This window comes from Dermacentor variabilis, chromosome 2 (genome assembly GCF_050947875.1).
Source record: "Dermacentor variabilis isolate Ectoservices chromosome 2, ASM5094787v1, whole genome shotgun sequence".
Classification (NCBI taxonomy): Eukaryota; Metazoa; Arthropoda; class Arachnida; order Ixodida; family Ixodidae; genus Dermacentor; species Dermacentor variabilis.
The window spans coordinates 145,856,660-146,000,838 of NC_134569.1; the positions used below are offsets into that span (position 1 = coordinate 145,856,660).

General features: G+C 47.9%; 4 protein-coding genes across 4 annotated transcripts in view; all 4 read right to left on the reverse strand.

Annotated features, from left to right (window-relative positions):
• Positions 1 to 9,250: 9,250 nt before the first annotated feature.
• Positions 9,251 to 67,469, reverse strand: LOC142570481 (phospholipid-transporting ATPase ABCA3-like). Its single transcript, XM_075678864.1, has 20 exons — positions 67,455 to 67,469; positions 66,781 to 66,898; positions 63,209 to 63,363; positions 62,960 to 63,115; positions 61,973 to 62,145; positions 50,298 to 50,508; positions 48,155 to 48,314; positions 45,322 to 45,581; positions 43,583 to 43,779; positions 41,977 to 42,271; positions 37,633 to 37,786; positions 34,538 to 34,663; positions 32,677 to 32,934; positions 29,454 to 29,701; positions 20,275 to 20,625; positions 16,954 to 17,112; positions 15,126 to 15,307; positions 13,777 to 13,950; positions 12,192 to 12,414; positions 9,251 to 9,601 (listed from the first exon to the last, which is right to left on the reverse strand). The coding sequence occupies exons 1-20, from the start codon at positions 67,467 to 67,469 to the stop codon at positions 9,380 to 9,382; spliced, it is 3,837 nt and encodes a 1,278-aa protein (XP_075534979.1). The 3' UTR covers positions 9,251 to 9,379.
• Positions 67,470 to 70,778: 3,309 nt separating this feature from the next.
• On the reverse strand, positions 70,779 to 99,083 carry LOC142572828 (phospholipid-transporting ATPase ABCA3-like). The gene is made up of 8 exons (XM_075682210.1): positions 98,994 to 99,083; positions 97,659 to 97,993; positions 92,641 to 92,892; positions 87,568 to 87,874; positions 85,516 to 85,764; positions 84,880 to 85,068; positions 77,909 to 78,093; positions 70,779 to 70,983 (listed from the first exon to the last, which is right to left on the reverse strand). Exons 1-8 carry the CDS (start codon positions 99,043 to 99,045, stop codon positions 70,813 to 70,815), a joined length of 1,740 nt encoding a protein of 579 aa, XP_075538325.1. The 5' UTR covers positions 99,046 to 99,083; the 3' UTR covers positions 70,779 to 70,812.
• An 11,427-nt stretch (positions 99,084 to 110,510) lies between these two features.
• Positions 110,511 to 123,525, reverse strand: LOC142571018 (uncharacterized). Its single transcript, XM_075679318.1, has 2 exons — positions 123,445 to 123,525; positions 110,511 to 111,297 (listed from the first exon to the last, which is right to left on the reverse strand). Exon 2 carries the CDS (start codon positions 111,291 to 111,293, stop codon positions 110,886 to 110,888), a length of 408 nt encoding a protein of 135 aa, XP_075535433.1. The 5' UTR covers positions 111,294 to 111,297; positions 123,445 to 123,525; the 3' UTR covers positions 110,511 to 110,885.
• The window catches only part of LOC142570482 (uncharacterized), a 40,076-nt gene continuing 19,337 nt past the window's right edge, over positions 123,441 to 144,179 (reverse strand). Inside the window, exons 5-10 of the mRNA XM_075678865.1 lie at positions 143,825 to 144,143; positions 138,588 to 138,944; positions 134,630 to 134,790; positions 131,644 to 131,810; positions 129,067 to 129,332; positions 123,441 to 123,539 (exon numbers count right to left, since the gene is read on the reverse strand). Of these exons, the coding sequence (XP_075534980.1) occupies positions 123,441 to 123,539; positions 129,067 to 129,332; positions 131,644 to 131,810; positions 134,630 to 134,790; positions 138,588 to 138,944; positions 143,825 to 144,143 (1,369 nt within the window). The remainder of the gene's footprint in view (positions 123,540 to 129,066; positions 129,333 to 131,643; positions 131,811 to 134,629; positions 134,791 to 138,587; positions 138,945 to 143,824; positions 144,144 to 144,179) is intronic.

The following is a 144,179-nucleotide window of genomic DNA, read 5'->3' on the forward strand; positions in this document are numbered from 1 at the left end:
TTTCATACGCACTACTCAACGCGACGGAACTCAACAAAATCAACACAACAATCAGAAAGGCATATAAGCAGGTGCCGATCAGTACGTCCACAGAACGCCTACTACGACTAGGTGTGCACAACACGGCCGAGGAGCTGATCGAAGCATAGTTATCCAGTCAGCGAACAAGACTGGCAGTTACGGAAGTGGAGAGATCCATCCTCTTACGCCTAGGGCTCTCTGCCCCTCTCAGCCATCCGCCGCCTCAGACTGGGAAGTTACCCCATGCCATCCGGAGCAACGTCACCCTACGTGCTACGTCGCAACATGCACCTAGTGCACCACGCACAGCGAAGGGAGGCCCGGGCCCTGGTCATACACAAGCAATACGGGACTTCACTCTCTACCGCCTACACGGATGCGGGTTCTTACCCCAGACGCGCAGCGAGAACTGCCACCGTAGTTCTCAACAAAGAACATTTGAGCAGCATTTCGCTTACCCGAAACAATCCCCTCCAAGCCGAGGAAGTGGCAATAGCCCTCGCGCTCTCCCAAACAGAGGTTGAAGTCATAGTGACCGACTCCCAAGAGGTGTACCGCAATTTTGCTAGCGACAGAATTCATGCCACTACGCTCCAGATCGTCAATCAAAAGCCACGAACGAGATCAGTCATGATCATCTGGGCGTCAGCTCATCACAGCACTCCTGACAATGAGGTCGCCAACCATGTGGCTCGAGATTTGACCCACCGAGCCGATGCTGAGGAATCTGAACCCGAGCGCATGAACCCTCTAGTCTTGTACCAAGACATCACACAACACTACAAGCTAACCCGCAGAACATATGCACCCACACACAAGTCACTACCTAGAGGGCAGGAGCGATTCCTTCGAGCTCTACAGGTTAATAGATTCCCATATCCAACCAGAAATAGCCTCATAACTCGTACACAAGTCTCTCCGCAGTGCCGCTTCTGCGCAGAGCGCGGGTCCCTCAGGCACATAGTAGGGGGTTGCAGAGCGGCACCATTAAATCCACCGAACCCTTACCACACCAACGAGCTTTGCGAGAGAGCCTTGGCCAGCTCTGACCTCGAGGATCAGCAACGGCTGAATGCGAGGGCCCAGGACGTGGCCCAAGCTCAAGGCATTCTGGAATGAGGACGCCTCTCCAAAGCTGCATTTACCTAATAAAAATGTTTTTTTTCTCTCTCTCTGATCCACACCGCTCTCTTTCTGTCTCTTAACGTTACGCCTAACATTTTTCGTTCCATCGCTCTTTGAGCGGCCCTTAACTTGTTCTCGAGCTTCTTTGTCAGTCTCCAAGTCTGTGCCCCATATGTCAGCACCGGTAAAATGCACTGATTTTACACCTTCCCTATCAATTATACTGGTAAGCTTCCAGTCAGGAGCTGACAATGACTGCCGTATGAGCTCAAACCCATTTTTATTCTTCTGTGAATTTCCTTCTCATGATCCAGGGTTCCCTGTGAGTATGCGACCTAGAGAAACGTACTTCTTCACAGAATCTAAATGACTGGTGATCCTGAACTCCTTTTCCCTTGCCAGGCAATTGAACATTATCTGTCTTCTGCATATCAATATTCAACCCCACTCTTACACTTTCTCTGCTAAGGTCCTCAGTCATTTGTAAATCATTCCCAATGTTGCTGAACAGGATACCACCATATGCGAACCGATGGTTGCCGAGATATTCATCGTTGATGCTCACTACTAAGCCTTCTCAGTTTAATAGCTGGAATACTTTTTCTAAGCATGCAGGGAATAGCATTGGAGAGATTGTGTTTTCTTGCCTGACCCATTTTTTATAGGTGTCTGTCTACTTTCATTGTGGATCACCGAGGTAGCTGCGGAATCTGTAGATATTTAACAAGATATTCTCCTTTGCCTCCTGTACTCCTTGATTACGTAATACCGCTGTCTGCTGGTATCTCTACTGAATCAAATGCATTTTCATAATCTATGCAAGCCATATGGAGAGGTAAATTGTACTCTGCAGATTTCTCGATTACCTGATCCCTGAAGCCAGCATGTTCTTTCGGTTGACTGAAGTCTAGTGTTGCTCTTATTCTATTGGAAATTACCTTGGTGAATATTTTACACAATACTGAAAGTAAGATAATGGGCCTATAATTTGTCAACTCTTTAATGTCATCCTTTTTGCTGTTTAGTATAATACAATACTATAACGATAACAATAAAACAACTCAAGCTAAATTTGTATGAAATAAAAGGAGGCTTTAAAGGGACCCTGAAACGGTTTTGAAGATTTTCTACAGACGTACTGAGTCGTCAGAGTAGGTCCTTCTGATCATTAATTCACACATCTAAGTGCTCCGCGTAAAGCGTGTAATTTATTATAAGGTTTTAAAAATGCACATCGTTGCCGATCGCAGCACACTGCTCGGTGGAATGTTAAGCCACCCCTACCCATATGACGGAAATCGCCCATACGACGTCAGTCGGGTGAGCTATCCGATTGGCTGACCAGGGCGCGTGATCGATAATTTTACCAACTATATGGTAAAGAAATGATGTTTGTAATAGTTGGAATGTTTGTAAATTTGTTTTTATAAAAAGAAAGTAACATACAGAGAATGCACAAGAACAATTTTTCAGTACACTTAAGCACTTCCGGCACACAGCAAGTGTCGTCTGCTTGTGTTACAACGTGCACCGTCTTTGACGAGAGCTCCGCAGTCAGTGTCGGCCTGTCTTTTCGCGAGCGCTGATTCGACTTTGTTGCGTTGTGGACTGCAAACGTAGCGACTGGCAATGTGTCAAGTTGCAACATCGTGTCCCTCTGCAAGCCAGTAGACGAGTGGACTGGCTGCAGCGCATTGGACAGCCGTTATCCGATGGGCGCCAGGATTAGCGCGATTGTGGCCGTCACTTTACACCAGAAGATTACTAACGCAATAGCGTATCGCGAGTCCGGTATTAGGGTAAACGCAAGCGCAAGGGGACAGGGCCTGGCCGTGTCCCCTTGCGTGTCGTTTCAGGGAATGAACAGAAGCGCAAATGTGAATGTGCACGGTGCAGCCACCTGGTGGCATAGAGCTCAACCACACACAGTAGCAGTAAGAAAATGTGTTCTTCTTTGCTGCTGGTGTAAATTTTTCGCAGGAGTGTAATCGTTAACACGTTTTTGTAAATGTTTAAAATGTTTTACACTTGGTTAGGGCAATATTAGCTCTTTCTTTGCTGGTTAAGCTCTGCGCCAACGGGTGGCTGGACCGTAGAGACCGATCAGGCAGTTCACGTAAGTCTACGCTAAAGTTCCTTCATCAACTTGAGTTTATGCCTTCACCGTCCCGTCGAAACGTTCTGCTAGTGTGTGATTACCGGAATACCAGACACGTTCGGCGCTACGACAGAATGCTCGCAACGCACGCTGCTTCGATAGCTCTCGCTTGGGGTTGACGGCCAAGCCGCTAGCGGAGACGTTTCGCGTGGGCGGGGGCGGGCTCCAAAACAACCGGCAGTGGGCGATGTGACGTCGCATCGTGACGCAGAACCACTGAAGGCGGAGCTTGGCCCCGATGGCGCGGCGAACGAGTTGAGGAGGAAAAGCATGGCTAGGGAGGAGGGTAACTTGTAATCGCTTGTAGCTCCATTAATACGTAACGCTTCAGTTAAATTGTGGTGCGAATGCTCGACTTAAGCTGTACCCTACGCGTCTACAAAATTTGTCCGAACCGTTTCAGGGGCTCTTTAAAATTTTGCATTCAGAGTTTAAATCTCATTGATCCCAAAAGAAAATCTCGGATGGCAGGCTACAGCTACTTGTCCCAGTCTGTTGTCTTTAAAAACTGCAGCGGAGCCCTCATCTCGCTCCGTTTCGATGGCTTGTAATATGATGTTTACAGTGCTACAAGTGCTACTCTGCGCTGCGGTGATTGTATACGGTGACAGTGACCGACTGCGATTGTGTGCCTGTGCTACGTTTCTTTCTATATATTTACTTTCCTCTCACGTTAGCTCCCCGTCCCCTCTCTCCCGAGTGTAGGGTAGCAAACCGGATCTTCCAGCATTGTTAACCGCCCTGAATTTCCCCCTTCTTCTCTCTCTCACTTGGATCTCAGCGATAAGCTTCCCGTCGTTGTGCCCAAGTGTAGAGGTACCCGAACATAGTACATTCGGGTGGATGGAGGGATGCAAAACTTTAATGAAGGTCCTCAGGTACGTGACTCAGCGCGCTGAAGGCCGCTCCCACGTTGGGACAGTCAGGCCATGCCCGACCGCCGTATCGTGGGCCCTCTGGACAGCCCATAGTTGCGCCCCGGCATCGGGGCTCTTGATAGCGGAGAGTCACTTGTCCTCATTTATTTGTTCTGTGCCTCGTAACGAGGGGCAACGCCAGGGCATATGGTCTAGGCTAGCGTTGTCATTGCAGTGCCTGCAAGAACTAGTGTGGCATGGGTGTCGGGATAAATCTTGTGGAATAAAGCCGGGCTGGGATATGAGCCCGTTTGCAAAAATCATCATCATCATCATCATCATCATCATCATCATCATCATCATCATCATCATCATCATCGGCGTGGTGACGCCCAAAGCAGGGCAAAGGCTTCTCCCATACTTCTCCAACTGCCCCGGTCATGTACTAATTGTGGCCATGTTGTCCCTGCAAACTTCTTCATCTCATCCGCCCCCTTAAGTTTCTGCCGTTCCCTGCTACGCTTACCTTCCCTTGGAATCCAGCCCGTAACCTTTAATGATCATCGGTTATCTTCCCTCCTCATTACATGTCCTGCCCATGCCCATTTCTTTTTGATTTCAACTAAGATGTCATTAACCCGCGTTTGTTCCTTCACTCAATCTGTTCTTTTCTTATCCCTTAACGTTACACCCATCATTTTTCTTTCCATAGCTCGTTGCGTCGTCCTCAATTTAAGTAGAATCCTTTTCGTAAGCCTTGAGGCTTCTGCCCCGTAGGTGAGTACTGGCAAGACACAGCTGTTATACACCTTGCTCTTGAGGGATAATGGTAACCCGCTGTTCATGATCTGAGAATGCCTGCCAAACGCACCCCAGCCCATCCTTATTCTACTGATTATTTCAGTCTCATGATATGGATCCGTGGTCACTACCTGCCCTAAGTAGATGTATTCCTTTACCACTTACAGTACCTCGCTACCTTTCGTAAACTGCTATTCTCTTCCGACACTGTTAATTATTACTTTAGTTTTCTGCAGATTAATTTTTAGACCCACCCTTCTGCTTTGCCTCTCCAGGTCAGTGAGCATGCATTGCAATTGGTCCCCTGATTTACTAAGCAAGGCAATATCATCAGCGAATCTCAAGTTACTAAGGTATTCTCCATTAACTTTTATCGCCAATTCTTCCCAATCCGGGTCTCTGAATACCTCCTGTAAACATGCTGTGAATAGAATTAGGGAGATCGTATCTCACTGCCGGACGCCTTTCTTTATTTGGGATTTTGTTGCTTTCTTTATGGAGGACTACGGTGACTGTGGAGCCGCTATAGATATCGTTCAGTATTTTTACATGCGGCTCGTCTACACCCTGATTCCGTAATGCCTCCATGACTGCTGAGGTTTCGACTGAATCAAATGCTTTCTCGTAATCAATGAAAGCTATATATCAGGGTTGATTATATTCCGCACATTTCTCTATCACCTGATTGATAGTGTGAATATGGTCTATTGTTGAGTAGCCTTTGCGGAATCCTGCCTAGTCCTTTGGTTGACAGAAGTCTAAGGCGTTCCTGATTCTATTTGCGATTACCTTAGTAAATGCTTCGCAGGCAACGGACAGTAAGCTGATGGGTCTATAATTTTTCAAGTCTTTAGCGTCCCCTTTCTTATGAATTAGGATTATGTCAGCAATCTTCCAAATTTCCGGTACGCTCGAAGTCATGAGGCACTGCGTATACAGAGTGGCCAGATTTTCTAGAACAGCCTGCCCACCATCCTTCAACAAATCTGCTGTTACCTGATCCTCCCCAACTGCTTTCCCCCTTTGCATAGCTCCCAATGCTTTCTTTGCTTCTTCCGGCGTTACTTGCGGGATTTCAAATTACTCTAGACTAACCTCTCTTCCATTATCGTCGTGGGTGCCACTGGTACTGTATAAATCTCTATATAACTCCTCAGCCACTTGAACTATCTCATCGATATTAGTAATCATATTTCCGGCTATGTCTCTTAAGGCATAAATCTGATTCTTTCCTATTCCTAGTTTCTTCACTTCTTTTAGGCTTCCTCCGTTCCTGAGAGCATTTTCAATTCTATCCATATTATACTTCCTTATGTAAGCTGTCTTACACTTGTTGATTAATTTGGAAAGTTTTGCCACTTCTATTCTAGCTGTAGGTTAGAGGCTTTCATACATTGGTGTTTCTTGATCAGATTTTTCGCCTACTGCGATAGCTTACTGGCATCCTGTCTAACGGAATTACCACTGACTTCTATTGCACACTCCTCAATGATGCCCATAAGATTGTCGTTCATATCTTCAATACTAAGGTCCTCTTCCTGAGTTAAAGCCGAATACCTGTTCTGTAGCTTGATCCGGAATTAATCTGTTTTCCCTCTTACCGCTAACTAATTGATCGTCTTCTTATGTACCAGTTTCTTCCATTCCCTCCTCAAGTCTAGGCTAATTCGAGTTCTTACCATCCTATGGTCCCTGCAGTGCACTTTGCCGAGCACGTCCAAATCTTGTATAGTGCCAGGGTTAGCGCAGAGTATAAAGTCTATTTCATTTCTAGTATCGCCATTCGGGCTCCTCCACGTCCACTTTCGGCTATCCCGCTTGCGGAAGAAGGTATTCATTATCCGCATATTATTCGGTTCTGCAAACTCTACTAATAACTCTCCCCTGCTATTTCTAGAGCCTATGCCATATTCCCCCACTGACTTGTCTCCAGCCTGCTTCTTGCCTACCCTGGCATTGAAGTCGCCCATCAGTATAGTGTATATTGTTTTGACTTTACCCATCGCTGAGGGTCAATGCCTGCGCTCTAACTTCTTGCGTCGAAGGGGAAAGTCTCTCCTGCCGAGATAAAAGTGCTGCGCAATTTCATTGTATGTGGTCGGTTGATCTCTGTTCTACAATTAAATATAATCCAGAAGACGGAATGGTGTTTATAGAGTTAGTTTTCTTAAGCTGATGACCCGTTGACACAAAATTAAAAAAAAAAATAGACCGACGCTCACGTAAGCGTGGGATCTGCCGATCTTTTTTCTTGTTGTGGCAGCTATGCCGTCATTTCGCATCGTTCGCGGCATTGCTTCATTTCGCTCTCTTGTTTACCGAGTGTTATTAGCGCCAAATTAGTAGAAAAAGAACCTGCTTGATTCGATCGGTGTCGTACCAGCTTGTTTTAGTTCCAGCCACACTCAGCCTGCGACTTGCCATGTCTTTTGAGCGGCTCTGGCCGCATCTAATTGGAGCGCGTTCGAAATATGCGGACAGAGATCGGTAGGAGCAGGGCGATCAGTCTGATATATGTCATTATGGTACAAAACTTCATCGCTGCTGCGATGTCTAAGCGTCACCTCCACTGAAGCGCACAGCAGGAAGAAGTCTGCCTTTGTTCCCAATATCTAATATTGCTCAGAGTTCGGAAAAAAGAGCGAGATAGTTGCACCGAACATAGCGAATCGCTTACAAAGCCTTAGGGAGCTTTCCTGTCCTGTCAATCTAGGGCCCTTATTCATGAAGAGCTCTTTTGCTATGGAATTGCTTGCAGGATAAAATTTCAATGAATCCTATATTGTACACTCTCTCGTAGTTTGTATACAAGCTACGAGAGCGCGCCAAGCTCTCACTAAAGCGTGCTGCTTGTAGTGTGCGGCACGCCCTCCCATGTTTACTGTCATAAAGCTTTTGACTGTACATATTGTTAGCGAAGGCGCTGGCCAATGGCTATAGGTGCACTCACGAAAGAAACTGCCTGTTAATCCGGCGTCAGATTCCTAGGGACTGAGGAAGGGTGTAGGGCCGAATATAGCTCAAACAAATAATTAAAAGAAAACAGTGACCATGGAAAAGAAAACTCAGAGACATGTATACAACCCATTGATCACTATGTGTCAGTGGCACATCCGCAAAAATGTGTCCGGTCTTTTTCGTGTTTTAATAGTTTCGCGACTCGCCGTATGCAACTGGTGACATACTAAACGCTAAACATCCGACGTTGTCGCTACCTGACAATGCAGTCTTTTGCGAGAACGGCGTGACATGGAGAGCTTGCCCAGTTCTCCGAGTTGCTTGGATTTGTATTACATGTGAAGTAAAAAAGATCTATGTACTGTATTTAGGTGAATGCTTTAATGACAATTTATAGTGCACGTGACATAGATCGTTATTAGCCGCCGCGGTAGCACGATGGCTTAGGCGTTGCGCTGTTTAGTTCAAGCCCGCAAGTTCGATCCGGCAAGCGGGGGCCACATTTCGATGGGGGCGAACTACAAAAATGATCGCGTACTTTGATTTGGGTGCCTGTTGAAGATCCCCAGGTGTTCAAAAGTAGTCCTATTTCACTGTTTTCTCCCCACTGCGCCATCCCTCAATCACTTCGTGGTTCTGGCGCGTTAAAACTCCAGATCCTAGCTTTCTTTTATTTAGAGATCATTATTGTAGAATAAAAACAAACACCTCCTCTACAGGAGCTTCACATACTTGTCGCTGTTAATTTCTTTTCCTGGGTGTTTGTGCTTCAGGTACGTTTAGGATAGGAAGCTTGTATTTCGCCAACGATGCTTGTCGGGCACTGCCTAATCCTGCGACTTCTATGCATTGAAGGTGTTAACGGCAGTCGATCAGCACAATTTGCGGCAAGTAAATACCCATTAGAACTATAGCGTCGCAAGGAGCAGGTGCTGAAGTGTCTTGTTTTTTTTTTTCAAATTTAAGCTTGCTCTCACAAGTAATAGTGACCACTTTGCTGCTGCAGAAAGGAAATTTACTCATAACTTATTAATTGCGCAGACACACTTCGGAACCGTGGGAGAAGGAACAAGTGCTAAATTAATCTGTTCTTCAAGCTTTTGTTCCCCGTCCGTGGCCGCAGGTGCTTTTCGCTACTTCAAGGGCGTTAACAAAGCCATCAGCAACATGTCTCGGAATACTCTCTCCCTTTGCGCAGCTGGCCGCTGGTGCTGTGTTTTCAGGTAAGAGGATAATCGAGGCCCTTTCCAAACGGTTGCCTCTAGGACGATGTCTCAGCGCCAGAAATGTCTGCCGACATGGCGTCCCATATACAAGATGTGGAAACGTGTAAAAGAAGGACGCTTGCTTTTTATATTTTCGTCAGTACGGGTTACGCACACCAGACTGTTAATACTTCTTTTTCTTTTTGGCACAGCGCGAAATGAACAGACGCTGCCGTCTTCACTGCCGGTCGTGCTTAGATGCCCAACGTGGTTCCCGCTATGCTGACCGTCTTAGTCGCGGCTGCAGCGGCCGCTTCACTGGCCTCCTTGCGCGTCACGCTCACGAAGATCTGCTCCAGCGACGTGTCGGCGACGTAGACCTCCTGCAGCTTGAACCGCTTCTTGATCTTCGCCATGCGAGTGAACATCTCGCTCCAGAGCATGTGAACCCGGGTTAGCCGGAACTCCAGCAAACCCTGCACGCGAGGAGTGAACAATTTACGTGAATTCTTGAAAATTTTCTTCTGTCTTTTAAAGGAAACTTATGTCACGTAATGAAGAGTTTTTATAAGAATAAACGGCGAAGTTGAGAAGGTATATACAGAATCTTTGAAGTTAACGCTACTTTTAATAAAAAGCGACGCTATCATGGCGCAAGATGTACTTGCACGGGCGGTTTATGCTGTTTAAGGCACTCAAGTTTCGCGAGCAATTAATCAAGAGCACAATTAGAAAAACCTTCTCAATTATCTTGATCTCACGACTATGGTATCTGTTTCTATGTGTGACAAGTTGAAACAGCCGTGTTTTATACGAACTTCATTTTAGACTCTTCTGGAGTGCTTGTGTTTCGAGATATGCATCATCGCGTTTGACGCTCAGTAAGCTGATTTCGCATTCTGGGGCGGGGTTGTTGACGCAGCGTCGAGCCACCATTGTTGCACAATGATGCCTGACTGTTACGCTGCAGCGTGAGTGAGAGAAGCGGGGGAAAGTCATCCACTGCTTGTTTTCGCCAGCCAAGAGCAAGAGCGCAGCTGTTCTCAACTTCGCCCAGCTTGTAAACGGTGTGTCTCGCGCAGTAAGCAAAGCAGCAATGGGGGTTTGACGTTTTGTAGACATCCACGCCAGTGAATGCAAAATTGGCGGACTAAGTGTTAGATTTAATGATAAATATCTCGGGAAAAGAAAGCGCTCCGTGAGAATCAAACAAAATGAAATTGACTTAGTATACAATTGCCTTAACGTTTCATATGCAGGGTGTTCAAAATGAGGCTTTATGGTTTTCTTAAAGTTAGGCACTGGGAGGCACGCACAGACCACCTGTGCAAATAAGTTATGGGACTAGGGGGACACAAAGATAGATTATGATTATCCCTGTATGTAGCCCAATTAACTCAAATTGAATAATTAACTTTTTGTTGACTGCATAAGTGGGTATGTCTGTACTGAAAAGCTAGAGGCAGTCGTGTTTCTACACACTATCAGTTGGAAGAATTCTTCTAGCGTGTCTGCGCTCAGAGCTACCCGACTCCCAAGTTTTAATTGTCGTTCGCATGATTACGCATGCAATAGAGTGAGGATCGGCGCAAAGCTCCTCCCTGATGTGACGCGGCTGTTGCGTTCGGCGTTTAGTCTGACAACGGGGTGGAGGCATTGGCAAAGATGATAACTGTCCCCCTTCCCCTCTGGGCTGGCGAAGTCAAGATATGACAGCGCGGTGCGCCATGCAGTTGTTGCTCTTGATCAGCGGTCGCTTTACTGGAGCAGCCCAGGCAAGGACCATGGCCGCTCGTCTAGTCACCACTACGCACGCGCACTGCCCTCCGACTTCTCGGCTCGCGCCATCATCTCGGCATGGCAGCTGCCGCCATCGTTAGGGTCTGCGCGGTCGCGTGGTACGACGACAGCGGTTCCGGGTTCTCCGATTTTTTATTTCGCCAGCCGAGAGGGAAAGGGGGACGGTTATAATCCTTGGCAATGCATCCGCGCCATTGTCAGACTAAACGCCGCACGCGGCACCCGCGTCACACCAGGGAGGAGCTTTGCGTCGATGCTCTGTCTTGCATGCGCAATCATGCGAACTACAATTAAAATTTGGAGTCAGGTATCTCGGAGCGCAGGCATGCTAGAAATATTATTCCAAGTGAAACTATGTAGAAACACGACTGCCTCTAACTTTTGAATACAAACATAGAGACTTACTGCCGTCAACAAAAAGGTAATTATTCAATTTTCGTTAACTGGGCTCCAGACAGTGATAATTATCATCTCACTTTGTGTCCCCCTGGCCATATATAGCACAAGTGGTTTTCGCGTGCCTCGCAGTGCCTAATTTTAAGAAAACCATCAAGCTTCATTTTGAGCGCCCTGTGTAAACACACACCGTAATCGTCAAAGCAAAGTTCTTGTTATTTATGTGTTTGATGAACCGAATTGCTCGCGAAAGTTGTGTCCGTCGAAGCGCCTACGCAAGGCTCCACAGAAATGTCGGTAAGGAGCCTTGGAACGCGCAGAGTTTCAAGGTGTCCTATCGTAATTGAGTTGCTTTCATGTATTCAAAGCTTCCGGAAGTTGTAAGACTTAGCCCTTTTCTTTCCCCCGAATGCAATGCAATGTTGTGCTTCTTTTATTAATGAACAACTAGGCAAGGATTGTCAAAATGCGGGCGACCTGGCGCGGGAAATTCAGTGAGGTGTCGCCAACAGTACCATCGCTTTTGCACCTTTTTTGGACATATCGAAGTTTTTCATTAAGAGCGGCCGCTTTGCAAATGCAGAAGCGAATCATTACCAATACTGCTTCCCGTTACCCTGAAGTTTCCCATCAATGCCTCTCTTCTTCCCGATTAGTGCAATTAGATCCTTGTTTGCAAAAACACAATCAGTGGGCTAGACATCAAGGAGATCCTGCGACACGCATAGCATGTACATTGTACATTAAGAAGCATTTTCTATCTCGGACGAATACATTACAATCACTGTACTACGGTACTTAATTTGCGTCTAAAGAATCGTCAAGTAAGGCGTGTGCTGCTCCTGGTGTGCCCCCTTCTTGAAGGCTCACCTCGTAGCTGTGCACGAGCTCTGCGTCGGGGAAGTTCTTTCTGACATCGCGGACCACATCTCGTTGATACACGAAGTCCTGCTTTTTATCCGGGTACGACTTCACCGTGATGGTGTAGCCCTTGCCGAACTTCTCCTTAAGATGCGACAACGAGCCGAGACACTGCAGCTTGCCCCCTCTGAGGATAGCGATGCGGTGGCACAGGAACTCCACATCCGTGAGGCTTGAGGTGGCGTGTGGAGACAATTCGCAACATTAATCAAAAATAGAAACACAAGGTTTCATCCTTCATTACTGTAGTACAATACATGATATCGGGCCAGAAATGCATAGCCACGTGAGTTACTGTGGATTATTAAAAGAAGCATATACTGTTATCAGCGCGAAAGGCAGAATCAATCGTGAATACTTTTCAATGTCACTCCAAACTAATAAAATTTGCTTGGACAAGGTGCCGAGTTAACCATAAAGGATAGGTGTAGTGCCGATTAACGGCGTTACCGACATTTTAAGCCCATTGTAAGTGGTTTTCAAGAACTCGTAAAACGTACGTGGCTTCGCGGGCTCACCTTACGAAGCTCGAGAGTGTTAGCAAAAGCAGGTAACACGGATATGAATGCTTTTTCGATGTCCACGTTTCTATGAATATGAAAGCAGTTGTTGACTTAATGATACACGAGGAAGCCTGAATGAAAGCGCTTACAGTCAGTGTTGAGGAGCAGTCAGCCCTGATGAGCAGCTCTAAAAAAAATGTGAGCTGCTCCTGAGCGGAGCTGTAAGAGCATTGCATTTTTTTTCATTTTTATTGCCACAAGCAAACGTCATAAACACTGCAATAAGTTGCCGGTCATCATCCCCAAGTGATCGTTCATTCACTAGTACGCACTCTCATTTGTTCTGTAATGCCCATTCCAATAGATGTTATCTCGGTCTGTGGCGTGTGTCCGTTATTTGTTAACATCATGCACCGCAGGGAGTGGGGAGTCCTGACGCGCCCACGCTGAAAATCGCGCCAACCTAGACTTTGTACTTAGGAGTGAAAATACCCTGGATGGGGACCTCCAAGTCTGCAAATTACGTGAGATGACGCTACCCAGAAAAGCCGATGTTCTCATTCCAAGCTGGGCTTTGTAAAAGCGCCTGCACACTTTTACCTTGTATATGTTGCCTGCCAGCATTCCTGGGCGACGTCTTAAGACGTGGCTTGCCCACCTCGCGGTTATTTATATTTGGCGACAAACAAAAATTTTAGAACCAGCTTCGTCCGTACATTGAAAGACGGTCGCCTCCGGCATGACGTCACGGAAAATGGCAAACGTAATCGATTGGCGCATCGGTAACAAGTTCTCCACGAGTTTCCCCATGGTGAATTAGCCACTGAATTCTGAGTTCGACACTGACTACAAGAAACCTCGGCTTTGCGACCTGCGGACGTCGCGTAGAGATATAGGAAATCTGTTTCTGCGGAAGTACGCGAGGTAGAGGAGGGCTTATAACACAAACAATTGTAATCCACTCGGCTGTAGCACGAAGCTATACAAAGCAACCGCATTCGTCACGTAAGGATGGCTCGCGGCCCACTTACCAATGAGAAGACAGCACGATGGATATCTTCGCTTCCCTCTGCAGCGAGCTGATGTAGTTAACGATTCGCTTTCGCGAGAGGATTCCCATTCCGGAATAGGGCTCGTCCAAAAGTAGCATCCTCGGCATGCCAATCAACGATACGCACAGGGAGAGCTTGCGCCGGTTGCCTGCACTGCACACGCACGTAGGAGAGACGCATACAGATGTTACCCAAGCATTTGTGCCAGCGGCAGTTGAACGCACTGTGCCATTCTACATAAACGAGTGCTCGGCACTCTGGAACTTGCAAGCAGGGATGCGGTGCCATGCACTTAGTGTCTTCCTTAATGGGAAACACGTGCTGTCATCACATTTGGATACTTTTATATCCAGGCACCCTTGTAAACCAATTATGAGCGTTGGTTGATTAGCCTACATTCTGCCCGAGTTTATTAGTGATGGTTGCATGGTAATGAGCATGACGAATTCTAATGTTCGGATAGACGTGAGTGTTAGACGCGTATCAAATTGCCTAGCGCATCTGAATGTTCATCCACGTGGCGTTGATTTGTACCCCACAAATTGAAGTCCAGAATTTGTTGGCGTTAAGTTAAGGATTCGCAAAATTTACTCTAGATTCAACGACATTTATTTATTTATTTATTTTTGTTTAATTTATTTTATTCTTATTTTCATGCGCAAGATCTGAGCATTCCGAGTGACAACGGCACGATAAACTGAATAATGACGAACGATAATAACTACTAGTAAAATGGTGCTTACTAGTGCCGCAAAGAAGTGCCTGTTGAGTAATTCATGGCTTCACATAAACGCGAGGCACATACACAATAACCCCGTATATTTATGTTTTCATCTGTTTACAGTTACTTCATTTTAGAGAGAACACCGAAGTATGAGGTGTCGGTGCTATCTATCGCACTGGGTGTGTATTAGAATAACGGTCCCGACGTTAGGAAATGTTGGACAGCGAGGGAAGAGAAGCTTAAAAACACTGCCCCAGATGGCGTTACCGTTGAGTAGCGTAACAGCTTACATGCTCGTTACAAAGGGAATAGTCACCGATACCACTACTACTACTACTACTACTACTACTACTACTACTACTACTACTAATAATAATAATAATAATATTAATAATCGTCGTTGTCATCGCTCGTCGGAACAAAATTAGTTTTGAAGACCGACTCAGGAACACGGCTGAAAACAAATAGGAGACTAAAGTTTCTGCGCTGTGTAAATGCTGGAAGGCACAAATTTTTTTTTGTTACAAGTTATACTATACAAAATAAGGTGCAATAGCGAAATTATTGCCGCTAACGAGGCCCCATCTCGCGAGTTCGGAAGCACCTGTACGTGCCGACGAGATGCGCCCCGATCTCGTCCATGTTGAAGATCTCCAGGAGCGTGTCGACGTACTCCTTGGTGACTGGGATACCACGCAATCGGATATACAGCATCAGCGTCTCAATGCCCGTCAACGTATCCAGTAGGGCATTGCTTTGCGGGCAGTAGCCGAGGAATTGCTGGAACTGCGAAGGTCGACAGAGTTAGCGACTGCACCGCGCATCTGCTTCCCTCGGCATATGCCTCTGCATGGCGTGTGTTAACGAATATAAGTTGCAACAACATTCCTTACTGCGAAAGAGCCGTTATGTTGTCTTCAGGACTTTACATTGCCTTAAGAAAGTCCAGAGAGCGTTAATAACGTTGTGGCTAAGGGCAATATCGGTCTGTCAACAAGCTCAATGTCAACACTGCACACTACACCTGAGTGCCATTTCATGCTCTATAAAGAAAGACAGGTGGCAAGAATCTGGTTCCCATCGTTCGTGTTCGCGTGTGAAGTTTGTGTTACGTAATCATGAGAATAGCGAGCGGCCATACTTTGGCTTCAGGCGCGTTCTTAGAAACTTGAAATAAAAGTTATGTGCCTAAGACCAACGAGGTCACGCCATACATCGCGCCTAAGATAAATTACCTGACCGCTGAAAAAAATATGGTGAATATTGTTAAACGATTCAAAGGAGAATCACGTGCATGGATCGTATGAAAAGAAGGAAGCGCATGTGTATGCTGGTAAAGTATTCTCCCTATAAACAATAACGCACAAAAAAAGAGAGATGCTGTTTCTAGACGTGTCGTATCCGTTTGCCTGTGGCATCTGACTTGTGCGGTGTCGCGGTGTTTATTTTGTGTAAAATTTATAATGCGGACAACCTTTTGCGATTGCGTGCGTGAAACCTTCAGGAACACAGAGATGAGAAACATTGATGTTCGACGGGCTAGTTGGTAAGTGGAACTACAAGGCACGTTACAAGCGTGGCTGTTCGCGTTTTTGGTACGTTTTAGCCATTCTGTGCAGTCCCGCGGCGCCGATAAAATGTTTCACGAGGTCCAATTGAATTGCTGTTTAATAAATACAGAAGATCGCAAGCAAAAACATGACTAACGATCCCACAAGATCAGTGTCCATCCGAGGTTTATTTCATATGCTACGACGACTTAGCATTTGTGTCCATATTGATTGATGAAAACACGGTGATCCGGTCCAGCGACCCCAATGCTTTCTGAGCCTGAGCGCAACATCGGTCGTTTCTCTGCTGGTACGGTGGCACAGTTTTTTCAAGAAAAATATACGAACGTTGATCGTCCATTCTCACACGATTTATGCCAATAATACTGAGCACAACAAAAACAAAGCGCTTATTTTACTTCATAGTAAACAATGTATCTAAATATGACAAGTTTATACGGATATCAGTGAAAGTGAAAGGTTTGTTGCGTGCACCGTCATGAGAAAGAGGCGGATCACAAATAAAGTTTATACCGGGACCAGAGCCTGCAGAAAGGATGAACCTAGCGAACAGGCGATATTTGGCTGCCACAGCCATAACAGAGCCGGCCAAATAAGTTCTGTAGGTATCAAACTATGAGTCCCCTTCCGCTTGGTGGCCAAGGGAAGGGACACTTCGATGTCGTCCTCGGCGCCGGGCGCAGCAAATCTGGTGTGGCGAAGGGAGTATGTCACAGAATATTCTAGAAGCCTTCGGTCAACACTTAGGTTGCTATGAGCTGTTCAGTGGTAATTAGGCGCTTTTTTTTGCAAAATGTGCACGACAAGGTACATACAACTACGCAAACGAAGCGCGCCAAGTCACGACCTCCATCTACATACCTCGTACACATTGCGCACTACGGACACGTCGCCGATGAAGGCGTCGCCCTCGTGCGGCAGGATTTCACCCGTCAGAATCTTGAAGGTGGTCGTCTTTCCGGCGCCATTAACTCCAAGGAGGCCGAAGCATTCGCCCGCGCGGACTGTGAAGCTCAGGCCCTGCATCAGTGGTAGAGAGGTTCAAGCTAGGGTTCAAGCTACTGTCCCAGGGCGCTACTCAAACTGCACACTATTTTTGTGATGAGGTGGTATGGGTTTAGAGGTGCACTAGTAATGCAGTGGTGCTAAGTCGAGAGAATTTTCTCTAAATCTAGGGAGTTTATGCATTGTTTATAGAGATACGGTAATGTGTCAGTCTAGAAAATTGCGCGCTAAGACATTGGAATGGTGAAAATATACAAACGTGATGGCGTGTCTTGACCCAACTCACTAAAAATCACATTCGCACGGTCATGCAAATTACGTATTTTGATCCTACCGGAGCGCAGCGAACGCATCTCGCTCAGTATACGACAGGGTGTGGATGCCCTGGCACAGGACAAAAGCATGGCGCGGAACACACACACACGTATACACATGGCGCTGTGCGTGTGTGTCGATGTGTCGGTTGCGCTACGCCTAAGGCCTTCAGTATGTTGGCCTGTATGGATGTTGGCCTGTACAGACAAGGCCAATGTCCAGCCTTACTCAACGAGGAGGCTATGTTGTTGGCATGACAACTTGCACTGTGACGTCATTTCAGCTTGAGTCCAGTGATATCATTATTGAAATATATTTTGAAACGAGCTTAGCAAATAACATGAAACAATAATATTTGCTGTCTATTGCATAACGCAAACAAACATTAATCATTACGAAAAATCATACTGACAACATGAACAAGCACATTTTGCAGAAAGTCTACGGAAATCTAGGGAACTTTCATCTGAGTTCGAAGAAAAGTGGCTTCGGAGGTTGGCAGCACTGTGGTTATGGTCTTATAAAACACGGTGCTACGTGAGGTCCAAATGAATTGTGTTTAGCCTACCTAACATGTCAATGGAGATGGCGGAAGGGGCCACATTTGCGAGCTTAAACCATCTCGCCGTTGCAATTTTGGTTGCGACGTACGAGTCAATGTCACAGTGCCTGCTGCCAAGCAGACAAAGCGTAAATAGTTGACATCACCGGCCAAGTGAAACGTCACTTAAGGCTAACCTGCTTCTACCTGCCAAGTAATAGAATGAGTTACTATTTTACATGAGCAGTGACCGCAACGCTGTGTTTACGGGATTGTACAATACTTGCAGCCACGTGGCGCAGCTGCGCGATGGCATAAAAACAGAGGGACCATCATAAACTGCTGGCCTTATAAGCAACAATCAAGCAATAATAATTGACCTTATAGTCTTGATGCACGCTCGTTAGAAATGGCTATATGATGCGTGTCAGCTTTCAACAGGATGCAACAAAATATGTCATATAGACCAAAGCGACGACAAAGGTGCCCCTAAGCGAACGATTGTCACTGTCATCTGACAGAATCGCAGGAAATAACCTCTAGCACGGTGGGATTGAACCATCTTATATAAGGCAAAACGAAGAAAAAATTATACTATTCAAATGAAAAAAAAAATAAAAGATATGACGCTTAGCTGTTGCCGACCAATTCAGCTTCAGAGCTTTGCTAGTAACACATTTCGCGTCTAATTTAGCAACTATAAGTAATCATACGCGGGATAACAACAACTATTTAAACAAAACCTAACTACAGAAGGAGAGCGTCTTAGATTATGATTTGCTACGTGTTTGCAGCGATAAACTTAAGAACAAGAATCTGCCCTTTCTCACAGCTTTCATGGACTGAGGCAACACGATGCACCATAATCTTCAAAATGACAGAAGCTTTGCGTCCCGGGCAAAGTGAAACTTTTTAATTTTCGTTTTCGAAAAGGCCAGAAGTCTGAATGTTTGCTCCTTGCTTCAAATACCCTAGGGAACGTGGGCTTGCTACGTTGCTAAACCAAAGCAAAACCAAGAACAACGGTGTGAATGGTAGCATCCGTACACGTGGTTACAGAGTGCACGTACAAAGGTATAAAACTTTCGTAAGTGTTGTGATTGCTAATTAGCGCAGGCAGATTGTATTTATCAAGTTTTATTCTGCTTCATTAAAACTCGGATAAAACGTGGTTCAGTGGTCTTTTCTGAATCAAGTTTGCCCAACCAGATTCAAAATTGATAATTGGATCTTTCAATATGACTAAGAAGCAGTCGCGACAGTGGAGGGCCGTCCCTGTTCCTGTTCATCTTTTGTGAATGTCATACATGCCCACCTGTGAACTTTAAACATCGTCGTTTAAAAATTCGGCATTTTAAAATTTGGTATTCATACAAACTTTTTTTTTTTACATGCAGCGCATATCATATCACACTTGGCACAGCAGAGAGTGACAAGCGACATATTCATTTTATATCACAGTTACTTTTTCAGCGACTTTTATTGTTCAGTGACTTTTTCAGGTCTTGTCTTGATTGATTATAACTTGTCGGAATAAACTTGCTCAAACTAGTTGTGTAATCTTTTGATATATGATGTGTTGCGCTATCAAACGAACGCGGCTTAATTACCATCACAATTATATTTTTTGCTAGGCGCACACCAGCCCGCTTTTAACCCTTTTTCGCGGATTTAATTTATTTTTCGTAAAATAAGACGCACTATAAGAAAGTCGCAGAACGGGCCCAAGTTCGAAGTGCGTAGAAAAAAATTAGGGAGGATTGGCAGGCATTTAATTCTGTTTGTGGAGTAAATTTTATGCACGTGCAGTCTTAGACACGGTTGTTCGCATCGTCCATTTTTGTTCAAGGAGCGCAGAAACATTGGGCGTTATTTCTCAATTCCTGCTGTATGATGTAGGGAAGGTGTTGTAGTAGTTTGCCTGCTTTGTTTTCGCCGGAACTAAAGCCTCACATGTATCTTTCTCCTTTCTCTCCGGTAAACAAGGCTTACAGCGTTTTAAACTGGCAGACGATTAATGATAGTGCTTTTTAATATATCTTGTACTTAAAAATATTTTATCTATTATGCTGTAGAACAATGAAAACAAAATGTTTTATCTGTAAAGGGGAGGTGGTAGAGGAGCATGCAAGTGGCTTTACTTGGTTGAATCACTGCGTAAGTTTTCATGTTTGTATAGTGATATACCTAATCGAGCATGGTGTACAGGTCAACGATCATTGGCCGCATTGAAATTACTGAGAGATCTTTAAAAAAGCTCGGACCTGTTCAACATTATGCATCGTATTTTGTTTGTCTGCTCGCTCAAAAACGATGCTTACCTGTAGAGCAGTGTTGTTGTCCACGTAACCATATGTTTTGTGGAGGCGGTATACCACCATGGCGGGCAGGGCGGGATTCGGTGACAGAAGCTGTGGTTGCTGCTGCACCGGCAACTGCGTCTTCAACTTCGTCTGTAACTGCGTCTGCAACTGCGTCTGTGTCTGCGACTGCGTCTGCGACTGCGTCTGCGTCTGCGACTGCGTCTGCGTCTGCGACTGCGACTGCATCTGCGACTGCTGAATTGATTGCGGATTCGACGGTGGTTCAGGGTGCTTCAGTCCTTTCTCGACAAGCTCCGCAACCAGTTTTTCTTCGTTCACTACGTCCGTGTCTTCATGCTTGGAAGCCGGCTGTAAGAAAGATCGAAGTGCCAGAGAGAAAAAAAAAGGCTTTAGAACATTGCAGCGTTCACGGAAACGCCAAAAGAGAAAGTATATATACAGGACGTTTTTTTCAGACCATACAAATTTCTTTTTATAAGAATGCTGTAAGGACGGCTAATATGATGCTTTTGCAAAGGGGTTCCTAGGTGAGGCGAGCATACTTTGTCGCTAATAACGTGAGCTTCAGAAGACTAACAAAAACATGGCTGTGGCTTAGTTAAGGTTAAGCCCAGGATGCGAAGCATACTAGCCTTTATTTTAGTTGTTGAACCACTGTTTAGCCTGGTGAACTGCTGTTGCTTGGCTATATTTGGTTCGGCTAGATGAAGAAACAACTCATGCGTTACGCTGCTTCGCCTTCAAGAGTGGAACACGACAGCGTTCCCGTCGACCCGCCAAGGGGTGTAAGACAATGGGCTACGGCGCAGCGACTGCGCGCCCCGCATTGGACGCGGTGAGCGTCGAGCAACGCAGCGTTCGGCGCGGCAACGAAATGTGCGCCTGAGCAAGCGACGCACGCCTCAGCCTTAGAAACAGCTCGTTTCTAAGGCAACGCCGCATTCACTAGAGGCGCTTTTGTACCGCTTTGAAGCATCGTACTCGTGGCTCAGTGGTAGCGTCTCCGTCTCACACTCTGGAGACCCTGGTTCGATTCCCACCCAGCCCATCTTGGAAGTTGCTTTTTATTTATGAAGTGCTTGCCGTGATTTATCGCTCACGGCCAACGCCGCGGACGCCGACACAGACGCCGACGACACCGGCTTTTCTGCGACACGAGCTCCTTAACGCTATCGCGTTGAAATTGGAGGACGCTTAAGCTTCGCCTTCAAGAGTGGAACGCGATGGCGTTATCGCACCCTATTCGCACCCCTCACTCATTCACTCGGCATGCTCTTGAGTCACACAAAGACATGGTTTTCATATACGATACTTCTAAGTCGACAGCACAACTTTTTTCTAATTATTTGTTCCAGGAGCACTACGCAGACGCATGACTCCTCGCCAGCAGCACGGCGCACATCGCAGGGGACGCTTTCCCACCAGACGCGCTACGGCGCAGCGATCACGTGAGAGGCGTCCCGCATCGAACGCTGCACCTAGGAATCGCGCTGTGAGGGGAAAGAGGAGCCGCGTCGCCTAAACACGAGGGTTCAAGTGACGCACGCTGGAAGTTGGAAGGGGAGAGAGCGAGAAACCTTATTAAACGCAAGGGTATTGGGGCATCCTCGCACCGGTCTCCACACGGCCCCAATGCGCTCAAACGAGACGAAGGGGAGAAGCGAGCGAGTGGCGCGCCACCTGTCGGGGCAGCGCCGTACATTGCGAGGAGGCGGTCTTCTATGTTTGCCGCAAGATGGCTCTTCGTGTGCGCCAAGCGCAATAGAAATGTAGCGGAAACGTACTTCGCTACTGGTTTAACTGCGACTTCTGTAATTTACATGCTCATAATTACTGATATACACCGCAGTATAACTTTCTATGGCCCGTTTCGAAGGCAACACCGCATTAACTAGAGGCGCTTTTGTCCCGTTTGAACCATCGAACTCATGGCTGAGTGGTAGCGTCTCCGTCTCACACTAGACGCTGGTTCGATTCCTACCCAGTCCATCTTGCAAGTTGTTTTTATTTATGAATTGCCTTCCGGGATTTTTCGCTCACGGCTAACGCCGCCGACTCCGGATTTTCTGCGACACGAGCTCCTTAACGCTGTCGCGTTAAAATCCTTAACCTTATGGGGGCTTCGGAAGCGGTTCGTTAATGGCAACTCTCATATCAGTCACGTTTTAATGCAACCTTGCTGTCTTTATATTTGATTTCACATAATTTGAGACGTTCTTCATCGAATTTCAATGGTAAATTCAGGCTATATTGGAACTGGGTGAGCCGCAAGCGTAGGAAGGCGGCTCCGCTATCATATCGAAATGAGACGCCCCGTAACAAAATGCGCGACGTAGTATCGTTACCGCGGCAGGTAACGATACGGCATGCTTTGCCTTGCAACCATGTGTGGCTGTGTGCCGTGCCGGAATTCACCGCGACATGCCGTCATTAAAACGCCTTCACGCTTTTTTTACGGGCGTTTCCATCTGCCGTAGCAGCGGGACGCGCTCGGTTTAAATATTGCCTCGAGTGAGCTTTGGAATTCGGTGATGAATATCATGTATTAGGCGCAATTCTTTAGATAATAAAATTATGGGGGCGCGGGTGAAAATGTGTCTACCTCTAGATTTTCCATTTAGGCGACTGCCACCACTTGTGACAGTTTAGTTATCAGCGGCAAAGTAGGTCAGGCTCGCCTAGGAGCTCCTTTCCAAAAAGTCACGTTCACTGCGCTTGAAGCTTTTTTTTATTAAAAAATGTGAATGGTACATGGGCGTCCACCAAGATAATAGTTCAAAGATTAAAAATAAAATAAAATAGGCGTACTGCAAAGTCGATGTCCTTTTTTTACGAGCATTAGCTCCGTTTATAAATTTGACGGAAGATACCTGCTGACGTTGACTGCTGCGTCAGCGTTGTGCGCACTCCACAAGGTCATTACGCCGAGCAAGATGTCTTGCTCGGCTAGTTGTTGCGTGCATATGGCCGAGACAATAACAAAGGAACGAGAACAAAAAAGGACGTAGCGATATGCACTTTTGCCCTTCTTTTTTCCTCATTTTTCGTGCTAATTTCCATCCGAAGTACGCCCCTCACTGCGCCCATTAAAAATAGTTGCGATAATTAGCGCAAGGTCGTGCAACTGAAACCTTAAATGGAAAGGAATGATTTGTCTCTGCGCTTGAATATTTTGGTTCTTTATACGTCGTTTTTTTAATTTAGTTTCTGTAAACGGAATGTCTAAATATACGTTGGACGTACGCTCGAACATTCATTAAAGATCTTAAAGGTACGGTGAATCACCGAGGAGAAAACTCCTCCGCAATGCGCATCCCGTGAGGCTTCACGCTACCCTCACAGTGGTTGGAACGCGCACAGAACTTTACGTCACACACGCACACGCGTGCTAGTTGAGCTTCTGCACACATTAGTAAGAGTTAATATGCAAGAGCTCACTTCGATGGCAGTGAATGCCAGTGGGGCCAGAAACTCGCTTTTCTTACAAAAGAAGCATCTAGAGGTTGTTGCAGGAGTTAAACATGTCATCGATAAAACGTTAGAGTAGAATGTACGTAAAGTGCACACGAATTTGACTGAAGAAACGCCGAAAAAACAAAATGTACTTGGCAGCAACCTCTCAGAATCGATGTCAGCGGTTAACGTAGCAATGGAGAACTACCTGCATGGAGCCCATTGTTCGCGTTGCGGTAACATCTCTGCTTTATGCACCTGAGTGCTGCGCACACTGCACTGAACATTCGACACCCCGTCAAATCTTTCATTTTTGTTCGGCGGCAGCTTATCTGACTTCGCTAATACCGTTCTCGCTATACTTAAACCTGACGATGACAAGATGATAGCCTGCAGTTCGTCCTCACTACCACTCGACAGCCACATCTATTGGACTATCGGTTTACGCGTTAAAGCACATTCATTGCACTTTCAGTACGTTTATTCACCTGTTGTTTTTACATGTGCTATGTAGCAAATATAAAAAAAAAAACTTCAGTGAGGTTGCTTAAACGCATTTCCCGACGGTCCGATGGATGTCTCTGTCACACAGTAGCGGTTTTGCTCTTGTCAGATGGAAGCGGCAAAATTCGTTTACACCATGCCACAAAAAAAAAAGAAATAGAAAAAAACATGTATTTTGCTGGTATTTGCTGAGTATTTGCTGCTGAGTATTTTGCTGAGTACCCAACGAAAGCAGCAAAGCAGATTCTACCGAAACGCTAAGAGGAGGTGATTTCGAACCATTTCTATACTCGTGATATGTAAACCACTGAGTGCAAGCTGTTGAGATATAAGTCACATGCTTTTTTTAACGCGTAAGAGCTCTTTGGCTAGTATGCCAGCAATACCTGGCCGTCCCGAGACGCCTTATATCTGCCAAATAAATAAACAGTTGGTCACGTTAGCAAACGTTAAATGTAAACGTTATAGTAGATGATTGGTAGCGTTAGAAAAGAAAGAAGGAAGAAAGAAAAACACTGGCTACGTCACCACCAACGCGTCCACCGACCCGTACTCTCAAATTAGCACAGAAGAGAAAGAAAGACGAAGATAGAAATAAACAAGGGCAGCTACGGCGACGCAGGAACAGCCAGACATTCAAAGCGAAGCAGTGACAGGTTCCCAGCCACCACAGAAAAGAAATGCAAGTAACTCTGATTGCGAATAAAACATTGCTCGGAACGCCACTAAAGAAGATCGTAATCACTTGGTTGTGTAGAATTGAATCGTGCTTTGAACGTTATTTGATGGTCTAAGCAGGATGGACATAATAAGCAATAAACATGTAACAAGAATTCTGAAAACTGTCTACTGACGTGTAAGCATCCTTTCGCTCCGGAAAAGCGATAGATAAACATACATAAGCTGGCTAACAGGTAAGCAAAAGCGGAGTAGCAGCCGAGCCAATAAACGCTTACGCATTAGTAGACAATTCTAAAGGTTTCTGTATCATTTTCTACTTCAGCTTTCCCGAAGGTCAATCCCTGCGCACTTTACGTAGGCTACACTATAACGTATTGAACACCAACAGCCATTTCTAATGTTTTATTAGAAAAGCGATCAGGCCCTCAACCACGCTGCCACTTATTGCCAACGAAATGAGCAACCGGATAAGATTCTCCCTCGTGTGTATGCAGAACCAACCTGCCGCTACCTACCTGCCTACCACTACTACGAATAGAGGAAGCGGCATCAAACTATAAGTGTTTACGGAGATGTCCAAGTATTATTTTAAAGGTATGCAGAAACACATCTCGGGTACAACACCGTATACACGCACTAGCGTTTTCGAAGTTTTCAACAGTGGTCAGCACAGCGGCACGATGAAAGCAGTGTATCCTGTAGAAGCGTCAAGTAGCAACTGCTTCTGAGTGACATGGCAAACGGTACGACAAGGGTCACTCGCACGTGTTCGAGAACGAAAATTGAAGGTGGCTTGAAAAGCGGTCAGCGGAGCCACTCGGGCCTTAGTGCAAAAGTGTTGGGCTTCGTTACTTCAATTTAGTGAACAGTTATATTCAGTTGTGCACCGCAGTTCCAACTTGCAAAGATTGCGCATGTCGGTAATTGCGAAATATTCGAGCAACAGCTGCAACACGAACGCATATCCACCAACCACTCAAGCGTATCGGTAGCGGAACGTGATTGCAACATTAACCAAGTTGCAAGAAGTACACGTTATTGTAGTATTGCATGGAGAGTGAGCGAATGGAATGCGTTTTTCTTTCTTTGAATGCGCGCACCAACGCTCTGGAAAAAAGATGCCGTGCTTGTTGCAGCACTGATACGCGCCAGCTGTGCTGACTTACGCGCGCTCTGCTGCAACACACATTCACCCGATCGAAGCGTGTATTTCGCGGTTCCGCGTTTTTTCTCCCCAACGTTATCTCAACGGGAAATATGCAGAAAACAAACGTCGGACGTAGTTCCATAAGAAAAGTTGCGGATCCGCTCTACGTATCTGTAAAATAATTCGCCGATGATTATGACACTCCCTAATACGAATTTTGAGCTCAGCTGTTTAGATGTTTTGAATTCGCGATGTATTGTGGCAAAAGAATTCTATTCTGAACCACAGGGTCCTCTTGGCGGCGGCGCTGAGTCTCTGCTCGGGCAGCTCGTTTAGCAGCAGCGGCACACGATGCGTTTCCACCATTTGCGTCGCTCATCGCTAGAAAGAAAGCCTCAACACAGGACCACGTGGCTCGCGCGGAGCGTATTCTCTAGCGCCGACGGCACAGGCAAAGCAGCGCATGCGAAATGGGTATACAGCTCATGCCAGCGCTTTCTTTACGTATTATGGTATCGGTGGACGCGCTCGCCGCATGCCTGGTCGCCGCCGTTGAGCGCGCCTCGAGCGGAACTCCGCTTTTCTCATCACCCTTTTTTCTTACCATCATACTCCGATTTCCTTCGCATGCTTCCACTGCACCCTCAGCTTTCTTGCTCGCGCTCTCTTCGCCGTTACCGCCTTTCATTCCCCGCTGCGCTCCGCGTCCGCTCTTTCATCATTCGCTGTGCTCGTTCGCTCGATTACGCCGAGGGACGACGACGATCAATGTAAAAATGGGCGCCCAGGAGCTGCGCTCTAAATAAGTTGAAGGAGTACGGCGGACGTACCTTTAGCCACAGCCTTCATAAAATAAAGGTGAGCTGTGCCAAGATGTAACAGAAAACCATATCGTTGACGAACATGACTGATACGCGCTCCCTTAACTACGCCGCACCTAGACACGATTTGTAAGAATTTTCGGTGGTGTAAAGAGCGCGTCTATAATGACGGTCTTTGGCAGTGCTTGCACTTTCGTGCATCCCACCGCCAGTATAGCACGCGGTGAAGAGTCCACTACGCAGCGGAGACTAAATGCGAGTCATTAAGTATGAAATCGTACTTCGCCCACAAGCTTAGAATGCAAACAGTATTATTCGGACGAGAGCCGTCTAGAAGGGCAATCAAATTCCACAAAATTAAAATAATTTTTTTTTTGGCCTTAGCAAAGCCATCCACGAAAGATAAGGGATGATGTAGTGGAAGGATCAATTTTAGCCAGAATAAAAATAAGAAAGTAAATGCTACGCAATGCGGAAATCAATGTTATTTGAAGCACTTTGCGGGGTAGCTGGCTATCTGACCTCGTTTGTGGTTGCGCAAAGTGTTGATAGATGGCACTGCGTGTCCGTGTTAAGGAGTGATTGCATGTGTGTGACGGCAGCGAGTGAGTGGTGATGACGACAATACGTATACACGTCGACGGTGACTTGGCGACAACAGCATAACGACAACGACTACGATGTCACGAGGACGACTGTGGCGACAATGGTTTCGCGATGACCACGTGACGGCGACGGTGATGATGATGGTACGAAGACGGTAACCTTGCCGAGAAACCAGAAGTGGACACCCAGTGTATCGGGAGGCAGCCAAATAATGCTTCGATTGAAAAAAAAAAAGAACAGGAAAGATTCAATGCAAGTCATTGCCTCAGTAAATAAAGCCTACGTTGTCCAACGCTACAGAAGTCGCAAATCTTGGATATCGCTAATCCGCCAGATTGCACAGTTATGGAGGACATTGTTGTATAATCGCGAAGAGATTAACGAGTGGCATTATATGTTTCTATCGCTCTACACCTCTGTGACAAAGAATCAAGCACACAAACGGCCAGTATCTAGGTCATGCGTTCTCTACAACTATGCTTTAAGAATATATTTTCGTGATTTTTTTTCAAACATTGACTAATACGCATGCCGCTTCACTAGGAGCGTTGCGTTCTACCTGGTGAAGTTGATCTGCTCTTTTAGTGGTTGCAGTGAGCACGAGCCTTGGTGATGCTCACGCACATGTCCAGGAACTTGCCTGCCTTGACGGGATTCACATGATGGCACAGATTGCCGATTCAGCCAGATGGTCGGCATGATGTATCTCAGTGACGCCGAATCGCGCCGTACACAAAAAACGCCGCCGACGAGCTGTTAGTGGAGCGACTCATTTAGGCTCAGCAACATCACGGACGCGTGCGGTCTGAATCGACAATCCGCCTCATCGTGTGAATCCAGCTTTAGCCGGCGTACCTGCCCGTAAGACAAATATAGTGTCATAAATAAGATCACGTGCTCATTCCACAAACCTCGTTGGACGTTGCAAGCAACTCTTGCGGGAGTGCTTTACACAGCGCTAACTGCGACAATTGGAACCTCAATAAAACTTCTTTTTCCGTAGGGGGCTTTCTTCTTTCGAAGAAACAGTCTGTCCTTGCTATGTTTGCGCTCCATAAAAGTTTTGCGTAAGTTGGACATTATATACTCCGTAAGCAGTAACCGTCACCTTGCGTGCGTTTCCTTTCCTAAACGCTGCGTTCAGGGTACTTTCGGGGAACAAACTACAAGTGCGTGTCAATGTGACAAAGTGTTCCAGATAAGAATGTAGTGTGCGCAGAGAGTGAGGAAAATGAGATGCACTCAAACAGATTGCAGTTGGACAAGATAAGCTCCAGTTGGAGTAAAATTAGAGCACAACTTTTTTTACAATCCTGGTGTCATTATATATTGTACATAATATATATATATATATATATATATATATATATATATATATATATATATATATATATATATATATATATATATATATATATGTGTATTGGAATATCATTACTGGCAGACAGTTTTTGAAAGCGAACGGCGGTAAACATACGGCGAAGAACGAGAGGATACATAACCAAGCACAGCGTTGTTCACTGTTCTGTATTCGGTGATGGTTGCTCCTAAAATATGCACCAACTAACTCCCCTGGTCACGTTGTTCTTTCGGAATAGTACCAGGTGGTCACTATTTCGAACACGGCACAACTATTGGCCCGTCGGTTTACCAGTTCGAGTTCCTCAAAAATGCAAGCACACACATGCCTATAAACCGCGTTTGAACAAACTAATTCTACCATATACAATGAACTTGACCACCTTTAAAAAGCACTTCTCTCCATGCACGTAATCAGACGTTATCAAAATTAATCCACAGATACGCCCCGACGGTATATGCAATATGTTCTTTGTTGCTTCGGGACACCCAATGAATGAATGAATGAATGAATGAATGAATGAATGAATGAATGAATGAATGAATGAATTACTTTAGTTTTAACATTGCTCGATTCAGTGTGCACGTTGGAAGCATAAACGTACCTTGGTGGGTAACAGTCCTGCGTTCAGGACTTGCGCCCAAGGCGAGACTCGGAGGCGTGGTTCAATGTCGGGTTCGGGCAAGCTCATAAATCGGTCGAGTCGTCGCAGCCAGTGGTAGTCAGCATATAGCAGTAGGCCGAAAAGCAGCGGACCTTCCAGCAACAGAGTGATTACCTCGTAGAATGCAGAGTACCCGTGCATGTCCAAAGGCCCGATCACGTAGAGCATACGGTCAGGGTCAGCGATGTCTGTACCGATAACAAACAAGAAGTCGTAACAGACGCCGCGTTTGCCCCGAGACCGGCTTCTGAAAGGAGCAGTGCTTTAAAAAATAGCATGCAGATTTAAAGGACATGTTGGAATGTATGCGAAGCAGAGCTTCAGAGAATCGGTTAATGAAATGCTGGTAGGATTAAACGCAATGCACACAATTTTGTTTATTTTCCTCCTATGCGAAGTGCAATATCATGTAATGTTTGCTTTTATGCACGATGTGCCAGTTATGCCAAAATGGCGGAAATTTTTGCCAAAAATGAAGCCAATGAAGCATTGAATACATAAATACATTGAATATTAATACATTGAAGCATTCTATACCCCCTTTTGCAACAGTGGGACGTATCCACTCTGGAGGACTGGCCAACAATGGACACATACTCAGCACGGAAGAAGTAGAAGACCTAGGATGGATCATCGCGCAATACGATTGAAACCTAACGAGTCGGCCCAACACGTGACCGTTACCACAGGGCACTCGGTAAGATTTAATGCCGCTACTCTGCAGGCAAAGCTGCATAGTAGCACCATGCATACAAAGGTCCACTCGGAGGCGCCAAAACATGTTTTGACAATCATTATGTCTTCCCAGTTGCTGTTCACTTGTGCTGGCGACGATTGATATGGCGGCTCAGGAATGCGTTGCTGCCAAGATTTCTAAGTGCCGCGGGCTGTCTCAGTTGGCATACTACTTGCCCTAAACACATGTCTCATGATCACTATAATAAGTGGCTAAATCATAAAATTTTATTTAAGTATAGTTGTTAGCAGAGTGCATTTTTCATCAGGAACGCGCCGACCAAGATGCCTGCATTAAAGTGGTGCTGTTATTTTGGTCACTTCGTGAAGTCACCAATGGTTATTCGTTTGAAACCCAGAGTAAAAAGTCAAGATTTAGAAGGCCAAAAGCCAACTCTAACGTCGTTGACATTATTGGAATTGCTTTGTTTGCCGACGAAGAGTCGATGTACGCAGCTGTAATGTGCGCATAGGCAGAAACGCTACCATACCTCTTCGAATATCCCCTGTACCCCATATGACCACTATATGCACATATGGGGATCCCGAGTGTTTTCGTATAGCATAAACCTTCATGGTGGAAAAAAGCCGTGGGAAAGAAACGGGACAAGAAAGAGAGGACAGGACTAGGTCTCCTCTCGTGTCATGTTTATCGCTTTTTTTTATTTTGTCGCCATGAAGGTGTACAAATAAGCTCAAGTTCAGAACATTTTTTTGTAAATCATGCGGAACGTACCACATATCACACGAGTATAACACGAGATTTTGCATGAGTAGCTGATATGCTCATATTTTGGTGAGGGTTATGTGTATATTTTTCGACAGGGCACTGATATGACAGGTATACGTGAGATAATATTTACCGTATGCATGTGCAAATGCATATAGATTCGACAGCTTGCTACGATAAATTAACCAATAACGGGCACTAAAGTACTAATTAGAGTGAAAGTAAGCAGCAGGAGATTTAGCCCAGTGGTCAATCTTGCAGGCGATGGTTGAACGAAATGCACTGAATGGTGTCTTCGGCATGACGAACCACCACATCGCAAATGCTTTCAGTCGTCAGATGCATCGGCATCGTTGTAGGCCAAATACTAGAAAAATGAGCTTTTGACGACCAGTTTCGAAAACACTTGAGACATCCGCTGGTGCCAACGTTGCGTCGTTGGCAGTGTTACGCGCCTGCTTGTTGTGTGACCAAGCCCAGGGATCATATCTGTCAATTCCTTTGCAAAAAATTTTGTGACGCAGGATGTCTGTGAAACTGTGATCGAGTGCAAATGAGGTAGCCATCCCTGGTGCTCGCTTCCTTCGCTCAGCTTGGTCATTTGCTATTTCAGCTGTGCATTGGACACGTTGCGTATTGGAACCGATATTTTCGCCTATTGGGAACAAAGAGACCGTTCCCTAAGCTCGCAATATTCATGTAATCGCTGCGGCTTACACACGCGAGTGCAACGACAGCAAAATAACTATTTTTATTTCTTCAACGTCTATTTTGTAAGATAACGTCATGAGAATGTCGATATTGGCAGATTTAATACTCAGAAATTGACTTTAACCTCAAATTAAGATATCTTATAACTGTTTGACGACTTCATACTTGATGTGTGATGTCAACTCTATAACGTCACTGTGTAAAAAAAAAATGAGAACGCTCAACATTTTGTACTTGACGCAGAAAATTTTCTGAAATACCAAGGAGATTCCTTTTTAATCAAAATGATCTTTCTTTTATTGCTTACGCTGAAAGACGGGTATTTATTTTAACAAACTTAGTTCCTATTGGCTAGGTGTTATGAATTGTTCAGGTCGAAACTAGTTTGGTCCGTTTCTTCTGACTTCTGAATCAACATTTTTGTGCAGCATTGCCGCTCACGTAACGGTAAGGCAAGTGTAAGCAGTCGGCGTTCTTGTGCACAAAAAATACAGCCTCAATTCTTGAAGAAAAACTGCACAATGAACCAGTCATGCCGCTCAGTGTGCAGGTAAATTTGATTCCTGGATGCGTTCAGTAGTGCTAGGTGTTCTCATATGTTCTATGTAGCGAATTATCCATACATGTTTGATATGCACCACCTACATGCCAGCGTTTGACACTTTCGTGCCCTCTAAATAGTGCTGCAATCAGGAGGGCAGCGAAACTCACCCCCATAGTTAAGTGACGTACGTGCCAAAGCTTTTCCCTAAACAACGCAGAAAACGGGCAGAATATTTGATACTACCGAAAAAGTGACAAACAGAAATGTAACGTCACTGAAACTGTCAAATTTTCTTAGATTCTTCTTTTTAACGGCAAACTTTTCACGATGCGGAAACACGTGGTAGATATCTCTGCGACTTCGAACGTACGCGCCAGCAAGTCGATTGCGCGTAACACGCATATGGCAAACTATATGGCAATGAGTAAATAGAGCTTCCTCACGCGTGCAGCACTGTTGCAGTGACATCTTGAAAGCGACGGACTTCTCTTGGCAGGCAGAGTCGAGGACCTGTCCACCCCGTCGGCAGAGGGCGTTCTCAGAGGCCAACTGCAGCACCTTCGTCATGCCACGCGAGTACGAATAGGACGGCAGCAGCCGCGCGAACTGCAGCACCGTCGTGATGAACACCGTGAGGGGGGCGCTGCTCAGTGTTTCCGCGTAGTGTTCCATGAACACAGAGCCCGCGCAGCACATTGACGCTGCGCATGGTAAGCAGAAAGTGTGGAGAGATGTAAGCGCAAGGTTTGACCAGATTCTGGGTGATTACGCGCCAGAACCGCAATACGATTTAGAGGAGCGCCGTTAGGGGTAGTCCATGATCATCCTGGTCTAAAAGTTAAACTCGGGGGATTGGCATTAGGTAAAACGAAGTTTTGTGGTTTGTATATCGGTCGTTTTAGTGTCGTGAAGATAGTCCCAGTCAGTTACGCTTCAGTTATCCGATTGCTAGACATGAACGAGTATTGGCAGTGAGTTATGCATAGCTACAGCGCACACGACACAGAACAAATACGCATTACAAGCAGCAGTTAACTTCACACCATTTAAGTATTGTTTTGAGATATTCGGGCGGGCCTCAACAGCATCCCCGGAACAGACATAAATTACACCTTGCGGGCTCACATCGGTAGCGTCTGCATACGTCACGGACTCGAGCGTTTTAAGTAGGGATAAGCGAGCTTGATTCTCCAATGAGCGCTCTCTCCCCACATAGATTGGAATTTGCAGCATTTCAACGGGGCTGCGATCTTTTGCTGGGGGCGGTGGGAATTGCGGGAAAATATTTGGAATAACAACTGCGATAAATGCACACGTTTTTCGTTGTCGCATGCATGCCGGCAGCGTTCGACTGCCATGGCTTTGTCGTGGGTTGTCCAGTCACCAAACCCTCAGCTCAGCGCCGGCACTGCACCTAGAGCTGGCGACTGGAGACTGGATTAAGTGCGCTTACTGCAGAAGGGTGTGCTATAGTAAAGATTCTCGTCCGTCAGAAGAATGTAAAACGAATAAGTCAAGTCGAGGTTGCAAAGGCACCCGTCATCGTATGACTAACCCCCGAATGCTCAAACATCCTCGAGTTCAAGTTCTTCCTTCACGCCATGATCAGGGTGATTTATTGGCATAGCTTTTAATATGGGGCGGTGACAAATAGTCACCTAGCCTGCTTGATTTAGTCAGTTAAGCTGTATATAAGTTTTTCGTTCTAGCAATTTTTGTATAGATCTCCATTTCTTTTTTTTCTTCCTCAAAAGTTCTCTCTGCATTGTACCGCTCTCTATGACCGTAACAGATCCATTCGTAGCAATCTCTTCTCCAATTTTTCTTCCACCTATACTCTAAACGTCTCCCGCTTATCTCGACTGATGACCGGTTGATGCTTACGTCCGCTTTAAATTCGTGTTGAGCATAGCGCCACGCTTTGACTGAAGAAGACGCTTTGATTGTCAAGAATCTCTATGGTGCGCCAAGGAAGCGCAGTGACCACTTCTCTCAAAAGGCACCGCGGCCACCCACTCTCTTGAGCAGACGTGGAGTTTTGAGCGGAGGGATGTTTTAACATACGGCGGTCAACATATGTATGCGAAAGGTGCAGTGCAGTTCATTAGCTCAAGTGTGAATGCTTTGTCTTCGCGAAAGGGTAATCAAATATCTCGTAGACACACGCTGCATACAAAAGCGGAACAAGTTCGCGTTCCTTTATTGTGGCTTCATTCTCGCTTATTCGCGAAAGCAAAGAAAAGCAGGCGTGCTTGCAGCATATGTGGCCGTAGCTCTATGCGCACAGTGAAATCGCCTACTTACATATTATAAACGTGGAGATAGCAAGCGTAGAGAATCCGTAGCCAGGGTTGTCAAAAAAGAAGGAACATATGTAGATGAATGGTAGCGCGGCGTAACCGTGCAGGATATTCAATATAAAGATGAGTTCTGTGGGATATGAAGAGCAAAAAACAAGCCGACAGCACCTATTAATGTCGGTCGGCAACTAACTGGTCTGGAGCACGATGTCATGAAACAGCAAGCTTTGCAAAAATAACAGAATGTAACAAAGTTTTCTGTTTCACAGTCAGCTTCCTGCTCATAGGTTAACAGGTGAGAACTGCATAATTTGCTAACAAGAAATATTGATAAGCGCTCAAAGACGTATTGCAAACCGACTTAATATACGCAAAAAGACTTCGTGGTCTCCGTCCGAGGCAATACAGGTGCACGCGAATAGGACATGACCCGTAGAATAAAAGTAAGTTTTAATTCAAACTACATCGGATGATACACCGAAATTTTCGCGTTGCTTCCAGTGGACTGAGAATATATAGCCAGCATGGCTGGAGAGAAATCGTCATGCTAGTCAATATTTATTTCTGTGGCCCCGTTTTGCAGTCAAATGAAAAAAGAAATGTCACAGTCTCGAACGTAAGGCGAAGCATTGATTGCGATAGCAAATTAACAGACAGCTGTAAGAAGTAAGGATAATAGCTTTACCGGCCGTATAAGCTCGTAAACATTCGCTTACTAACTTAACAAGCATGGGGTCACGCGCGCACAGGCAAATATAAACACATCACTCGATGAGCGCGGACACTCGCTGTCAGAACGCTGGCGTGAGGGAGAACGGAAGCAGCAACGAGCGAATTGACCTTCGTGCTGCCTCTCGCTTCAACGCGAAATAAGCGACGAGTACACAGCGCACACAACGCTACGAGCCCCCGGCACACCTAGACTATGAACTCAGCACACATCACGTTCAAAATAAGGCACAGGTGGTAGTGCCATGCCCAGCAGCCGCCGCACTAGAACGACCGGTCCCTAGCGCACGACGGAAGACGGCGCGCTTCCTTCCCGCTTTCATCCCTCGCGCGCACGAGAATGAGCCGCTATCGTCGGCTTACCCTCGCACGCTTTAAATGGCACACACAGCATACGGCGCGCGATGACAGTGTCTCTTGTAGTTTATACGGAACATCGTGGCGGTGGCGACGCCGACGGCAGAAATGCGTTCAGAGTGTCCATTTAATTGCTATCCTAATCAAAAATGCTTAGTATGCTGTGCCTTGAGGTATCGGCAATTTTCAATAATGTCCGACCTCGAACATACGCAACAGCCCATTGTATTCGTCCGGTGATATGAGAATGTAGTCACACACGTAGTATTACCATGACTAAGGAAATGTCTTCTCGCCATTTCTGACGAAAACTCAATCGCAAGGCCACAGGACAGCTTTGTTTACGTACAAGGTTATATAATTGTTGTTGCCAACGCACGTTTGCACGAAAGGCCATAAGCCAGTGTCTCTGAGAAGCAACCTTTACTCCAATGTAAGAGCTACAGGCATATGTCAGTGTAGTCTATAGTATTGTAGCGCAGGGGCGCTATAACGTAAAGCTATTCCAAAGTATTCTATTCCAATTCTGCAATCAACCCTACACGAATGCTAAAAAAAATTTCGGACTACCCCCAATTCGTCTGTCTGGCTGTAACGCCGCGTCACGAAAACGGCGAAGACGCCCGTTTTCATATCATTTGTGCACACTGGTTATGCGTGATTATAACAAACGAAAGAACCGTAATTATTTATGATTCGATGCCTTTTTCGCCATTAGCCCTCTGCCATTGGTCAAGCGTTTTCGGGCTGTGCACACTTCGCCTGTATGTCAAGCGACGTCATAAAACCACAAAAACTCACCGCGTCTATATGACGTCTAGGCGTTAGAGGCGCATTATTATGCCGAATCAAATTGAATTTTTTTTCTGAATAGCCAGGCAGTGCTCCATTTTAAACGGAATAGAAGATGGTTGCCCGCCGATCGCACTGGCACCGGCAAGTCGGAGCTGCCAGGTAGCATGGATTTATTTGCGTATAAAAGGGAAAACCATTCCACTTTGTGAAGATGGAATGGCAGCAAAACATGATGACAGTCGAAACTTTCAAATGAAAAGCAAAGTGCCTTCGCTGCCATTCCATCTTTACAGAGTGGAATGGTTGTCATTTTTTGCGTTGCAAGTCTGGCGTCGTTGCTTGTTCGGAGAAGGCCGGGCTCGCGATTGTCGTTTTCGTTCGGCATCGCGGGAACGTTCCTCGTCAGTGGTCGTTTCGAGCCGCCGCCGTGCACATTCTCGTTGCGGTTGCCTCCGGCGCTCCTCGTACGCATGTTGTTCTTCGATTGTACGAAATTTACGTGTCCGCCCTATCGATAACGCAGCTGTTTTTAGCGCCGATGCATCTCCTGCTAATACAGTGCGACAACCTTGACGTAACGCTATTGTTCACGGTGAGCGTTCTAACCTGTTCCGCATTTCGACATCTGAGCAGCCGCACTGCACCCGCATGGGTTTCTTAGAAGACGCTAAGTCCGTTTCTGTTGTCGGACGCAAAAAAAAAAAAAATACTACGGAAGGTTAGCCATATACAGCGTTCGCTGTAAAAACATTTTTTTTTGTGTTGCAGTTTAACGTTATCGGCATTACTCTGACGACTCTTCCTTGCTGAGGATCCGTCTTAGTGGCATTTTTATCCTTCCGTGGCACGCCGCCGCAATTTTCGACCAGCTACCGCAAGCTTAACAAGGGAGAAAGGACCAATCGCAGATGAGTTTCTCATCCGGGTATCTGCTTTGATTTTGGGGGCTCGGACCCATCGAAACCCTCTCCACTTGTGCGTGCCCCTCGCCTCGTGTCAGCCAATTAGATAACAAAAAACTGCTCAATGTGGACAATGCTATTCACTTTCAAAGTAAAATAAGTATCTCCTATAAACGAGGACCACGTTTGATTGGGCTTTTCAAACGCTGCGGGTTACCGCCCGAAGCTTGCGTCGGTGGTTACGGAAACTTGACGTCAGGAGATTGGAATAGCTTTACGTTATAGGGCCCCAGTATAGAAACCTTGACGGACTTACGAATGTAGTTGAAATTCAGCGATTCCGCGTGGAAGTAAGCTATGGGCGGCAAGATAAAGATGGCGGTGCCCATGTAAAACATAAAATCCCAGAGAAAATTGGTGATCCAGTAGAGAAACGGGCCGATTCCTGCGATGATGTGCAGGTGCTTCACCTGCAGAGAAAGAAAGAAGCACTCGCATTAACTCGCCACTCTCATATCGGACTGAACGTTGAAAAAATTAAACATTCGCCGTCAACATCACCGCTAATTATCGTCAATTAAGGCGAACAAGACAGAAAGGTTCGCTTACATCGATTCCCATAGTGCTTGCGATCCACATATTTCTTTTTCTGGCATAACATGCTTGCATTGGAGGGTTAATTAAACATTCGCCGTCAACATCACCGCTAATTATCGTCAATCAAGGCGAACAACACAGAAAGGTTCGCTTACATCGATTCCCATAGTGCGTGCGATCCACATATTTCTTTTTCTGGCACAACATGCTTGCATTGGAGGGTTTTATTAGTGTGATAGTACTTTTTTCATGACCAGCACCTTGGGACGGACGCACACACTGGTGCCACATTTTTGTAATATTCATCGCGCGAAGGCTTGCCAAGAAAGTGTATATTTACGCAGGTACGAAAAATACATGCGCCTGAGACCCGCAGGACTATACAGTGTTTGGGAAAGTGACTGCTGCATCTTCGTATGGTTGTATGGACAGCATCTGAATTAATGTTAGGGTGTTAAACAGACGAGCGGGGACGGGTACGTACCGCCTTTGTATCGAACTCTCATAGCTTTAGTCTAATGAGTGCTTCGTTTCAGATAAAGTCAAAGTGGTGGGATGGTGCTTCGTACGCACTCCAGCGGGTCTTGACGATGGCGCAGTAATGCAACGTAGATCTATCCTACAGTGATACATATAACCTCTTTCCCCATTAAATGAACTGAATCTGCGGCTAAAACATATGTACAACCTAATCGCGTGCACGCATAGCAACAAAGGCACAGTTATTATTTTGCTATCGCTGACTAAACAAGCAGTCCCAAACATCCTAGGGTATATGACCCGCCACGGTTCCTCAGTGGCTATGGTGTTGGGCTACTGAGCACGAGGTCGCGGGATCGAGTCCCGGCCACGGCGGCGACATATCAATGGGGGCGAAAACACCCGTGTACTTAGATTTAGGTGCACGTTAAAGAACCCCAGATGGTCGAAATTTCCGGAGTCCTCCACTACGGCGGGCCTCATGATCAGAAAGTGGTTTTGGCACGTAAAACCCCATTATTTAAATTTTTTTCCAAGGGTATACAATCTGTCAAGCATGGTTCTCTGGCGCAAGTGTGTAAGAACCCTGGCTGGATGACATGGACGCCACCGTCGAGAACCCTTACCTGCTGTCCGACCGTGTAATCGGCGTTACAACGGTAACCCTTCGCGTGAAGGATAGTGACTGTTGAAGCTCTAAGTAGTTTCATCCAGCATGGGATTAACGCGCAGTGAATGAATATGACCGAACTTTGTATGTTTGGCTTCGAAAGGCTTTGAGGGTTTCCAGTTTATTTATTTTGAACAATATTCTGCTGTAAGACCATCTTAAGTATACCGTACGCAAAAACGTTGTGTAGTGCAATAGCGGGCCCTAAATGCGCTTGCGCAGAACGCTATGAAGAACTCATCAGCGGAAAGCCCGAACAAGCTACGCAATTTTTTTTATTTAGCGTTAGGGGCATTGCTTTATTAGCATGGTTAGTGTAACAACATGGCAGCGCCGAAGCCGCCCGCATTGATCTGAATCAGTCCCCTGCTCTCCGTTTTGGTTGCAAAACATAAATGTTGAAATCATATTTCGCTCAGTCGTCTCTTCTGGAGGACCAGGTATTGGTGATGTTTGTTTGTCAATTTTGAGAACAGGCCACTTATTTGACGAGGCCCAACCATAGAAAAGAGACCGCTGATGTCGGGAAAGGGCTGTCATGGATGCACACACACACACACACACACACACACACACACACACACACACACACACTATATATATATATATATATATATATATATATATATATATATATATATATATATATATATATATATATATATATATATAGGGTGTCCCAGCTAACTTGGACCAATATTTTAAATAATACCCAAAAGTCTAGAGAAATCTTACCGACTGCATAGTAGTCGTATGTATCCCGAAGTATTGCTTAATTACTTTTAATTAGTGAACTGTTTAACCCTTTGAGGGTCGATGCCGTAAATATACGGCGTCGCGAATAGGTCCGAAAATGGTCGAAGTCGTATATTTACGGCGCCGTCTGTATGTTTACAGCGCGCGCTAATTTCCTAACTTTCTTGCCTGGCATGTGCTGCCACTATGTGAGAATACATGGAATTTTTTTCTCGCGTCTCTCTCTTTCGGTTTTCGTTGTATAGTTTTTCTTTCCTCCGGCGCGTCTGCTACCGCTCGCGCATTGGCACCCTCGCGGGCGCGCGGCGGTTAGTTTTGGTTTCGTTTCGCACGCGCTTTCGGCTTCTTTCGCTCGCAAAACTGATGGCTATCTCGTTCTTATCACTCAAAGGGTGGCCGCCTGTTGCTCGTTTGTTGCTCCCAGGGGTCCGCATACGAAGGATGCCGCCGTGCATGCGTTTCCTTTTTTTGGCACTTTATTCAGAAGTTGCCTCCCACGGCTGCTCAGGGAAGCAGTACCCAGAGTAGGTGCCACGTCTGCGCCAACACCACTCGGCAGCAAAAACGTCGCAAGGGCACAAGGTACATGTGCGCTGAGTGCAACAAACCGCTCTGTGTGGAGCCATGCTTCAAGGGCTACCACACGCTGAAAAAATATTAGTGCAAGAGGAACATTTGAGACTTGTGAAAAATTTTCCTGTGCGAATTCTTCTTGTGTATTTTTCTCGTGTGGACATTGTGTATAACAATGCGCCATTCTTTTTTAAATTCTTATAACACTATTTGCTATTTTCTATTGTTTTTCATGAATAAACAGTGCATATATGACAAGGCAAAACATTTTTTTCTCACTTTACGGTCACCCTATGAAAATTACGGCAAATTTTTTTCGAAATAGGTCCCACTGAAGAATTTAAATGTGCAATAAAAAAAATCGACCCTGGGTGGTCGCATATGGCCAAAAAATTCGACCCTCAAAGGGTCAATTATTGCTTGCATTGCAAACATATCACTTACAAAGTTGTTGGGCACCTCAAATAACCTCCGAATCAAGCATTTGTTTAGGGCTCAGCTTTGTCTCGTTGGTTTTTCCGAGAAAAAACAAAAGCGCGCGAAATATCCAAAATACGAAATAGATAGGCGCTCGCGCGCCGCTACTCAAGCGCTCCCAAGCAAATAGCGACGGATACACGACTTTACTAGCGGCGGCAGCTCGATACAGGGCTTCACGCTATGTGATGGTCGCGGCATGAAGAGAACACGCCACTGACGCATTGATAAGCATTGCGGAGCCTTGTACGATGCGGCGATAAGAGAATGCAGCTGTGTATCTTTCAATGGCTGCTTGTAGGCGCTTGAGTAGCGGTGTGCGAGTGCGCATCTATTTCGTATTTGGCGTATTTCGCGGGCTTTTGTTTTTCTTGGAAAAAACAACCAGGACCATTCCAGCACGATATAAATGCTTGATTCGGAGGTTACTTAAGGTGCCCTACAACTTTGTCATTGATATGTTTGCGATTCAAGCAATAATTAAAGAGTTCGCTAATTAAAATTAGTTAAGCAATACTTCGCGATGAAAAATATGTTTGCCGTAAGTGCATATGACTACGGCTACTATGCAGTCGGCACGATTTCTCTAGAGCTCTTGGGTATACTTAAAATCTGTGTCCAAGTTAGCTGGGACACGCTGTACATATATTTCAGAAGATGGCACCACAGCAGTCGGCGTTGGCCATCCATTCGCCAAGCGGAACGCTCTATTGAAAGGTCGCATAGAGCACATGCGTGGTCGTGTCCGTTTTGCGTGCGTCAACGTAAACAACCGGAACGCTATACCAAAAATTTTTTATAAATCCAGCAATACGGAATGATTACGCATGTGGGCTGAGGCTAATTTCTTTGCTGCCTTTAGGAAACTATATGTGCTTGGGAATATCAAAACATAAAACGTATTACTGCGCTTTCTGTTCCACAAACAATTTCAAGAGCTCCAAGTACGAAGGTTAGAGAAGTCCATGTACTAAGCGTCATTCTCATGGCAATGAAACGATCGCAGTGCCATGGATTCCTCTTGTAACTTTTCGTGGGCAACTCTATACGGCGCATACTGCAGCTACGAGAACAGACGCACGTCGCTATTGTTCTCTCTCGTCCTACCTGCGACGCCCTCTCGGTGATGGGGAAAAGCACAAAATTGCTGCACATCAGGCTGGACACCATGGGAAAGAAGATGGAGCTGAGAACCTTGGGCAGCAGCTCGCGGTAAGCGCCTGGGCTCTTCTCCTCCTCCCCGTCAGCGGCGGCTATATTGACGCCGTAGTCGAGCACCGTCACCTCGACGTTGAACAGGGCGTCGTTCTTGCCAGAGACGTAGCGCAGGCGTGCGTTGTTGAATAGCGTCAGGACTAGTAGAGCCACGTGCTGAATCTCGCCGTTGTACCAGAGCACCGTCCTGCGAAGGCACAGTGGCCGCGGAACGACAAAACGTTTCAGCTTAGCAGGGTTGCCCATGGTTAGGCCTAGCGGTGCCTCATTAGTATTTTTCTTTTTAATAATGGGGTTTGACGCGCCAAAACAAATTTCTGATTATGAGGCACGCCGTAGTGGAGGACTCCAGAAATTTCGACCACCTGGGGTACTTTAACGTGCACCTAAAGCTAAGCACACGGGTGTTTTCGGATTTCGCCCCCATCGAAATGCGGCCGCCGTGGCCGGGATTCGATCCCGCGACCTCGTGCTCAGCAGCCCAACACATTAGTATTCCTGCGTTCATATGTCTCTTATATTGGTACGATGACCCGAATCGTATATTTTTTAATAGATGTCTGCCTAAAGCGCCATTGCGCCGACATTTCTTGTCATTAACTTAAGATTTGTTGTGGTGGAATCAATAATAAACGACGCCGTAAGTACATGTGCGGGCAGAAAGAAGCATTTGGGAGATAGGAGCTGTGGCCGAGTTCTATATCGATGCTCCATAGCGGCCTCGAGGAGGAAAAAACTAGATCGCTCATGCACTCGGCCCAATGCTGATAGCCAGCTTGCGCACGACGGTCACTTGCTTTATCCGTTAACCGCAGCCTCTCTGCGCTGTACACTTGCTAGACTGACGGATCTGATAGCAGCTATACAGCGTGCAGCTGTTTGTGGAGGCTGAACCGAATTGGCTCGAATGCGCCACTATATACACACGCCCCCGTGACACAAGCAATTGCGGCGATACGCTATCAGCGCCATCGCGGTAGTCAACGTTCAGCAGCAGAAGCGCGATCGATGCTCAGGTGTAAAGAAACAGATCCAAAGGTGTGAGAGGGCTATCTGCGCCAGCCTGTGCGAATGCATTGTGCCGTTTCTAGCTTGCCCTCGAGGACAAGAGTGCGCTGGGATGCAGCTAGGATGCAGCTTTTGTGTTCCAGATAAATTTGTGCCGACCTGTACAGTCCACGCAGAAAGCTTGCGCTGAAAAGTTGCTGTAAAATCTGCGTGAAAAGTTTGCGGCTTCCAGCCGACAAGGTAGTACAAGACATGCATCTAGATACAAACTATAAAACACCTACAAGTCCGGCCCACGTGCGCGTGCTCAGGAAATATGCCGTATTTTTCTGAGATCGCGCACCTCGTAAACTCGACTGTCCACAAGGATAATGTAAAATGGCGTTCTTGGAACAGTTTAGTGAACTACAATTTCTGTCGCTTTCCTTATTTGCGCTATATACGGGTTTTGAACGCGCATGTTTGCGGTATCGTGACGTAAAGAGCGTACCTCCCTTGTTCCAGCAGCTGCAGTACGAAATGCGTCATGAAGACGTACTGACGCAAATCATCCTTCCCTATGCTAAGGAGTAAGTCTTCCACGTTTTGGTCGGGTGGGAGGATGTCTACGTGGGTGGTATCCGGGTGTAACATGGGCTGGACGTAGTCAATGTAAAACGGTCCATCTTGCTTAACTTGGGCGAAGCCCTGAAAAAAGAAAAAAGAAGTTGGACGACGCGCTGGAAGATGTCTGTTCATTGATCGCTTATGCAAGAATATTTGTTTCGCATAGCTCCAATTAAAAAAAGCTGGAAATAAAACCGCTTAAAACTAAGAGCGCAGAAAGTTAAGCCTAACTTTCACAGCCGCTACTGACGCCGGTAACTGCACTCAGTACAAAGCACGTATCGGTAGACCTAGAAGAGCCGACTCTGATAGCTACGCGATAAGAATATGGTGTTTCTACATACATAAACAGCTATAAATCCACGTCAATGGTGACGTCGACATCTGCAAATGTGACTCCATAGAAACATTAATTTGAGAAAACATTCAAGCTGGCTCTGCCGGCTTTTAATGCGCAAACCTACCGGAAATAGCGGAGCTCGCACATGATGCAACCGCCATTGGCTTGGATAAACATTTTTTAGCCGACATCACTGTACTAAAACATTTTTAGCAATTTATGTAAACTGCCGGCATTTAGGACAGGGCGCATGTTCGAAGAGCGGTGGTAAGAAAAAATTGCTGAAGCGCTCATTAAACAAGGGTGCCCAAAGCTACACTTCAACGACACAAATACAATGAATGTATGTTTCATTTACCTTGTTTTAATGCTATTTCAGGTATTACTGTTCATAATATTTCAGTCTATCAGCTAAACTGGAAACTTTTGCGGAATAATTCTATTGAGACTAACTTGCATAAGAGGAACAGATTTTCATGGCCCCTTCGAGTTCCTAACGGTAGCGTACCGTGTAGAAGACTTGTGTAATTTCGCTAGATCTACTTAGCGCACAGTTGCTTTCGCAGAATAGAAACTGGTCCGTACTCAAAATGCATCAAATTAGGGCAGACATAGGCAGTATTTACAAAACGTCTGTGCTAGAATCGTTAGTTGGAGCAAATGCCTGCCAGTCTGATGCAGGCCATATTGCACGCGTGTAAATACTGTTAACATATATGTTAAGAGTACTTACGAACGAAAATCCGTACGAGTTCGGTCCCCTGAGTTTAGCTCGACCTTTGAGGTATCCGTCCTCAAACTTTTGAGAAAATGCATTGACACGCGCCGTGGTGGCTTAGGGGTTATGGCATTGCGCTGCTAAGCCAGACGTCACGTGATTATATGCCTCACACGAAACCACTTCCTCCCACTATCGCGGAGATCGGCAACTCGACGAAATGAATTGATACTACAACTTACGAAATGAATTGATTCGAATGCAAAGAACCCTGTGCAAGATAAGTCCCTGCACGAAGCCGCGAACAACTGTGGTAAAAAGAGGTCACGATTAAACCCAATATATGCGCACGGCCGTGCACAGCGAGAAAAGTGGCAGCAGCGGTGGCGAGGCAATTTCCCAGTCCGTCCCCAGATGTGCTTGTACAGTCTTTCTCATCTACCGAAAGATCCCCAAATGTGGCACTAGCGAAGCGAAAATAAACGAGGTGCCTCCAGCTCTCCAGGGCAGTGACAGAGGATGTGCTGCCTATAGTGGACCACGTGAAGAAAAAAAAAAGTCTTACGTAGGCCTTGCCGACCAGCTCGACGAAGGTGTAGGAGAGCGTATCGCCCACGTGTTGGGTGACAACTTCGCTGCGGTACAGTGCCACGCCCTCGAAGGTGAACAGCAGCCAGAGCAGCATCATAGGCAGCAGCCAACTGAACAGCGGCACCTTCAGCTGCCGCGAGACGCAAATGGCTCGCTTGCAGAACATCGCCCACATGCGGCCCGCGGGCCCCGGGTTTGAGGACACCGTGTTCGCCATCACGTTGACTAAGGACGCTGCACGTAGAGGAAACCGGCGCTCTAAATTGAGGTTTAAGCTCTGAAAAGGGGAATTGGTTGCTCTACGCACGAAAATAGGTTAGCAGCTGGTTTCGAAGAAGGCGCGTGTTGTTGGTAAATAATGTTCTTCATGAGGTATAGAGTGAACACCAAATTAAAAACCTAACACCTTCTGTGTACGTGTTCCTGTTTTGTGTCTTGTGGTTTCTTGCGCGATAAGCCGCAAAACCAAAAAAGAAGAACCAAAAGAAACTTAGACGAGTTTACACATAAGATGCTGTGTTATTGGAAGCACGTTACTGCTGGTGCACACGTGAGACGTGGCACAGACTTGCAGAGCGCCTTGCACGCAGGTGTTCTGAATACGATCACAGTTGTTTTGGTGCTTCTCCTTAGATGACACGTGACAGTGTTCTGCCCGCCACACACGAGAGTTCACTCCCCCTGAGCCCCGCATGGGCAGATATATACGCAAGTTTGTCAATAAGCAACACGATGACGCATTCGCGCCAAAAATATTACGCACAAGAAGCACGTGGGTCAGCCCTTTGTCAGGTTGACAATTGATAAAGGTGGCCAACGTTGCATTTAAATATGATGAGTATTTGAAATATGATAAAATATATGAATATGAGCAACACGATGACGCATTCGCGCCAAAAATATTACGCACAAGAAGCACGTGGGTCAGCCCTTTGTCAGGTTGACAATTGATAAAGGTGGCCAACGTTGCATTTAAATATGATGAGTATTTGAAATATGATAAAATATATGAATATGAGCAACACGATGACGCATTCGCGCCAAAAATATTACGCACAAGAAGCACGTGGGTCAGCCCTTTGTCAGGTTGACAATTGATAAAGGTGGCCAACGTTGCATTTAAATATGATGAGTATTTGAAATATGATAAAATATATGAATATGAGCAACACGATGACGCATTCGCGCCAAAAATATTACGCACAAGAAGCACGTGGGTCAGCCCTTTGTCAGGTTGACAATTGATAAAGGTGGCCAACGTTGCATTTAAATATGATGAATATTTGAAATATGATAAAATATATGAATATGAGCAACACGATGACGCATTCGCGCCAAAAATATTACGCACAAGAAGCACGTGGGTCAGCCCTTTGTCAGGTTGACAATTGATAAAGGTGGCCAACGTTGCATTTAAATATGATTTTAGGATGATGCAGAAGATCCTAGTCGTACTTTACGTAGTCTGGCTTTCTCTTCTATTAGTTATATATTTTATTGCATTTTACCGCTTCGTAACTATTTCTACGGGATCAATTTTCCCACTGAAACATTTCATCTTAGCGTACTCGGTGAAATGAGCGTCTGCCGTCCCATGCGTGCGAATCTAGAAAGAATAATTTCCCAGAAGCACGGTTACCCTGCTGCTCCTATTAGACGAGGACGTAGGGCTTTTTACCATATGTTAGCTATTATTGCGCTTGAGAGGGACTGTCGGAAACAGGTGTGTAGATCCTAAGTGAAGTACGTTATAAAATGACACATACATAGAACTTAAGCTTTAAGTCGTAGACAGACTATCCCAGCTTGGCTTCGGTCTTTTTTACACAGAAGCTTGCTTGTTGGCACCTCCGGTTTCATCATGGCTCCTTCCCTCTGAAGTCCAGCCTAGCATGCTACAAAAATAGCCAGTCGCTAGTGTGACGTGTGCTCAAGCGTGGTGTTTGTGGCCGCACTACTGTTGTGGACGCACACTTGTCTACCTAATGCTTATAGAGGTGCCTGCACTCACGAAAGGCGTTTGTAGTCCACTCGAGGGTCAGCACTGCGCATGCGCTTCAGCAGCAGCATATGGTTTCTGACAAGGCGTCGTGACGGCGAGCATGAGGGCGTGAGTATGGTTATGAGTATGTATGAGTGAGTGTTCTGGTTTCCGTGCCGCCTTGAAAGGGTGAGTGAACGTTCCGAACATTCTGAGAGCTGTTTCGGAGTGCGGTCCTAGGCGCAAAGGAGCGTCGTTATTATGGTTGTTGTGAACTGTGTATAAAGCAATTACAGCTTGGAATATTAAAGGGGAGATGAACAGTGTTGGGCGTAATGGAACCTATAGCACTGAAAAAGCTAGCAAATGTCTTTTGTTTCCGAGTATGCTGTAATTTACATAAGGGACAGTAAATTCAACACTTTGGTTAAAGCATGTTTTTTTTATGTTTTTGTGGGAAATTCAGAGCGACATCTCAGGATGCCGAAAAGTTTCAGAAAACGATGCATTTGTGCGACGTTCATGTAAGCTAACCGTGGATGCACATTACAGCTAAAGAATTGAATCAGGTTGGCGACGGGTGCTTCAGCGTGTTTAGTAGTTACATTTCGACTGTACATTCTGTCTTACATTTGTCTGTTTGCTTGTAGGACATTGAAGCCTGTGTTGTCACGTTCCTTCTCCGCATTTTTCGTTTGCGAAGGAAAACTGTCGCAAGGAAAGCGCTATACTACGAGTCCGTCCAGTTGTCGGTTTCTCGGTGAGCAACAGTCCGCGCACGACCTGCTATGGCTGCGGATAAAGTCTGCGCTGAGCAAGAACTAACCCTTGGTTTCGATCATGGACGCCTCATCCTTGTTGAGTTCCGTATTTTTCTGGTGCTGCAGGTGGTGCTCTTCGCCGACGCGGATGAGCACGTCTTCCAGCGACGTCACCGTCATGCCGAGCGATTCGATGCCCAAGGCCTTGCTCTGCTTCTCGATGTCCTAAAACGTGAACAGTAATTTACTCTCCCTGTTTCGTACGCTACAAAGAACTATTCAAGATGACAATGTGTACCTTGCCACCGTTTCCCATAATTTGGCTCCGTTGAATGAAAGTTGGGGGAAATTATGTGTTCGTTCTGACAGCGATGAATGGGCAAGATAACTTGAAGCGTATAGTGTCATTTGGGCAGGGAAAGTGGAAACTAGGTTTTGACCTAAGTAAAACAAAAGAAAGCGACATGAATTCAGAAAACAGTAAGCGAGTTGCTGTCACAGCCGGAATTAAGACGAAGATAATTTACGCTGTGGGCTCGCACGTAATGGTCAAATCATTGTCTAGAGGAGCGAAGGAGTAGCGAGATATTACTACTATGAAAGGAAAATGAAAAACTGCATTCCGGGATGCTGGGGAATTCATGGACGTATAGAATGGGCATGATGGGTGTATGACGTACAACAGTGAGTACTCTCGGCGTTCCGGCCTGGCTCATTGTAGGTGCGTGAAGCGATGCCGTAGTTTGGGAGGATAGACAATAGAGTAACTCGGTTCACGGGTGATAAGTCTTCCACATCATTTGCTGAATATTATGTGGCATAACCCGGCGAACATAACTTGTTGCCCACGTACAAATGGAAAACAGCTTATCTTTGGCTAGTTCTATCGAAATACATGTTCAGTTCAGTCACGTTAAAGCCCTTAGAGCAGGTTTATTATCACGGACATAACCTGCACCTATATTAGCGTTGCGACACGCAGAAGTACAGTCGCATGCAATATGAGCTGCAACACGGTGCCCATGTTCAAAAGGACACCTATACCGTACGGCGGCCCCGACACGCGAATAACTGGAGGACTGAACACCCTTACAATTGCTCGTATTTATTAAACCAAGTTTTCGTATGTAGGCGCCGCCGTTCAGTCTTGAGGCCCTTTTCAGCATGTGCACCATGTTACAGCTCATATTGCACGCGACTGTACATCCATGAAGCAACAGTTCAAACGATGTGAAAAAGAAAAGGTCATGCATTCAAAACAAAGTGGTACCAATTGCTGCATGTAGGCTATTGAATGAAGCGGAAAAGTTTATTAGAAAATGTCACTAACATCGGAATAGATGAGGCGGCATGTTTTCCAGGCCTTTAGTTCGTTAGGAAAGCGGATAACATTTTGTTCGAAACGCTTGCAGATAATTCAAGGCGAAAAAGTAAGTTGACGTACCTTTGTACTTGGGAGGATAGTCATAGATTGTGACCAAGATTTTGCAATTTCACTTTAGCTGAGTGTAGGTTAAGCTACACATTCACGAAATGATTTTGGATCCTTTAGGGGCTTTGCAGATCTGCATTCTAGAGTGGTGATGTATGTATTGTTGTCCACTTACAGAACTGTGAACTCCGGGTTCTCACTAAGAGAAAAGAAAGATATGTTGGCAGTTTGGCCTGGTGGTTCTTATAAAGAAAATAAGCTTTCAACTTTTACACGGCTCAATGTTTCTTAATTGTAACGCATCTCGCTCCAATATGTCTAGCAGCTGAATATATTACCGCGTTTTACACGCATTCGAACAGGAGAGGCTGGAGTTTCAACACTTAACTTTCACCACGGTAAGGCCAAGGAAAAGATCCGAGAGGCAAAGAAGCGGCGTACGGATTACTGAAGCTGACTTTCGGGATACCATTTTTCAACGACTTCAATTGTGAAGTACAATCTCACAGGCTTGATTCCGGACGCTGCAGCCGCATTATGCTAAAGGCGGTATGCAAAAACATTCATGTGGTGTGTTTTGTTTTGCGTGTTAAAAAAAGATCACGCGGTCAAAAGAATGCGGAATGGTAAGCGGCGGTGCTTTCGTAGCCTGAGTGTTTTGTAGCGTTCAACTCATTGAATGGGTGAATGAATTCTTCAATCAAATATTCGACCATTTAATGAATTAATCAGTCAAGGTTGTACTGAAATGCGTGTTGGATGCCAGTTGAACTCACACGGAACATAGTGATGATGCCTTTAGTGGAGACAATTTGCCCCAGGAGGAAGACGGCCTCGTTGATGGAGTCGCTCTGCAGTTTCGCCTTGGGCGCATGCTTTCGCAGAAGCGTCTCGATGCTCGCCACATCGCAAGTGGGGAGCTTGTGGATCAGCATCCGGTAGCCCGTGCCGAATCGCTGCTTTAGGAAGGTCGGGGAGCCGGCACAACTGAAAGATAAACGTGATTCTCTTTTAGGTTTTCAAACAGGCACGGGAGACGAAAAGGGACGTTAAATGACGTCTTCCTCCATAAGAAGGGAAACATTAAAGAACTGAAGAATTACAGGCCCATTATGGAGGTACGGTTTTGCTTTCAGTGTTGCGTAAAATATTCACCAAGGCAACTTCCAAGAGACTCATAGAATTAGGGCAACAGTTGAGTACTCCAAGCGAACAGGCTGGCTTCACGAAGGGGCATTATACAATGGACCCCCTCCCCCCCCCCCCATGCATGCTATCAGTCATAGAATCGATAAAGCCGCGGAATACAACCAACCTCTCTAATGGCTTACATAGAACAAGAAATGGCATTTTTAATTATGAAGTTTTTTGTGCCGAAACCACTGTCTGATTATGAGGCGCGCTGTAGGGACCACCTGGGGTACTTTGACGTGAACCTAAATGTAAGTACACGGGTGTTCTCGCACTTCGCCCCCATCTCAATGTGGCCGCCGTGGCCGGGAATGGAGGAATTGCATAATAGGAGAGTACAGGAAGCATACGTGAATACCTCGGCAAATATGTGCAAAGACTCCACAGCTACCCTAATTTTTCACAAGAAATGTGAAAGGAAAGATACCTGCCAAGAAAAGGGTCAGACAAGGAGACATGATCTACGCAATGCCATTCATTGTATGTTTAGAAGTATTCAAACTATTAGACTGGGAAAGATTAGGGCAAAGGATCAACGGATCGGTTTGCAGATAGATGGCCTTGTCTTGCTGAGCAACACTGTGTAAAATTGCATCTATAGGTTAGGGGCCTGAACCGCGAAATAAGAGTGGGGTTGAAGATTAATATGCAGAAGACGAAAATAATGTCATACAGGCTCGCAAGCGAACAAGAATTCGTGGTCAGCCGTCAGCCTCGAGAACGTGTGCAGGAGTAAGTTTATCTAGGTGAAATACTCACATGCGACCCTGGCCGTGAGAAGGAAGTGTACAGAAGAATGAAAATGGGCAGGAGAGCGCACGGCAGGCATCACAATATCATTGCTGAGAGCTTATCGCTATCCTTATAAAGAAAAGTGCATAATCTTTATATTATACCGGTACTAACGTATGGTTCAGAAACAGAAACTTCGAGGTTAAGAAAGAAGCTTAAGAACAAGGACCGCGGAAAGAGCGATGGAGCGAAAAATGTTTTGACGCAACGTTAAGAGACAGGAATAGAGCGTGTGGATCAGAGAGCAAACGGGGATACCGGGTATTCTAGTTGGCGTTAGAAGCAACATGTAGAGCTGGGGAGGCCATGTAGTGCGTAGGGCCGTTAACAGGTGGACCATTAGAGTTACAGAATGGGTGCAAAGGAAGGGAAGCGCTGTCGAGGACGGCATAATATTAGGTGGGATGATGTTTCCGGAAATCGGAAAGATCTAGCGCAGGACAGAGATAATTGGAGATCGCTGGGAGGTGTTACGTTTCGCCTACGACGCGCGGTTTAGCCGGCGCGACTGCAACAAAGCGGCAGACATTTTGGCCCGTTCGGCGTCGCCGCTACGCTCCCCGCCAAGCGCGTCCAGGCATGTTCCGATGCCACGTGTCTTCATGTGCGTGTGTGAGTGTATGTGCATATTGTGCCCGACCGGCGGCGATACGACAGTAGGAGTCACCTTCTCCTCCCAGCCATTGTGCCCGACCGGAGGCGATACGACAGTAGGAGTCACCTTCTCCTCCCAGCCATTGTGCCCGACCGGAGGCGATACGACAGTAGGAGTTACCTTCTCCTCCCAGCCATTGTGCCCGACCGGAGGCGATACGACAGTAGGAGTCACCTTCTCCTCCCAGCCATTGTGCCCGACCGGCGGCGATACGACAGTAGGAGTTACCTTCTCCTCTTTGTGCCCGACCGGCGGCGCCACGACAGTATGCGTCACCTTATCTCATTGTACAATCACGTGCTCGTCTATTGAGGGGTTCCTTCTTGCCCTCAACTGCGAGAGTATACAAACAGCTGCCCCCGGACGCAAAAAGAGGGCTCCGATTTCTTCTGTTGAGTAAAGTGCTCTCCCGTCTCTCTACTTCGGTCAACCTGACGCCAACTCTTTGCGATGTTAAAATAAACAAGTTGTTTTGTTGTTACCAGTCGACTCATGCTTTGCCGGGACCTTCGGATGCTTCCAGTTGTACCCCAGGCCGCCAGGCCAACGCTACCCTTGGGGCTTGCGACCCAGGTGCAACCACGGGCGTCAGCGCCGAGTTCCCAACAGGTCGTACCATCGGTGCGACCACAACAACCGTTGCCATCGGTGGGATTCAAACAACTGTCTGCCAGCGGTGAGATCGCGACAACGGAGGCCAGCAGCGAAGATATGCAGTTGACTGTATGCTGAGCAGCTCAACAACGATCCGGGAGCAGTGCAACGAGCCCTGTGTGATGACTGGTTGCCTGCAGCGGAACGACTGCGCGGAACTCTTGGCTGCGAGGTTTGGTGAGTGCGGGACTTTCTTCTTCTGAGCTTTGCCAGGCTTTTGTTAGTGTCAGAAACAGAGCTGGTAATTGTGGTTGTCGTTGCTGCCGGGTTAGATTGCGGCAAGACAATAATAGGCAGTAGAGAAAGCAGCATTCAGAGCAGCCATGGATTTGAAGTCGTTGCGCAAACCGAAATTGTTGGAGCTTGCAAGAGAGTTGGGTCTGGATGTCTCGGACAAACTCAGAAAACCAGAACTGCTAAAGGCTATTCTTGAGTTAGAGGCTGAGGATGACGAGCTGTCGGAATGCCTTGAGACTATTGAGGAGAGGTCAAAAAGACAGGAGCGCGAACTTAAAGAGCAAAAAGAGAAACATGAGCGCGAACTTAAAGAGCAAAAAGAGAAACAGGAGCGCGAACTTAAAGAGCAGAAAGAAAAAGAAGAGCGCGAACACGCTTTGGAAATGAAGCGTCTCGAGGTAGAGATGGAACGCGCTCGTAATGGAAGTCAGGCACGCGGTGCAAGAGAACGCGTATTGTTCAAAATGACTGACCTGATGCGGCCGTTTAAGCTTGGAGAGGACATTGGTTTGTTCCTGGTTAACTTTGAGCGAACGTGCGAGAAGCAGGGGTTCTCTCGGGAAACGTGGCCACAGCGCTTGCTCACTTTGTTACCCGGCGAGGCGGCCGACGTAGTCGCTCGCTTGGATAGAGAGGAGGCAGAGGATTTCGACAAAGTGAAATCGAGTCTGCTAAAAAAGTACCGGCTCTCAGCGGAGGCGTTCCGTCGGAAGTTTCGGGAAAATGAGAAAGGCAAAAGTGAGTCATATACAGAGTTTGCGTACAGGCTTATGTCAAACATGCAGGAGTGGCTCAAAGAAGAGAAAGCGTTTGGTGACCACTATAAAGTTCTGCAGTGTTTCGGGCTAGAACAGTTTTATAGTCGGTTACCTGAGAACGTGCGGTACTGGGTCTTGGATAGGCCAGACGTTTGTACGGTGGCTAAAGCCGCTGAGCTAGCCGGAGTTTGTGACGCGTCGGGCTCGCGGAGCTAAGGACGTTCAAAAGGGTGAATTTGGCTCGAAGTTTGAGAGGCCGAAGTTCACGCCCATGAGATTAAAGGGGGACACACGTAGTGCGGATGCGAGTGAAAGCAGTCCGACAGAACGTAAGGAGACGGCGGCAGCCAAACGCAGAAAGCGGTTCGAGATGAGGCGAGCGCGCGTTTGTTATACGTGCCAGAAGCCGGGTCACTTTTCGGCGCAGTGTCCGGAAACAACACCAAAAGTTGTGTTTTTTTCATTATGCAGCACTGAAGAGAACATGAAGCTTCTCGAGCCTTCCATGCGAGACCTCCTCGTGAACGGGAAAGAGTGCCGAGTGCTTCGCGATTCCGCAGCTACGATGGATGTAGTTCACCCCTCTTACGTAGAACCCCATATGTTCACGGGCGAGTGCGCATGGATCAAGCAAGCCGTGGAAGCTCATAGCGTGTGTCTGCCAGTAGCAAAGGTGCTTATTGAAGGACCTTTCGGAGCGCTTGAGACGGAGGCGGCAGTGTCATCTATGCTGCCCCCCCAGTACCCGTACCTATTTTCAAACAGGTCCGATCACCTCCTGCGCGAGAAGGGGCTTTTGTTTGGTGAGGCTAGCGTTCAGGCCTTAACCAGGTCGAAGGTTCGGGAGCTCGCTGCAAAGGCGGTAGTTGCGGGGCCGACGTTATCGAACAATGAAAAAGGGTCAGAGGTGCAGCAAGCTGACGAACTGAATAAAATTGAGCCTGTAGCGTTGAAGGCGCCAGATACTGGAGAGGAAAGGCCCGATAAGGGAAAGTTAGAAGAGCTATCTGCAGATTTGCTCATCGCGCCTACGTCAGACGGACTTGATAGGTTGCTAAAAGTCAGCCGGTCGGCTTTGATAGCCGAGCAAAAGAAGGATGGTAGCCTAGAAAACATACGCTGCAATGTCAAGGAAGGTATCGCCAGGAAAAATGCGCGTTTTGTGGAAAGAGGTGGAGTCCTGTACCGGAAGTATCTAGACCGCAGAGGAGTGGAGTTCGATCAGCTGATCGTGCCTCAATGCTATCGTCAGGATCTGTTGCGCTTGACGCATGGGGGTTCGTGGTCCGGACACCTAGGAGTTAAGAAAACTAAGGACCGTCTCTTGCAAGAGTACTATTGGCCAGGGTGTTTTCGGGACGCAGACCATTTCGTGAGGACATGTGACACCTGTCAGCGGGTGGGCAAACCAGGGGACAAATTGAGGGCGCCGTTGAAATTGGTACCTATCATTACGGAGCCTTTTAGACGGCTCGTTATTGATACAGTGGGACCTCTGCCGGTAACAGCCACGGGGTACAGACACATTTTGACTGTGATCTGCCCAGCGACAAAGTTCCCTGAAGCAGTGCCGCTTAAAGAACTCAGCTCAGTTGAGATAGTCAATGCACTACTGTCCATATTTGCGCGAGTTGGTTTTCCTGCGGAAATCCAATCAGATCAGGGCACAGTGTTTACTAGCGCTTTGACGACAACTTTTCTCGAAAGGTGTGGGGTAAAGCTGCTACACAGCTCAGTGTACCACCCACAGTCGAATTCCGTTGAGAAGCTCCACTCCGTCATGAAGCGCGTGTTGAGAGCATTGTGTTTTGAACATCAAACTGACTGGGAGCTGCGTCTGCCTGGGGTGATGTTTGCATTAAGGACCGCGCCGCATGCAGCTACGGGGTTTTCGCCAGCTGAGCTGGTGTACGGTCGCTCGCTTCGATCTCCGCTTCGCATGCTTCGAGAATCGTGGGAAGGCAGGGGCGACGACCCAGTCGTGGTGGAGTACGTGCTTAAGCTCCTCGAACGCTTAAGAAGGGCACAGGAGTTGTCAGGTGAAGCAATGACAAAGGCCCAGCAGAGGGCCAAGGTTTATTATGATCGGACAGCCAGGGCCCGTCGTTTTGAGGTGGGCGATGAGGTCATGATATTGCGCACATCGCTAAACAACAAACTAGACGTGCAGTGGGAGGGCCCAGCACGAATTGTTCAGAAACTGTCGGACGTTAACTACGTGGTAAGTCTGCCAGGAAAGCGGAAAGCACAGCAAGTTTACGACTGTAATCTGCTCAAACCTTATAGACAAAGGGAAGCAGTGGTGTGCATGATGGTAAACGTTCCTGAAGAGCTTCCGGTAGAGCTTCCGGGACTAGGCTCAGTGACGAACAGGGAAGACACCGGTCAAGTCATTAGTGACTTAGTCAGTGGAGCATCGCTGTCGCGTGAGCAGAAAACCGAACTACACCAGCTCTTACAAGAGTTTCAAGGTCTGTTCTCTGAGAGGCCTGGTAGGACTTCTGTCCTTACTCATGACATAGAACTTACCTCCCCAGAGCCAGTACGATCCATGGCGTATCGGGTGTCACCCCGCCAGAGCGATATTATGGAGGCTGAGGTAAAGAAAATACTACAGCTCGGTGTTATTGAGGCAGGTGAGAGTGATTATACCTCCCCTTTGATTTTAGTTGAGGTACCGGGCAAAGAACCTCGTCCTTGCGTCGACTACCGCAGGCTTAATTCCATCACTAAGGATCAAATTTATCCGATCCCTAACATCGAGGAGCGCCTTGAGAAAGTTAGTAGCGCTCAGTTTATTTCCACCCTAGATCTTGTCAGGGGTTATTGGCAGGTTCCACTTACAGAAGAGGTTAGTAGGTATGCGGCGTTCATTTCACCAATGGGAACATTCCGTCCTAAAGTGTTGAGTTTTGGTTTGAAGAACGCGCCATACTGTTTTTCAAGCCTCATGGATAAAGTGTTGCGGGGACAGCAAGAATTCGCTTTACCGTATCTAGACGACGTAGCGATATTCTCCGCCTCCTGGTCTGAGCATATGGCACACTTGCGGGCAGTGCTAACCCGCCTGCGCGAAGCGGGCTTGACAGTCAAGGCTCCTAAGTGCCAGTTAGCACAGGCCGAGGTTGTCTACCTCGGTCACGTGATTGGTCAGGGTCGTCGCCGCCCCTCTGAAATAAAGGTGGCCGCTGTGCGAGACTTCCCGCAACCGCGCACGAAGACCGATATTCGGTCGTTCTTAGGTGTCGCCGGCTACTATCAGAGGTACATCCCCAGGTACTCTGATATCGCGGCTCCCCTGACGGATGCTCTAAGAAAAACAGAGCCTCAAACAGTCGTCTGGGACGAGACAAAGGAAAGAGCTTTTAGCGCCCTAAAGAGTGCCCTAACAAGCCAGCCTGTGCTACGATCGCCAGACTATACAAAAGGGTTCGTTGTTCAGTGCGATGCTAGTGAGCGAGGCATGGGCGTTGTACTGTGCCAACGGGAAAATGGAGAAGTAGAACACCCCGTCCTGTATGCTAGTCGTAAGCTGACCAGTCGTGAGCAGGCGTATAGCGCCACCGAGAAAGAGTGTGCATGTCTCGTGTGGGCCGTTCAGAAATTGTCATGCTATCTAGCCGGCTCGAGGTTTATCATTGAGACGGATCACTGCCCTCTCCAATGGCTGCAGACCATCTCTCCCAAAAATGGCCGCCTCCTGCGCTGGAGCCTCGCTTTGCAACAATATTCCTTTGAGGTGCGTTACAAAAAGGGGAGTCTCAACGGTAACGCCGATGGCTTAAGTCGAAGCCCCTAACGTAGGAATCAGCCTCAAAATTGTTTGTTACTGATGTTTTTCTTCCTGAGGCAGGATTTTTTTAACATATTGCTTTTGTTTAGTGTTTCAAAGTGATGATATGCTTTCTAGTGCAATTTTCCAATTTGTGGACGCGTTCTGAGTGGTGCTAGACTACTGTAAGGAACTAGGCAGTGGTATAGAAGGGGAAAGAGCCTGGCAGGGCTTAGTGAGGGTTGTGCCGTGCTTGCTGACTGAGCGGTTGAGTTTCAGCGTAGTTCTAACGCTTGCCGGGAACGAGAACAAGAATATGAACTCTCCCGAAGTCACTTTGCAGTGTCCTGTGCGAACCTGAACGAGAGAACGAGGCCTTCTCTGTGCGCTGCGCTCAAGAAACGTCGAGGGACGCCCGACTTCGGTTATGAGCATCATCGAGCGACATCCCTCCGGACAGCGGATGCAGTCCCCTGTCCATCGGGATCTCCTTCCCCCGGCGGGGCGGTCTGTTACGTTTCGCCTACGACGCGCGGTTTAGCCGGCGCGACTGCAACAAAGCGGCAGACATTTTGGCCCGTTCGGCGTCGCCGCTACGCTCCCCGCCAAGCGCGTCCAGGCATGTTCCGATGCCACGTGTCTTCATGTGCGTGTGTGAGTGTATGTGCATATTGTGCCCGACCGGCGGCGATACGACAGTAGGAGTCACCTTCTCCTCCCAGCCATTGTGCCCGACCGGAGGCGATACGACAGTAGGAGTCACCTTCTCCTCCCAGCCATTGTGCCCGACCGGAGGCGATACGACAGTAGGAGTTACCTTCTCCTCCCAGCCATTGTGCCCGACCGGAGGCGATACGACAGTAGGAGTCACCTTCTCCTCCCAGCCATTGTGCCCGACCGGCGGCGATACGACAGTAGGAGTTACCTTCTCCTCTTTGTGCCCGACCGGCGGCGCCACGACAGTATGCGTCACCTTATCTCATTGTACAATCACGTGCTCGTCTATTGAGGGGTTCCTTCTTGCCCTCAACTGCGAGAGTATACAAACAGCTGCCCCCGGACGCAAAAAGAGGGCTCCGATTTCTTCTGTTGAGTAAAGTGCTCTCCCGTCTCTCTACTTCGGTCAACCTGACGCCAACTCTTTGCGATGTTAAAATAAACAAGTTGTTTTGTTGTTACCAGTCGACTCATGCTTTGCCGGGACCTTCGGATGCTTCCAGTTGTACCCCAGGCCGCCAGGCCAACGCTACCCTTGGGGCTTGCGACCCAGGTGCAACCACGGGCGTCAGCGCCGAGTTCCCAACAGGTCGTACCATCGGTGCGACCACAACAGAGGGCGTTCGTCATACAGTGGACATAAAGATAGGCGAGCGATGATGATGGCGAGAATGATGACGATGGAGATGATGACATGTATAGGCATTTCTAAAGAAGGCTTTTTTCAACAATATCACACCTAAAATTTACGTTCCAAGTGGATGTAAAAGATGACTACAGTATTCTGCGGAATAGGAGCTGCGAAACCCTCTGAACTTAAAAATTATTTTAAGTTTAATATTTGCATCCACAAACTATGTTGGAGATAATTATTGCTACAGTGTCATCGTGTTTTGAAGACTCGCTGTGCATATTAAGAAAGCATGTTCAGAGATGCACGTCATGAAAGTTGCCGAAAAATATGTTTTTGATGCGCTTATCTTTGAGCCTTTTGTCATTGTAAAAAACTGCTTCTGCAATTGTCTTCGCTTATTGGGGGCTTGCACAGTGCAAGCTATGAGAAATTATACAAAAAGCGAGGTATCTCCTGTTAGATCAGAGGTTGAACACGAAATCGAACACAGCCGTAATTTTCGCGGAGCATTGCAATCGGTAATCATCGCGGTTCAAGATGACATCAGGTCCCGTGTGGCAGCACAAACGCGCGCAGTGATCATATGACCTTTCGCCGCTGGAGAGTATTGTCCACGACTTCATAACACGTACAAGCGTCCATGTGGTGTGATGCAAAAATAAAATTATGCGGATTCAAAGGCACTGTGGAAACAAGTGTCATGAATAGCCTTTTGCATGCACCTGGACACCTAGCCAAGCGTGGCCTCCGTGATCTCACCCGTACACATTTTGCGTCTCCTGGTGAAAGGTGCGCCGGTGCCATCTCGGAGGCCACGAGCATCGTTTAGATTTGTGCACAGTATTACCAGACGACAATGTACATTAGTGGAACACAATGCGATGCCAGCAAAAGCTTGTGACGCGACTGTGCATGCGTGACGACAATGTAACGCTACAGCCCGACAACGACAACGGCTTGACGACGACGAGATGGGCTCGTTGTCGTCAGTGACAACAATGACATAATTGGATCACTTTACTCGTTCGAAGGAACGCTGCAACATTCCTATTTGCGGCCGAATTCAAATGCGGTTTATTGTTGCATATTGCCTGAAATCGCAAGCTGCCGCGAAGGAAAAGAAAAAGTCGCAGTTTCGCCTGGAAGGCGAAGCATCGACTGCGATAGCAAATTAGTGGACAGCTATACGAAGGCAGGACAGTAGCTTTATAGGCCATATAAACCTGTAAACATCGGCATACTAACTAAATTAACAAGGATGGTGCCACGCGCGCAATGAACACGTCTTACTCGATGACCACGGAAACTCCTGGTGTTAACAGCGCAAAACATAGACGGCACACGAGACGAGAAGACGACACCACAAGCGATGTTCTTTTTTCTTTAACAGCGAAAAACGTCTACGTTTTGCGCTGTTAACAGCAGGACGGAAAACCAACAAGCCCAAGCTGCTATTCCAGGGAAACTCGCTGTGAAAACGCTGCAGGGAGGAAACGCGTAAACAGCAGCGAGCGAATTGGCCTTCGTGCTGTCTCTCGCATAAACGCGAACTACGCCGAAAAAGAAAGCGCGGCATGGAATCTACCCGTCGCCGATGCCTTCCAAGATACAGCGGCCCGGCCAAGCGCGCGTGGGTGCCCCTGCCGCCAGGAGTGAGCTAGCGCCCGCCCCCCCCCCCCCTTCCCCCATCCCCGAAGCCTTGCGCGCGACGGAAGGCGACGCCCATCCTCCCCACTTTCCACCGTTGCGTGCGCGAGATTGAGCCACGATCGCCTCCTCACCCTCGCAAGGCTTCACTCGCACATACAGCATAGGGCACGCGACGACGATTTTGTCGCCCTGGGATATTATGCGGAATCTGATGGCGACGGCGAGGGCAGAAATGCGCCCGGAGTGCCCATTTATTCGCTATCGCATTAAAACGGAGAAAACTGGCATGCTCTCGTTATCATAATTCAGCTGTTGCTAAGTGACGTGACCCTTAAGCCAACCGACGCAAAGCGCTAGCTTGAACGAGGGAAGAAGAGTGGTAATGTTCGTACTCACTCAATGCCATGGATCGACCTGCAGCTTAGTAAGTAGAGCATAGGGCTATTGTGGTGCTGTATCTGGGTTCGGAAGACACGATCAGTTAAGCTGTACGTCTTTTTTATTCAGCAGCGGGTTGTGTGAGACCTCCCGTTGCGCCTACTCGGCAAAACAGCAGCGAACATACGTAAAGTGTGAGGTACAGCGAGAAGAGACTTCGTTTTAAAATCTGTTTTTCAAGGCTAGTTTCTACGTTTAAGGTTCCGAAGAAATATCACGCAGGAACGTCCACGTAAACATGCAAGATGGGACTTTGAACTCGGATGCCTAGAACTTCCTGAGTGCTGCCACTTAGTGCATTACTTGGATGGCAGCACGTTACTCAGCAGTTCAAAACAGAAGTATGAACGTCTGTTACCATTACAATCACAGGATATCGCCGGCATGCTTGGTTTTCATATTTTCGATTCTCCGTGCTGCAGTTTATGCTACATCAGTTGGATACTGAATCTATTCCGGTGGCATGCAATTAAAATTTTATCAGTCAAGTTATCAACAGAGCTATTAAGCGCAAGTAAGAAAAACTTGCCCAAGAAAATAACGTTTAGAATAGACAACTTGGTAAACCAAAACTGACACACAGAACCGCCGCTGAAACCTTGCATGAACTTTGCGTGATATTGCTACCCGCCAGTGATTTCTCAGTGGATATGGTGTTCGGCTCCTGAGCACAAGGTCGCGGGATCGAATCCCGGTCACGGCAGCCACGTTTCGATGGAGGCGAAAATACCCGTGTGCTTAGATTTGGCTGCACGTTAAAGAACTCCAGGTGGTCAAAATTTCCGGAGTCTTCCACTACGATGTGCCTCATAATCAGAAAGTGGTTTTGGCACGTAAAAACCTCATAATTAATTTTTTTATGATCTTGCTAACCTGGTGTGATGTATTACTTTCACAAAAGCATGCTGATGAGCTGTAATCAAGCCAGAATGCCGAAACAATGTGATGCGCACCGGATGTGGCCGTTGGCTATCACCACTATGCGGTCGCCCAGCACGTCCGCTTCGTCAAGATGCTGGGTCGTGAGAAATACTGCGCAGCTCCGGCGTATCTTAAGGAGCAACTCCCACATCTCTCGGCGGCCATCCGGGTCCATGTTAGACGTGGGCTCGTCCAAGATGATCACCTATGCGCGGTTCAGAACGTTTGATTCTGTGGTGCGCTACAGTGATAGTGAGCCCAGTGCCCCATGAAAATTTACATAAAGTACTCGGGACTGCAAAGACAGCGTTTCAGAATTTGAACGCCACCTCTGTCGCCTATAGCGCCGGCATGCGGGGTAGATAGATCACTCTACCGCTGTTATTACGAACGATTGAGTTAATCTGAACCCTTAGTGAACACATGAACATATGAACTACAGTGATATCCGCTTAAGGCAAGGTTTTTGTGCCAGCTTCAGTGCTACCTGAAGAATACCATACAACCATCTCATGGACTGGCTCCCAGCGCGTTTTTTTTATAATCTTTTATCATCTACGAGAACGGATGAGAAGTTACGCACGTTATCATTTCGGATATACGTACGCCGAAAGATGTTAGCACAATATTAATAATTTTGATCGCAGCTGAGATGAACATATGTCAACGAAAGATCGACTAAGTAGCTGATTTCTCTCCCAACTCACGTCCGTGTTGTTTCTTTGACGCACATCATAATGTTTCACAAATGGGGCTCACGGCAGCAAGAAGACCAGCAAATCCGAACCATTACCGAACCTTCTGCATACTAAACACTTGTAATGTGACCCAACTTCTAATAATAAAATTCTGATTCTGAAATTATTTCTGCGCAAATAACTAGTGGCTACGCGTTCATCGCTCCCCGTCAGCATGCGCCATACATAGGTTGATCAGGCTTAAAGTGCATCACCGAGATGCATGATACTGTGTAATGCCGCATTTATGTTTTGCACATAGGATCTTCCAAACGCTCCTACCTTTGGCTTGGACACAATGGCCACAGCGGTGCAGAGGCGTCGTTGTTGGCCCAGGGACAACGTCGCCGCCAGATCCGAGCGGTACGGAATAAGGCCAGTTTCGTGTAGCAAGGTGACGACTTCCAGCCTCACGCCGTCGTAGGGAGTGCCCTTAATCTGGAGTGACAGTAGAAGAGAGGAATTGGGGACGAATGAAGGGTAAGAACTACACAAGCAGAATGCGGTAAGCCAAGGCGACAGGCAGCTTACGACAGCGAAGAAGACTAAGTGCTCTTCGACGGTGAGGTCATCGAACAGCAGGTTGTCCTGAGTGCAGTAGGCGATGCTTTCACGGGCGTCCTTGGTGCTTGTCATGACGTCATATCCACCTACCAGCACGTTGCCGGAGGAGCAGTTAGTGAATCCTGAAAAGTTAGCGAAGGGATAATGTGTAGTCACAGCTGCCAGCCTGTCGATATCCTTACCGAGATTTAATTAATGAGACTATGAAGCACTTTATAATTAAGCGAGCCTGAGGTCACCACAACGGCAAAACCTTCTCAATTGATACTTTAAGCACAGATAGTGCCAATAAGTAGAACATTTTTGAAACTAGAGCTGCGGCTGCACGCTTGTAATTTCAGCTTGATACATCCTTCAAAACAACATTCTTTATAAATTACAGTATCAGTGGCGCGGCTAAATGAGTGTCGCCACTTCGTCAGTCACCGAACCTCCGCACCTAAAAACAAAAATTGGGTCAGCCTGCACAGGTGGGAATTGCCATATAGTGCATAGCATTCTTTGTAATCATCACTTACGAAGGTTATGCTCTACTCCTGGAACCGAAGTTGGTTTCAAGAGTAGAGCTTGGGGTTGCTATTCTTAAAGATAAGCAACACCAAAGAATACCACGCACACTATGACGATCTCCCGAGGAAACTCGTTTTACGCGCTAGCGTAACTGGCCAGCTAGTGAAATCGCCGAATGTATGTTTGAAGGATGCGAAGGAGGCAGGCGCCTGGAGGTGAAGAGAATCGCGCGGTGAAGTAACGCCACCTAGAGGAGAGTGTAGGTAACGTTGAGCGAAAGGGAGGTGGAAGCGCGAGGCGAAGCGTCGCGGAAGAGGAAGGCAGGCGGAGGCGCGCTTGGTTGACCTCATCGGGCAGCTGATACGGGAGTGCTATGGAGGTATCGGGTTCGTCTCGTGATCGAGTGGCCGAGCGAGAAGGACGGAGCAGCAACGCAAGCGGCGGCAGGCCGACCGTGAGTCAACCGGCGCCATAGTCATCGACAAGCGCCGGGCACAAGATCCACAAGTCCGGCAAAAGGCGCTGGCTTCGCGTGTCCACGAGACTTCTGGGGAGTGTGCAAGGCGGCTTGCGACAATGCGTGTGTATGGGGCCAGGCGCCGTAGCTTAGAAACTCCTCAACAGTCTGAAACCCATTTGGAAGCATAGCGCAGTTTCTTGCGCGAAGCCCGGAAGCACAACACCGAACAATATATATCGATTGCGATATCACATCAGTAGACAGCTATGCGAAGTAAGGATAGAAATTTTATCGGCCGTATAAACTTCGAAACATTCGCTGACTAACTAAATTAACAAGAACGGTGTCAGCGTACACAGACAGACAAGAACACATCTCACTTGATGACCTCACTCATTCACTCTCACTCGCTGTCAAAACGCTGCCGTGAGGAAGCGCGGCAGTAGCAGCGAAAGAAGAGATTTTCGTGCTTCAACGCTTCAACGCAGACTCAGCGGCAAGAGCACAGCGCCCAAGCAGCTATGAGCCGTCGGCGCCATCGGTACATCTTCGAACTCTGCAGATGGCTTTCAAGATAACGCGCACGCGGCTGCAGAATACGCAGTTGCTCGCGGAGTGTTACGCCGCCCCCTCTCCCTCCCCTCACCTCGTTACCATGCACGCGACGGAACGTGGCGCGCTGCCTCCCCGCTTTCCTGTTCTGCGCACGCGAGATTGAGCCGAGAACGTAGGCTCACCGCCGCACTGGTCGCACGCTTTCACTTATACATACAGTATACGGCGCCCGAGGACGATGTTATTCCCCATCGACTTTGCAGAACATCGAGGCGACGACGACGACAGAAATTAGCCTGGAGCGTCCATATAATCGATATCGCAATTATATAGGAATGACCTTCAATGCGTTATCTTCAGAAGCTTCTCAGTTTCTGCGTACGCTACTCTCTCGTTGCTTGCGTTTCCCGCGCATGCATTACCCGCTCAAGCTCTTACCTGTGTTCTAAGTGAGCCTCCGTAAGGGTTGCATTTCATATAACTTTCCTCGCCGCATTCTGACATGTTGCTTCCTCGTCAATGAGCTGTTTATGACGCGGCCTAGTCAGAACGGTAATCAAGGTTAGTATGTGGATTTGTACGTGGCTTGAGGCGCTCTTGCGACTTTGTTTATCACGCTCTATCTGCATTTATTGTCCTAAATTTGAACGCAATGTACACTTGTATGAATGCTGAAACCCCTATGGATACGCATAGTCGTTACTAACTGCAGCGGTTCAGGCTGTCGAGGTGGCCAAATGGAAACGCACCAAGCATCTCAACAAGCTCACTTGCTCGCGAGAAATTCATAAAGGTGTTTTGCTCCCCTTATGGAGCATATACAGTAACTCTGTTTGGGACGCGAAACGGAAGGACGAGTGGAGCAGAGCAGGAAATAATCCTGGACACGTACCCTAAGAATGCTGCGCAATAAAGCTTATGAATAGTCACACGAAAGAAAAAGAAAAAAGACCCGACCTGGTGTTGTCCCTTCGCAAATAAACAGAAAACCGTTTGCCTTGAATACAAACTATAAGTACACGTATCAACACTTTTGTCCGAAGCTACAAACACAATCGTAAAGGTCCACTCTCGTGGTAAGACGTTTTCGAGTACTTTCATAGAGGATATGGGACACGAACAGAGACACACACAGATGCGTCATGAAGTCCTTATCATTTTTCGAAACAATATATAGTGAGTTTTTATAGCGGCGATGTCCAAACACAAACTTCGTTTACAATCACCGAGCATGCCCTCTAATGTACCTGTTACCAGAAAAACTTAGTGCCAGATCTCAACGCACGTTAGTGGCAGCTGACAAGAATGAAGTAACAATGAGCATATCTCAATAGAAATTTTCAGTTGCAGTTACATGTATGGTGCCAGAAGAAAACGCCTCTTTCTTTCAAAAGCACGTGCAGTGAGTAATAATAAGCTAGTTTGGCAGCTAGCGCGTATAAGATGACATACTACAAGCAAACAAAAAATAACGATGGGATTGTATGAAGCTCTCCTGATGCCAATAGACATCTTGTTTGAGCTCTCAGCAGCCTGAACGATTCCAGTATCTTGCTATTATTGCCCGGTCTCCTTAAGCAAATGCGACAAAAATGGTCACAGGCACAAAGTTCATTGTACCTGACTGGCATTTTTTGTGCAGTTTAGAAATATAACGTCCAAGCAGTTTCCCATCAAGGGACATAGTAACAACTTGTTCGCCTTTATTTCTGTGAACGAAGAGCACATGTGAAAAAATACTCTAAAATACTTTTTTTTAGTTAATGCCTAACTGGTATAGTCATTGTTTTCTTGAACTATTCCCGGCTGAATCTTAATATCAGTATATAAAGAAAGAGACACAGAGCTATGACCTCTGCGGTAAGAATGGCGCGCTTAAATCAGCATCCTTAGGCATGAAACTCCACGTAGCACGCATACCACACGTTGGGCATTAAAGAGTTAACGATAGTTGAGTTTATTGGTCAACGTCATCGCTAGAGTAACAGTGTAAGGCCAGAATGTCATAGCTCACCGGTGATCATGTTCAGCAGCGTGGTTTTGCCTGCACCGTTGTGGCCAAGCAGCACGGTAATCTGGCTGTCGAATATCCGCAAACTGACATCTTGAACGGCGGCCACGCCATTGTAGTTCTGCGTCCCGTGCACATCGGTTGCGAAGTGTCAGTGTTGCCCTTAGCCAAGCTTAACTGCTTTTGCTTACTTTAGGTAGGCGTTCACTTAAGCAGGCAACAAAGTTGGGAAAACCCTTAACTGTATATAAGCTCTCTATTCTCTAAGCCTATCAATCGGCACGTCATCCCGTTGTGCTAGCTTCTGAAATCAATGTTGCACGGCAACAGTTGTCTCCACGTTCTGTATGCTGTTATCGTTTCAGATGGATTACGCACCACCTTTAAATAAATTCAGCGGAAGGTAAATAATATTTTTTGTGTGCATAGTTTCAGTGACAGAATAAAAGGTAATTGTTCTGCACCAGCAGGGAATGGGCTGTCGTGTGACTAGTTAAACCTATTAAAAATCTTGACGAAAGATTGCTGGCTCTCCCGTAATCGAGAGTAGATGTAAGCATGAAATGGCAACCGGTAAAGCAGATTGGTTGGATATGATACTGGCTTTGATCTTAAAATGGGTATAGTGCATGTTAACAACGGCACACCCCACCACACCAGACTGCACCACGCCATACTGTGCATTGGTCCATATTGAGGCTGCCCAGCTAGAAGAAAACCTGTTGATAAAACCTGTTTAATAAAACCGATTGAAAATTGCAAATTAAAAAACATAGAAGCTATCAAACTGTGAAGTGTGTAGCTCTGCACCTTAGCAATAAAAAATGGTATCACAACGCTAGGCAATGCATGTAATATTAAATCTAAAGCACCCACAGTTGATGTATTACGCACTGCTATTATGCACACCACTAATATGTGAGTAGGGCGTTTGCAAAAATTATTGTAAACGTAACGAACTCGCGTAATATACGAAAACATTATATTAAATTTATCCGCTTTGAATGTTCTAACGGATGTAGTCTACAGAACTGTGATATCTGTTCTTGGTGCAGAGTTACGGCTTTGTGAACTTCGTGCTTCTACTTTGCTCAAGCTTTTTAATTTTAGACGATCCTCGCAAAAAAAAAAAAAAATCCAGGTCCTATATTCAAAACTATCCTAGAGTAGTGACTGGAATTTAAGTTTATCTCTCAAAAGCAACAAATTGCAATACTATCAGCCAAATTATTATCGTAGAAAAGCATTTCTCCATTTTACATGTATTTGTATTAGTGGAATCTGAGCTGGGCCCTTTTATGTGCTTATAGCGTGGAAGACCTCCAGGAAAAGTGACAGTGGTGCCTGATAGATATTCTAACTCTAATAGCCTATTCGAAAATTCCCGTTACAGCGTTTACCCACCATAACAGAGAAATCTTTTATCGAAGACATCCAGTGGAAATGTTGCCGGACAGACTAACACACGTTAACGAAGCCGAATAGGAGAGCTTGTTGAATGGCTGCAGCCTTCACAACAATAGTAGCAAGGCAGCGTTCCTTTCTAAATCTGGCTTTCAACCTCATTCAGACTTCTAAATAAGAATTTTGTATTTAATTATTTTTACCTTCAAGACGAAAGAGTTTTTCCACTCCAAGTAGACAAGAAAACAGGCCACGTGAAGAGTTAATCCCTCATGTGTTGCTCATATTGATGCCAGTCTAAACAGACACTTTCTTTAAAAATTAAACGAATGGATGAATAAACTGATGCGTTGGCTATTGCATAGCTATGTTATCTATAGCATGAAAATGCTGTTTATCTGCCATTCACTCTAAGGGCCAGCACTTATTCAGTATCAAGCCGGTCACACCGACCTAAATACCCGCATAAGGTGCAGTCGTAAATATTTACAAGTCGTTATGAACGTCCTTTTTAGGTGCTGCATACTATATTTCTGCAATTGAAGAAATGACCAATGTTATTTCGGATTGAGACCTCGAGAGGTGTTTCCGCCAAAAGAAGGAACGAACACTGTAACACTTGTCCAGATATCAGGATGTTCACACATCAAGATGTGCATTACAAGCGACGGGTGTCAATAGATTAAAGGCTGAACAAAACAGTCACTCTATGACAGACTGGACACGACATCCCAATGTGTGTCATTACAGTGACGCTCCGAGGATAATCTAGGGGTCCGGTGGAATACTAATAGAATAACCGCGGAAATATTTAACCACATTGGTCAAAGCCATGTCTTAGATTGCACGTAAAGGGTATAGAAGAGAGCACGTAATAAAATACGTCGAAAAAATATTCATTTTAGAATAACATTTGCAGCCTCTGCTCGACTGCCAGGGCCAGAAAATGCCTTGCACCGCCTTTTCTAAGCGCATTCCCAGAAACTGTCATTAACATTCTTTTGCGAGAAAATCCCCCTCCGACAAAAAAAAAAATAGCACTCACAAACTATTAAATAAGAAACATTGAGACGAAGTTGACATAGCAGGTTATTGTTACAAACGTGTTTCCAAAGGTTGCAGCTAAAAAGATAACGCATTTGAATTTAGGGTTTTTTGTTTTCTCCTCGAAAAGAACTTACGTTTGCACGAGACACACTGACACAATATTAGTCGAATGTCGGTGTGTTATACTAACACGAAGGTGCACTAACAGATACACACGGCCCGCGTGTGACGAACTCGACATGTATACAGATGCTGGCATGTATACAGAGCTGTGCGGCCTTGGCACGGAAAACTCGACCGCACAGGTCAAGCCATGCTCGAAGGTAGCGCTTTTGTGTCACGTCTCTGCATCATCCACGACAAGCGCGGTCGTGGCGTGCTTTTAGGGAGCAAAGCCAACGGATGCGTTCGACGCTACTCAGTTTCATAACTTTGGAGGAAAACCGCAGGAAAAAGTCGGAGGCACACTGGCACTATAGGGACATTCAAGGTGCTGTACGCGTGTATGCATTGCCCTTCACTCTCTCTTCGCCTTAGCACTCGTTACAACGAGCGATTGACATAGTCACTCCTCGTCTGGACGCGTCCGTTATTACACCAGGCTTCCTTCTTAGTTCATGGTTACTTTCAGTGCAGCACGCACAACACACACACACACACAAAAAAAAGAAAATCGGCAGAACCGCATTTTCTTTTCACGTCAACTTGGGTAGCTGGGGGTGTGCTACTGCGTGTGCCCAGCTGTTCAATGATCTGATTGTGCCTGAAGTATCCTAAGTACACTAATCGTATTAAACGGTTGCATACCAATGCAGATAATGGCACACATACATGCGTAAGTTTTCGAAAGAACCTTAATCGCCTTCAATCTATAATATACCTGCACTAAAACCGGAACGTGTGTGAAGTATAAGAAAGGTAACCGCACTAAAAAGAAAAAGAAAACGAAACAAGGTTGGTAGAATGCATGTTGCTTTAGTACTTTTTTCTCGTGTGTGTTATATATAACTGCTTGTTGCTGGGGTAGTTAATACTTTTTGCGGGGGAAAAGACGGGAAAAATGAAAATGAGCGACTGAAGAGAAAATGACGTCCTTTTCCGTCCGGTTGTTTCTTTAATATTGTCACATCTTTTGCGCGGCAAGTAGTGTGACACGTATGCTGCGCTGAAAGCTGCCATCAGTTCGCAATTTCTGCTCACCTAGATCAGCATGTTAATAAACTGCGTCTAAGACCATGTACCATCTTCCGACCACCGCACCCGCGACCTTCTTTTCGTATCTCTGCCTTCGCATGGATCGAAGCAGCGCGCGCCCTCTTTTGCTTTTGCTCGTGACTTGGTGCCTGCCAAAACTGAGTTCAGACTCAGTGCAGTTGCACACTGCACTCGCTGCGGACGCTTAAGAACAAAACGAAAGAAAAACGAAATGAATGAAAGCTTCATTCATCTGTCGGGCTCCAATGGGCGAGGTTGCCCTGGACGTCAAGGCCAAGGCAGCTTAGAGCTGTATGAGTTACGCGCATATCAGTCATTAGAAACTCAGAAATAAATAAATTTTTATTCGAAAGTTTACTTTGAAGAGAGCTAACATCTCCGACTCATGTGTTGTCGGTAGCGAGAGATGCTTGCCTTGCTGGCGTGGACGAGGTCTATTGCAACCGTCTGATCCCTTGGCTCGGGCTCGAAGTTCTGGTTCTCCTCCAGCGTCCTTGAGGGCGCCTTGACGAACGTCATACTGGGCAACCAATAATCCACCTGCGTAGCGCATTGAAAGGAAATGAAAATTGTGGTGGCACTCATCCCGATATTATTGAAGAAATTGAGCAGGCTTGCGCGTCTATTTCATTTTAGAAATTTTGCTACGTGCACAACACCGAATAATGCAGTCGGTAAATGCGATGCATCTAATACAGCGTAAGCAGTCAAGGATCGCCTAATAGCACTTCACTGCTGACGCATTGTTCCTTATTATGGTACTAATCGTTAACATGTTCAGCAAATATACCGCGGACATACGCACTCAAACAGCAGTTTGCTTGGTAAATCTTCACTGGGATGACTCGCCGAGGACGTCATACGTCACTCCATCACACCGCCCCACGTTCACTTTCTCGTGGGCCTGTCGGGCGTCCTACAATTCGCAATCGCGTGGCTCCGGCGCTCGACAACCTTTACGCTGCTCTATTCTTAAGCTGCTGATGCAGTGCAGTACGAACGCGCCCCACCCGCTCACCTACCTTGAGTCTTTTAAGTTCGTGGTGCCTTCACTAGGGAAAACGTCGTTCGCGTGGTCATTCTAACTATTAACGCGATAGCGTTAAGGAGCTCGTGTCGCAGAAAAGCCGGTGTCGTCGGCGTCGGTGTCGGCTTCGGCGTCCGCGGCGTTGGCCGTGAGCGATAAATCACGGCAGGCACTTCATAAAAAATTGGAGGACGCTTAAGCTTCGCCTTCAAGAGTTGAACGCGACAGCGTTCCCGTCGACCCGCCAAAGGGTGTAAGACAATGGGCTACGGCGCAGAGACTACGCGCCCCGCATCGGACGCGGTGAGCGTCGAGCAACGCAGCGTTCGGCGCGACAACAAAATGTGCGCCTGAGCAAGCGACGCACGCCTGAGCCTTAGAAACAGCTCGTTTCTAAGGCAACACCGCGTTCACTAGAGGCGCTTTTGTACCGCTTTGAAGCATCGAACTCGTGGCTCAGTGGTAACGTCTCCGTCTCACACTCCGGAGACCCTGGTTCGATTCCCACCCAGCCCATCTTGGAAGTTGCTTTTTATTTATGAAGTGCCTGCCGTGATTTATCGCTCACAGCCAACGCCGCGGACGCCGACGCCGACACCGACGACACCGGCTTTTCTGCGACACGAGCTCCTTAACGCTATCGCGTTAATAAAAAGCAACTTCCAAGATAAGCTGGGTGGGAATCGAACCAGGGTCTCCGGAGTGTGAGACGGAGACGTTACCACTGAGCCACGAGTTTTTTTTTTCTTTATTGCCGGTCGTTGGCCCGGATAAAAATTTCACATTCACAAATAATCAAAAGGCACACTCACAATATGTTGAAAACAACCGCAGAACTTGCGCGGCTGCGCTTGTGCTAAAATTCCCTTATCGCCAATAATAATTCCACTCGTGGCAACCACTCTGGGATGCACTCCAGCAACTTTTGTTCCTCTACAAAGTTCCGTATGCTTTCTTTGAAATACTGGCGAGCCGCTCTTGCATCGAGATCGGCATGCCTTACCGCAATTCTACATTTCCAAATGCTATGCAGGGCCATAAGCATGATCACATCGAATGGCGTACCATCATCACTTTCTATTGGCAAGTAGCGAATCCCATACGCATCTAGGGGGAAATCCTTTTTGATTGTGCGCTGGAGCACATCCCAGAGGAAAACGGCATCCCAACAATGCAGAAAAACATGTTCAATTGTCTCCTCCTGCCTGCAAATTGTACAATGAGTGCCCCAAGGAACAAAGAAACCTCTTTCAGCCAGCCACGGTTTGACGGTCAGCGTTCCGGAGTGCAATTCAAAAAGAACGTCTTAGCGCCTGACGGTACTAGCATCGCCTTAACGCGCTTCAGAACATTGTGCCCATGGCTAGCTCTGTAGAGAGACCGATATAAAGGCACGGGAAGAACAACATCACACAGGTCCCTGTACAGTTTTTTCCGGTTAACGTCACTCAAATATTGAAGTGAAAAACGCGCTGACAAAAACCTGCATGAAGCCACAACTTCACGTAGAAAACCATAAACAGCCCCTGGCAAACTGCCCGCTGAGACAACCATTTCGGGCAAGTGCTTGCCCAGGCGAAGTTGGCAGACAGTGTATAAAAAAGGGTTTTTTACATCCCTGAAGAAAAAGAACGATTGACTACCTGTCTCAAAAACAAATGTGACAATCCAAGTCCTCCATTTCGAACTCGAAGAAACAAATTGGTGCGACTTGATCTCTCCCAAGACGATGCCCACACAAACACTGCGAACACCCGGTGAATTTTTTGGATGTTTACCATTGAGCAATGCAAGACTTGGAGGAAATACCAAAGTTTGCTGACTAAAAATATGTTGCAAATTGTGGCTCTGGAAAACATAGACCAATTTCAGCCATTCCATTTGTTTACTGTGTCCCGCAGCTTATCCACTTCACTCCTCCAGTACGACTCACTGTCTTTGTAGCACTGAAGGGGAACACCCAAGTATTTCACCGGAGTCGTAACGAAACTCATGTTGGCAAAAGTGTCTGGGGTCGCCCGCCAATCCCCGTGCCAGAATCCCAGGCACTTACCCCAGTTTACCGCGCTGCCGCTCACAGCACAAAAACTTTTAACACATTTGACAGCCTGTGTTATACTGTCCAAATCAGTGCAGAACACAGCAATATCGTCTGCATAAGCCAACAGGCGGACTTCGACCTCGTGCAGTTTAAACCCGCGGACACAGTCATTCTCCATGACACTCAAACAAAACGACTCTATATACAAGCAAAACAGCAGCGGCGAGAGAGGGCAGCCCTGACGCACCGACCGCTTAACTTGGATTCGCGCTCCCACCACCTTGTTGACAATGAGCCGCGTCGAGCAGTCCCGGTACGCCATGGCAACCCCTTCCCTAATTATTCTACCCAAATTCACATAATCTAGTATGCACAAAAGTATGTCATGAGGCACCCGGTCAAACGCTTTCTCGAGATCAATTTGGAGCATTGCCACTCGTGCACCCATGGCATCGCAACATTCGAGGATACTGCGTGCTACGTGTATGTTTGAGAAGATAGTTCGGCCTTTAATGCCACACGTTTGATGCGGCCCCACAAGCTTCGCAATGACAGTCTGCAACCTCTTTGCTAAGATTTTCATCATTATCTTATAGTCTCCGTTAGTGAGACAAATTGGGCGGTAAGAAGTTACTCTTCGCAATGCAACGGGATCTTCTGACTTGGGTATAAGAATAGTGTGGGAAGATGAGAAGGACGGGGGTAGTACTTTGAGCTGGAATGCTTCGTTATATACATCCGCTAAGGCTGGTGAGATCGCACCTTTGAAATATTTATAAAAGGCTGAGGTTAGACCATCAGGGCCAGGGGACTTCCCCGGATGCATACTTTCAATAGCACTTTTCACTTCCTCTTCCGAAATTGGTTCCTCCAATGTTTCTTTCGTACTTTCATCTAGCCTTGGCATCAACGACAAAAAGTCCTTTTTAAAACGATCAATGTCGACTGCGCAGTAAGCGAATAAACCACTATAGTGCTCGAAAAAAGCACGCTCGATATCTTCTGCTGCGTCGCTAACTTTTCCGCAATATTCGATTTCCGCTATCTGATTGCGGCGCGCATGCCACTTTTCTGAGCCTAACGCTCTTTTCGACGGTACTTCTCCCATTATCAGCCTTTCAGCCCTTGCCCGCACCACAGCACCGCGGTATCTTTCGATATCGAACTGCTCTATTTTATGTTTCAGTGCGCGAATATCGTCCATGAACATGCCGGGCATCCTACCTTCCTCACTGATCAATTTTTCTAAATTCCTGCGCATCTGTTTTTCTTCTGCTCCCTTTTCTCTGCATATAGCGCTCGCACGCTCTAAAGCCTTGATTTTAACCGCCTGCTTGAAGTTCTCCCATTTTTCACCAGATGTCGTGTTATCAACAGCATTCATTTCTTCAAATTGCTTCGTTACATCCGCTGTAAACATTTCATCACTTAGTAATTTCGAATTAAATTTCCATAGTTGCCACTCAAAGCCCTTTTTCTTTTCTTTCGTGCTTGCTACTAAAAAGCTGACCAAACAGTGATCACTGAATGAAAGTGCGCTGACGTGGTACTCCTTACAAAGGGGTATCAAATCAAGGCTCACATACACTCTGTCAAGACGGGCGTGGCTGGCTGCCTGAAAGTGGGTGTACTGCGTAACCCTCCCACCACCGAGACACTCAGCCACGTCTTCCAAACCATCGTCCCTTATCATATCGCTTAGGGCAATGGTGCTTGCATCCTTGTACGGTCGGGCGCTAGTTTTATCACGGGCTGAAAGAACACAGTTAAAATCACCGGCAATAATGAGGAGCCTATTACACTGGGTATACTGTTTTAGCTGATCGAAAAATCTGCGTCTTTCCTCAGCGACAGTCTGCGCGTACAAACAAATAACACGCCATTCCAATGACGATAATAAAAAATCGCACACAATAAGCCGACCTGACGGGCATGACGTCACAGCTTCTACTTTTGCTCCAAGACTATGTCGGATGAACAAAGCGCACCCGGAAGAAGTTCCCACAGCATGGCTCACTATAACACAGTATCGAGCTAAAAATTGACGCACCATGCCCCCGGTTTCGTCGTCGCCCTCAACTTTCGTCTCCTGTACTGCTAGAATGTCCAGGTCATGTTCGGTAACTAGTCTATACAGTTGACTTTGCTTCCTCCTTGAGGCAAGCCCACGTACGTTTAAAGTGGCCACACGAAATGACCTATCCATAGACATCATTGCGAGGCGGTGAGAACCCGGGGGCATGACGCTCACCTCACTACTGCGCGTTTTTCCTGGGTGCCTTGACACGGTGCAGTCCTCAGGGAGGCAAAGGCGGCGTTTCCGCCGTCTTGCGCTCCGTCGAAGTGTTCGGCCGAAGCCGATGGGAAAGACGCCGCACGGGAGTAGTTTTCGCAGGCGGCTCGTCCGTTGCGAGGGCGCTGGGCCCCTTCTCCTTTTCGCCTGCTTCGTGGGGCCGCTTTGCGGTCGCACTGGCACTGTCGTTATCGATGCCTGTCATCGGCACTGCCTCGGGAGTAGACTCTACAGCTCCGCCGGAAAAAGTGTGGCCGGTACTACTTGGAGCAGCTTTCCTACTCCGGTCCTCCACGGCTTCATGCAGAAGCCCGGCTTCGGGCTTCCCTGGAGCTTCAAGGAGGGCGTCCTGTGGAGTGTTCGGGGTACCCTCTTGAGTAGTCGGGTTTTGGCACACTCCTGCTGTTTCCTCGGAGTCTGCCTCATCCATAAGGTGGTCCAATGCATCGTTTGCCTGGACTGGTCCGGTCACGCTGGCGTACGTCTTTGGGCAATCCGCGTCCTCATGGCCGAAGCGGCGACAACGACTGCAGCGAGGTACTTTGCAGTCCCGACGTATGTGCCCGGTGCTCTTGCAGCGCAGACAGAGTGGAGCGCGGCCTGGAACAACGACGAGAGTCAGCTCTCCGGCTATCTTGAGCTGGTGTGGAATGTCTTCGACTTTGACGTCGCCATGCAATTGCAGTCCAACTGAGCGAGTCGTCGAGCCCTTTTCAGTGACGTCTTGCACACGCCACTTCTCCCGCGTCACCTCCAACACTTTCCCGTAGGGTGCCAGGGCCACACGAATGTCTTCGTCGGTCACGCCGTGCAGCAACCAGTGTAGCTTTAAGCGAACCTCTCGGTTGTTTGGATCGATGAGCAAACATGGGCGATCTTTTACCTTCACGTTGACAGCGGTGAGCAATTTCTGAGCGGCGTCAGCACTCGTCATTGTTACAGCCCACACGTGGTTCATCTGATACGCCCCCAACGCCAAAACGTCGGGGAGCGCACCTAGATTGGCCAAAGTGTCCCGGTAGTCTTCGACACGGTAGGGCCGAGCTCTTGGGTCGCTGTGCATGAAAACGGTGTTCGCGACGATGCGTCCGGATGGCAGATTGGGCAGAATAACCTGATAATCTTCGGCAGTAGAAGCAAAAAACCTGTTACCGCGGCCCGCCTGGGCCGCCGAAACCGCTCCATGGGAGCAAGCCATCCCGCGTCCGTTTCGCTTGAAAGCGAAACGGACGCGGGTTGACTGAGCCACGAGTTCGATGCTTCAAAGCGGTACAAAAGCGCCTCTAGTGAACGCGGTGTTGCCTTAGAAACGAGCTGTTTAAGGCTCAGGCGTGCGTCGCTTGCTCAGGCGCACATTTCGTTGTCGCGCCGAACGCTGCGTTGCTCGACGCTCACCGCGTCCGATGCGGGGCGCGTAGTCGCTGCGCCCTAGCCCATTCTCTTACACCCCTTGGCGGGTCGACGGGAACGCTGTCGCGTTCCACTCTTGAAGGCGAAGCTTAAGCGTCCTCCAATTTTTGTCTAATGTCTTTTATACTGCCCGAACATGATCAAGTATGTTTCATTACTCTTTGTAACTCGTTTATTTTCGTCATTTTATGATATGGGGGTGTTCACGTGAACATTGAATATTTCAACTATAATGTACAACTGTTTTGGAGTGTACTTATATATTGACTTTATTTGTTCTATGGTTCCGTTGTTGTACTTGCACAACCCCTTTTTATTTTTTTTTAAACTGCATTTTTACTTGATTACTGTAAATTTGCCTTTGAACGTACGAATCGTAATACCGCTGTCATGTACGTGGGCCTTTAGGTATTTTCAAGTGGTGTTACTGCCGCTTTTCGCCTAAGGGACCCCCAACTGTCGTTGGAAATAAAGATTTAGATTGATTGATTGATTGATTGATTGATTGATTGATTGATTGATTGATTGATTGATTATTCCGCTTTCAGTAGTAGCACCAAAACCTACACAGGCCGACTGAAAGGCCCCAATCGTTCAGTCTTCCTTTCATCCTGTATGTGTGAGTGCCTCGAGCTATAGACCCTCAAGCTTCGTCATTGTTCTGCGTTTCGTAGCAAAAGTAGTGGCCCAGCACCTGAAAAGGGTACAGGAGAGGCTTGGCGATCCCCGGGCCTATGGGCATCGCGTTGTCCAGGTACCAGACTGCGGCGACGATGAAGCAGTCGCACATAAATCCCACGAACACGATCTCGGCCAGCGTCACGTTGTCCGGCGTGGCGGCACGGTCGGCGAAGTTGGACCAGTTTGCTCCGTAAGTCACTGGAACGCGTGCAGAGTTCTTTAGTCTGGCGCACATCAGTGCGACGTGACTTTAGGTGTCAAGTGTCGGTTCGACAGAAACCTTTAAACCGATTCGCGCGGACGAGTATAGCGCATCGGCTCTTTATCGTTATCGCAGAAACGTTTAGCAGCGTAGCTCTGCTTTTAAAGGCAGATGTAACGAGCGTTTCACGAATAGCGTCCAAAATGTCTTGAAAACAGGAATGATGAGATAACTGAATAAATTATTGTTCCCTGCTCTTACCACAGAGACATAACGGAAACTGACTCCGTATAGTCTTTAGACAAAAAATTGTGCAAGTCAGACAAAATAACCTTTTTAAGCAAACGAGACCGGCGTTTATTCTCAATGGAAGACAGGAAGGCCACCAACACAGTACCTCAGAACCGTTTCTATAGAAACGCAAAAAAATTAATAGTGCTATTTTTTACAGCGTAATGAATTCCGGATAATTTCACACAGAAAAACGAAACTGAAAAGTTCTAGGGCGCCAAATTGCACGTCCGTTGTAGACGCCCATGAGTGATGTGTTTGCTTATTCACAGCTTGGCAAGCATCGAGCGAGCGTTCCAATCAAGCCGCAATCTGGGTTACTTCATGCTCGCCCGCTGAGGCGCAGTCAAGTGGCATCAATTGCATGACTTTCTTTATTAAAAAAAAGTGAGTCTAATCTGCACTATTACAGTTTCATTTATTTTACCGTATTATATTTAAATGCATGACTCGATGGTAAAATCAATCAAGATGAAATAAATTATCTCGTCTTTCCTTCTTTAAAGGCATTTCGGATGCATTTTGTGAAACGCACGGTTTACTTTCCCTCCTCCCGTTTGAATCAGCGCCAACCATTACTTATGGAACTGGCACGGGATCACTATTTTCCACGCGTACAATTTCTTCTGGGTCGGAAGACCGGTGCAAACCAAATTGGTGCGGTGTGCAACACGGCTTTCTAGTGCACAATGCGCTTTTGTATTACTACTTATACTTATTACTTATAGGGAAATAATTTGAACATGAACGCGCTCGCTTGGTTCGGATGATCAGATTGTGCCACTTTGCGTAATCAAGTTAGTGAGTCACTGGCGCATGATGATGATGGTGATGTGCTGATGGTGGTGATCACGGTTATTGCCATCCCATTTAAAACTGGGCGGTCGCAAATAGTCCACTAGCCAGCTTTGATTTTATACGGTTTTACTACATCTGTCGTTATCTAGTCTTCTGCCTATATCAGCTCGATCTTGACTTTCGTATTTAAAACCTCTATTGCAATAACTTCGGTTCTATCAATCTCTTCCCTGCTTTTTTTCCCACGAATACTGCAATCGCCTCTCAATCATCTCTGCTACTGACCAGTTTAATCCTTTCTTCATCTTTGCATCAGCGTGCTACTGAAAGGTGGACTCTACCTGCGGGTCAGTCAGTGTCTTGGCATTCTATTACGAGGTGCCGAGTCATTTCCGGGCCTTTCTGCAGCACGCACATGTCTCATCATGCGTCGCATATTTGCTAGTATGGTATTGTCCTTAGGCAGCCAGCTCGGGCATCAGTTAGCATGGCATTCTCCTTTGCATTATGATAGATTTTCGCTGCCAATTTCTTTCTTGCCGCTTTTGTAAATCTCCATGGTCTTTTTTCATTTGAATTCTTTTCATCCAATTTATGGTCTCTGTAGGTCTCATTTTCTTTTAATAACTTTTGGTTTTCTATTTGTCCTTTCAATTACCCTGTCGAGAACCGTGGCGTCTGCAGTAATTTGAGGCACTGTGCAAGCCGTTATTTTTTATGTCAAGTAAATAAGTAACAATTAATTATACTTTCTACAAGCTCTCGGCACTGATGAAGTGCGAGCGCCACAATGTTCCCGGATGCATTTCAGCCAATTTCAGCCAACGACAATTTCAGCCAACCGCTGGTTGCGCAACAAAAAAATTTGCACCAAAGAAGGTATATCGAACATTGTCGACCCCTGCCTAGGTCACTCAGCCTTTCTTTTCAACAACGGGGGCCTCTTCCTGCTTGGTGAAAAAACACAGTGGTGCTTGCATCAGTGTGCTTCTTTTTACAGTAACTGTGTACATTTATTTGCGGAGCTTATTAAACAAGCGGAAGTAAGCAAAAGCCTGCGTTTCGAGATACGATAGAAATTACGTAACTAAATAAGTACGACTATCGCACTATAACCGACTATCGTGCGCTAACGCTCGGCCGCGCCCGTCCACGTAGGAGTAACGTTTTGGCCACATTTTTATAAGTCTCGTAGCAGTCGGGTGTCGCTAATTTTTATTAGTTTTGAACACTCGCTCAAGTAGCTTCGAATCATGCGAAGCTTGAGGTGAGACCAGAAGTACGCTTGCCAGCGCGCGCTAACTTCCGGCTGCTCCTGGCTAGACGCTTTGCCAGCCTTCGTTTCTTTTTGAGCTCTTGCGCTAAATGCGCGGCTTGGGTGTGGCTACTATCCGTCGGTCAAGCTGGTGCAGGACAAATCTGGTCCACACCAAATAACACGGCCAGACTGTAGTTAGAAACTGTAGTTGGCCGCTACAGCTTCTGCAGCGTTGCGTTGATAACGCGGCCGCCGCGAGATGTCACACGAGCGCGCTCGCTGAGCTCACTGCGGCTCGCTAAAGACAACAGCGTGCTGTGATTGGCATCTGTGAGTGACGTGACTCAAGGCCCGAGTGCCAGCATTCCACTAACACGCCTTCTGGGACGCTACAACGTAAAGCTATTCCAGACTTTTCGATTCCAATTCTGCTATTAGCCCTCCACGATTGGTAAAAAAAAAAAAAAAAAAAATTCGAGCCACCACCCATTGCGCCAGTCTGTCACGCGACGTCACGAAAACTGTGAAAACGCCCCATCTGATATGTGCACGCTTATTATGCGCGATTAGACCGAACAAAACAAAAAATAATTATTTCTGGTTATAGGCCTTTTTTCACCATTAGCGAAAAAGGGCGTCGTTTGAGAAATTGCTATTGGTCAAACTTTTCCGGTTACACCCACTTTACCTGTCTGCCACGCGACCTCACAAAACCACTATAACTCACACGTAAAAGGGACGTGTACGCATCAAAGATGCATTAATATGCCGAACAAAACAAAGTTTTTCTGAATAGCCGGAGACTGCCCCGTTCCAAAAGGAATAGAACATGGCTGCCCGATCGCTGTGGCACTGGATACTCGCAGCTGCCGGGGAGCATGCGTTTATTTGCGTATAGTAAAAGATTTCGCGGGGACCTGTAAGGTTTTCAAGACCTTTCGGCACGTACACGGCATGGCTCTACCAACTATACTTTGCTGTAGATTAATTTTAACAGATTTTTTAACGTTCTGCTGCACGCCGCCGCGATTTTCGACCAGCCACCGCAAGCTCAGTAATGGCAAGCGAATTAATCGCAGACGCCGGTACCACACTCCCCCATCCCGCTATCTACTTTCACTGCGCTGGCTCGGACCAATCGAAACTCTCTCCACTTGAGCGTGCTCTTCGCCTTTTCTAAGGCAATTAGATAAGAAAAACTTCTCAATGTAGGCAATGCTACTCGCTTTGAAAGCAAAAGAAAGTGACGTCCTATAAACGAGAAGCGCGTTTGATTGGGTTTTTCAAACTGTGGGTTACCGCCCAATGCTTGCGTCAGTGGCTGCGTAAATTTGACTTCAGGAAATTGGAATAAAAACACATTGGAATAGTTTCACGTCATGGGGCCCCTGCTTCCCGAGTTGCACACACTCTAGAGGTGTTGCCATCGTGGTCGAAGATCGTTACATTAGGAATCCTTTCAACGCAAATCCGGAGGAGTGCGGCATCCACCGCTTAGCCGATGTGCACGTTGCCGACGTATTCGCAGCAGGGAGCATAAAGATGAAATTTGTTATACCCCAGAAATTTTGCGATAGTCGTAGGGATAAGTGGGAAAGGAAATGTGCCCCTCATGTCAATCGGTGCGAGAATAACCGGGCGTAGCTATCTAGTACACTGTAACACAACAAAGTGATGAGACACCGTGAACTCAACCCTAAGCTGAGGAACAACCTCTAAGTTTGGCGCGTCGTAGGCTACAAAATTGGAAGTAGTGACGTCTATGTGAACAGCCAAAATCAAAATGAAACCGGCGACGTTCAGTAAGCGGAGCGTAGTAGGCACGCCTCATCCAGCGTTGCCTTCGCAGTGCAATGTATTGAAAAAGGTCCGGGAGCACAGCGAAGGGGATCACAGGCGATCTTTGATTGCGAATAACTCCGCTTCTGCTGAAAGCACTGAAATATATTTTGCTGCAAAGTATTCCTGAAATAGTATGTTTTAATGTAAAACACATTTCTCGAGTTCGATCAAAAGGAAATCAGGGGCCATATAACGTAAAGCTATACCAATATGTTTTTATTCCAATCTCCTGACGTGTAATTTGCGTAACCGCCGACGCAAGCATCGGGCGGTCATCCACAGGGTTGTCTGAACAGACCAATGAATAGCTCTCCTCGTTCATAGGAGGTCACTTTTGTTTGCTTGAAAAACGAATAACATTGCCTACACTGAGCAGCTTGCCTTGTCTAATTGGCTGACAAGTGGTGAGGAGCGCACTCGAGTGGAGAGGGATTCGATGGGGCTGAGCCACTGCACTGAAAATCGATAACCGGATGAAGAAAGTGGTGCCGGCGTCTGCGATTGGTACGCTTTCCCTTACTTAGCTTTAGTTGACTGGTAGAAAATCGCGGCGGCATGCAACGGAAGGTCAAGAGTGCCGCTAAAACGGATCCTCAGCAAATAAGAGTTGGCAGAGCGAGGTCGTAAACGTGCCGAAAGTGCTCGAAAACGTTACACGGCCACGCAAAAAAAAATGTCTTGTACGAAAATAAACCGATGCTCTCCGGCAGGTGCGAGTAGCCAGTGCCTGAGCGATCGGCGGCAGACATCTTTTATTCCTTTCGGAACGGGGCAACTTGCGGCTATTCAGAAGAAACTTCAATTTTGTTCGGCATATTACTGCATCTTTAACGCGTACACGTGACTTTGCCGCGGTGAGTTATCGCGGTTTTGTGGCGTCTTCTGACAGGCAGGTGAAGCGGATGCAGCCCGAAAGCTTTCTACCAATAGCTGAGGGCTACTGGCGAAAAGGCGTCGAATCAGAAAACCATTTTTCTTTTGTTCGGTCAAATCATGCATAATCAGCGTCTACACGTGAGATATCGTGGTTTTCGTGACGTCGCGTGATAGACAGGTGAAGTGGGGGAGGTCCAAAAAAGTTTTTGACCAATCGCGGAGCGCCGATTGCAGAAATGGAATGGAAAAGTTTGGAATAGTTTTACGTTATAGCGCCCCAGGGCGCCTTTAAGGGTCATTCTATCGCAAACGGCTACATTCAATTTTACAAAACCTCGCACGTTTCGGAGTGGAGAAACGCGGCGTGTGCACTAATTCTCACTAATTCACTATACAGACCTTTCTACAAGTTCTCAGGACACACTGTAACATAATTTACACCTTTTAATGTGAAAAAGGGTGTAAATGCGTATGTAACTCGCACCTTTGGGGTGTCAGTTCTATAAATGAGTTATAGACACATCTACACCCTTTTTCACTTTTAAGGGTGTAAATTATTTTACAGTGCAGAGCATAATCGTAGCCACCTCTCGGAATTGCAATGTGAAGTTTACCTTATCGCACATGCTTCAAAGACGCAAGTGAAGGAGTACTACCGTCCTTGTGACTGCGCTTTTAGACTTCAAAGCTGCTCCAGAAGATCTTGCACGTAATTTGGCGCCCAGAATTATTCTTATCTCAATAGCGCTTTAGTTTTCAAAAAGAAGTGCACGCTTTTCAATTTTTGCATCTAATGCAGCATTAGGAAGAAGAAATTTTCGTTGGGCTAGTTGGTCTTGCGTTGTTGAAGAGTAAAATAAGATCAACAATGCGGCAACGCACAGGGGAAGGCTTTCTCTTCCCTTCCTGGGTGCGTTGTCTTTGTGCTGCGCTAATTTTACTTATCAGCAGTGCAGTATTAGTACGCCTATGTCCGGTTACCGAATAGATGTTTACAGGGTGTTCACTAGTTTTCGGGAGCTTCGCATGCAGATGGAGGTCTTAAGCGCTCGCTGTGACTGTCTTCAATACCTTTTTTTCACGGTTACGCAAATTTTACACGAGGACCTGCCGTTGCTTCAGTAGTATCGGTAAGTTGGAACCGCATGGGGCGTTTTTCGCCAGCGAAAACGCGACGCGGCGGCAAACGTCTGTGCCAGCGCCGACGTGAGGGAATCCGCATAAAGAGTGCGAAGCGGCAAAATAGCTATGCGTGCTTTCGTGGTATGTTCACGATACTGCAGACACTATCGACGGAGTTCAGTGGGTCTTCCCCGCTCGTGATGACGGGGGAGCCTTTCGACGAACGCTGATGCTAGCCTATGTGTATGAAGGCTTTCGTAGTGATGTGTGCAGGATAACACCATGTGTTGGTTTTGCAGAGTTGCAACCTACGCCTCACGTGACTGGACTCTTCACCCTCATTGGTGAAAGCGCACTGTGGCATTGCGGTGCGAGTTCCTACCCCGACAGAAACCTGCGCCGATGGATCTCCGCGCACGCGGGTGCCAAACAGGCACCCATGCTCCATCACCCCGGGCCAAAACACTGGAAGAAATGGCACTGTGCGCTTCCAGCTGTGTGCGTAACCATAATTTAGGAAGTTGCGAGAAGGGGTACACGTGCCATCTCAGGGCGTCAGGTAGTTGCGGAAGCGACGTGCAAAGCTGCTCCTCACCGAACTTCTCGAAGCGCTCCAGCACGCGGAAGCTCCAGTGCAGGCTCATGCCAGGGAAGACGGCCGTCGCAAGCTTGTGGCTGCGCTTGATGAAGTGGTAGCCCTGGCCATCGGCATTCTCGAGCGCCAGGAACGGCATGAGGCAGCTGAAGGTCCAGTACAATAGGGCGGCGGCTACTGCTGTGTGTGCTGCGCCGTAACAAATGGGAGACTGTGTCAAAAAGGAGGGGACGAGAAGCGCAAAATCTTACAGGTTCTTCTTAGGTGCATTTCTACTGGGCACACTGCCGTATAATCAATCGCCAGGCGTGCTCTGGCGCAACACGGAGTTTTCCCGCAGTCCATCATAGCCGAGATCTCTTCTTCACCGAGTACCCCTTTGCAGTATACGTACTCGCCGTGATGGATCAGTAGTGTGGCTGTGGAGTAGCGCTGCTGAGTACAAGGTGGCAGAATCGGTGCCCCGATGCTGCCGCCGTTTTTTGATAGATGCGAAGTGTAAGAAATGCTCGGATGCTAGAACTCAAAGTTGTACTGCTCAACAAGATTGCCTTATCCAGGTAAATACAGTATAGCGTAGTCCGAAACTGGTTACAAGTAGGCGAAGCAGGGCACCCGCGTGGAAGATGCACTCACGGCTCGAGAAGAACATGGAGAGCAGCGTGGCGTGCATGAGACACGAGCTGCAGAAGCACATCAGTATGCAGAACACCAGCAGCGGGTCGCTGAACTGGATGAAGGCCCGACCTTCCTCGTTCCGCTTGACGCACAGGAACAGCAGCATCAGGGTCACGATGACCAGGTGCATGAAGAAGCCGTTGATGTAATGGCTAACCCAGTAGACCCAGTCGTTGAGGCCCATCACACGCAGCATCTCTTTCATACCTGAACGGAAGGGTGGCAGCCGCATAGTGGTGCGGAACTTACTTCGTGAAAAAAAAATGATAGTCAAATATTGTGGAAACCAGAGGACACTGGACATACGCTCTGACCAAGCCCCAAACTTTCAAGTTCTTTCCGTGCAGTGCGGACCAGTGTGTTACAGGAACCTCTATTATTGAGCCAATGTTAGCGATCGCCTTTCTCGTTGGCTAATTTACTGCACTTGCGCGCTTTTCTTACTCTGATACTATAGACGCACTGTAATTACTTTCGTAGAAATATGGCTTAGATCTGGTGACGTTATTTCCCGTACTACTCTGTTCAACGTAGAGCTGTAGCAATGGTGAAGCACCCCCGCCTCCCCCGCCAGTATATATATAGTGGGCTCCATCTTGAACAAGTACACAATGACCGACTCACTCTTCCTATTAATAATCCGAAATAGCATGCCATCTTTAGAATGCCAAAGAAGTGCAAGTCAGCTGAGCTTCCTGCACAACTGTCATTCAGGCAATATAAAGATATATACACAAAATTGCGCACGACAGCACAATGCTAGGACAAGAAGGCATACGCATGAAGGGCCCTCGATCCAATTTTCACAAGGACGGATGCATATAGATACAGCTTTGTGCAGAAAACACTGTCAGACTAGAACACTCTGCCCTCAAGTGTTGATGACGCAAATTACCTCGGACGCGAATTAGAGCGCATATATTGCGATGCTAAACTAAATCATATGCCTTGCGTGCTTTTTTCGTTGTCTGCTTGTTACTTGTACGCCACCTCCTGCATGGACCTCATGGTGGTCCACAGTAAAGGAAAATAAATAAATAAATAAATAAATAAATAAATAAATAAATAAAATAAGAGGACACTTGAGCACCTTTGATAAGTTGTGAATGCGAAAGCATTAATGTCCGCTGAGCGATCCTGGCTAATTATGAACCCCTCGGGCGAGCGAGCACGTTGAGACGCTTGGACAACGCCTTCTATAGATAGCACGAGGCGGTTGCATTTCGATCCGTGAGGTCATGATACCTTGCTTGACTGTCATAGTACCTAACGGCAACGCTACTGAGCAAGCAGCTTTGATTTTGAAGTCACCGCTTTCGACCCGCCAGGCTTGGCCATGGAAATTTGGGTTCAAGCAGCATGATTTCGTAAAGCAAAACGCGCAGGCCTGCTATATAGGAGTCACTGATTTAGCCCTGTTTGTGACACACTCGGGCTTCCGAGCGTAGTTACGTAGGCTCGAAAGTCGCTGCCGCCAACGTTTTTCTTTTGGAATTTATTGTGCTTTTGATTCATTAATTTCTTTCCTTATAACGATTACGGCTGCGAAGTCAGAACACAGGCAAGAGCTTGCGTGGCTCAGGAAGGCAATGATAACACAGGCTTTCTAGAGCGACGGTGACGTGGCGTTGCGGCGCTGGACTCTCTCCTTGCGGAACACTTTGTGCGGCAGCAGATGTTCCGTTTCGCCCTCTCTGCTCCGTCGAGGCTCGCACGTCAAGTGGCTTCGCAGCCAATGGGAATTCACGTTCAGTTTCGCTGCTACACATGCCGGCTTTCTCTCTCAATGGCCATTTGATGCTTTGGCATCAACGAATACCTTACAACCTAATTTGTTTACACACGTTACTATGACTGTTTGTAGCCAACCCGCCTTAAAGCGGATGCGATTAGAAATGTTAATCATTATGATATGTATTATCATCGTCACCATTACCGTCACGTAGCCAAGGAAATAGCTTCGAGACGAGTCCCATTTGGGAATTCGAAATTCAGGCCTTTTGTACGCACCAGTCGCCTTCTCGTCGCTGAGTCGCGCGACAAAGACGGCGAAGGGAACCAGCATGCCGACGCAGAAACGCGTCAGCACGAGCGCGTAGTTCTTGGTGTCCTTGTGCTCGATGTGGGCCGGGTACGGGAAGCGCTGCAGCTCCACGCGCTGCAGCCGGCTCATGGTGCGATTGCGCAGCAGCGCCTGGTACTCGATGTGGCGCTGCTGCAGCGCGCCCATGATCGGCAGCAGCGTGTTCATCTCGGGAAATCGTCCTTCTGACGACGGTCCCTCCGGCTGCGACAACAAGCGCTGAGGATAGTCGACCTGCGAATCGCGAGAAGCGCCGCAAAGTTCGAGAACGGCTCACGGAGTGAATTCACGGGTTTTACGCTACAGGGAATGTTTGCAGGATTTAGACTTAGATGAAATGGGCCATTCGTCCAGCTATTCCTACTGTTTATTTGTTTGATGGGGTTCGTTTCTTTGGTTTGCAGGGCTTTTCTAGAGCGCAGCTCTTAGGTGCCCGTTCCTAAGGCGAGCGTCGGCGTAACCGAGCGAACGAGAACAGCGAAAGATGAAAGAGCCAACGCAGAGCGCAGCGGCGGATGAAAGACGCGAAGACGAAAGCGGACGATGAGGGTGCAGCGTGACGATGAGGCGGAAAGCGGAGGAGGAGCGTATGGCTAAATAGTGAGAATAGATACGTAGCGAGGCGACGATGGTTACGAGATGGCGCCAAAGTAGCGCGCGTCCTTTAGGAGGTCGGGCTGCGGCGGCAGCTGTAAATCGCGCCCACGCGTCACCCACGCGCTGGCTCTCGCGATCTCGAGATTGACGAGACAGTCGCGCGACACTTCGCTCTGTTTGCAACAGGCAGCATGAGACGAATGTTTAGCGCCAGCCAATATATCGCGAAATGAAAGCACGTACAGAGCCGCGCTTAAGTTTGGCCTTAGGGAGTATCATAGTCGTCGATACTTTTTTATGCACTAAGCAGCAAATTTGGAGGGGCACGAATTCTCAATTCGTTTAACTTCTACGGCCACAAATTAGGATTCAGTGGCCTGTCATATCTTTTTTCTATCTACCTACAGTATCTCGCGTCGTGTTGACATACTAATGCGATCTATTTATAAATGAAAAGCAAGAGGTTCGAAAGGTGGGCGTGGAGGATCATATCACTGTCGTAATGGCGGAAAAGCAGCAGATGATCGTAAGCCGCTGTCGCATAAATGTCTGATTAGGCTTTGATTTCCTCGCAGTCGAAATGGGGAATCGTACGCAGCCTGGCAGTGCAGAAGTGAGCCATACGAATGAGGTCATGCGAGCAGGCTGCATTTACCAGTGCGGCGACGCTCATCAGTGGAGTGGGGCGGGGAAATATGATCGGATTTCTTGTATTGGTGCGGTGTGGTCCACAAGACGGGTACTGTGGCTTTTGCACTGGCTATTGTGTACGCTCCGTAGTCAGGCTTGTTGTACACATTTCAGAAAATCGTAACTGATTACAAACACAATAGACTATTTCAACGTTACTTTCCTATAGTATACAAACATATTAAACAAGAGAGGGGCCTGGTTCCTTCAGTGGCCATGCTTTGAAACTCCTTACACGTTATTTTCACAGATAGTTTGGTTTCGAAAATTTTTGTTGGTCATCTTTCATTTTCTTTTTTTTTTGTGAAGGCATTAGCAGTGACGCTGAAAACTCGCTCTGTGTGCGCGCCGGCCTGAAGGCTGGTGATGTAACGTACGAAAACCATGCGCATAAGATGGTGGTTACTCAGTGTTGTGATGCTAGTGTCTGTATCCTCTGTGAAGCGCAGCACTTCATTGTTGCTGGTGCTCGGAGATGGACGTCAAGGTTGGGCCGACGAATAGCGGGAAAAAAATTGTTCGTAGCTTACTTCCTGGCGTCAACGTCTGAAGTTGACGCTCAGCCATATTCAGCCATAGTTGAGCTCAGCCATATCAGCGTCGGCTCCATGAGGCGGCCAACATGTGATGGAGCGTTAAGTTCAGATGGGGAAGACAGGCGAATGCGCTTGTCTTCGGCCTCCTACGCAGCGCTGCACTCTACTGTTCCAATCAAATCGGCCACGTCGTGGGTCAGAAAGCGTCACCAGTAACTATGTGCGCTAAAATGTTTTCTAAAACAACTTGTTTAGATTATGGCCGTCAAAAGCGATGCTGGCAGAAGTCGGATACTTCATTGTAGCCCCCAAATGAAGTGAAATGAAATGAAGTTAGAGATACAAATGTTGTTAGACGATCAGTAATGGACACTAGACACAAATAAAAAAAAATGACAATTCCACTCTGTGAAGATACAACAGTTGCCATTTGTTCGTTCAGCATCGCGGGAACTTTCTTCGTCGGTGGTCGTTTCATGCCGGCGCTGTGTACATTCTCGTTGGTGGCTCCCGCCGACGCTCCTCGTACGCATGTTGTTCTTTGGGTGTACGAACTATACGTGTCCGCCCCATGGATAGCGCAGCTGTTTTTAGCGCCGATACCTCTCCTTCTTATATACTGCGATAACCTTGATGTCGCGCTATTTTTCGCGGCGAGCGTTCTAATCTGTTCCGCATTTTGACATCTGCGCCACCGCACTGCACCCGTACGCGATCACACACAAAGCAAACAATAAAACCCAGTGTGTATGGGTTTGTTAGAAATCGCTAAGTCCGTTTCTTATGCCGGACGTCAAGAAAACAAAAAATACGGAAGGTTAGTCATATAGACCTTTCGCTGTAAAAGGACTTAAATAGAATCTATGCAGCCGATATAGAAACTCATCATTCGCTGGCTAGAACGATTTTGACAAATGTAAGCGGTCGCATCAACTGGGAAACCGTATAGTCGCAGGGCGGTGCCCGTCTATCGGTTTCTACACTGTCGCCCGCACTATAATACTGCCAGGATTTTACCACATGTAGAATGTCACACCACTTGTAACCCAGCGTGGAGTATCGCATTCTAACTATGGAGACGGAAGAAAATGCACACAATCTGAAAAATCTGGCGCACTTGCACCAAGATACGTTGCGTCACCCACGAAGACACGGGCATCCGTGTATTGTAGGCAAACATCGTCTGAATTCGGGCAAACAATATTTGTGCTTTAGACTGCTTTCGCTTCTTAACACCTTTTACATTAACAGCGTGAATATTTTTGTTTGTAGATGTCGCGAGCTTAGTATAATACATACCTTCCTTTGAGTAATACATGTCAAGAATGATAATGTAAGCCCAAATTTTATATGTTTCCTTGTGTTTTCATTGCAATCGTTTGTGTAGGCTATATTTAGCTGCTACGAAGACGTCATAAAGATACACAGGTAAATATTTTATCTGCAGTCCTAACGTGTGTATTAGCTACACGCGTGGTGGCCACTAAACTTATTTCTTTTCATTGGCTCCCGCAGTACGCCGTCCCCTTTCTTGAGCGATGTTTGCATGAATGCGATAAGTGTTGCATCGCTTCGCTTTTCTTGCCCATGCATGCTTGTAAACGGCGGTGATGCGCTAGGAAGGCGAATCCCACCGACGCGACAGGAGAAGGTATACTTCCAGACCTAGTAAGCCGTCTCGCGTGGTGCACGTAAACTCTAGCTTGTCGCGTGTCGCATTGAGGGAGAGAGACGGCTGCCGCCATGAGCTATCCACCACTGGCCGTCGGAATGCTGATCACTTGAAAAAAGTTTTTGGCTTGTTTTACACGAGTGCGGATGCGCCATATGTAAACACTGCCGCATACTAATGATATTCCAATATATTCCTTCTAATATTTTCCGCTTCTTCTTCTTAGGCCAGGAAGCTATCTGCGTTCGTAGAATCAGGCAATGGCTCACTCGTTTGGTAAAATATTCGGACCTATAACATACAAATATTCGAGTCTGATTTGACTTCAGTCTTCCGACGTCAACTTTCCGTAATTGCTGACTCGAGAATTGTGCGGTGACCTGCAACGTTGTTTGAACCGCCGAATCAAACGCTCTTTTCGTTTGTAGGAGGTCACTTTTGTTTGATTTCAAAGCGAATAGCATTGCCTGCTTTGGCAGGTTTTCCTTATCTAATTGGCGCACTAGCTACAGGCAAAAAGCACGCATAAGTGGAGATTGTTTTGGGCACCCCGAACTACCGAAGTGAGAGTAAATAAACGGATGAGGAGTGTGGTGCCGGCGTCTGGGATTGGCCCGCTTTCCCTGGCGAAGCTTCCGGCACGCGTCCGGTTAGGAATCGCGACGGCGGGCGACGGAAGGTTAAAAATGCCGCTAAAGCGAATCCTCAGCGAAGAAGGGTTGGCAGAGAATGTCGTATACGTGTCCAAAGCGCTACATGTTTTTATTATATTTTTATTATACGTAAATAAATCAGTTCTCCCCGTCAGTTCTGATTATCCAGTGTCAAAGCGATCGATGGGCAGACGTCTTCTATTTCTTTCGGGACCAGAATGTCTCCGGCTTTTGCGAAAAAAGAATGTTCAGGTTTGTTAGGCATATTAGTCCATCTTTAACGTACGCAGGTCACTTTGACGTGGTGAGTTGTTCGCGGCTTTGTGACGTCCCGTGACAGAAAGGCAACCGGGCGCAGCCCGCAAACTTTTCGCCAATAGCGACAGGCTAATGACAGAAAAGTGTGGAATCAGAAATAATTATATTTCTTTTGTTGGGTCCATTCATGCATAGCGAATATCAGTGTGCGCGGTTTTTGTAACGTCCCATGACAGTCAAACAAAGACTGAAAAATACTTGACCAATCGTGGAAGGCTGATTGCAGAAATAGAAGCTGTTTGGAATAGGTTTACGTTATCGGGGCCCTAGTGAAGAAGACCCATACGCCCATTATCGCCGTACTATAAAGTTTTATAGGTTTGTACCGGAACATGCGCATTTTAATTTCGGAGCCATGATAAGATCATACAGTATTATGCGCACTGGGCCTTTGGGGCACTTGGTTATTTTTTAAAATAGGGATAAATCAATTAGCCAATAAATAAATCGATTTCGTCCTTCGTACTTGGCTGCCCATCGTATTCAGTCCTGCGTTTCTGGAAACCGCAAACTCAAGATCACTTCAACACTCACGCGCACGTCGAATGGCAGGCGGCCTCCGAAGAAGTTGACGTCCAGGCTGTAAGGCACGCTGTCCCTGTCGCCTGGAGCCACGTCCGAGTAGAGCAGCGCCACCGTGTGGACGGGTGTGTCGTTACGGAGACGCATCGCCGTGACGAGTTCCTTCTCGGACGGAAAACCTGCTAAGTTGACCACGCCCAGCTCCACCATGGCTTCGTGCGTCAGCCTCGCCAGGTACCTGTTGGCCACAGGCGCAAAGTACACCTGCGCGCCGGTGGGCAAAGATCAGGTTATTAGAACAATATCACAAAAAAAAGATGTCGCGCAGATCCAACGCTATGCGGGAAGTGCTGTCTTTTAAACGATACTATATTATCGGTTATTGTGGATACCCGATGGCGCCGCATTTGACGCCTATGTGCCAACTCGTGTCTGGCGCTTTTTGTATGCTGCATTTTTTAGGCCGAACATGAAAGCATCGTCGTTTTGTGCAACCATTGCACGGCTGCAAGTCATTCATTCAATTGCAGTTCAGCGCAAGCGCGACAGGGAGACGCTATCGTGCCCGCACAACCAGCTCGGATTCCGAATCTACCAGATGCAGAATTTATCCTGCGAACGCCCTTTGGAAAAACCCGGGGCTGCGCCGCCAGCCCGCGGCGTCCTGTGGAGGAGCATCGGCGAGCGACATGTCCAAACGTGCAACAAAGTTCTAGACAGCCCGGCGCCGTATTTCCTTTCCCCTGGAGGTCACCGCGCGCGGCACTCTTGAAGCGGGTGGCCAGCGCGGTCGCTGGTTGGACCTCTCGGACGACCGTCGAGTGCTGGCTTTGTATTGGGCCGTTTAAGTGGCAGTCGTTTCTCGGGGCTTTATAAGCCCCGACGCCACCGACTGGGAAACCGGATCCACCGAACCACCGTGAGCCGAGTGCCGCTCTCGAGTGGAGTGAGATGTGTCACGCGTTGGAGTCTCGCCGGTCGGCGCCGTGCGGGAAGAGTCGCGTTTGCTGTGAGCCCTCGGCCCCAGTTCCGATCCGATCTTGTCCTGTATGAAAACCTGTATATAAAGTCCCTTTTTGTTATTCTCACCGAGGCCTGACGCGGAGTCTTCGCTACCAACTGGAGAGTCGCCTCAGAGTCGCAACACGAGCTGGCAAACGCTCTGTCAAGAAACGGGTGACGAGCGCTACGGGACCACCTCGAAATCGCAACAACGCGTGGCTGCTGGTGAACATTGTCGCAAGCGTACGCCTCGCATTTGCCGTGCTTGCTATCGGAACCGATTAACAAAATCGTCATCCGCGCGATCTCGTCACCGTCACGACACCGGTTTTTGTCGAAAACAAAGCTTCTGTTCGCCGGTCTTCCCCTAATAAAGGGATGCTAGCGACGTTGGGAACATCGACCAACGTCGATGACCGTCTCGTTTTTGACTAAAAAGAAAAAAAAAACTGGCAAATACTCGCTGTCCCATGAAGGAATCCGTTGCCTTGACTGTGAAGACAACGGCGCCGATGACGGCTATGTGAATCATGCAACGGCAGGTGCGTAGTACTTTTGCCGCTGATATGGAGCGATACTGAAGGCAGTGCAAATCCAGATAGCGTCACGATGCGCTGCCAGGGGAAAAGGTGGGGGAAGTTGGCGCGCTCTAACATTTATAGCTATATTGTTGCTACGGGACGAGACGCACAAGCGAAGCGCCCTATCTTCGATATTTGTACTAGGGAAAAACTTGTAGGGTTCTTGTTCTCCGGTGCTATGTAGGCGTTTCTGGCGAAATGGATAGAGTACCGGGATGAAGGACCCTGGTTGAGATCCCACAATGGAACACTTAGTGGTTTTAATTGTTGTGCGATTGAGGCTGTCCGGCCACACACCGAATGTACGAGGAAAATCCAGGGAGTAATCCTGTAAACGGTTCGCATGAAGAAGTGTTTGCCCGCACACACGCAAGCAAGGAAAAAAAAAAGCTGTAGAGACGAAACTGTAACTACGAGGGCGTCGTCAGGACGAGGTCGTCGCTTTGTACACGCGCAGTGGAACTAACGAAAGTGCAAGTTGCTCCTTTGGAGGGAATACCTGCTTGTGATACATACATACGGTTTCCCTTGCAAACTGTATGATGCCCCGATCAGACAGGCGCAAACGACCAGGTGCCAGAAGAGTAGACATCCTTTGGTGATGTGCGTGGGAGGCTCTCGAAAATGAGGTTAAACTAGGGATAGAGCAGTTGAGAGTGCTTATAGAGCGTAGCCAAGGCGCAGGTTAGGGTGAAGCAGGTGATGTTGAAGCAGGTTGGGGTGAAGCAAAGACACAGGACAGTGTAATATAACTTGAGAGGCGCGTAATTTTTTTTTCCTGAGTGCGTGCAACGACAAAGTTTAATAAAAATATTACTAGAGAAAATTCTTGCGTTGCAGTTGTTCCATCAACCTTGTGAATGATGGTTAGTGCATGTATTTGCATGATCTTCGTGCTTGCTGCTACACACGTTATTCTGGCTTTGCATATTTTGCTTTATCTATTTCAGCTGAAGCCGAAAACATGGCGGGCACGACTTGTTTCCGGCTTTTGAAATTTCTTCCAAAACTTTCCGCCAGAAGAAACATAGCCTTCGAGATTGGGTTCGCTCGCTCAAAGGGAGCCGTCGCTGCAGGGTCGGTATTCTGAAACGTTCGCCTTCTGCGAAACTACGCCTTGGCCAAGCATCCGCCAAAGGCGCGCGCTGATTGGCGGTTTTAGCGAAACCGAAAAATAAACAGCGACATCTAGTAGTTCTGGCCTACGTCATTTTAACCTCATAGGGTCGATGGGTGCTCTCGACATATATTGAACAAACGAACATGCCTTTTGGCGTCCTTTGGCGCTCGGTTGGTGGTGGAGTGTAGTAGAGATAAGATAGGTGGTAGTTTATGGTAGCCTTTTTGTTGGAGTCTTACAGGCATTGTTTCGCGGCTATATTTATTGATTCGTTTAAAATAAAACATTTCACACTTCCTCATTCAACTTATTTTACCCAAAGCGGCCGTAACCAACTGTAGTCAGTGCGCAGAACCCGTACTGCGGCCACTACACCAAAAAACAACACCCCCGAGCCGCTTTGCACTCGCACGGTGTGCTCTCTCATACATTCGGATGTGAAGCATTCGACAGCGCGTGTTGATAGTGCACGCTGACGTCACGGGTAAGCAGCCGCTTGATTTATTGAACGTGGCTATCGCGGCGGCGAAACTAGCGCGGAAGGCGAACGTTTCAGAATACGGCCCCAGGGGCGCTATTCTGGACATTCCGCCATTTTATTCGATGCGTGACGTAGACGCGACGCGAATAAGATGGCGCTGATGGCCCCATTTCGCTTTCGTAACGTGACGCCAACTTGACGTTTTGCCTAAGAAACTGAAATGAAGGCACTGAAGGTAAGGTTCTCGGTAAGCAAAACTGTTTTCCTACGCAGTGAAAATAAAGCAGCTAGCTCAAAGCGCATGATTATTCCGTAGAAAACGCGTCTCGTTTCCATCGTCTGCTGCGTACATGCCGTCGTCTGCTTCATTAACTATGATGCGTGCACACGGCAAATGGAATGAGCCATGGTACGCTGGCGCCAACGCGCTTGTTTTCTACCTTGACACAACATACATGAGCGACCAGTGGTGATTAGCGCACGTTCTAGGCCACGTTATCGCTATCTCGCGAAACGTAAGGGACTCAGCCTGACTCGGCTGGCTCAGAAACGGCCAAATATCACCGATAGCGTTGCGCGCGCCAGGGGTATCCGCTTGCGCGACGCAAGCGCCGGCACTGCCATCTCTTGTTCACTTCGCTGGTTACTCGCACCGAGGGAGGAAACTTCAAGGCGCAGCCTTGCGTACATTCTTTTTTATAAATTAAAAAGACACCGTCTGTCATAACCTTTGATTGTGCAAAAACGCGTTAATCTTGATTACAATACAAACGCAGCTTTCAAAAGGGGACAACGTTGCAGAAAGTATGCTATGTTCAACCAATATTATTTCATATAAACGCGTTCTTTTAAGAAGTGATGGCCCAAAACACAAATGCCAACACCACCTAAGAGCGATGCAAATCCTATGAGCAGGCTTTATGAACAAAATATTTTCATGGCGCCAAACGATGGGGAAAATGTGGCGATACGCATTCCTCTCTGCCGCCATTGCATATGGCTGCTCATTAGCATAGTTCGCGCGGCTTGTCGCAGTAAAAATTATGGCGGATAATCTCTGCAATGGCGGCCCAGGGCAACGTCACGCAACGTCAAATTGATGTTTACGAAACGGCCCTTCCTGTGACGCACCCCACAGCATATTCCTTCAGCCAATCAGCAAGCTGGCATGGCGGCTACCTTGGATCGCAACCGCATATTGGCGAAATCGAAGGTGCATTTCACTGCCTTCTGTACGCTGCCACTCACTTTCTTTTTGAAGCGCTAACGTCGCAGTATAGCTGCCAAGGACCAAAATAATGTATTAGTCGATAAAATTTGCAGCTCCACGTCACGTTTCGTCATCTTGATGAAAACGCAAAATTGCAATTTGCAAAACTACCGTTTCCCGGCACAAGTTTCAAGGCACGTGAGCTCCCCGCAGCCAATGAGAGTCAACATGGCGGATAATGGCGGCCGTGCAGCCGCCATGCGTGTCGAGAATAGCGCCTCAGGAGTGAGTTGATTTGGACGCCACCTAGTGGTCTAAATTTTGAAGCCATGCTATTCTCCAAAACGGCGAAGGGAACATATTCTGCACATATGTATAAAATCACTGAGAATTACGGCATTCAAAACGCAATATTTTGTTGAACATGATCAGTTTGAAAAGTCACAAAGCCGTTTGACGCCAGATGTACGAAGTTTAGGCAAATTTCTATTAACACTCCTTCCTGTAGTGTTGGAGCCAATTGCAGCTTCCGTAGACACTATCGCTAGAGTTCCCTACAGCAATTTTTGTAATTGAACTAAAACCTGCGACCGACAAGGCACTTAAGCTCGCACACAATACGAAGGGGCCTCCCACCTGAGTGACCTGCGCCATGTCGTGCTGCGTGTTCCAATACGAGTAGGTGTGGATGGACCGAAAGTGGGTGTCTCCTCTTCGCAGGAGTGGCTCGCGCACTACGGCGTCCTCCTGGATGCCCAACAGCAGCACCACCATCAGCACAATCTCGAGCAGCGTGGTCGTGTAGTGGCGCACCAGCCGCTTCAGGTAGATGCTCTTCCACAGCATCATCACAAGCTGCAGCCAGGGGGACGCGCCGCGGTAGGGCACTGACGTTCCCCAGACCGAATCGTCTTTGGCAACCGCTTCAGCGGCAGCCCCTTTCGGTGCGATAGCGGCGGCATCTGCAGTGGCTGGCAGGAAAGACGCTCAGTGAAGGCGAGCCATAGGAGACAGATTAGTAAACTCGTTCGCTCTTTCATGTGCTTCATCATCAAACTGCCTTTCACTGCAGGCGATTTTCCAAAATTCCCTCAGTAGAATTTTTACGCCAAGATTACAATAATGTTTCGCTCTTGCCTTGTGTCATTGTGCCCGACCTTTCGTGCCACGAACGATACCCTGAATGGAATAAATGTTACACCGCAGTACATAGCGCGTGCCTTGCTTCCTTTCGTAGCTGTCGCATTATTTTGCAGTCGCGAATACCAGCAGCGCGAGGCATCTCTCTAGTCTTCGCAGCGTTTCCTGCTACGCGTCAAGTAGTGTGTAGTAGTACTACTTTCTTATAGGGCACGCTCGTGACACAGAGGCATTATCAACGCTTATCGTTCACGACATGCAAAATATGTATATCAAAGGTACACACCTGCTCAAGTATCGAATGAAGATATTTTTCGTACATGACCTCAATAGTTGACTGCGGTTGGAGGCATCAGAGATGCGATCACATTTGGAGATAAGACACTAAGGGATCGAAAGTTTCTATAACTCTTATCGTGTGTTAGAGTGTTGAGGGGCTCGCTCTATCAAGGAAGTTTTTTTTTTGTAACCTTTCTGGCATTATCAAACATTCCGTTCTCGTCTTCCCCAAGTTCCGAGACACGCGACAGGGCGCCTATTTAACGCAGCAGCATTGAGTGACGTTCGGAGCGACATTTCAAAATTGAGCGAAATATTTACACAGAGAGAGATAACTCTTAGCCGAACTTCCTAGGAAGTCACGCGGTGCATATCGATTGCGTACGCCGAGACGCCTATTTCTTACCTGGAGGATTTATGATAACGTGGCGTCATTCTACGCTATGGTGTCGGGAAATCGCCTCCACAAAACAAAGCCGTATTAGATGTGCTAACGAATTTGCTAAACGCGGCGCATTCTCAAGCATGGCGACTCTGTGGACGCTCACTCACCTTGGGTTGGCTGCGGAGCAGTTGTAGCTGCTGTAGAGAAACCTACGGGCATCTTCTACGTCCGGTCGAGTGTTCTAGAATGAGCGCGTGAAGCAGCCCGTGAACGGTCCACGAGCACATATTTCTTTCTCTTCTGCGACGGCACGTTGCCTCGAGCATTGGTCTTGATAACCAGCTTTTGATTTTTGAAAACGAAGTTAAAAACTTGAAGGACGCTTAAGCTTCGCCTTAAAGAGTGGAACGCAATAGGATTCAGAGATCCCTGACTGCTTCTCATGTTTCCCGACAACTGCAGCTTATGTAACCGTTATGTTTAGCTGGAAACCCCGGCGGCGAACGCTATGCAGGAAGGAGGCGAGCCTCCTGGTAGAAACATGACATCTTCCACGGGCATCTTCAATGGCATCTTCCAGTGCACAGCTTCACACAAAAAAGCACCGCATTTTCACGTTTCTGTTATTGTTTCGTGCTTTCAATGTTTCAGTCTGCGAAGATTTAACATATAAGTCATGCGCTGTCGTTGTTTTGTTTCGTGACATCAGTTTTTCGACTGTCATTCTCAAAATTCCGACGAATAACTTTGTCAAGATTATAAGACAAGGTATGAGCAACTTTAGTCACAGATGGAATGGTGTGGCCATATAACCCGCATATACCGCATTGTCATATAGCATGGCATGGCATGGCATACAAATATACCCAAATATATACAGACGTTTTCTGCGACACGGGGCCCCTGATGATTCCGCTTTATTATTAGGGATTGCGAAGCGGAAAATCGTTGCGCAGCGGGTCAATAAAAAATTAATGGGGTGCATCCATGCATTAGGGATCGGTGATTTTATTGCGATTGGCGATCTCCATTGTGATTGTTGTGTAAATATTGATGATATGTTTTACGTGATGATTACTATGAAAAGCGGTACATATCCAGTGACACATACACATTGAACTAAGTTGGCGTCATAAGGGCTTGTTGAAGATGGGCACATACACAGTGGTAAGTGCCCTGCCATCCAAATTGGCGTGAAAGACGGTCATTGAAGAGCGGTACGTAAACATTGACACATTCCCAGTGACCCAAGTTGGCGTCGAAGAGGGCTCATTGAAGAGCAGCGCATATCCGGTGGTGCATACTGTTAGGAATGGCCTGCCAAGTTGCGGACCTGCAGGTTTTCTCAGCCAGCTGGAGCTGCGAGCGTTGCGATCTTCCCCGAAGAGAACCAGCGAGGACAGCGCTAACCGACCATGCGCCTCGTTTGGAGGATCGGTGACGACAGCAGGGCTGGCCACGTTTGGCGCCCCATGCATTGTTGGTTATTTGCCGGGTCGTCATGGTCTCTCTGCGGCAGGTGGAGCCGCCCTGGCAAAAAGGTGCTTTGCGGTACGGAGGCCCCAGGATTCGTCACAGTCTGCCGACACACGTGGCGACTACAGGAAAAAGGCAGCTCTGAAATTTAGAGGCGCCGGCTGGAGTCGGCGCCTCTAATAGATAGATGGAGGTTGAGAGACAGGGCGGCAGAAAGTTAGGTGGGCGGATGAGATTAAGAAGTTTGCAGGGACAACATGGCCACGATTAGTACATGACCGGGGTAGTTGGAGAAGTATGGGAGAGGCCTTTGCCCTGCAGTGGGCGTAACCCGACTGATGATGATGATGAGAGACGTCTACGAAAAGCATTACAGAGTCAAAGGCGTTCGCACAAGTCAAACGTTCTCAGAAAGCACACGAGGGACTTTAGTGCCTTCTGAGCCGATGAGCGGTAAGGACGGTGTTCTAATATTGTCTATTCCCTCAGCAGACAGTCATCTAGTTTCCTGAATGCTTTGGTCATAGATTGTCTTTGTGCTTCAAACTGAGGACTGTGGCACAATAGGTGGTTAATACTCTTCTCGCAGCCGCAGATGTCACATGCAGGACTGTCAGCGATTCCGATGAGTGCTGAATAAGCTTTCGCGAAGGCAACTCCCTAGGCCACAACCGACACAGAAGAGACGCTTCACGTCGATGCAGCCCGACCAGAGGTCTGAGTTGCAGCGAAGGGTTGAGCCTGAGCAGTTTGGTGCACCTTGTCTGTGTGGTGTTCCACTCAGCTAACGAGAGTGTGCGTGCTAGAACGCAAAGCTGTCTCGCAGCGTCTGCCTTTGAGAGAGGAATGGGGACGTAGCGATCTTCTTGGTTTGTCGTCCGAGCTGCCTTATCTGCGTCATCATTTCCTATCATATGCGGGACTCTTCATCCTGCATGCACTTGGGCGAGACATATGCGATATAGAATATGTTTTGTTCCTCTTTGTTGCTCCATATGTGACTTATTTGTGTTTTATTCGGTCTATTGTGCTGGTCGCTGTCTGCACTATATTGAGTCATTATGTTTCACTCTAGGATGTACCCATTGTACCTCACACCACCCGCTCAACGTCCGCGTTAATCGTACCCGAGTGCACAGGGGCACCTTGTGAAGTAACGCAATGTTTTATTTTCTGTGCGGCAAACCCACTAAGAAGGCATACCTTCTTCAGCCATCTCGTTTTCTACGGGCCACCGCATTGCCACGCTGAGCGGTTCTAAACGCGAAGCGCGTCGCCTGCGGGTTTTGGTAGCGTGGCGTTTCCGAGCCACTTCGGAATCCGGATGTAGCGAAACGCGCCGCCAGCTGCTCAGAGGCCTCCACCCCACGACGAACCTTCGCTGCATCGTGCCACAGCGGTGAGGAAAAAAAAATTGGAGGATGCTTAGGTTTCGCCTTTAAGAGTGGAACGCGACAGCATTCAAATATTCCTGATTATTTATCACGCTTCCCCACAAATGCAGATTATGTAACCGTAATGTTTACCGGGAAACACTGGCGACGAACGCTATGCACGAAGGCGAGCGGGCGAGCTTCGTCCGCGCTGTCGAAACCACCCGAACAATTACTGAACAACGTACCTGAAGACACCGAAATACACAGTCAGTGGTACGATCCCATGGAAGCAATAGCCGAAGCCAAGCGCCACCGACGCAACTATCTCTTCACTACGTCCAATCCCATGGACATTCCTCCCCTTCCCTTCCAGGCTGTTAATCGTCGGCAGCAGGTTCTGCTCTGGCAGGTACAGACTGGCACCCTGCTTACTCCCTTCCTCGTACAACGTTTTCGCAGAAAGGAGGACCCTCGTGGCCTGGAATGTTCGCGTCCGGGTACCTGCAGCCCCTGCAACACCAGGGCGGATCTCGAACAGCTAATATGGGACTGCTCGCTGTATTCTGGCCCCAAGCAAAGGGCCCTTGCTTCGCTCCAACGGAATGGCGACCAACCTCCCTACAGACCTGGGCGCTAGCGAGACACTGCAGTGCTGCGACCGCCAACGAGCTCTGGCGGTCGCTGTACGAATTCCTGGATGATCCTGAGGCTCCAGCCACTGGAACCAGGCTTCTTCATCTCGAGCGTACCAGCGAAAGCATCAGACCCCTTGATGTAGATAATTAAGTCTCCAATTATTTCCCTTACCTCCTCACTCCCGCCACTCCCCAAACCAATTCACCGCAGCCCTTTGAGGGCAAAAATGTGAATAAAGACGTGTAAACAACAACGAGCTTCGTGGTAGAAACGCGGCCTCTTGCGTGGGCCGCGGACGCGCGGAGGCGAGCGCCATGTGGACGGTGTTGTTGCAAGGGACCGAGCGCAGCGCACCACTGTATGAATGGTAGAAATGCTGGAAACAGGGTTTATGTTTGAGTTTCCGCATAAAAGAATAATGTTTTCTGGTATGTTCAAGTTACAATCCGACAGTATCACGTCAGTAGGTGACATTTCTCACTCACTTTAATTTGAGGAATTCAATTAGTTCACTAACGCCTTTGCACCAGGCGGAGGGCCTGGCTTATTGTGGTTCGGAATGATTTTTCGCCAAACGACGTCCGACCCAAGACTCCGACACCAGATTTTTTGTGACATGGAGCCCTTAACGCTGTCGCATTAATAAAAGACTACAAAAGGGCATCTACATTTGACTCAGATGACTGACCGGGTGATGGCGCGTGCCTTGTCAAACAAAGAGCGGCAGCATTGACGCGCGCGGGTGCTGCGTGGCTCAGCGTGCAAGTCGGTCCGTGGCAACGGTTTAAAGAGGCATTCTGATTGTGAGTAATTATGCATTTTATAGCAAAGCATTCATCGCCGTATTACAGGCATTTCGCTGTAGCTTTTAAGCTCCTTTATCTTGTCTCGCTTTGCTTTGGGCTGCTTCGGGAGCCCCAGGCTGTCAGTTCAACAAACTGACGTCGTCACCGTGGGGGACGCGGCAAACTCCTCGAGGAGAATGTGGTGTTCGAGTCGCGTTCCGCATCATCCACTAAAATCGTCCTAGGAATCATCTCATCTGTAAGAATTCGCTGCTCTTTAGAACCGGCAAGTCACCTGCTCTCTTCCGATACAGTTATTTTCATCCAGCACCCCCTTGGCTAAAAAGTACTGCCATATCAAGTTTCGAAGTGGTGACGACCTCGTTAGCCCTAACCTACCAACACTGCGTTCCGGCATAGCTGACGAAACACCGACGTCAGGTGCCACTTCCACTTAAACCTTTATCGAGCCAGGTGACCCTGAAGGAGAATGGACAATTCCCGGAAAAGCCCGAAAGTCTGAACTTGCTGCCTGCCCAAGCTTTGACCTCTCTGCGGTCGGTGACCACCTGCCAGCGTTACCTTCCGCTGGCCTAGCAGAGCTGTTCGACATTATCCCGGCTTTCATACGAGCGGCAAAGCTACCGGCGCGTACTTGTGCCGACGTTTCAGTCCACCTACGTAATCGCAACCGCCTCACCCTTCTCAACACCTACCACATCGAACTCGCCAGCGACCTTTTCAGCGTTGAGAGTGTCACGATAACTGGCCGCACATATGCCGTTGCTCCATACCTCGCCGCTCCCATTAACTCGTGCCCCGGGATTATCCACGAGTTGCCCCTGACGCCACCCCGAAGAACTTCTGCGTGGTTTAGGCTATTATCAAGCCAATATCCTACTGGCCCGCCGCATGGGAAACCCGAACTCCACCTTGATCACTTTCGCGGGCATGCACGTTCTGTATTCCGTGCACTACCGTCGACTCGAATTCCGCTGCCGTCCCCATAAGCCTCGGGCCCATCATTGCACCATTTGCCTCAAATATGGACCATCGCACACGTGCCTGCTCCGGAAACCAGCGTCTGTGCTCCACCTTCTCCACACCCATCACGAAGCCTCATAAACCACATTCCTGCGCACAACGGTGTCTTCATTGTCAAGGCCACCACAATCCCTTTGCAGAAAAGTGTCCCGTTCGGAAGCAATGGAGTGAAGCCTGCGCCAACGCGGCCAAGAAGCAGCGCCTCCAACACAAAGAGCAATGGAAGAGTTTGGACACGTCATAATCCCCTAGCTAAACCTTCCAGTTCTTCATCTACATCCAAGACGCTCGCCTCGTCACACCTACTGCCGGCACATGCCCACAGGGCAGGCACGCATCTGACCCAGGTGTCAGTAACCCGTGTGATTCAACTTGCACCTGCTGTACAGCCGAAGCCTGCGGCATGCGAAAAGCCAGCTTCAGCCAAACAAGATTTGACCTTCCAGAAACCTGTTCAACAGTTAAGGTCTCCGGCGACTCCCACACCCGCACCCACGGCCTTCTACTCTCCCCACCGTGTTGGGCAGCAGGAGCTGGGGCTGACAGCGCTTTTTTCCATGTAGCTGCACTCACATGCCTCATTGAGATGGAACAAGCACGTATCGAGGCACAAGACCAACGTACTTCCAACCTCGAGATACTCATTTCAAACCTCACACAGTCGCTTAACGCTTAACACTCTGAACTCCACCATAAACAAAACATTTAATGACGCTTCCAGGCCCTATGAAAGACAAAAAACTACCCCTTAAGCTCACCCACCCGGTACCCGTTATGTCAGTAGGGCTGGCCTCCAAAATTAAGCCCGCCAATCTTCTCGCTTCAACTAACGCTTCTAATAACCAGCATCATAGTGGTCACATTAATTCAGTGGAACTTCCGTAGCCTCTCGACAAACCGCATCCCCTTGCATCAATGGCTCCTTAAGCAAACCACACTACCTCATTTTATCCTACTACAAGAGACAAGGCAAACCAATAACATCCCAGGCTATCGAGCTCTGCACGCCAACCTCGCCGCGCTACTGCTTTCCACGTATGTTCGCTGTGACATCGCTTATGAACAGGAAGACGTTCCATCCACGTTACTTCCATATGTAACAGCCCTTTCTTATTAGCACCATCCTCTCATACTTCTGAATGTCTACAATCCCCCAAATTCTGCCACCATACTGAAATGCAGCGCAACGAGACGACACAACAGAAAGGAAGACGAACACAGGCGCAATACCAATGTTGTGCATCCCGTTGCGCTGTATTTCAATATGGTTCTCGTGCCAAGATACCAACTAGCCCAGCATTCAACTCTTTTAACCTCTACCACAATTCTCGCTGCTTTCTTTCATTTCATTCGATTCTTTCCAAAACAACGTGACCTTATTCTTGGTGGAGACTTCATTGCCCGAAATACCATCTGGGGATACCCAGGTGGTATTTCGGGCACTGCGCCCCTCTGCGATCTTCACGCACACACTATGCAGCACTCATATACACTCACCAATATACCAGACACACCCACACGGGATGGACACGCGACGCGACGTCAAACAACGCCTGACCTCACCTTTCACCATGGGCACGATTCTCCACAGACTTGGCAAGTCCTTCCGGACACACTCCTATCCGACCATTACATAATTTAAATTAAGTTTACCCTCACTCACAAACCCAAAAAACATGTCACCCAGAGTAACTGGGACCCCTATCACCGCCTGCGAGTCTGGAAGTCAACTCCAAATTATAATGTGTGGGTGGGCTCGCTGCTGTGAACGCGATCCCAGGCCACCAACACTGCAGAAGCTAACCCTCCGTCGGGCCGCCCCGACCAACATCTCATGCGTCTCTGGAGACGTCGTAAACATCTTAGCCACATCCGCACCCAACCTAACGAAACTGAGCTTAGACACGTTAGACGCACTCAACACGACATACTATTTCATTGATCCACCTATGACACAAAAAATTTGGATCACATATGCGAGTCTATCAACTCTTCCCCCCCCCCACCCCAATAATTCAGCCTGTGTGTTCTTCCGGTCCCTCTTTGGGGTCAATCTGATCCTCTCTCCGCAGTCCAAAAGTACCTCTCCGATCATGGTGCTACTTCCCGCCTTCAACAGGTCAAGGATATGTACATCCCTCCCCAACTCCCTTCCCTGTACCCTAAATACACAGGGCCTCCCAATAGCGGTTTCGACAACCCATCCACTCTACTCGAGATGGAACGAGCCTTGGCTCCAAATGAGGCTGGTACAACTCCGAGCCCGGACCACATCACCTACTCCCTGTTCAAGAATCTGCCTGATTCGGCTAAAGAATTTATTTTACAGAAGATATATGAGCACTGGACCACCAGCACTCTCCCCGATGAATGTACCTCTTTTACCATAACTCTCATATCAAGGCCTGAAAAGCCCACCGCCTTCTCCAACCTGCAACCCATTTCACTCACTTTTCCTGTGCCTGGAAACGATGGAACGCATGGTGATCGCACGTCTTACGAACCTTCTCGACGATACCCACTTCTTTCCACACAATCGGATTGGTTTCCCTCCCCACATGTCTACTCAAGACCTCTTTCTTCTTCTCTAGGAAGCTTTATTCTTTCAACAAGCGAGGCATCAAGTTCACGTATTTGTCACTGTGGACGTGCGCAAGGCTTTCGATACCCTACTCACGACGCTATCCTCTTCTTCTCCAAGACACCGGCTGTGGATGTTGACTCTAGTCTCACGTTTCTTCTTTAATCCCCTCCCGACGAGCTCAATTCCGACTCTGGCACGCGTTATCCCCGCCCATCTCACTCACTCGCGGAACACCTCAAGGGGCCGCGCTCTCTCCAACCCTTCTTAGTCCTGGGCTTGCCCCTCTCGCAAAGGCCTTGTCTGGGATTCCCGACCAACACTCCATTCTCTATGCTGATGATATAACCGTTCGTTGTACTCACGGGTCACCGGGAGAGATGCGATTCACAGCCCGCTGAGGTCTCAACCTCATTTCCAAAAAAACTTTCCCGCCCGCGGACGAGACACACCTGTATAAGAAAACTCTGAAGCAGCGCTATAAACACCTCCGGCATTCATTGCAGACTCTTCCGCCACCACACGCTTTCCTCTCCACTGCCCGAGTACACACCCTCAGAGCCATGCAGCTGAACACTTAATTTGGTCACTCCGGTACGCCTATATCTTTCTCGTTAGCGCTCCGACCCCTTATGTCCTAACTGCCCCTCTACATACGCAAATGTAGAGCACATCCTTTTCTCTTGCCCTGCAAACCTACAATCACCTCACTTCCCTAACTCCTAACCTCCACACTGGCGGGTGTGGTTCTGGTATAAAGCTTTGTGCTTTATATATATATATATATATATATATATATATATATATATATATATATATATATATATATATATATATATATATATATATCGTTACCGTCGCCATCGCCTTGATGCTGTCATCGCACGAAAGCTCGCGTCACGTACACAACACAAACGCTTTCCATCCATACACAGGCACATTGGTTCATGTTAACGCCTTTCAGGACCCCAAACGGTGCTGGATACCAAGCTACATGGAAAATGTCTCACATAGCATCTATTCTCAGAGCGCGTGGGATTTGCGTATTATCATTATATTTAAATTATCGTTTCCCTAAAGCTCCGCTTCACGTAGATTCCAGCATGTGTGCTGGATCACTAAAATCCTTTTCACTTCATTTTTGCAAGAGGCTACTGAAAAGAAAGAAGGGACCAGTTGTGGAGCACGCCACGCAATGGGGTAGAAGATAAAGCAGCACCAAAATGGATTCTTGATCCATCGCCTATTCTGGTCACGTGCTATGCTTTGATGGCTGAACAACAACAAAATTATGCAGGTGCCATGTACAGTGGGAATCGAAGTCATGCGAAGCGTTTTGCGGGTAGCTGACTATGGCGTTAACCCTGCGGTAGTTTGCTCCTTAACTACCTCTTTGAACGCCTCGACGAGTTCGAGCAGGCATTCATTGCATGCTGAGCGTAAGAAAGAACGTGGGCTTGCCTAGCTACTCTTTCATTGCGATCACGTTACTCTTCCTTTGCGCCCAGTAGTACCGTAGTTGCGCGCTATCCTCGAGCTGCTCAAGTAAACCCCCCAGGAAAGCAAAGACTGATTTGACGCACTTTTTGACGAAGCTGCGCCCTCCAAGAGATTCTTTGGTAGCCTCAAAAGCCGATGCCGTCGATCCCAGTCGCTGTAATGACGTTGCCGTGCTGGAATTCGGCGCTGCGCCCTATCGTGCTCAAACTTCATGCACTAGAACAGGCTTCGACGCTTGACTAAACTGCCTGGTATATATGAGAAGTGCTGTGAAAGTATGGTGCGATCGTGGGGAAGAACGGGAAGGCGGCGTGTTGCTGTTCTGCGTTCGAATAACAATGCTCGTGGGAAACTTGCTTTTGAATCATTGTTCGCACGGAGGCGGCCACCAACCAGAGTTCCGCAGCCGAGATGCCCGAATCTTCTTACGCGGCCTACTTGGCTCGAGCGGAGCTAATAGGCGAGAATCAGAGGCGAGAGTCGGATGCCGAAGCTCGAATGGCGACTATCCAGCGACCACAACGGCATCACGAACACGCGCCTACACTCAGCGGCTCAAGTTTGTAGGCACCTCCAGCAGCGCGGCGGCCTTAGAAGGCTAGATAGACAAGCTCGAAACTCTTGAAGTTCACACAGAATGCTACGGGATTACGCAGTCATAAAACAAATAACACCTACATATTCTCGCTACAACAAACGCTAGGAATTAAGAGCAGAATTTCTTTATTAAAGCAAACCTTTCTATGGCTTATTTTCCCAGGATTTGGCGCACTTGTGTGGTCGGCCTCTGCCGAGAAAATATTAATTATTGCGCTGTGTCCAGGCTTGGTCCATTCTAGTCGGTGCGCTACCCCGGCGAACAGTCATAGCAAAATGGGCAGATACCGGATACATATGCGTGGTCACGTGGGCCACGTGGAACGCGTGGTAGGGGTATCCCCGTCGTATACCGAATTGATCGACTGGCAGGCACGATATCGTTGTGACGCACGCAAAACGCTGCGCAGAACACGATCCCTTTTACAGCATTTAATTACCCGCGCGCGACTTTTGGGGCCGCAGAGAAAGATACCCCGAGAATTTTTTATCATAGTTGTGTCGGAAGATTTTATATGACTGAACAGGCAAATACAGTAGCGAACGAGGACGACTTTGTGGACATCGTAAAGAAGTCAGTTTTTGCAATGGGGTTCTCGCAAAGAAGTTCATCTTGAAGCACACGTGAGTCGCACTAAACCAGTAGAAGGAATCGCTAAAGTCAGCTTATTTCTCTGGTTTCTCCATTGTTACACGTGCTCTCTACTTCATTTTATAACAAACCGCTGAGCTTTGCCACGGCAGCAACGTCACCTTTGAGGCGGCATTATGTTGTCTGCCACGGAAAGCTTTTTTTTTATAACGTCACCTTGAAAAACAAACAAAGCCCTCTGTAAGCGCGGAGCGTTCGCGATTTGTCATGTCGTGTGCGCAACGCATAGTGCCAGCGTGTGTAATGAATAAAGTTCTCGTCGTTTAATGCAATGGTGACGGCATAGTGTGTCGGCATGACGTGAACCGGCAGATCTACGCAACGCTGTTCAGTGCCTCTCTTCGGCTTGAAAAGCGCAGACAGATTCACTGCGGCAGTCGACGTCGGCGGTAGGCTCGTTGACGTAATGGGTGCTTTCGTCGTATTCTGCAGCGGTTTTGTCCGCCTTGGTGATTGTAGTTGGAGCAGTCGCGCCGGCTATTTTCGCCAATTCCGTGTCCTTTGGGACGACCCGTGGACCCCGAGTCTGACCCCGTTATTCGAGCGCGCGAAGGCGCAGCTAAGCGTCCAAAACGAGCCCAAAAAGCCCAACTGCGAATGAGGCAAAGCGGCGATGCGAAACGGCAACGTAGAGAGGAAGCCGAAGCTCGCAGACAGCGGCTTGCCACAAGTTTACTTAGCACTGCGGCTCGTTTTTCCTTGCAAGAAATTCGACTCCTCCGAGCGTATAACATAGTGCATCACCAAGTGTGCAGCGGGCTTTCGCCTTCAAGTGTTCCAAGAGCGTAACATGCTGCCGAACTTTTTTAAATCTCCGGTTGATTAAAAAAAGGGCAGAGGAGAGACTACGCCTAACCCCAGGTCCAAATAAACATACCTGCGGAATACGGTAACGCAACCTTGTTAATGTGACTTCATGTCGCCATGGTGACACTACCGAGAATTCAAGGGAAGTGCAGATGCTGGATGTCTTAACTCAACAATATTGTTGGTTTTGTAGAACATTGTTCAAAACATTAGTTTTCACACCGTGACGAAGAGAATTACGCCGTAGCCGGCAATACGGAAACTATTATGCAATCGAAGGAAGCTTTGCTATAAGCGAGTCCATTTTGTTTAATTGTTATTCGGTCGATGACGTTCCACATTCATGGCACGCACCCACCAAGGGGGGCAGGTCAAAAATCTCGGGAAATCTTTATTCCGAAAGGAGACACGTTATGGATCTACGATCGCGGCTGCCGTCGAGCAACCCCAGTTTATGCTGCGTGAGTTACACGACGTTCGTCGGGCAAGTTCCGCGGCGAAATAAAAGCAAACAGAAGCAGATTACACTACACCTAAAAAGTTTCACAGAATCAGACAGCGCCGTCCGAAACCAGCGAAGCACCGCAAACGAAACGCCCCTCTGATCACAGGCTGGGGCAGTAGCTGGTCTCGTTGATGTGGGTGCAGTTGTAAGCCGCGTGGAACTCGCGCATGTTGGCCAGGGGCAGCATGCAGCGCAGCCGCGGAGAGAGCACGCCTCGTTTGCCCCCGTTTCCGTCGAAGGCCGCTGAGCACGCGAGCAGGCAGAAGCGGGCGAAGAAGACGCGCTGCTGCGTCTGCCACTGCTCCTGGGCCGCGCTAACGCTGCGCGCCCAGTGCAGGGCTCGACGCTGCACCACCCTGCGCATCGCGTCGAAGGCGAGGCGCGCACCGCGGCTCCACGCGAACAGGGAACGCTCGAGGAGGCCCAGCTCCGACGTTGCGCTGCTGCTGTTGCCGCCCCCGCTGCCGTTTGGTTCCGTCCTGTTGGCCAAACGCTGCCAGCACTGCATTGTCCTGTAATGGCAGAAGCGAGTTAGCACAAATTTCGGCAGCACTTGCGCCAGGAGGGAACATAACGGATCGCCCCCTTCTAGGGAGGGAGACCTCGTTGGGGGTTCACTTCTACGTTATGCGGAAAATGTCTCGACTGCTACTTCCGATATCTAACAAACCATTATTGTGCTGGATTTCACGGCAAATTTATGCTGCTATGTTCGCTTGAGTAACAGCTAATTGTTTCCTGTAAGAATGTACGGCACTTCACTCCACAGGCTTGTAATGACTCTAGGACAAGGTGATATGATACTACCACGCAACACAACTTATCGCGAGCAAGAAGCAGTTGCAGTTGTTACTGATTGGCCTCTGGCGCACGCTTTATAACGTGACCTCCAACACTAGGCGCACATACAGCCATTATTCTTTTCGGCTAAACTTCGCAGGCTTTTTTTTTTAGCAAACACAGCCCACGGAACGCGGAGCACCATAATATATATTGCTCTTGGACGATATAGGAACATCACAGCCACGACGACAGCCAAAATTTGCCCTGGAGTGTCCATATAATAAAGTTCGGGAACCACGTCCTGGCACGGCTGCGTAGATTAGAAGGCGGACATGCGTCGCATTGGTCGAAAAAGTGCGCGTGCGTGCACCATTTGAGTCTCTGTTTATGGGCAGAGGTTTTAAACGCACCCGGAGAGCACTCCTTTCATTGCGATTAAATACGTGCATTGTATTGTAGAAGCAGAGAATGGGATCTTTGAGCAAAAGGCGCCAGTACTCGTCTTTTGTCGACGTGACAGAGCCTGTCCTTCAAGTACACACCCAAGCATCATTACTTGCATCTTTTACCTTTCTTGTAGAGCCATAGGGAGAGGGAGGGGGTTACATTTATGAGCCTTGAAATGTCAAAGATGTTACTGCTGGACTGGCGATTGCACAGCGCTTCAAGGCTGCTGACAGAGTGACTAACCATTTTCCCGCTAATATTTCACAACAGCTTCATTGCATATAGTTAATATAACCAACTCTAGAAGAAAGCTGCTCATAGCGTCCACGCATCGAAATTGGGAAACACAAGGGCGCCGCCATGTTGCTACTCGGGGCAGGCGCGCTGACGCAGACGACGAGATGACATTCAGAAGAGATGCGCAATCAACGCTATCCTGAGCCTTCCTCAGTACGGTAACGCCATCTAGTGAAGCACCAGCAAATATACCCTTTCATGCACTGTAACTTTTTCGTCAAAATTTTATAAAGAGTCATGGTACCTTGGGATAAATATACGGAATGAGCTTTACACATTGTCCATACGTACGCGCTACGTGTAAATTCTTGTTCATGCACCGTATTTTCTATATCTTTAGCGTTACCAAAATGAAAAGTAGCAACATGTCAGCGCCTTTGCGGTTGCCACTTTTCTCGCGCTGCTTTTCCCCTAGGGTTAATTTACTAACTGTACGAGTCAATCAACGTGATCCGGAGCTCGGATGGACGGATGGATGGATGCTGTGAGCATCCCCGTTGGAACGGGCGGTGCGCTGTTCCACCAAGCTCTTGTGATTATATTGCTCAAAATCTTACCCATCTTAAAAAAAGGGAAAAAAACAACGAATAATTTCCGGCACCAAACTTTCTGAACCCCTCCTGTTAACTTTGTTTTTGTACTCCTCCGTTGTTTGTCGTTTCCCTACTTTTCTTCCACCAATCTTCCATTCACCTCTTACTAATCTCTATTACGGACATGTTTACTTTCCCCTTGCTATCGCTGAATCCAAGGGCTTCAAGGAGGCCAGAGGTGCCTACATTAACCGCTGGGCAGATACCTTCATGTTCTAATAAAACATGCTTCCTTGCTTTACCGCAGCAAGCACATGTTTCTTCCTTTTGTGTCTCACTTTATAAGTGGGTGTTCTAAGGCATCCTGATCTAGCTTCCAAAAGTAATAAGCTTTCCCTTGAGTTATCATAAAATGTTTCTTCCCTGATTTCGTTTTTTCTTCTTAAGTATTGACTCATAGCAGGTTTCTTTCCATTGCCGCCACCCATGAGATTATCTCAGCCTCTCTGATTTTCCGCTTGACATTGTTTGTGGCCATGTTGCTTACCATACAGGTCGTATGCCTGCTGGTAAGCTTCCTAGTTATTTTGCTCCCCTGTGAATCAATGCTCTTTCTGTAGAAATATCTCAACACTCTCCCAGCCCATTTACTTTCTTCCATATTCCTCATTCTTTCTTCACAATCAATTTTACCCTGAGCTTCCCTCACTTCGATATTTGTCAAGCCGGCATAACCCTGCACAGCTTCATTTGTATTCTTGCCGTGAGCGCTCAATGCGAGGCGTCCTACTAACCTCTGGTTGCTATGGAGTCCTGACTGTACCCCTGGCTTCAAGCAAACAACCGCATTTCCAAATGCAAGTCCTGGATCCATTACACCTTTCCACATACCCCGGAGCACTTCGTACCTATTGTATCTCCATAGCGCTCTGTGTTTCAATATGGCTGCATTTCTTTTCCCCTTTGCTGTTATTTTTACTTTGTTTCCATATATCTGTTGCCTTCGTTTATTCATACATCAAGGTATTTATGTTATTTTGTCAGAGTTCCTTGCCTTGCATTGACACTGTCTATTCACTGATTTCATTGAATACCATACCATCTGATTTTTAACGCTAAATTTCAGACCTAAATTCCCGCCTTCCTGTACACAGATGTTAGCTTCTATCAGTATGGCAGTATGGTCGCGCCATCTAGTTAAGTGCCTACAAATGCATCCTTTGACACAACTGTTACATTGATATTTTGTAACATGCTATTGGATGTTTGTGAAAAGCATACAGATTGAACTTTACTCGTTGCCCATAGGGGCATGCTATTTGGATCGGACTGCTGGTACGATCTGTTGGGAACTCGGCGCTGACGCCCGTGGTTGTACCTGGGTCGCAAGCCCCAAGGGTAGCGTTGGCCTGGCGGCCTGGGGTACAACTGCAAGCATCCGAAGGTCCCGGCAAAGCATGAGTCGACAGGTAACAACGAAACAACTTGTTTATTTTAACATCGCAAAGAGTTGGCGGTCAGGTTTGACCGAAGTAGAGAGACGGGAGAGCACTTCACTCAACGGAAGAAATCGGAGCCCTCCTCTGGCGTCCGGGGGCAGCTGTTTTTATACTCTCGCAGTTGAGGGCAAGAAGGAACCCCTCAAAAGACGAGCACGTGAATGTACAATGGGCTAATGGTGACGCACACTGTCGTAGCGATGCCGTAGCACCATGTCGTGGCGCTGCGCACGATCTCGTAGCACCTGGTCGTGGCGCTGCGCAGCACACTGTCGTGGCGCTGCCGGTCGGACACAATGACTGTAACGAGAAGATGGTCCCTGCTTTGGCATCGCCTGTTTCGGGCACAATGACTGGAACGAGATCCCTGCTTTGGCATCGCCTGTTTCGGGCCCAATAACTGGAAGGAGATCCCTGCTTTGGCCTCGCCTGTTTCGGGCACAATGACTGGAACGAAATCCCTAGGCGGTCGCATCGCCGCAGACGCGCCTGGAAACACCTGGCGATGAGTGTTGCGGTGACGACGATCGGGCCAAAATGTCCGCCGCCCCGCCGCCGTCGCGCCGGCAAAACCACGTGTCGCAGGCGAAACGCAACAGACCGCCCCGCCGGGGAAAGGAGATCCCGATGGACAGGGGACTGCATCCGCTGTCCGGAGGGATGTCGCTCGATGATGCTCATAACCGAAGTCGGGCGTCCCTTGACGTTTCTTGAGCGCAGCGCACAGAGAAGGCCTCGTTCTCTCGTTCAGGTTCGCACGGGACACTGCAAAGTGACTTCGGGAGAGTTCACATTTTTGTTCTCGTTCCCGGCAAGCGTTAGAACTACGCTGAAAACTCAACCGCTCAGTCAGCAAGCACGGCACAACCCTCACTAAGCCCTGCCAGGCTCTTTCCCCTTTTTATACCACTGCCTAGTTCCTTACAGTAGTCTAGCATCACTCAGAACGCGTCCACAAATTGAAAAATTGCACTAGAAAGCATATCATCACTTTGAAACACTAAACAAAAGCAATATGTTAAAAAAAATCCTGCCTCAGGAAGAAAAACATCAGTAACAAACAATTTTGAGGCTGATTCCTACGTTAGGGGCTTCGACTTAAGCCATCGGCGTTACCGTTGAGACTCCCCTTTTTGTAACGCACCTCAAAGGAATATTGTTGTAAAGCGAGGCTCCAGCGCAGGAGGCGGCCATTTTTGGGAGAGATGGTCTGCAGCCATTGGAGAGGGCAGTGATCTGTCTCAATGATAAACCTCGAGCCGGCTAGATAGCATGACAATTTCTGAACGGCCCACACGAGACATGCACACTCTTTCTCGGTGGCGCTATACGCCTGCTCACGATTGGTCAGCTTACGACTAGCATACAGAACGGGGTGTTCTACTTCTCCATTTTCCCGTTGGCACAGTACAACGCCCATGCCTCGCTCACTAGCATCGCACTGAACAATGAAACCTTTTGTATAGTCTGGCGATCGTAGCACAGGCTGGCTTGTTAGGGCACTCTTTAGGGCGCTAAAAGCTCTTTCCTTTGTCTCGTCCCAGACGACTGTTTGAGGCTCTGTCTTTCTTAGAGCATCCGTCAGGGGAGCCGCGATATCAGAGTACCTAGGGATGTACCTCTGATAGTAGCCGGCGACACCTAAGAACGACCGAATATCGGTCTTTGTGCGCGGTTGCGGAAAGTCTCGCACAGCGGCCACTTTTATTTCAGAGGGGCGGCGACGACCCTGACCAATCACGTGACCGAGGTAGACAACCTCGGCCTGTGCTAACTGGCACTTAGGAGCCTTTACTGTCAAGCCTGCTTCGCGCAGGCGGGTTAGCACTGCCCGCAAGTGTGTCATATGCTCAGACCAGGATGCGGAGAATATCGCTACGTCGTCTAGATACGGTAAAGCGAATTCTTGCTGTCCCCGCAACACTTTATCCATGAGACTTGAAAAACAGTATGGCGCGTTCTTCAAACCAAAACTCAACACTTTAGGACGGAATGTTCCCATTGGTGAAATGAACGCCGCATACCTACTAGCCTCTTCTGTAAGTGGAACCTGCCAATAACCCCTGACAAGATCTAGGGTGGAAATAAACTGAGCGCTACTAACTTTCTCAAGGCGCTCCTCGATGTTAGGGATCGGATAAATTTGATCCTTAGTGATGGAATTAAGCCTGCGGTAGTCGACGCAAGGACGAGGTTCCTTGCCCGGTACCTCAACTAAAATCAAAGGGGAGGTATAATCACTCTCACCTGCCTCAATAACACCGAGCTGTAGCATTTTCTTTACCTCAGCCTCCATAATATCGCTCTGGCGGGGTGACACCCGATACGCCTTGGATCGTACTGGCTCTGTGGAGGTAAGTTCTATATCATGAGTAAGTACAGAAGTCCTACCAGGCCTCTCAGAGAACAGACCTTGAAACTCTTGTAATAGCTGGTGTAGTTCGGTTTTCTGCTCAGGCGACAGCGGTGCTTTACTGATAAGGTCACTAATGACTTGACCGGTGTCTTCCCTGTTCGTCACTGAGCCTAGTCCCGGAAGCTCGACCGGAAGCTCTTCAGGAACGTTTACCATCATGCACACCACTGCTTCCCTTTGTCTATAAGGTTTGAGCAGATTACAGTGGTAAACTTGCTGTGCTTTCCGCTTTCCTGGCAGACTTACCACGTAGTTAACGTCCGACAGTTTCTGAACAATTCGCGCTGGGCCCTCCCACTGCACGTCTAGTTTGTTGTTTAGCGATGTGCGCAATATCATGACCTCATCGCCAACCTCAAAACGACGGGCCCTGGCTGTCCGATCATAATAAACCTTGGCCCTCTGCTGGGCCTTTGTCATTGCTTCACCTGACAACTCCTGTGCCCTTCTTAAGCGTTCGAGGAGCTTAAGCACGTACTCCACCACGACTGGGTCGTCGCCCCTACCTTCCCATGATTCTCGAAGCATGCGAAGCGGAGATCGAAGCGAGCGACCGTACACCAGTTCAGCTGGCGAAAACCCCGTAGCCGCATGCGGCGCGGTCCTTAAAGCAAACATCACCCCAGGCAGACACAGCTCCCAGTCAGTTTGATGTTCAAAACACAAGGCTCTCAACACGCGCTTCATGACGGAGTGGAGCTTCTCAACGGAATTCGACTGTGGGTGGTACACTGAGCTGTGTAACAGCTTTACCCCACACCTTTCGAGAAAAGTTGTCGTCAAAGCGCTAGTAAACACTGTGCCCTGATCTGATTGGATTTCCGCAGGAAAACCAACTCGCGCAAATATGGACAGTAGTGCATTAACTATCTCAACTGAGCTGAGTTCTTTAAGCGGCACTGCTTCAGGGAACTTTGTCGCTGGGCAGATCACAGTCAAAATGTGTCTGTACCCCGTGGCTGTTACCGGCAGAGGTCCCACTGTATCAATAACGAGCCGTCTAAAAGGCTCCGTAATGATAGGTACCAATTTCAACGGCGCCCTCGATTTGTCCCCTGGTTTGCCCACCCGCTGACAAGTGTCACATGTCCTCACGAAATGGTCTGCGTCCCGAAAACACCCTGGCCAATAGTACTCTTGCAAGAGACGGTCCTTAGTTTTCTTAACTCCTAGGTGTCCGGACCACGAACCCCCATGTGACAAGCGCAACAGATCCTGACGATAGCATTGAGGCACGACCAGCTGATCGAACTCCACTCCTCGGCGGTCTAGATACTTCCGGTACAGGACTCCACCTCTTTCCACAAAACGCGCAGTTTTCCTGGCGATACCTTCTTTGACATTGCAGCGCACGTTTTCCAGGCTGCCATCCTTTTTTTGCTCGGCTATCAAAGCCGTCCGGCTGACTTTTAGCAACCTATCAAGTCCGTCTGACGTAGGCGCGATGAGCAAATCAGTAGATAGCTCTTCTAACTTTCCCGCGTCGGGATTTTCCTCTCCAGTATCTGGCGCCTTCAACGCTACAGACTCAATTCTATTCTGTTCGGGCGTGCTCTGAATATCAGCTTGCTGCGCCTCTGACCCTTTTTCGTTGTTTGATAACGTCGGCCCCGCAACTACCGCCTTTGCAGCGAGCTCCCGAACCTTCGATCTGGTTAAGGCCTGAACACTAGCTTCACCAAACAAAAGCCCCTTCTCGCGCAGGAGGTGATCGGACCTGTTTGAAAATAGGTACGGGTACTGGGGTGGCAGCATAGATGACACTGCCGCCTCCGTCTCAAGCGCTCCGAAAGGTCCTTCAATAAGCACTTTTGCTACCGGCAGACACACGCTATGAGCTTCCACGGCTTGCTTGATCCACGCGCACTCGCCCGTGAACATATGGGGTTCTACGTAAGACGGGTGAACTACATCCATCGTAGCTGCGGAATCTCGAAGCACCCGGCACTCTTTCCCGTTCACGAGGAGGTCTCGCATGTAAGGCTCGAGAAGCTTCATGTTCTCGTCCGTGCTGCCTATTGAAAAAAACACAACTTTTGGTGTTGTTTCCGGACACTGCGCCGAAAAGTGACCCGGCTTCTGGCACGTATAACAAACGCCCGCTCGCCTCATCTCGAACCGCTTTCTGCGTTCGGCTTCGGCTGCCGTCTCTTTACGTTTGGTCGGATTGCTTTCACTCGCATCCTCACTACGCGTGTCCCCCTTAAATCTCATGGGCGTGAACCTTGGCCTCTCAGACTTGGAGCCAAATTCACCCTTTTGACCGTCCTTAGCTCCGCGAGCTCGACGCGTCACAAACTCCTCGGCTAGCTCAGCGGCTCTAGCCACCGTACTCACGTCTGGCCTATCCAAGACCCAGTATCGCACGTTCTCCGGTAACCGACTATAAAACTGTTCTAGCCCGAAACACTGCAGAACTTTATCGTGGTCACCAAACGCTTTCTCTTCTTTGAGCCACTCCTGCATGTTCGACATAAGTCTATACGCAAACTCTGTATATGACTCACTTTTGCCTTTCTCATTTTCCCGAAACTTCCGACGGAACGCTTCCGCAGACAGCCGGTACTTTTTTAGCAGACTCGATTTTACTTTGTCGAAATCCTCTGCCTCCTCTCTATCCAAGCGAGCGACTACGTCGGCCGCCTCGCCGGGTAACAAAGTGAGCAAGCGCTGTGGCCACGTTTCCCGAGAGAACCCCTGCTTCTCGCACGTTCGCTCAAAGTTAACCAGGAACAAACCAATGTCCTCTCCAAGCTTAAACGGCCGCATCAGGTCAGTCATTTTGAACAATACTCGTTCTCCTGCACCGTGTGCCTGACTTCCATTACGAGCGCGTTCCATCTCTACCTCGAGACGCTTCATTTCCAAAGCGTGTTCGCGCTCTTCTTTTTCTTTCTGCTCTTTAAGTTCGCGCTCCTGTCTTTTTGACCTCTCCTCAATAGTCTCAAGGCATTCCGACAGCTCGTCATCCTCAGCCTCTAACTCAAGAATAGCCGTTATCAGTTCCGGTTTTCTTAGTTTGTCTGAGACATCCAGACCCAACTCTCTTGCAAGCTCCAACAATTTCGGTTTGCGCAACGACTTCAAATCCATGGCTGCTCTGAATGCTGCTTTCTCTACTGCTTACTATTGTCTTGCCGCAAACTAACCCGGCAGCAACGACAACCACAATTACCAGCTCTGTTTCTGACACTAACAAAAAGCCTGGCAAAGCTCAGTAGAAGAAAGTCCCGCACTCACCAAACCTCGCAGGCAGGAATTCCGCGCAGTCGTTCCGCTGCAGGCAACCAGTCGTCACACAGGGCTCGTTGCACTGCTCCCGGATCGACGTTGAGCTGCTCAGCATACAGTCAACTGCATCTCTTTGCTGCTGGCCTCCGTTGTCGCGATCTCGCCGCTGGCAGACAGTTGTTTGAAGTCGTAGGCGATCTCACCGCTGGCAACCAGATATTTGGATCGGACTGCTGGTACGATCTGTTGGGAACTCGGCGCTGACGCCCGTGGTTGTACCTGGGTCGCAAGCCCCAAGGGTAGCGTTGGCCTGGCGGCCTGGGGTACAACTGCAAGCATCCGAAGGTCCCGGCAAAGCATGAGTCGACAGGTAACAACGAAACAACTTGTTTATTTTAACATCGCAAAGAGTTGGCGGTCAGGTTTGACCGAAGTAGAGAGACGGGAGAGCACTTCACTCAACGGAAGAAATCGGAGCCCTCCTCTGGCGTCCGGGGGCAGCTGTTTTTATACTCTCGCAGTTGAGGGCAAGAAGGAACCCCTCAAAAGACGAGCACGTGAATGTACAATGGGCTAATGGTGACGCACACTGTCGTAGCGATGCCGTAGCACCATGTCGTGGCGCTGCGCACGATCTCGTAGCACCTGGTCGTGGCGCTGCGCAGCACACTGTCGTGGCGCTGCCGGTCGGACACAATGACTGTAACGAGAAGATGGTCCCTGCTTTGGCATCGCCTGTTTCGGGCACAATGACTGGAACGAGATCCCTGCTTTGGCATCGCCTGTTTCGGGCCCAATAACTGGAAGGAGATCCCTGCTTTGGCCTCGCCTGTTTCGGGCACAATGACTGGAACGAAATCCCTAGGCGGTCGCATCGCCGCAGACGCGCCTGGAAACACCTGGCGATGAGTGTTGCGGTGACGACGATCGGGCCAAAATGTCCGCCGCCCCGCCGCCGTCGCGCCGGCAAAACCACGTGTCGCAGGCGAAACGCAACAATGCTATGCGTAAATGCGTTTTCGCATGATATTTTCGATAAGTATATTGGTTACAAAAAATGAGAGTTAGCAACATGGCAGCGCTTTTGCGGTTACCATTTTTTTTCGTCCAACTTTGTGCCTTCTCAGTTCGCTGAAGGTTTCCTAACCTTTTGCTCCCCCAACACCCTTATGTGTCATATTTCATTCCTGCGGCCTTCCCGCTCTCCCGTTCTTGTCCCCTCGTCTTACAAACCGCGCCTATAAAGACATGAAGCGACAGCGCTCATTTTCTTTTCGGCCTGTTCACAGCCTGCCGCCGCCGACAACCACCGCACGTAACGTCGGCCTACTAAATTGTAACCAAGGCTCGGCAAAGATGCTTTGCAATTGTATCATGATGCGATACAAGATACTCCGGCAACAAGTATTTGAAATACAGATACAATATACTACCGCAATTATTGTTTCCAATGTGATACTTTCTATTTGTATCTTGAGATACTTCGATGCATTCGCAAATTTCTTATTATAGACCTATACAATGTAGCACCAAATGCGCACGCATAAAAATGCTTGCTGGGAAATTTCTTAGCTCTGACCAACCTTGTTTCGGCTGAGGGAAATGTCTATTACTATACGAAACTTTCTCTCTTCCTTGATCAAAGTATAATATTTTAATTCAGAAACAATGTGTCAAACTTGTAGAGTGTTATAACGAAATGTATTTAGTTCTGATTTTAGTTTCTTTCCGCCGCAAAAAGTTCTGTATCGGTGCCATTCCGGAAATAATAAAAAAAGATTAAGCGTAACGGTTCATAACGGTTTTGTTTGCATGCAAAGTATAATTTTTTTTTATGAATAAGTGAATAATGAGTTCTGAGATCACTCGTAGTGCCTTGAGCTAAGGCAGCGGGAAGATCTCAGAAGCAGCACGTGATCGAGTATACTCGCCGAAATGCGATACCGCTGTTCCGATAAAACAAACTTAAACAAACATAAACGAAACGGTAAACTCTGCTGCGCGCAATCCCTGGGTTTTGCTGTGATGCTGATCCGCTAGTGCATCTAGTGACAGTATGGATGGATACTATTAGCGTACCCTTTGGAACGGGGCGGCGGGTTGCGCCACCAATCTCTTGTACCAAACTTGCTGAACCCCTTATTGGGAGCTTTGTTTTTGTGCGCCTCCGTTGTTTGTCGTTTACCTACTACAGGCTTAGATTGGTGGAGCGCTCAACGGGCTATCGTTCGCACTATCCGTGCCCGAGATACGTACCTGACCTCGGTTGTTTCGTATCACCGACTTTCCTCTTGAAGCGACAACCGATAAAGAAATATTTCGGTTTTACTCCGAAACAAAATAATAAATAGCGTTTCGATTACGTTTTCGTTCCGGTCAAATTTTTTTTTCATATTTGTTTTCGTTTCGTTCCGACGCACTGTGTGAAAGTCACAATGCGCAAACCAACCCCATTCTTGCATTCTTCACCCTCGTAACAAAGCACCATTCAAGAGAAACTTTGATAACGGCAGTATAGGGGCATCAGAATTTGCGTGAAAGACGCCGCACGCATTGGCGTACGCAACACAGTACGATGGCTACGACCAAGTGTCATGGCACCGGCGCAACTAAAAAAAAAAAACAATCAAGTAAATAAAAGCTTAGCAGCGCGCAGACGTTCATGCGCTTGTTTTTGTCGAGACGGCGCGAGCGCCACCACGTGACTCTGCTCCACCAATGGGGACGTGCAGACCTCAACCCCTGCCCTCGCTGGAGGGCTCTGGTATAAAGATAAAAGGATGTCCCTGCCTTTAGTTTTATTCAGGTGGCTTAGTATCAGCAGTACCAGCTTGAAAAGCGGCGTTTAGCCAAGGTTTACAGTTTCACGCGGTGGTGTTACGATAGCCACTATCTTGTATCTTAAGATACACGATAGATTCTTTCATCTATCGGAAATATAGATACTGATACACGTCTTGCTAGACGTTATTATGATACAGATACCCAAGAGTATCTGCGATAGTAGCTGAGATACATGTACCTTCGACACTGCCCAGCACTGCTGCTAACTAACCTGCCGAGGATGATAAGGCCGCCTTTGACGAAGATAGGTCCTCCTGTCGAAACGTTGGCAGCCTTTCTGAGGTACCTTATCCCTGCTTGCAACATATATAGTAAACTAACTCTATGGCTCAGTGCCCATCCGAAGCCATTGAGAACGCCCAACCACAGTGAGGTTATACGAGGTAATTGCAGTTTAGCTATATTCGTTCATGCTACATTATGTTATACTTATATTCGAGTTATCTTGATACGAGGAATACATAGACCACGTCGCTTCATATCATACGATAAGATGACATCGATCCAGAGGCAAAGGGGCAAAAAAATCGGTAAATCTAAGGCGTGTTCAGCCACACAGAGCAATGAAAGTGTTGACGTATGCACTATGGAGCAGCGATTGATACTCACTTGTTGAGAGACCTCCTAGAAGCTTCGGTCCACCATTCACCTGACGCTTCCGTCGCGGCGTTTGTAGTGATGGCAGGGCTGCCAGGCGCTACCATCTGCATATCAGGAAAACGTCATGAATACTGCGGATTCAATGTCGGTACAATATAACTGAAGTGCCTTATTATATACGACCTCATACTTTGTCTTTCAACGTCGATTGAGATTTTACTTCTGGGCAGAGATGCGCGCTCCCCTCTTTTAGCTTACAACAAGTTCGGGAATTGCTGTGACGGCATGCGAATTGCGGACGATTAAAACAAATAACCGAAGAGAGTAGCTACTATAGTGTAGAGGTTAGTGAATGAGGGCCACTTAGATTGCTAGGTTCTGAGTAAGGATCAGGTAGCAAAAGTGAGGCGAACCAATGTAGCTACAGGTGGACAAGGCATTTACAATAACAAGGAAAGCTTTTACAAAAACTGGAAGGATGTACTAAGTATTCGTTAACTATAATTTCCATCATGCGATCATCAAATCCGGTTACAATACAGGAAGCAATACATTAAGTGTCGTAGTACGTCGTCATGCGTCACAACAGGAAAACAAGCAAAGCAAGGGCGAATCATGTGATGTCCTAGGTGCTAAACTCAGCCTTTTTGCAACCACAACTCAAGGACATAATAAAAGCGAGCACATGTATGTGTTACGAAAATACAGGCAATTGCGCACTGTATTTCATTGAAACCATTATAACGAACTTTATACACTGTGAAAAAAGAAGGCATGACCATAAACTTAGCACCATTAAAGACGTGATACGTTTTATGACCAAAGGCTTAAGACTGCGTAACGAGGAATCGCAAATCGCAAGTTGAGACGGATAGCCAGGCTCACTAAATTATCATTCATATCTATTATGAGTCTTTCACGTACACAAGTGCTTAATATAGCCGGTAACAGATTAAAGGTTTTAATGCACGAAGTAGTTATGTTTTGCAGATATGTTTCGGAGAGTTTGAATATAAGCAAAAAGAAAAAAAATAGTATTCCGAAGACAGCATGAACAGCAGTTTCATGCTAACGAACTCCAAAGTGCCAGTAAATGCCACATACCTCCATGGCTATGGCTTGCGCTTGTGTAAATAGACAGCCAAAAGCTGCACTAGACACGCGCCCGATACTGTTGTTGCCAGACCGCTTTCGCGAATTCGTCCAAATGCAGCGGTAAGTTACGCAGTACTTGAACGTTTTCGAAATACTGCAAATATTAGGACTGTTGGTTGTCTGGCACGACAAAGCTACTATAAGTGAAAAGAAATGTGCTTCTTATTCACAATTTCAATACGAAAACTCTGTAAAAAAATTTAGATCCCTACGCACGCTTCATCGCTCCTTCTAGCTCACAAGCACTATGCAACATAAGGAGAACGCTGAGCAAGCCTTGCTGGTCTTGATGACATCGCGAGTCGTTATGTGGTCAGGAAACGGATAAATCGCCAGCGACCGCCGCCGTTGCGGAAGCAACAACGGAGTAACGTATGACAGAGGGTGGACGTGCTGTCGCGACTTTGCAAAAGATTTGTTTGGCCTGCTGTTATGCTTTGACTGGCCTGCTGTCATTACTTGTTCGAGTTTGAATTTTTCGAGGTTTTGTAGCGCGCACCGCTAGTTTCATGTTAGAGCACAGTTGCGAGTCTTGCGACCACAGTTTTGTAGTCTTCACGGCGGCTCTTGGTAACTATTGTGCCGAAGAACTATAACATATCTCTCGAGTGTAAATTCAGAATGTAAACAAAAATGTGAAGATTTTTTGGAAGTCATTAGAAAGACAACTCGTACTAACTATTTTCTACAGTGATGCCTGCGCTTACACCACGGCCTGTTCCAAAATGTAACACTTTGAAGTCACCGATTATTTCCACAATTTATTCTTATTATTGCTACACTTTCATCATCACCGATACCTCGGTGCGGTTCGAGGCTGCCCTTATTGTCACCTTCATTTACAAAGTCCTCTCGTAAAAGGTATGAACTGCGCTTTAAGGTATGTTTGCTACCGTTTTTGAGCTTATCTTGTCTCCAAACAAATACTCATAGTCTATCATTTGTACCTTCCCTTTCATGAATGCTGCGCGCTCGGTATTTCGAGGCCAAACGCTGTGTGCGTTATAAGCGTGAAACAGCAATCTTGATAGGAAAGTAGAGAAAGCGCGGTCTCCAAAAAAAGTTACAGTTTAGCCCGAAAGGAGAAGCATCGATTGCGATAGCAAATTGGCAGACAGCTATACGATAAGAGGATAAAAGCTTTATCGGCCGTGTACGCTCGAAACATTCGTTAACCGGATTAACGAGCATGGTGTCAGCGTGCACAAGCAAACACATCAAACTCGATGAGCGCGGACACTCGCTATCAAAACGCTTGTGTGAACAAGCGGGGCAGCAGCAGCGAGCGAAGTGACCTTCATGCTGTCTATCGCTTCAACACAAGAGCGGCGAGAAAGCACGCACAAAGGGGTCTACAGATTGTGGGGATGCGTGACTCTCACGCCTCCCCTGAGATCTAGTTTTCCCGCATGGCTCGTCTCCTGCAGGGCGGCTTCGCCCGCCGCGTGGCCTGGCGCCCGCGGCGGTCGGGTGGTACAAGCGCGGTGCGAGAGATGGCGCGAGCGTCGCGCCGCTGCGGGGTTACTCGGGCGTCGGGAGACAAGGCGCTCGGGCTGTTGGGTTCGAGACAGGAAGCGGGACGGTCGTGCCGCACGTGCAGTGACCCTCTTGCCCGGTCGGCGCGCGGCGGGGACGTCTCCCGCGTGCGCGCCGACCCATGCTTCTGCGAGACCGCCTCGCGTGGCCGCCCTCGAACGCGCCACGATTCGCGTGACCATACACGCGAACGACCAGGCCTTGGGATCCAGCATGGGGCGAACATATTCGCTCGCTTCCGGTCGCGGTGAGTCAGACTTCTAGATTTGTCGCGCGCCCATCGGCATGTTTTGTGGATAGCAACTCGGCTAGCAGGCACTGATTTATAAAAGGTGCAATAAATGCCCTTGTGATTGTTTGCACTACTGTGTTGTCGTTCCTTTGTCCCAAGAGCACGGGTGTGAGAGGACGCCACATCTGGCTGCCCAACGTGGACCTCTTGGGGCATCGGACGATAGTTTTAACAGTTCTGCTTCGTTCGAGACCTTTGTTTGAACCGAAGCGTAGGCCTAGCGTGAATTTTGATCGCTAGCGTCGGCGGCGTGCTTTCTTGAGCGAGGTGATGGTGGCTGTAGTGTGTTTGAACATGTCAACATGCTGAGCCTTTCCGCAAGTGTTTTTTTTTAATGAAATTCGTCAGTACGAGAGCCACGTGGTCTGCATCCTGGGAGAGCGAGGCTGAGCGCCCGCAGAGCAGTGGCAAGCCTGAAGCGAGTGAGTACGGAAGCCTCGTGGGTGATCCGAATTTCTCATGTAAATAGCTTCTCCTATCTCTTTGACTCTGATGAAGTCGCGGCTCTGGGAGCCGGGTGGCCGCGGGCCACGGGTGCCACTACGGGCTGACTGGTATTGCGGCCTGGCACCGGGCGCTCCGACACCGTCTGGGACGGTGGGCGCCGTCAACTCGGATGCTGCGTGCACCGAGCGGAGTAGGACCACCTCACAGAGCTAACGTCTCCTCGCGGCTGCCTGTTTTGCGCTCATTTTGGGTGTTTTTGGGTGCCGGTTGTTGTCAGGGTAGCGACGATTTAGGCCTAAGGCTTTACGAAGCTGCCTGTCGCACGTGGAGGGACACAACCTGGTGGACCGTGGCGTTGAGGTGTTGCAATTCGCTTCCCTCATTCTATTTAGCCTCGCACGAATTGAAATTACTCGTTCGACTCAAGAAAGCGAGCTTCGTTCACGTGAACTTAGCATCTGAGTAGCTGCCCGATCTTTAGCTAGCCGAGTTGAACATCGTACCACGTGGGCGATGCGCATGCATAATTCCTCTCCCTTGCACTACTTTAGTGTTTGCCGAGTGCGTTGAGTTTACGCAGCGTGATTGGAGTCACCCCTGGTTTGCCGTCACCTGCACATCGCCTGCTGCTGCCCCGGACTACGATCGAGCCACCCCGGGCGATGGTGATGCTGTGGCCAGTTCGGCGCGGCGACTTCGGCGGCCTCCTGCATCCAGCTCACAACCCTCGATGGCGGACAAAAGAGCCGGCGGTCACCGACAGCTACGGCGGCTCTTCCCAGCAGGGCGCGTCGGCGCGAGCGACGCTTGTTCGTACCGACTACTGCGTCGTCGTCTCCGGAGTCCTGGCCTGGCATCGTGCCGTCGAGTCTGCAAAGCTGCCGCTGTGACCGGCGGACGCCAGCGGTGCACCCAAGGACAATGTCGGCTCTCATGTTATGGACAGCGTGCGGACATTTCTTCGGCGCGACCACTGTCTAATGTTCTACCTTGTTTGCGAAGCACAGTTTGATGTTAGACCGTGTCACATGTCTCGCCGGAATATGTAGTGATTTAAGGTTGGGGGGATGTGGGGATGCGTGACTCTCACGCCTCCCCTGAGATCTAGTTTTCCCGCATGGCTCGTCTCCTGCAGGGCGGCTTCGCCCGCCGCGTGGCCTGGCGCCCGCGGCGGTCGGGTGGTACAAGCGCGGTGCGAGAGATGGCGCGAGCGTCGCGCCGCTGCGGGGTTACTCGGGCGTCGGGAGACAAGGCGCTCGGGCTGTTGGGTTCGAGACAGGAAGCGGGACGGTCGTGCCGCACGTGCAGTGACCCTCTTGCCCGGTCGGCGCGCGGCGGGGACGTCTCCCGCGTGCGCGCCGACCCATGCTTCTGCGAGACCGCCTCGCGTGGCCGCCCTCGAACGCGCCACGATTCGCGTGACCATACACGCGAACGACCAGGCCTTGGGATCCAGCATGGGGCGAACATATTCGCTCGCTTCCGGTCGCGGTGAGTCAGACTTCTAGATTTGTCGCGCGCCCATCGGCATGTTTTGTGGATAGCAACTCGGCTAGCAGGCACTGATTTATAAAAGGTGCAATAAATGCCCTTGTGATTGTTTGCACTACTGTGTTGTCGTTCCTTTGTCCCAAGAGCACGGGTGTGAGAGGACGCCACAAGATCCCTTTAAATATGTATACGGCGCACGCGACCGTGCGCGGCTGTGCGTAGTACGCACTTGGTGGAATCCACGCCACGCCCCCTTGCCTCGTGCGCTGCCTCCCGCTTCCCTCCTTTTCGCGCGCGAGATTGAGCCGCGAACGCCAGTTCCCCTTGCGTCCGGTCGCGAAGTACGCATTTGCGGCCGGAGCACAACGCCGCCCCGCCTCCCTGTTACCCATCCCCCACGGCCTTTCGCGTGACGGAAGAAGAGGCGTTTGATCTAGGATTTCCTGCTTCACGCACGCGATTTAGCGGCGATTCAGCCGTGATCGTCGGATTCCCTCGTGTGCTTCCACTCGCACATACAGCATACGACGCATGGCGATGGTGCTATCTCCCTTCGAACGTCACGGCGACGGCAAAAATGCGCCTGGAGTGTACATGTATTTGCTATCGCAATAAAGAGGAGACGCAAGCAAGACAGGTTACGTTGTTAGTTTGGGAACAAGATGCACCCCAAAGCGTGTGAACGTATTATGGAGTGTGTGAGTACTCGCCTCAGACATCTCCTTCGCAATTAGACTTCCAAGCGTGCCGTAGTTCAAGCTTTCGGGAACGTCTTGTTCGTAGAAAACTGGTGAAAGGGTGTAAGCAGTCGGCACCACCAGGCTTCGGGTGAGGAGGGAGAATTCCAGGACGCCTTTCGACTGGTCTTCGGTGAGGCGGTCTAGACCGGCAGGCTGATCCCTATCGCGCACCACCGACTGGGACATACTGAGAAGCCGCAAGTAGTCGAAACCGAAGGTGCCTTGAAGTCTGAAATCTAAGAGTACAAAAGAACTTTCAGACGTACAAAAGTTCGCTCAAGGTTATGCGACCCCGCTGCATACCACCTCATAAATTTTAATTGGGGTAGTAGTTTGAGTCTGTGTAATAAAATGTGCTTGTTAGAATTGACCAGAATTTGCATCGCTATAGGTCGCAGCCATCGTTTGCCTAAAACTGGGTCAACTGGCAGAACAGACGCCCCTCCCCGACCCTTTCATATGAGATCAGTCTCTCTCTCTCTCTCTCTCTCTCTCTCTCTCTCTCTCTCTGTCTTCTTTTTGGGCAGGTTTGCTGTCAATGCTTGCGCGTCGTGTGGTTTTTATCAGGTACACCGTCATCAGACCAGCAGTCCTTGAATAGGCCCCGCCAGAAGATGGCGACAGGGTTCGAAATTAGGTTCGCTTCCCTCAGACACGGATGCTAGAGTAAATGATTCTGCTGCGATTCTGTTAATTATGTGCGAAAGTAAAGTGACGCAAGGTCTCTCGTCTCGAGTACCTGACGACGAGACGGTACGGGAGAAAAGAGACGCATATATAGGCGCGCGGCCATTTCCTATACATGCAAAGAATCAAGGAGGCACTTGAGAGAATTTTTGGTAAATACGTGGTAGGCATTGCCTTCGTGCCAACAAAATAAACTAAGACCACAGCACGTACTGGCGAAAGACTGCGAGAATTACGACGCGCTCTGTATGGACGAAAGTAGAAGCAATTAAAGAAGAATTAAGCCGCCCAAGAACGACGGCAGAAAGTCCAGCGCATGCTCGATCGCTTTGGCGGAGCATAATATTTCTGCTAACGGCATCACTGATTGATATTTCGGTGATGGAATCACAACAGACCAGCTATATCAGTCAGCTATTAGAATCTTCATGCATGCAATCGACCGCACACGCGACCGGACGCGGTGTGTATTCTTCCCAAGATATACACAGGTATTTTGTGCTACCTAGCGAGTAACTGGACTCCGTCACCTTGCTTTTCAATGTGAACAAGGGACCCATAGGGGCCTCGAGACGTCAGTTATACGTTTTGTTTTGTTCAACCTTACACGAGTGCTTATTCTATGTTTACTAAATGTTCTGCATAATACGAACGGAAATTCTGTAATGTCAGGACATACCTATATATGTTCTTAAACGCTTTTCTGGGAGTTTTTATGCGCCGCTCATGTTTTCGGCTTGTTTGAAATTCTCTTTATGTACTTTGCGGAGGCACTCGCTCTGTTTATTTAATTTTATGGGAGGTGAACTACGATTTGAGGCGCACTATCATGTTTATCGTGAGTGCGTTTTCACTGGTATTTCCTGGAAAGTAAAAGTCTGTAGATGGTGCCTTTATGCCTCGCGGAGTACTCTGGACCTTATGCTACACGTAGATTTCTCTGTAATTGTGGCTGCAATTATTGGAATTAATTAATTAACATGAAGAGCGTTTACCTGGCATTGCTCACCGGACTATTCAAAGGATTGCCTTATGACGCCAACACAGCAACCGCTAGGTGTGCAATGATGATTTGAACTTTGTAAGGTAAGCATTATTTCATGATGGCGTAAGATAATTTGTTGAGGCGGAAGATATTCAAATGTCATTCAACAAGTGTCGCTAGGGTGCAATTGATCATGATCATCAATGGTTCTTTTGTGAATACGATTATACAAGATAGAGTGCACAAGCGCTGGAGACTGCTTCCCGCATACGTTATACAGTATAGTTTCCTTCAGCATACTGGTGCGGAAACATTTGGTCAGCGCGGCCACAAAGATTTCAAAATTACCACTTTAAGTGCTTTAGACCTTTTATCGGACTGCCCGCTCAAAAGAGTGAAGAAAAGCCGATAGCGCTCGTATGAGGTGAAACAGTCCCAAATATGTGCTTACTATTCATTATACTCGTACAGCTCAATTTGGCGGTATCATTTCTCAACATGTGCTCAAATCACTGGTTCATCTTTCACTGTAGAAGAACGATTATCACTGCGGCGAGGTGACATAATAACGTGATATTTACAGGCTTAAATCGCATTTGCTTTTGCCTGTTTCTGCTGCAATGGCGGCTAAACGGTAAGGTTGGTGTTGGCGCTCTTTGTCTACCAAAAGCTATCTACGCCGACGCATAATGTCCACAGTACCCAGCGTTTAGTTGCTGTTGCAATACAGCAGCACCACTGGGAACACAAGCGGCACAATACGCAGGCCTCTCCTGCGCCTCCCTGTCCGACGAGGCACTGTTACCCACTCGGGTAGCTGTCGGCGATTGTGGTGAGCCCAATATTGACCTTTCCTCCTCTTTATGAGTGCTTACCGTTGCTGAATCTTATGATGTCTACGCCTTTGATAGGCACGAAAGCAGGGAAGGCGTCGAGCGTCAGCCCGCTCATCTGGCTGTTGGCGCGGAAACGGGTCACGTTGTCCATGGACGTCGAGTAGGGACTCTCATTGCTCAACGAGAGGAGCTGTTCGTACATGTCCCTGCACAAGTAACCAGCGGAGCAAATGATCATTTCATGCCATTAAATTGATCAGTACGCTGAACGTCCGAAGGAATAACAAACAAGAACGGTGCCTCTCGGAAGCACAGTATCGGCCGCTATGGCTTAGCGGCCATGGTATTGCGCTGCTTAGCACGACGTCACGGGATCAAATCCCGAGCGCATTTCTGTGGGGACGAACTGCAAGAACGCCCGTGCTTTGGGGGTACATTAAGGACACCCTGGCGGACGAAATTAATCTGGAGTCTCCCACTACGGCGTGCCTCATAACCAAATCATTGTTTTGGCACGTAAAACCCCAGAATTCATTCGCAAGCACAGGAACAGATAAAATGCTCGCTGTTGGCTAATAACGCGCTATAACGGATGTCTTGCATGGAAATGGTTCATCGGCGAAGACGATTTTAGTTCTCGTTAGTCTTTGAGACGAATTACCAGAAGTAAGCCTTTCTTCAACTTGTGTTCATTCTTGCTTTATTACTGTGTTCGTTGCATGAAGAAGTTTAAAATGGTATAGGCAAATTAGATCAAAGCGCACCTGAGGGATATCACAAGAGAGTTTGTGAAATAAATGAACTCACAAAAAATGTGTATTTACAAGGTCACGTGCAATTGATTTGTTGCTGTTCTTTCGACTGCCATCCTCTATTTATATATGGTGCTGGAAATGTGCTCATGAACAGGGCCCCACGCACTGGCCAGATGGCACTTCGGGTACTTCTTCAAATTCCTACAAGCGCTGCCGACGCCAGGTTCCCGTCAGACCAAAATAGCGATCTCGGACAGCTGTTGCCCGCTCGACGCGTTCCTTGGACGATATACGACGAGACTACACTTTCAACCGAAACAGACGCGTCGTTTTCATAGGTCGCTTGAACAGAGTACGAAAACTCTTTCCCATTGCACAGTGAGCGTCAGAACACATACTTCACGGACCTTACTCACCATATACGAACACTTACGCCCGGTGTGCTGGTTGTAAAATTTCGCAGAATGTGGAAACTCTCGGCTCGAGATAAGCGGTGACTACATGCAGGGCAACTCGAATGCTTAACGTTCCCTGCAAATATGCTGCCTCCACTCGCTAGACCATGTAGTCTGTAGCACTGCGGTTAGGATGGAGCACGTGAGCGTTCCGTGTGCTTGGATGATAAATCGATCGCTTATTTATAACTGTTTCCAGGAAGAGCTGTTGCACGAGTCTCTGTGCCAGAAATGATTGACACTAAACTTTTGATGGCAGTTGCTCATATCACAGAAAGTCAAACGGCATGCTTTTGTTGCTGAGCAGGTTTGATACGAATCGCGGGTTTTCCACTCGGACGTGGCGCTGGACGCATTACTGTACGGGTGGAACGTAAACGCGCTCATGTACTCCCATTAGGTGCGCCTGAGGTACCCCCGGTGCCCAAGTTACCCCAATATCTTGTGTGCCCAATGGACTTAGTAAATAATAATTATTTTTATTTTATTATATTAATTCCTTAACTCACGGTACACGCTGCGACAAAGACAGCATCGCGTCATGCAAGGCTTTCAAGAAGACCGGAGTGTATGGAAAAAAGAAGAGAAGCTTCATATAATGTAGCGCCGTATTTCCTAACAATTCTTTCTGGTGGGCATTATTTGAGCCTTTCGTCATTGGCTCGCACGAAGGCGCGTCTCTGTTATTGCCGCCATCAGCCACTCCCAGAGACGAAGAAACTAACGCCGTATATATAGATGAATAGAACGAGATCGCTCCGTTTAAATACTGCTTTCAGATTTTTTTTCTCTATATGATAGGCTAGTCGTTAACTGCAGAAAAAACAAATGACAGCACCGGCACTTCTTCTATGTAGAGAGAGAGAGAGAGAGAGAGAGAGAATAAACTTCATACACAAGAACACACGATCACACGTAGTGCCTCCGCTCTGCAGTGGGTGGTCCCTTTAGCCCAGGAGTACAGCGGCCTTGGCTGCCCTTCTCGCTCGGTTGACCAAGTTTAGCTGGTCCATCAAGAGGGAGCTGGACAGCGCTGCCTCCTATAGCCGGGTGGTGGAGTGTGTTATGGGTGCGAGGTCTGGTGCGCTTGTGCAAGCCCACACGATGTGGAAAAGCGTTGCGCATTGATCGCGGTGTGGGCGTTTATAGGAATACAGCGCAGGGCGTATGACGTGGCAGATACTCAAGTGTGGATTTGTGTTTGTTTGGAGTTTCCGCCATATTACGGCTTCTGTGGAGGAATGCAGTTTAGGAAATATTGATTTATATTACTGAATAATATTATATATTAGTTAATTATTTTATTGAATTCAGCGAGGCAGACGCGATACTCGTTGTTTAATGTTAAGTGATGGCTTATGTGACAGCTGTACTGAAGGTGTGGTGAATGACGACAATATTGCATACTTGATAGAATTAAGCGAAGTGAACGATACGGTTAAAAAAAAAGCTTACGACGTTGGTATTCTGTGAGAGTGTCATGAGCACGAGGCACGAGTGAGCACGTGATGAGAACGAAGAAACGAAACATCAGCGCTGAGCACGCTCAAACAAATCTCGCGGTGATTACGAACGTCCACCTACTTAAGACACAGTCGCTCCAGGGCAGTCGTTTTAAAGGTTAGCTAAGCGCTTCTATCGCATCTTGTGATGTTTGTCTCTCTCTCTCTCTCTCTTTGGTTAGCAACACAGCCACCACTCGCAGGGGTTTCGACACACGAACAATATATGCAGAAGAGCTTGCCTCATGACAGAAATGTCTCCGACATTGCTGTGACGGCTGACTGTGCACACAGCGTAGAAGCAACGCCTTACCCGACAGCGACGGTGACGTGTGCGTAGCCAGAGACATCTGCGATGACGTAGGGCCACGATGGAGAGAGGACTCGCCGTGTTGCTTCCATGCAGGCGTACACCACACCGGAGTCCTCACTGTCGCTCTGGAGCACGCGCTTCCGGTAGTCATACTGTAGCACCTAAGAAAGCCAGGTTAAGTATAGGTCACGCTATCTCGAAATTTAATCATCGACGAAAGTGTCAACGAATTCGCACATAGTGCTCGTCAAGAGTATACACTTCGAGAGTGTTCAGCAGTTCTTTGCGCGGTCCTTAGCCTCTTCTGGAGAGTATGAGTAAGGTCTTATCATTCCAACATTCCATTCCAAGTGATCCCGGAGGTCGACAAAATCCGGGTGGTCGGCATTTATTTATTTCTTTCACAATACTGCAGGCCAGATTGGCGCAAGCAGGAGGGGCATGAAAACACAAATCGTAACAGCACTTACATGGGAAACAAATATGAAAAAAATTACATTGCATGTGACATACAACAGAATAAAAAATTAAAATATGACAGAGCAGAAACGAAAGCAATGAACATTAAAATTTCTCATAAGAAAATTGTTTCCTTTCTACTGAAGAAACAAAGCTTGAAAGGCCTGTTCCACGTCAGGAGAGCGAAAACCCGATTCAGGAAGCGCGTTCTAATCAGGTATTGTTTGAGTGAAGAAAGTGTGCTTAAATGAGTTTGTTTTAGCAAATATAGGCTGTAATGAGTGTTCGCTATAATGGTGGTTCCTTCGAGTAGTGATTATAGACAAGCGAAGGGGCAACGGCGGGACCATTTCCCGCCTTACAGCCAAGATTACCAACGCAGTTCGTCTTATCAGACAGGTCGCCAACCGCAAGGCCGGGATGAAGGAGGAAAGCTTGATTCGGCTTGTGCACTCCTTCGTAATCAGCCACGTCAACTACGTTGCAGCCTTCCACAACTGGGGCGCGATCGGAGATATTTTGTTCGATACGCGTTCTGTTCAGTTGCTGCAACGTCACAAAGTTGCAGTATGCAAAATTTGTGACAGCGGGGCGGAGAGAGCAGCCAATCAGGAAGCGGTGACCTCCCCGGAAGTTTACCTCCGTCGTTTGTCGTCTGCTTGCAAACAGTATACTAAAAAGCCAAATGTTTCTCGTCTTCCAATTGAAAAAATCTCCATCTAAAAAAATGTTTTTTTTTCTTCTCAAGCCCAAACACGTTTTCAAATACTAGTACGTGTGACTACTGCAATTTATAACTATTAGGTTCTTTGCGTCGTCCCTAGGTGGTGTCGCGCACAGCGAGAAGGAAAAAGAAAAAAAAAACGAAGGGAAGAGTGGCGCACTTTTCAAGAGGCAGCCACAACATCCCAGTGGCTCGCTGGCACCGATGATCTTGTCGATTTCTCTGTACAACCAACGAATTATTTGTTTCGAGAAACAAAAACGACGCCGGAATTCACTTTCTGCCATTTCTTCAAACGCGTTTCGCACCGCCACCCGCTCTCCTCCTTCCTCTAGAAAAGCCAGCGCAACAACCTAAGTTTCCAACGGAAGCGCAATTTCCTAGAATTAAACTATGGATTGGATTCAAACGTGCCATTCCGCAGCCGAAAAAGCTGCCTGTTGGATCCAATCCAATCCACCAGACGCGCCATGCGAAGCCGTATGATCGCTCCAAACTTCTCAACTCCCGTCGCGTTCGGACGAAATGCTCGGTGGGCGGATGATTGACAGGACCGTGTCGTCATTTTGACGTCACCAAAAACGGGGCGGCGCCCCGCGGCTGGCGACGTCGGCGCGGAGTAGGCCAATCGCGCGCGCCGGTAACCGAACGAATGCGCCGAACAACCATCTCCGATCGCACCCCTGGATGCAGTGTGAAAAGAATAAGATCACCGTCCTGATACGCCGAGCTTACAAGGCGGCGCTCGGACTATTCGAGTGTACGAACACCAACAAGCTCCTGAGCCCCGGGGGTACACAATAACCTCGAGGAAATTACGGAAGCGCAACGGACCGCCCAGCTGGAGCGGCTCTCTATGACCGAAGCCGGCAGGCGTATACTTCAATCCTTGGGCTTCACGCCCGGGGCGAAAAAGGCGAGTAGCGACGTTCCTGTCCCGGACGGGACCCGGCGCCGGATTCTGGTAGACCTCATCCGGAGAAAGATGAACCCGGAGTTTGACAAGGAGAGAAGAGCGGCGGGGGCCAAGGCCCTCATCGACTTTCACGCCAAGGACGAGCACGCACGGTTCGTGGATGCGCCAGAATACCAGGGAGGCAGCGCGGCGTTCGTAGCTACCGTCATCGAGGCGACGTCCGGCGCGACGAGGGCAGTCGCTAGATTACGAGTTCGAGAGGCGTGTCAGGCGGAGGTGGCCATTGCCCTGGCCATTGACGACCCCGGGTGCCAAATGGTGTTGTGTGATTCGCGAAGTGCAGTGCGACATTATGCCAAGGGCAAAGTGTGTGCTGAGGCTGTGCGCGTTCTGTGCTCGGCTGACCTGCAACGGGAGAATAGGTATGGTAAAATCAAGTGGTTCCCGGCCCACGCGGGCACCGATGCGTCGGAGAAGCACGATAACGACAACGATACGGCACACGCAGTAGCGCGAGCGCTATCTAATCTCGCCGCTGCAACCGACCGTCCAACGTGGTGCAGTGCCAAGGACCGCATGAAGACGTTCAACGAACTTACACAGTTTCACCGCCTGGCTCGAAAGACTTTCCCACCCCCGCACCCGGGGCTGAGCCTAGCGGAGGCGGTGCTGTTCAGACAATTACAAACTGGTTCCTTACCCACCCCAGTGTTAATGAATCATCTGTACCCGAAAGTATATGTGACTGATGTGTGCCTCGTGTGCCAGCGGGAGAGGGCCACCCTGACGCACATCCTGTGGGATTGCACCAAGTTCCCCGACGAAGCTTCGACAACAATGATTCCGCCGCGACTCGCGGCTGCGGCAGAACGCTACGACCACGAAATCCAAACCTGGACCGTCCAGGAGGTCTCGGCGGCTCTTGAAAGACAAAGGTCGAGCGAAACCGACGGAACGTTGCCTCTCAGGGCGACCGACCGCGGGTGTAACACGCGCTGGAGTTGAGTAGAGACCACCCGCTGAGAAGATGTCAGGGCCCGCGTCGCGGCGCCATTTAGTCATGGTGTTGTCCTGCAGGCGACTAAATAAAGTTGTTTCGCTCTCTCATCATCCCAATTACTTCATTTTCACGCTATGCCGCGAGTTCTTATGTGATGGTCCACTGCTGCTTGCTACGAGTCTCAAACGCTTCTTATGGTCCGCTGAGACACAACAGCGCATGCATGCTTTATTTTCTCCGCTTTACCACAACGTACACATACAGCAAATATGCACCGTATTTGTATCCTTTTGTTACAACTATTTGAAAACTGGCCAGTGTTAAGGAGAGCACTACGCACTCCAATCCACTTGCCACATAGTTGTAGATCTGCCGCAGCGCCTCCTATCGTGTGCCCTTCTACGCAACGCCACGCGTTCCGGCGCGGCTCCTTTCCCACTCTATCACCGTCAGCCCGCCAGTCGCTCTGCCAAGGTAAAACATATCCACTTCGTCGAACGTCAAAGTTTGACCTGCATAATGCTATTACACTAAAGCACAGGCATGGACTGCGTTGGCATAACTAGTGGCGCACCCAAGTGTTTACATGCCTCCTGGATCGTCTCATGTTAAAACATGGGTTCCGCTCCAATGGTAACGGTTTAATCTGTACAGCGCTATGGAAGTGCTCAATTATGATGTTTATTGAGTGAGGTGCCAACTCCGACGCCATTCGCTGGAAGCAACCTTTACGCAGAGTTTAATTTCTAGCCTTAGCTCAAGCGTTCAATCGTATTCTCTCGACACTACGTAATGAAAATTTGAGCATCTTCGTAACCAAAGGCTTGTTTATCGGCTAAATGCGCGCAGATGTTCTTACCTCGGCTGAAGCCAGCAGGTACAAGTAAAGCAGCGCGACGTCAGAATGTTGTTCGAGCGTTGCGAAAGCGTTCTTAATCTGATTGTATCCTGTGACCACGAGGCGCTTCTGCCAGTCTTCCGCTGGTTCCGTTTTCCACAGATAGCGGACGAAGGCATTCCACCACTGATTGCCCTTAATATACCAGCTGAACACGTCCAGGTCTGTCACCTGCACCCAGGTGCTGTCGAGGCCTTCCGTGCAGCACAACTCGGACTGCAGTGCTTTGTCGACCCGCAACGCCAAGTCAACCATCGTTGCGAAGCGCTCCTTGCTCAGACCATCGACAACGTGCTTCAGGTATCGTACAGCGTCCGCCTGAAAAACCCGACAACAATGTTTGTTGGAACACCTAAGACAAATGAGATGTTAATACACTTTTCATACTGTTCTTTTCGCATAAAGAAATAATGCTCTTCTAATTGTGACCTTAGTAGTGGCAAGCCCAAAAGAACACAAGAAGAAATGGGGAAGTGCCTCCATCTGAGTGTTTCCCCCCCAGGAGTTTCCCAAAATGTCATCGAGCTTGACCATCTCTACTAAGGCGCGTTTAAAATGTTTGCCAATAGCGATTATTACATCGTTCTGAAGTTATATCAATACAAAATACGAGAACTTGTGGAAAAACGTTTTCGGCATACCACTGGTTCAAATACACCAAAAGAATGTTAAAATATTAACGTTACGCTGACATCATCGTCACCGCGCTTATCGTGCGAGACACAATGAAGTAAAGAATTGGTCGTGGTTTTTCAACACAAATTCTGAAAAAAGAACTCTTGAAGTTTATGTAGAGCTTTGAAGGAATACTACACCAGCTCAAGCAGCAGGCCCTTGAACCGTTTTAAGTCTATATTTAGTATCGTTTTAACAGTACTGTTGCGATATGATAAGGTTCACTCAGCGAGGCGTCCGATCATTACTGGAGAGTGGCAGCATGCGTGAGTGATACAGAGCCCGTCTCCACCCCTTTAGTCAGCGCACTTTCATCACCTTTATTTTGCGTTTCATGAGTGACCTGAAAAACCATTAGCGAACTCTCTTCACTTAAAAAGCGCACGTGTACGTTGTAGAATAAAGCGAAAGGGTCGCACATTCGCCAAGACAAAAACAGTGACCAATGTGGCTGAATCGTCGCAAGAACTCGAAGTGTAGTCAGTGAAATAAAGCAAGAAAAGAAAGCAATTAAGTATACACTGAGTAAAAGCAAATAGATACAGAAAGAGAGAGAGAGAAAACACACTAGCAATTGGGACGATGGAATGCTCTGTTTGTATTACTTCAAGCCGGCTCAAAGGTACACTACCCAATGCTCTACAGCGTGCTAGCGACGGAACGAGCTGCGGTGATTTGGAGAAGTCAAACATTGATCTACACCTCCGCATCTACACTTCCAACGGCGCTTGTCTACACCCCTCAGCTCAGCATTTATACCGAAGGCGTTCATCAGCGGCATCATGAAGATAACAACAGTACCGATAGTACTGATTCATGAAGGAGCTGGTCTGCTTTAAATGTACATCACTGTTTACCTCACAGGGAGCGTGTCGAAAAAGTAATAAACTTTTTCGTTATTCCTGCGAGGGTCATCTGCCAAGACCCTTCGCAAAAATCTAGCCTTGAAAGCCATGTGCATCTACACCTTTCGTCAATGGTTTCAAGAGTTTCATTCATAGAGTTAATATACAATGTAGTCTGCAGATATACTTTTTTCCATCTTCTTTTGGAAATGTTTTCGTAAACTGATTTGTCAACACGGGCCATGGGAGACTTTTTCCAAACTCGCTTGTGCGTTCAGATCACTTTTTATTTATTTATTTTTATTTTGCCCCAAAATTTCTAGATTGTGACTCGGAACAACAGTACGGTGCTATGCCCAACAGGCCAGCCACCGCCGACAGCGCTTTCATACCATTCACGCGTGGCTCGATCATTACCATCACATGCCTGAGCTCTACGACAAGTCTTATTGCACCAATTGCAATAGATCCCTTAAGGTATATCATTTACTCTGGCCGTGATCGCAAGCTCACATAAACTACGAACAGGACAAGCGCAAGCTTGAAGAAGCAATCCAGAGCGAAGAACTCGCTCCCCAACTCTGGGCCGTCCAGCAGGTCCACGACGCCGCCAGGAAACTCAACCTCCCGGTTCCGTCGTGGGAGACGCCCACTCCATGAGAGCCCAAAGCTCTCGTGGCCTGCAGGACCTCGAATAAAGTTGATTTCCTTCCTTCCTTGAAAATACGGGAGCACGTGAGTGCGCCCACCAGTTTCAGTCAGGTCACTGACTCAGAAATGGAAAGCGCGAATTATCGTCAACCTAACTATTGTACTTCTCATGCGTCACGTCGCATAGCAACAAGTTCTTTAGAAGGCGAAAGCGCTTCAGTTTCCCTTATTCTACCTTCGTAGTCGCTAGTAATTTGGGAGACTATCTGAGACCGTATCGGCTCCGGGATCGGCCCAATTCCTCGTGGTGTGTAGCGCTTTGAGGCGCTGTGTAACAATGTTTCACCCGCGGGATAGGCTCAAGTCATAAAGGAACAAGTTGCAACATTTCTTCGTGGGAGTGCAGTAAATTGAACATCATATCGGCGCCGTCATACTGTAGTGTCCGTCGTCTGCTGCGGTCCCTACGGCGTATGTCTGCCTCTAATAGTGTTTCCATTTGTTGATTCTAGCTGCATATGCAAGTGAGCCTCTAGTGGCCCTTTCAAATAGCTTTTTCGGCTGTTTTTGTGTATAAAAATTTATAAAAATGGCTAAACAATCTGTTTCTCAAAGGCAGCGCCTACACTGCCGGCAGACGAAGCTCGCTCCACCACATTACGAACTTTCCACGCGCGGTTCTAAAGCTTGTAGCTGCAGCTGAGGTAGATAAAGCATAAGCGCAAAGGGTAGGTTGGAACACCTGCCCCAAAGATCACAAGAACATTTGTTGGGGTGCAACAAGCATGTAAAAATTGCTTGCTACAGACAACTTCTACAGCATTTACCTTTCAAATAACAAACTAGAACGTGATTTGTAGTGGGCAGTAGATAATGATAAAACACCGGATCATGGTAAAACACCGAAAGTGAGATTGTGTCCCCGCTGTTTGGTTTGTGAACTGCTCACCAAAAGGATTTTTGACGCTGGTGGAGAAAGGCAGTAACATAAAGCGACACGAGTTGAGACTCAGTTATCGGTATACGGAAATATAATGGTCAGTAATTAATCCCGTTCAATTCTACGCATTTAGCTGAGTTCGATCTTTTACAGGTTCGTATTCCTTCAGTAAGTGGTTCATTTCGCGAAGCTTACAGAACTGCTCGGCCTAAATTTTTTTGGTGCCAAGGGACAGTATACGCAGTCGAGGACGGCAGACGATTAGGTGGGGTGATGAACTTAGGGAATTTGCCGGCGCAGGCTGGAGTCAGTTAGCCAACACAGGATAATTTGACATCGCTGGGAAAGGCCATTGTCCTGCAGTGGACGTAAAAAAAGGCTGATGATAATGATTATGATGACGGTAATGATGATGCCTCTGAGACTGAATGGTTGCAGCCAACAGGAAATCGAAGCTCGATTAGTCGTGTGGGATACAATGACAGTGTAAAGATTCATTGAGCTGGTAAAATTCAATCGCATTCAGAGGAGGCATTTGGTGCCTTCTTTAAAGGGTAGTGCTTTGTGGATTGACAAAGTTAATGGGTCTCTTCGCAAATCTCGCTGCAAGAGGTGCTTTATTGTTCCTCTTCAAGGCAGGACAAGTTAATCTTCACTGTTTAATATATAACTTGGATGCACCTACTGTTGTTCTGAAGGTTGTTTCAATTCACTGTTGTAGTGAACGGATGCGTTCGTAAGAAATAGGTGCCTCAGCATTACGATGGTCGATTGATACGCTTGCGAAAGGCGCGTGCCGTATCGTAGAATGAAGGCTGCACCTTTATGCTACCTTCTGGCTTGGCTCTCGATCGTAAAAGGAAGCTTTAGCTCGGTAGCTCCTATTTAAATGCGTGTGAACGGGTAAACATTTTTTTTCTCGGAAACCACTGAACTGACATTGATGAGGTTTGTTGCAGAAAAGAAAACTTTAAGATGTAACTGTGCATAGTGGATTGAACAGATATACAAACCGATTCAGGCCGAACTGAACAACTCTTTGGCGCTCCGGGATCCAGAGGAAAAATAGTTTCGGTTAGACACAAAACCTCGCATTTTCTCAGGCGTTCCCAGGCGTCCTTGAGGTGGCACAAGTCTTTTCAAAGCTTTGCAAATGTAGTGAGTTCTCGATATTAGTTGCAATTCCCTGAACGTTTCGAGGAGCCGTTGGTTTATTGTCACTGTTCGCGTTAGTTGAATTAAGAGAAGAAAATAGTGGCTTTTTTTCTTGCACGTATGAACAATCTGTATTGCATATTTCCAATGCTTCAGATTGCAATACCCCGCGTGTCAGTGTTTCGGAGCAAATTGCTTTTCGCTCCATTTCATGATTACGTTTTCTGGTAGTTAGCTTTCAGCGTTTTGGACACCATTTGTCTTTCTGGTGTCGCACTAACCTGTACACTGCATAAACTTTACATACGCTCCAGAAAAACAGCGAACGCCAAACACTATAGGAAACTGGAAGCACACAGACACTGCAGGGCCCGCTAGGCATACTGCAGAAGCAATAGAACGCACACAACAGGATCAGTTTTGGCGCGGGATTAGCATTTCGGCATATTTCAGTATCGCATGTAACACGAAGAGTCACTTCGCAGCTTGCAATACGAGAACGCTCAGGTAAAACAGAAACGTCTGGTGCGTGCTGCATTACGCCTCAGAATCTCACTCCATTCAAAGGAGTGAGCAGCCCATTCATAATATGTAACGACGAGAACTACTGCCAGTTAATGCAATATAAGCGAAGATAAACAGAATCAAAATATAAAGGTTGCGGGTACACACGCACACAGGACCGGCTCATGAAGGAAGCTCTATTATTAGAATGCAAAAAAAAAAAGCCGTTGAAAGGAAGGCCAGCTGCTTTGCGTTACAAGAAGAGGTCGCCACAGTAGCGCTGGTCATTTATGTAGTTGCGGTTACTGTCTTATCGTTTTCGAACTGTTTAACTTAACATGCCCCACAACATAATCAAATGACTTGCGCTTCCACGGGGCTGCCTCGGCGCGCGCAGTCCAATGCTAGCCAGATATAGCCATACTCACGGTCATTCCGTGGCCTCTTCCTTCAAACTTATCGGCAATCGATCGACCCGCGTAGAGATGCACGTAGCTAGGTGTCGAGCCGTTGCGCTCCAAGCGTGCTCCCCACAGCATCTCGAGTCCCCACTGTAACGACATGTTGAGCGCAAACTCCATGCCATTGCGCATTTCGCCTTCCACGAGCAGCGCAGAAAGCTCGCGAGGAACTTCCAGCGGCGAGGTCTTGGCAGCGCTGAGGGACGCGTAACACGAAGTGTATAGGGACTGGAGCACATGGCGGCCAAAGACGTTGGGTCTCAGCGTGGGACCAGACAGGAGCGTCCTGTGCGCAGTGGCAGACTTTGTACATTAATAAATG

Coding starts and splice junctions, on each gene's coding strand:
- LOC142572828 (XM_075682210.1), bottom strand. CDS start 99,045: ATGCCCGTAGGTTTCTCTACAGCAGCTACAACTGCTCCGCAGCCAACC. Junction 92,893..97,658: donor ACATGGCGCAGGTCACTCAG/GTGGGAGGCCCC, acceptor ACCGGCGCGCAG/GTGTACTTTGCGCCTGTGGC. Junction 85,069..85,515: donor CTCCATGTTCTTCTCGAGCC/GTGAGTGCATCT, acceptor GTTACGGCGCAG/CACACACAGCAGTAGCCGCC.
- LOC142570481 (XM_075678864.1), bottom strand. Junction 62,146..62,959: donor CCATTGTGTCCAAGCCAAAG/GTAGGAGCGTTT, acceptor AACCGCGCATAG/GTGATCATCTTGGACGAGCC. Junction 12,415..13,776: donor ATCGTGCTGTCTTCTCATTG/GTAAGTGGGCCG, acceptor CGCCACCTCAAG/CCTCACGGATGTGGAGTTCC.
- LOC142571018 (XM_075679318.1), bottom strand. CDS start 111,293: ATGCAGTGCTGGCAGCGTTTGGCCAACAGGACGGAACCAAACGGCAGC.